This window comes from Lepidochelys kempii, chromosome 14, assembly GCF_965140265.1.
Source record: "Lepidochelys kempii isolate rLepKem1 chromosome 14, rLepKem1.hap2, whole genome shotgun sequence".
NCBI classification, from domain to species: Eukaryota; Metazoa; Chordata; order Testudines; family Cheloniidae; genus Lepidochelys; species Lepidochelys kempii.
Genome location: NC_133269.1, coordinates 7,842,380 through 7,964,275, shown reverse-complemented (window position 1 = coordinate 7,964,275; position 121,896 = coordinate 7,842,380). Strand labels below are relative to the sequence as shown.

At 43.0% G+C, this 121,896-nt stretch overlaps 1 protein-coding gene across 1 annotated transcript; it reads right to left on the bottom strand.

The window, feature by feature from the left end:
- Window positions 1–2,893: 2,893 nt before the first annotated feature.
- CACNG4 (calcium voltage-gated channel auxiliary subunit gamma 4) lies at window positions 2,894–65,656 on the bottom strand. Its single transcript, XM_073310738.1, has 4 exons — window positions 65,242–65,656; window positions 21,160–21,243; window positions 12,954–13,094; window positions 2,894–8,590 (listed from the first exon to the last, which is right to left on the bottom strand). The coding sequence occupies exons 1-4, from the start codon at window positions 65,462–65,464 to the stop codon at window positions 8,052–8,054; spliced, it is 987 nt and encodes a 328-aa protein (XP_073166839.1). The 5' UTR covers window positions 65,465–65,656; the 3' UTR covers window positions 2,894–8,051.
- Between the last annotated feature and the right edge of the window lie 56,240 nt (window positions 65,657–121,896).

Sequence of the window (121,896 nt, the reverse complement as noted above, 5' to 3'; positions counted from 1 at the left end):
GGGGTTTAATTAGTTGCACTTTAGCAGCTGTGTCTGTGAGACACACAATTATGTCTTTTTCCTTGAGAAAATGCTAAATGAGATATCTCAGGACCAAAAGCTGCATTCTTTTCTGCCTGGAAAATTCATTGTCTAGCCTTGTGACCCTCTGGCATTTACACGTGTGGTTTTTCCAAGTGATAAAGGCCCTGTTTCAGCATGTGCATAATAGAAATGGGAACACAGAGTCAGATCCTGCAACCCTCTCCTCTCATGAGCCACCTTTACTCATGCAAGCAATCCAAGAGATTTTAGTAGGGACTAATCAGTGAATAAGAACATCTCCCTTAGTAAGTTTACAGGCCAGTCTCATTGTCTCTAGACATGAACCTAGCTAACTGTTCCATGATTTAAAGAAACGAAGCATTTCAATCAGGGAAATCATTCCTCTGTCCTAAAGTCCTGCGGTAAGGAAGTTACCGGGTCTAATCCTTCACATGTTGATGATGTTCCTCACTGCCATAGAGTGAAAATCATACAGAGTGTGCTTGGGGACATGAAAGAGAATAACTAGTGCTACTCTCTGTAAGGAAAGCCCCCTAGGGTCTGTTGGATCCAGGACACCTGTGTGACTGTCTCACTGTTTTTTTCCGGTGTGTTTAAACTGCTTTAGCTCAAAATCAGAGATGGGATTGAGCTGCAATGTTTGGACCTGAAGCTTTCCAGATTTCAGGGGTGTTTGGAGGAGACAATGTGTCTTTCAAAGTGTATTTCCAGCAAATGAACCATACACAGATTCTAGCTAAAATGGCTTCTCCTTAGCTATATTCAGCTATCCTGACCCTGAGGTATCCCATCACTGCACCTGAGACTGGTGGACAATCTTGCCATTGACTTGAATGGGGCCAGGATTTTACCCTAGCTTTTTATTATAGAAACATAATGTCCATAACAAACAAATGAACATAACTGCTTCACACTGGCTTTGAAATAACCAGCCTGACTTCCTGCATTCCCCCCTAATCCTGACCTCTTCAAAAGGTAGAAATTCAACCTCTTCCGGAGGAGCTACATCCCCATCTCTGGCTGGTCACTGCTGACTGGTTGTCTGTGGGTTCAAGCTGTTAAAGGAATCTTTCCCAGCATGCATTTTTGGTAGGCAACCCTACATTTGGTTGGGCAAGGCATCAGATGTTGAAGAATGCACTTCAATCTTTTCTACAGGGTAAGGATTTTTTAGTTCCTATTATGTCAATTTATTTCCTTGTTCCCAAGAAGATGGCATATCCTCTCGCCTGAAATCCTTCTCACTTTTCAAACGGGCCACAAAGCTTCTCCCTCCACTCCCCCAAATCATCTTCCCTTCCAATATTTTTATCACATATTTCTGTGTGCTGTGGGACAGCTAGGCTCACAAACTCAGGCTCACAACTCTGTCCCCTAGCTTGCCCTGCAATGTGGGAACATCCCTGTTGAACTATTTCATTCTTAGCCAGAGTCAAGGGCAGAGTCAGTCTTGCACTGAGAATGAGCTTTGACTTGTTTACCCCCTGGGAATGGAGGCATTTGAAACGATGAATCCTTTGTTTGCCTACCTCCAGATGTGTCCTCTGATCATATATATATATATATACACACACACACTTTATCTTTAGAGAATGTGGAGACTTGGGAAATGTAAAGGTGAAGTTAAAAGCACCATTTGAAGAAGAAATATTGCCCGTGATGACGGAATGGTTCAGAATGTTTTAGGGTGAATAGTGGGGCTGCTGAACTCATGACCTTTGTTCAGTGCATTTCTCGCAGCTGGGGATTGTATATTCATGACCATAGCAAATTTCTAGAGTTTTGAAATGCGGGTAGACAAGAGGATCTTTCTTCAGAGGAAAACTTACAAGACTGTAGAAAGGCAAATGCACAGAAAAGAGTTTGCATTAGACCCTGGTGGGGATGGGAATGGATTGTAAGGGTATGATTTGACTTTTTTGTGAATCTGTGGGTCCTCAACACCTCTTGAAAATCAGGTCCTGGAAATCCCAGATTGGGGACCCAAAAACAGAGGCACACAAAATTAGCAAATACTTCCATAAACTTGGCTGCATGTCACTATGTCCATAGGGAGTCTGATGTGGACTCCTCGGTGAAAGTGTTACTGATCAGCATTTGCTTTTACTAGTGGATGTATATGCTGCAGTATTCATAAGGACTCATGGGCAAACCTCAAGAGGGTTGGGTTTGGGTTGGAAAAGCTTCCGGAAATTATGTAGCTTTTCCCAATGTTACCCAACCACTTAGATGGAAATTTTGTGTGTAAGCATAGAGTTTATCCTGCAATGATTTGGACTTCTGGTTTGATAGATACTATGAGAATATTTTTTTTCTTGCAGTATGTTGTCTTGTAGTAGCCTTCCCAGCTACAACTAGGGTGTTAAGAGATGTGTGAAAACAACCTCAAAAATAAATGTAACCAAATTTCATTATCCCACCTCCTTCCCTCAGCCGCCTCTCATCCCCCCCAAAATTCCTAGTTCAAGTTCATTTAGAATTCTGGACAAAAGTTTAAATTTTTTTTGTCCAGAGCAGGGTCATCAATTCTAATTGCAGGTTGCTAAAACATTCACTTGAATTTGTCTCAAACAGTATCACCAAACATTTCTGTGAGGGGCTATGAGATGCCTTGTCTCAGTTTCCACATTCTGACAAGTTGAACATCTGATTGGATTTGGTTGGCCATTGGGACTGGAACTGATGAGATAAGAGTCTATGTCACTATCCAGTGAAATAGTCTCCTGGGTTAGACTCTTTCTACTTACAGGGATACTGACAAGATTAAAAATATATACCCATTTTCCCAGAAAACCCACACCTTATAAGTATTCAGCCCAAGGAATTTGTAAATTAAAATCTATATACCTTCTCCACACATTCAAAACATTTTATTTAAAAATAATAGTAAGTACAGTATACATATTTATGATTATATGGGCAGAACTGATGCACATTGGAAATAATACTTTTAGAACTGCAGACAGAAATATAACCTCAAGGGACATGGCAGATTAGCCCTTGTGGATATGTGACCTATACAGAAAGAACAGAAAAAGAAATGCTAAAATGCTCTATTACTAAATATAAACAGCATGGGAAGTGACTGCTATTTTCATCCCTATTCTGTTTGGAATGAGAAATAGAAAGAGATGGATGAATAACTCCATGTAGCTTTTGTGTCGGTTAATACTGAATGTTGTGTTTTCTGGCTAGGATTATTTTAGACAACCTGATTATTATTATTATTAAGAATACTGGGGTAGCATCTAAAAATCCTAGAGATCAGAGTTCCATTGTGCCCAGTACTGTCCACACATAAAACAATAGGAGATTCTGTTACCTTGTGTTGTTGTGTTTTACCTTAACCCTAGAGTAGTCAAACTGATTTCAGAGGGACTACTCATGGAGTAAAAGACTACTCAACAGCATGCTGGTGGACAAATTTTGAATGAAACATTGTCTGGTTGGGAAACTAGGTTTTGTCAAAATCATAAGAACATAAAAACGGCCATAGTGGGTGAGAACAATGGTCTATCTAGCCCAATAGCCTGTCTTCTGACGGGCCAGTGCCAGGTGCTCCAGAGTGAATGAACAGGACTGGGCAATTATTGCGTGATCCAATCCCAACTTCCCCAGCCAGAGGCTTAGGGACACCCAGAGCATGGGGTTGTATCCCTGACTATCTTGGCTAATAGTCATTGATGGACCTGTCCTCCATGAACGTATCTAATTATTTTGTGAGCCCAGTTATAGTTTTGGCCTTCACAACATCTGCTGACAATGACTTCCACAGGTTTGCTGCGCATTGTGTGAAGAAGTACTTCCCTATGTTTGTTTTAAACCTGCTGCTTATTAATTTCATCAAGTGACACCCCCCCGTGTTTCTTGTGTTATGTGAAGGAGTAAATAATACTACTTTATTCGCTTTCCGCACACCACTCATGATTGTACAGACCTCTGTCATATCCCTGCCCCCTTTAGTCATCTCTTTTCTAAGCTGACCAGTCCCCAGTCTTTTCAACCTCTCCTAATATGGAAGCTGTTCCAAACCCTTACTCAAAATTTTTCTTAGGAAAAAATTGACTTCAGTAGAGTTTTTCATTGGGGGGGGGGAATCAAAATGAAATGAAATCTTTATTTCAGTTTGACCAAAGAGAAACATTAATATATCTCAACATCTGCCTGATACTCCTAGTGACTCATGGGAGTTGGAGTCCCAGGTTGTTCATGCCCCTATTCTGCCCTATTGGCCTGGCTCTCTTGCCAGACTACATATCCCACCAAAGTGTTCCCCTGTTGAAATTCCATTTTCCATAACAACTCTACTCAGTGTGAATATGGGTGGCAGATTATGACCCAAAAAACGCCAGGGCTACATGCCCAGAGCTCAATGCCCCTGTTCTTAGAGAATGGAGATCTAAATAATGCCAGAAATTGGCACAACATCTTAGGTTCTAAGGGTAAATGACCTGTATAAAAACAAAAGCTAGGACAGCTGTGTTGCTAAGAAGTGCCCCTTGAAGCTGAGAGGTTCTGTGGACCCAGTGTAGATGTACAGTACAAATATACATGTGAGGTTCTGCAAGTTTGACTCACACTTTAGAAAAAGGCTCATACTTCAACCTGAATCAGTTTTTGTTTTCAAACAGTCACTGATATAAGGTGATTTAAAAAAACCAAACCAAACCAAAAACTACCTTCACACTGTCAGCTTTCTTTTCAATGGCCATGAGTTTAGAACAGGGATTGGCAACCTTTGGCACATGGCCCGCCGGACAACCTACATCTAACTCTTGATTTGAAAGGGAATGACTTTTTTAAACTACAGCAAATACAAATGAGGACTAATTTCTAACTGTTACTTTATTAACACAATAGGAAACAATTCTGGGGAATTGTACTTGAAAATACATTGACTATAATAGGTGTAAATTAATAAGCATTTAGTATGACACATTGAGACAGAATGCTTTTCTTTAATGTGATTTTCTACCTCTATCATAGCTAATAAAATGATTTTAATTATTAAGAAATCTCAAAAAGGTAGGAAATTTATTGTTTGAAAGCATAAAGATTTATGTAAAAAATTCTCTTCAAGATGTTTAATAATTCCACCTACTCCCACCCATCCCTCTTCCTCAAAAAGTTCTGTATTGGAAAGTAGATAAGAATTTTCCCTCCTGTTCCAATCAGCATTTGAAAAATTAAAAAAGCTATTAATATCTTTCCCTTTAATGCCTTGCCATAGAATAAAGCACAGCTGTGTATATGCTTCGAATTCCCTACATTCCATTCTATTCAGTTCTCAGAGTGAAATTCACCCCAGTACAGAGGACTTAAACAAGGATCCTAGCAGAGTTTTAGAGCCACATAAATTCTTAAAGAGGAATTAATGCACCGATCCACTTAAATTGGATTACTTGCAAAATTAAGCATGTCTTTAAATGCTCGATTGAGGCCTAAATGGGATTTAAAGAGGACAAGGAGAGGATTCTTTAAAAATTGGGATTGTATCTGATTTTCCTTTTTTGTGATGGTGTGAGAAGGCCTGAGCTGTTTGTGGGTTTTGTTGTTGGTTTTTTATTTTTAATTCCTGTCATTTGGAATGCCAAGGCAGCTCCTCCTGGATTCTTGCAGGACTCAGCTCAAGTTTACAGGGAACTCTTGTGCCCTAACTGAAAGAGTAAGGGATGTTCAACCTTTAACGAAGACATCCTTTACGTAAAATATCGCTTAATCATTGACTTTAAGTAGGGGTTCACAAACAAAGCATTTTAAACAGTCTGCCTGAGGACTCCAACCCTCAGTTGTGTAACTTTTACAGTTTTGGCTCGTGTGATGTTTCACTAGTCCACCATTCACCATAGAGGTTTCAGGGCAGACAAGACCTAGGGGCAACTCTACGCTTAAAACGCTTGCATTGATGCAGCTGCGCTGATGCGGTGCTTTAATGAAGATGCTGTATGCCAACAGGAGAGAACTCTTCTGTCGGCTTAGTTAATCCACCTCCCTGAGAAGCGGTAGCTATGTCGGTGGGAGACGCTCTCCTGCCAATATAGCGCTGTATACATGGGGAGTTAGGTCAGTATAACTATGTCGCTATGGGGTGTGGATTTTTCACATAGTTATGCCGATATAGGTCTGTAGAGTAGACCAGACCTAGGGCAGGTCTCTTCAAAGGAGCTGGATCCTTAGCTTCCATGAGGCCTGGCCCAAAACCCATTGAAGTCAGTGGAAGGACTTCCACTGAGTTCAATTATCTTTCGATCAAGTCCTTAGAGTCTTTTGAAAATCCCAGCCTACAAGTCTTTGATGCTGTCCTCAGGGTCCCTTAAACTGTGTGAGAGCTCCCTGTCACTCCAGTCTGCCTGCCTGACCAGGAAACGCCTTGAAATTGTGCTAGTTTAAATCTTGCCTTGCAGGTAACTTTCAGTGAACTCCAGTTCCACAGGAATGTGGCTTTGCAGTGTCCAGTTCCTCTCTCTGGACATTCATAGAAATTATCAAATCCGCTGGCTGTAAAGAGGCAGAATACACTCCAGCCTGTTGGCTTAGAGAGGATACTCGCCTTCCCTGAGGAGAGCATCACAATGTCTAATGTAAAAATGAAATAGGAATTTAAAAGAGAAAATATTTCAGCCCTTTTTAGAAAAATCATAAAAAAGCAAATAACAAACCAAAACCCACGTTTTCACCCACCGTAAGTTACGTACAGGGTCCTGTGGGCCTCTCTGCACTTAGTGAATTCCATCATTCCAGAATAAATTATGTTACTTCGAACCACAGTTTCGGCATAAAAACAACTGCAACTTGCACCCCGGGGTGCTTCTTCATAATAAAAAGTTTAATAAATATCTAGTAAACTGCAATTATTTTTGTTCTATCTTTTAAAATTGTCATTACATGACCTATAAGTCCGCATTTTGCAGAAATGTTCACCACTCCTAATAGTATATTGGATCAGTGGATTAGCTTTCCCTTTTCTTACACACGTAGCCTAGATACCTTAACTTGCACTAGCATGAGTGTTGCACTTGTGAAGCGTCAAGAAAAACGTAATGTGCAACCCTTGCGGAATCTTCAATTTCACAGGTATTGGTGCCCGCAGGCCCAGCTGTTTCCTGTTCCTGCAACACGTAGTGTATAGGAGACCGATCCTGAGAGGTAGGGTGTACCCTGTACATGCAGGAAGCACTCAGCACCTGGCAGGATCAGGCACTCGGTCTATTAGCAATGAGACGATTCAAGTGTTCTAAACTTTAGGCAAGAAACGATATTTGCAAATACGTTGGAGCAGCTTGTGCTTTAACGCCGCACCATTTCCTTATTTTAGGATGCACCCACCCTATGCTCACTGCTTCATCTGCATTGGCTCCACCAGCTCCTTGGTTCTATTGCACAGGGATCTAACAGTGGAGGCAGTGCTGACCGCTGTTGCTTGCCCACTGTAGGATGCTGCAACACGCAGTACATTGGCGTGCTACAGTTCAGTAGCACAAGCTGGCTGCAAATAGTTTTGCCTTCGAGATTTTATTTTCTTGAGGAGGCAGTTGCTTCTGAGACAGACCTCTGCTCCCTCTTCCCTGTGTGAAAGGAAACTGGATCGTAGTTTTGAAGAGCTCTGTTTGTGATATGCTTTGGATTTGGCAATGAATTATAATTATTTTAAGGGACTTTATTTAAAAAGATCACACTGCATTCTTCTGTAATTCTTTAAAACGCCCTGGTAGCTAACTCTTTTCCAGTTTCTCCGACACATTGTATACACTACAAAACTGCAGGGATGTGAGCTGCTTTCACTTTCTTGTGACACCGGGAACTTTAATGAAACAAACTCCAAATAGCTTTTAAAACAGCTATGAATGTACAATATCTTTAGGCCATTCCAGTATTCCAAGGTCTCTGTTTGCTATCCCAGCACAAATTCTGTTTTGAGAAGGATTTTAAATTGCCCCTTCTCTTTTTTGAAGGCTCCATTTTATTTTGACACTTTAAAAAAGAGAGAGAGAGAGAAAGCAAACCCTTCAGACGGGCGTTGTTCTCCTGTTAACCATACTGATGTGGAGTCCTTCTTTAAATTCCTTCTGAAGAAAGTTGTGGACCTGCAGAAAGCTGGCTTCTTGGTCCGCACTGTAACTGGCTGCAGTTGTAACCTTCAAGGGTTCTCTGGACAGAGTGTACATAGAAATTTCATTCATAGGGATGGAACTGGCAATCTTCATGCCAACTGGAGAAACGTCCCTAGAGGGAGAAGGCTCTGTAGATTGGGAGCTTGATCTGGATCTCCTTCTCCTGTATCTATAGCTTGGCATCCTGGCATAAGGGGAAGAGGAAGAAGTCTTAAGGAATTCCCTCTTGGTTTTAAATCTCAACTCTTTGTTTTTCTCAATGTAAATGTTCACTGCCAGTACTCCTATGGTTTCAGCCACAATAAAAGACAAAGCTCCAAAGTAAAAAGACCAGCCGTAGTTGTAATGGTTCTTTTTGTCCTCATCTCTCTTATCACTTGGGTCACCTGCATTGCTGGATATATAGACAATGATCCCTATGATATTACTTAGTCCTGGAAAAAGAAACAAAAAATTAGTCTTTATCGGTGGGAAGGCAGAAACCCAAACCAAATTGCCCTCTAGATCTGAAAACTTAAAATTGCTACAAGGCAAGATTTTATTTATTTATAGTAAACAATATATTAGCAGTCATAAACTTCAAAACAAACCAAAAAGTTTGTCAGTGGGTAGGCATAAAAATATCTAATGGAAACAAGAGCCATGATCTCACTGAATAGTTTATAATAACTCTTAGAAAGCCTGAGCCAACCCTCATTGAAATCAGTGGAAATATTTTGATTGACTTCAGTGCAATTTGGTTCAGGGATACGTAGGACTTTTCATACACAGATCTCAAAGTGCTTCACAAAGGAAGAAAAGTATCATTTTCAGATGGGGAAAGTGAGCCACTGAGACTTACCCAAATGACATAGCAGGGCAGAATCAGGAACAGAACCCAGATCTCTAGATTTTCATGCCAATGGCCTGTCCACTGGGTCACACAGTCTCACAAGTTGCTTGCATAGTCCCACTAACTTTGATGAAGCAGGACTGGTCCATAGTTCTTTGTTAATGGTGACAGAGCAGTGACAAGTCAGAACTGGCTAATGAGGTTTAGTGGCCTTATAATATTCAGAAGTGGTAATAAAGATGCATTGTGAGCCCCGGGCTATAACTGTTCACCTTGATCAAAATAAATTATCCTCCACCTTGATGGATTGTCATCTAAATGCTGCATACTTAATATCACAGGCGGTGTTTTCTGACACTATACTTGGGGCAAAGAAAAACCTTGGCTGTGAGAGGTGCCTGATTCAGATTCCACATGGCCACCTAGTTTTAATGTCTTTAACAAAGTGTAAAACACTTGTGTTACTGGCCTTAGATGAAGGGCAGCGAAATCTCACTTCCAGGAAGAACTCATTAGGTTAAGTGCCTTGCCAGGATTTCCTTGTTAAAATGCTTCAAGAACTTAGTTTGTCTCATGAGATTTGCCTCAGATGAAGTTGCTGATGCCCTTGAACTCCTGGGAAAAAGAACAGAAAGGGATCCCCCCCCCCGCACCTGGTCCCCCAACTATTAGTCATCTGATGGGAAATGGCAAATCCCCAAAACTCTGTGTATAGTCTGGGAGCTAAATTCTGCTTTTAGTAGAAGTTTGGAGTGCATAAGGCAAGCTGGATTTGGCCCTGTGTGCCATAAAATGCTAGACACAATTTATAGTAGAATCATACGATGCCATTTCACATTTTAAAAGTGAAGAAGGAGCTTAAAATGTGTGAAGGAAATCCATGAAACACAGACCAAATGGGCTGATATGCAGCGTGCCATCTGCTCCGTTTGTACCAAATCACAGGGGCAATAGCAAACCAGAACACAGACACCTTGCTGGAGATGATGAGGTTCAGTGTGCTCCTTTATGTGTATCAGAGACTGCTGGGACTTACATAAGTATCCAGGGAGCTCTCGGAAGCCCCTGGCAGTCTGAGAGGAAGCTCACGCATGCCCACACTATGTACATTCAGCCCCTGTGCTCTTAGAAATCCACTAGCATATTCATAAAATGCACCACCAAGATATTTATTCCCGCATGTTATTTCTGCAACTTGTGTGCTGCAAGGTATGTTTCACTTCTCAAATCTCTCTCACTGTCATTTGTTGAGAAGGGCTGAGATTCCATCATTTGGGTCCAGCTGCAGATTTCAGGCAGCCTGAAGTTGATGGGTGTAAGCATCCAATGCAATTTAAGTTTGGCTCTGTCATAAATATAAAGGGAAGGGTAAACCCCTTTAAAATCCCTCCTGGCCAGAGGAAAAATCCTCTCACCTGTAAAGGGTTAAGAAGCTAGGATAACCTTGCTGGCACCTGACCAAAATGACCAATGAGGAGACAAGATACTTTCAAAAGCTGGGGGGAGGGAAAAACAAAGGGTCGGTCTGTGTGATGCTTTTGCTGGGGACAGAACAGGAATGGAGTCTTAGAACTTAGTAAGTAATCTAGCTAGATATGTGTTAGATTATGATTTCTTTAAATGGCTGAGAAATTAAGTTGTGCTGAATAGAATGGATATTCCTGTCTGTGTGCCTTTTTGTAACTTAAGGTTCTGCCTAGAGGGATTCTTTATGTTTTGAATCTAATTACCCTGTAAGGTATTTACCATCCTGATTTTACAGAGGTGATTCTTTTTACTTCTATTAAAATCCTTCTTTTCAGAAACTGAATGTTTTTTCATTGTTCTTAAGATCCAAGGGTTTGGGTCTGTGGTCATCTATGCAAATTGGTGAGGATTTTTACCAAACCTTCCCCAGGAAGTGGGGTGCAAGGGTTGGGAGGATTTTGGGGGGAAAGACGTTTCCAAACAGTGCTTTCCTAATAAAAATAAACCCAGATAAATGTTTGGTGGTGGCAGTGGAAGTCCAAGGGCAAAGGGTAAAATAGTTTGTACCTTGGGGAAGTTTTAACCTAAGCTGGTAAAAGTAAGCTTAGGAGGTTTTCATGCAGGTCCCCACATCTGTACCCTAGAGTTCAGAGTGGCCTTGACAGGCTCATTTTCCAAGCCTTGAGTTTAGCCCCTCCAACATATTAGTGTAGCCAAAGTTTGGCCTCTAACATAGGGACCATTTGCAAAATGTGATTTTGGATTTCAAACATGGCTAGCAGGGGATGGTTTCATTTGAACCTTCTGTGGTCATTTGGATTTAACTCTGATTTCTCCCATACTTCCATGGACAGCAGCCCCATTTGTGCTGTTTGTGGATCTGTTGCATGGTATGATACTAACATTCTGCTGTCATTTGATATGGCATCCCATGCAAAAAGATGCATTAGCCAGCTTCCTGCTGAGAGTGGATATGTGTTTTATCATTGATACATGTATTTTAAAGGGCCCATTACTAGAGTAAGCTGCTATGCTCTTCTTTTTGCTGCTGTGCACAGATGTTGGAAGAGGACATGTTATTTGGTAGCAGGATAGAATGTGGAAAGCCCATCTGCTGAGTGGAAACTCTCATTTTAAAAACCATTGCACACTCAAGAGCCAAAGAGAAGCTTAATTAAAATCTGTGGAAAAATCCTCATCAAGCCACAAACCATTGAAGCTCTTATGGGAGATATCTCTGTCCCTTGGTTGACCAAGTCTCCCTCGCCGCCTTCCCTGCTTGGCCTCAATCTCTAAACACAACAAATTATAAATACTACTAGCTGTCTTTTAATTCTGACTTGTGATCCAGAATCCTTATGTGTGAAAGGCAATGAGCTTTGAGAAGCCAGTTCCAGTCTCCGATTATAGGCTTGGTGCAGTTTGAAGGGGTTTTAAACAGTATTTGACCTCCTCCTGTCCTGCTGTGACCATCTCCCTCTGCAGCAAACCACATTTATGTATCCTAAACACTGTAGGGCCATTTGGACAAATGTCCTTAAAATAAGCTATGTGGAGGGTTACACATCTGGCTGAGACTTCAAAAGAGCCCAAGGGAATTAGATGCTGTCTAGTTAAGGTACTTACGTGGTCCCAATTAGTGCAGTATCTGAGCACCTTTAATTTTATTTAGCCTCACAACACCCCAGTGAGATAGGGAAATATTATCTCAATTTTACAAATAGGAAACTGAGTCAAAACTCTGGTATTTAGGGTCCTAATTTTCACTGGAATCCATGGAAGTTAGGAGCCTAAATACCTTTGTGGGTCTGGGCCAAAGTGACGTTCCCAAGGTTTTCATAGATTCCAAGGCCAGAAGGGACCATTGTGGTTATGGGGGGAGGGATAGCTCAGTGGTTTGAGCATTGGCTTGCTAAATCCAGGGTTGTGAGTTCAACCCTTGAGGGGGCCATTTAGGGATCTGGGGCAAAAATTGGGGATTTGGTCCTGCTTTGAGCAGGGGGTTGGACTAGATGACCTCCTGAGGTCCCTTCCAACCCTGATATTCTATTATGGTTGTCTAGTTTGACCTTCTATATAACCCAGGCCAGAGAATTTCCCCAAAATAATGTCTAGAACAGATCTTTTAAGAAAAAGATCCAGTCTAGGTTTAAAAATTGTCAGTGATGGGAGAATCCACCACAATCCTTGGTAAATTGTTGAACTAGTCACACTGGAAGCCTGCATAAAGCAAGTATTTGAACTTCAAGTCTCCGAAGTCCCAGGCTAGTATCATGAACACTGGACCATCTTTCCTCCACTTTCCAATTCAATGGGTTTTGGGCACTTGGTGCCATTCTTTTAGAAATCCCAGCCTTTGCTTCTCAGCACATCACAGCTCCTACTGCAGGCAGCCATACAGCGGGAGTTGTTTATCTGCTGAGCCTTGTCTATGCGTTTGCATTTCCAATTTAGAAAGGAGACGCTACTAAATAAATACATTTCAGGCAAGAATGTACCTGCTGCAACAAACAGAATCCCAGCACTGAGGATAATGTTGTTTTTGCTGTTGTAAATCCTTCCTGCTCCGACACAGAGTCCTCCCAGTAATAGCAATATTGTGCTGAGGATGGGGAATACGCTGGAGGCGCGGACAATACCTGAGGGATATATAAGAGGGAAAACATGACAGACAGTAATTAGCCCAGATCCCTTTTCAGGTGCTAGCATAGAGATCACAAGGCACATTTCCTCAGGGTGACCCTCAGCCTCTGCTGGCCTGGCACCATCACGGCGTTTGCATGTGGAGGCAGGTTTTTAGACCCAAGGTCATGAGCCGATGGCTGATGTGATGGAGACAAAGTGATTGTGACTGCAGAAGCAGTGCTTTTCATTTGCTGCTCCTAAACGTTTTGAGATTTCTGCTGGCAAGTTTGGAGCTATTACCCTAATCTGTCTTTTGATGCTGCTGCATGCAGAACACTTTTGAAAATGTACCAGCCAATGACTAACCCACATCATCTTGCAGGCAAAAGCCCTGAAAAATACATGAGCTGACTATTAACTATGTAATGCCATGTGGGCAGCTTTATGAGATGTAGATGTGGTTTGGTACATGTGTGACATCTGCAAATTCAGGTAATTAAGCCCTTTGTCTTCATGACAAAGTCTTGCTAGCATCTCTCTCTGTCAGCTGTCGGATATTGAGAATAGTGTATCGTGAGTATTGACATTTAATTGGGATCATTTGTCAGTCTCTTTTTATTTATTTATATGTTAGGCACTTTCAGGCCATCCACCAACATGGTATCTAAGCCACCATGGGAGAATTTAAACACTGCCAGGGCAGGCCAGGCATCAAAACCAGGGCACCCCTAGGTTGGAGAACAACAGAAAGGAATGAGGAGGGGAAAACAAATGGAGTAAATGAAATGAGCTTAAACAAACAAACAGGAGGAAGAAGAGGGCTGGATGCACAAAGAAAAGGAGGAGGAGGAAGAAATATGGTAGAATGCACCAGAAATAGTGATACAGAACAAAAAAGAAAAGAGGGGCCTATGGGGTTGGGGGGTGGGGAGTGGGAATACACTGACTAAACTGTTCTGGAAACCAAGAATTGTAACAAAAACATAAAGGGATAAAGGTTGGTGTGTGTGTGTGGGGGGGGGGGAGGGCGAGATTTTGTAACAAGGGCCACAGAGAGGTCAATGTGCAAAACAGAGAAGGAGAAATCATCACGGGGGGCACAAAGGCATAAGGACATGAAGGGGTGGGGTTGGTGGTGGCTAGTACAGAGTGGGAACCCAGATGACGCTAAAGGATCTGGTTAGCGGTGAGTAATGGGAATCTAGTACGCTAACTGCAATGTGTCGCACGAATGACGTGTTCTCTCTTGGGTGAAATTTCGAGGCCCATCTCCTTGTTTGGCAGGTTTGGTGAGCCAGACCCGTTTCCCGAGGAGAAATGGCCAGATGTAGTAGCTGAGGTTTCTCATTTTAGTTTCAGTGGCAGTGATTTGCCCACATTAGCCAAGTACCTTCTAACCTGGCGGTTTGCCAGAGCTCTCTGTGGCTTCAATCCTGCTCCCATGGTAATGAATGACAAAAACTCTCATGCACCGCAACAGGAGCAGGCCTGGGCACCACCATCATGATATATTATTTGTACTGCAGTAGCACCTACGAGCCCTAGTCGTGAACCAGGACCCTACTGTGCTAGGTTCTGTACAAACACGGAACAAAAAGACCCTCCTTCCCTAAAGAACTTACAACTGTTTTGAACTGTAGTTGTGAGAAAAGTTTGCGTCCTGCCATACTTGGCACCTTGGCTCCATAAGGCCTGTTTATGCTGGAGATATTTTCTAAGCAGTTATAAAACAGGTTCAGATAAAATAATGTAAACCTATCTAGAGCTGTTGCGTGGATCCAGTTTTAGGCAGCCTGAACTGGTTTTAGGATGAATATGCAAAGACAATATATTTCCATTATTGGTTGATTTCTTGCTGGCACACATGGTCTGCTACACCTGTTCCTGCTGCTGCCTTCTATTTTGCTTCTCACACAATCACTTCACTCATTTTACTGTCATCTTATGAGTCTCAAAGCAGCACATGCAGCTCACACAAGCTCTGGTGCTAGAAACTGTGTGAATAACTGATTTTTTTTATTTGCCAGCAATTCCAAAAAAATGGAAGGTATTTGTTTTGATTTAGAGCTTTTTAAGAAGGGTTTTTAATTAATTAAAAATAAAATAAAATTTAAAGCAAATTTTGAAATGAAAAGTTGTTTCAAATAAAAACAATTTGGTGAATTTGCAAAATGTTTCACTTGACCTGAATCTGCATTTTTCACCAAAAGTTTCACCTGAAAAATTTCACCCACCTCTCCTGTTGCTATCATAGATAGCGTCTCCTCCTGTCTCTTGGTTTCTCTCAAATAACACCTCTGAAACATGTCACAGTGGACTCTGAAGCTTCCCTGAGAGAGGCAGTGCTATTTAGACCTTGTCTAAACATAAAGTTTGTACTGACATAGCTATATTGGTCAGGGATGTGAAGAAAGCCTCACACCCTGGTAATAAGTGTGCTAACAATCCCTCCACTGTAGATGTAGCTTAGGGTTACCATACGTCCGTATTTTCCCAGACATGTCTGGCTTTTTGGTTCTTAAATCGCCCTCTGGGAGGAATTTTTAAATATCAAAAAATGTCTGGGATTTTGCCATTATTATTTTTCCCCAAAGAAGAGTTGATCATTCAAGAAAGAGAATGAATGTTGATCATTCGAGAAAGAAAGTGAATGTTGATCACTCAAGAGAGTGCCCGCTTTTCCCACCTAGCTCCCAGTGCTTCCACTGCAAACCAGCTGTTTCGCACGACTGGGAAGGAGGGGGAGGAGCGGGAACGCAGCGCACTCAGGGGAGGAGGCGGGGCCGGGGCGGGGATTTGGGGAAGAGGTTGGAATGGGGGTGGGGAAGGGGTTGGAGTTGGGGCGGGGCCAGGGCCAGGGTGCCTCTTTTTTGAATGTTCAAATATGGTAACCCTAATGCAGCTGTAACATGACAAGAGTGCTATGCTGTTCCAAGCCAATGTCATAGGTGGTGGTCCGACATTGGCAGGACTCCTCTTTTTGTCGGCGCACACTGTGTCTACACTGGGGGCTAGGCCAGCATAGGATGTGCAGTGTAGATAGTGCCTTCTGTCAATCTTCATGTCCTGTTAATGGGGCCATTCCCCAGGGCATCCTGAAGGTTGGGATTCCACTCTATTGTCCCCATTTATCTGTGGTGTATAACGTAACATACAACATAAGGACCAATTGCCAAGATTTTCAAAAGCAAATAGTGATTTTTTTGGGTGCCCATCCTGGGGTGCCTTAAAGAGGGCTAATTTTTCAGAAAGTGCTGAGCACCCACCCTCGGAATATCAGCATCCTTTAAGGTGCTTGGAGCTGGGCACCCAAACACTTAGTCATTCATGAATATCTTTGTCAAAGGCAGAAAATTCATAGTAATAGAGTCACACTCATTCCCCTCCCCAATTCATGCTGTTCATTATGATTTCACTTAAACTAAAATGACTTCCTTAAAATGTTGCTCTATTACTAGAGAATACTTGCTACAGAAGCCAAATTCACAGCGTGGGCTGTTCTACTCCTAATAATTAGCACCCCGGATGATATTTTCTTTATTAGTTAATTAACACACAAAGAGTCAAAACATGGCATTTTCTTCCCACACAATAGTACAGAGTTTTCCTTCTACAACATGTATTTTTGGTCCTGAAGTTTAAAAGCAGCTCATGTGTACTGTGCAGAGTTTACATATGTCTCCCCATACTGGTAATAAAATGACAACACATCAAAAAATATTAAGGGAATCCAGTTTTTGCTTTCTCCTCTGTTTTTTTCTTCTTTACTGTCCTGTCTCTTTGCATAGAATTTTCTGCGCAACTATCCCTTATGACACCTCCGATGGTAAAGAAACTGCAGCACAGTTCCACACTTCTTGACACAGGGCTCAGAAAGGTCTACCTTTCTATTCTGGCTTTTACTTTCCCCTGGAAGGGCGTAGCTACGTGAACAGTGTGGGTTACATTTTTCAAAAATGGAAGCTGCAGACCACGGTGCAACAGCGCATCCCTGGCTGCATAGGCAATTCCCGACTGCTATGGGCATGCATTGCAGAAATTCATGCACAGTTACCCACGGGCCCCAATCCTGCAAGCTGCTCTGTGCCAATGCAGAGCCCCATTGCATTCAGTGGGGCTCAGTGGGGCCCCAACATCACACATCAACTAAGCAAATGTTTACATTTCACTGAAGGGAATAGGAGTTAAGCCTATGCTTAAGTGCGGTGCGGAACAGGGATGGCTTGCTGAATCGGGGCCTTTGAGCAGACGGGGTCTACCTGTGAAGCAGTTTGCAGGTTCAAAGTCTAAGGGCCGTATTTACAAAGGTATTTAAGCTCCTAAATATGCAGCCAGGCACCTATTGCAAGTTACAAAGGCACCTATGCAGGCTGAGTGCCTAACTCATTTTTAGCTGTGTTGTAGCCGTGTTGGTGCCAGGAGATGAGAGAGATAAGGTGGGTGAGGTAATATCTTTTATTGGACCAGCTTCTGATGGTGAGAGAGACGAGCTTTCGAGCTCCATAGAGCTCTTCTTCCCATCTGGGAAATGTACTCCGAGTGTCACAGCTAAATACAAGACGGAACAGATTATTTAGCATAACTAATTAACACATATTTCAAGGGTCCATTCAGTGTAAAGTGGCCCCTTAACACCTCTCCAGTCATGGGGGGAAGCTGGCGGGGGTGTGTGATTTAAGTGGGTGATAGATTGTTGTAATAAATCCAGTGTTTCTGTTAAGTCTGAAGAAGAGCTCTGTGTGATCTCGAAAGCTCGTCTCTCTCACCAACAGAAGTTGGTCCAATAAAAGACATTACCTCACCCACCTTATCTCTCTAATATTCTGGGACCAACATGGCTACAGCAACATTGCATAGAACTTACTGTTCAGATGTATATTTTCTTGATTTCCACAAACACCTGCAGAACCCGGATCTTCTTTTTTTTTTTTTTAATAATGCCCCTTTTCTTTCACCTACTTGACTTTTATTATCTTAACACAGTTTGGCTGGGATAACTTGTGAGTGGGAGAGCCACAAATCATAGGCGCCGACTCTGTGGGTGTTCCGGGGCTGGAGCACCCACGGGGAAAAATTAGTGGGTGCTCTGCACCCACCGGCAGCCAAGCTCCCCGTCCTGTCCCACCCCACCTCACCTCCTCCTCTGCCTCCTCCCCTGCGCATGCCACGTCCCTGCTCCTCCACCTACCTCTCAGCACTTGCCGCCACCAAACAGCTGTAGCAAGCTCCGGGAGGAGTGGGAACGTGGCGCGCTGAGGGGAAGAGGCAGGGCCGGGGCGGGGATTTGGGGAAGGAGTCGGAATAGGGGCAGGGAGGGGGTGGAGTCGGGGCGAGGACTTTGGGGAAGGGGTTGGAATGGGGATGGGAGGGGGCGGGGCACGGGTGGAGTCGGGGCAGGGCCAGGGACAGAGCGGGGTCGAGCACCCACCGGCGCTAGTAGAAGTTGGCGCCTATGCCACAAATCATATGAATGAGTGATGTGGTCATTCCATACAAGAGCCAACAACATCTCTGTTCTCTGCTCTGTGAATACATGCTTTGTTCATGGCACATATTTTAAGGAAAAGCTCATTTTGACAATGTTTAAAGTGTTACAGTTGATTTCACTGGTAGTACTGTCAAATCCTTTCACCTGTAAAGCCAGGTTACCGTAGCAAATCTCAGATCTCTTACGAGTATAATTTCTTTTCTCTACTTTTGCCTTATCCTAGCTACCACATGTGGCTGGAGGAATTAGGACATTTCTATTGCCGGGTTCCTTTTATTTAAAAAAAAAAAAAAGTATTGTCAATTGGAGAACTGCTTATCAGGATTTAATCTTAGCAGTTACACTTACCAGTTAGATAGTGGACGGAGTGCAAGTGTGAAGATCAAAGGCGCAAAATAAATTCAGTTTATTATTACAGAGCTCTTCCAGCACTCTAAAAAAAAAAACCCACCCCCACGGGGGAATAGCTCCCAGCGTTGGGAGCGTGGCTTCCAGCATTGGTGCACTCTCTACCCTGCCACTTTACAGCGCTGAAACTTGCGGTGCTCAGGGGAGTGTTATTTCACATTCCTGAGCGCTGTAAAGTGGCAGTGTAGACAAGGCCTTTGTCATGCAGTTCATGGACAAAGTGCTACAAATACATTGGGGCAAATTCTCTTTTCAGTTACACCAATGCAACTGCATTGGTTTGGTGTGTCCTCTATGGAATCAGCTGTTCCTTAGTGGTAGCTCCAGAAATCATATGCCTGTCAACTTCTTACCATGCTGTGCTGTGTTCAGTTGTCTGTTGTTTAAGTCTCTGTGCAGGCCTGTGGAGGAACTTTTTTAAAACCTATGCCTAGTGGGGTTACTTTTACCACAAAAGATTGAGTACAAGTCTTCTATGCACATGTGAGCAGTGATGGCATCTGTCATTTGTTTATTTAGTGGGACGTCTCAATGGTAAATAGGAAAATTGAAGTGTATATAAATCTCTTGATGGTACATGGGTTTTTAAATACACACACACACGTCTGATTTAAAGCCCACAGAAATCAATCAGTCAGTCTGTTGACTTCAGTGGGCTTTGGATTAATGTCCCATACTTCTAACAATGTGAAACCTTTTCGTTTGTCTTTTGCCTGTTTATAGTACACTGGTATCAGTGAAGCAGGCTGTACATCATTTAACTACCCTCTGAATCCTGAAAAATCCTGTGAACCTTCTGAGCTTAATGCGATCATTGTGCTGTGGCTTTTTGATGCCCTTCACCTGAACAATTCAACACATAAACGGGGCCTCCCTTCCTGCAGCCCTGTCTTAACTGCAAATTGATGAGGACTTAAAAGGTGAGCCCAATTTTTTTTAATGCCAAGAAATTGAGAAAAATATGTGGTGAATTATGTTGAACTTCTGGATAAGAGTTGGGGATGTGGCAAAGATGCCACAGATGGTCTGATCCTTATTCTAAATAATGGAAAAATATCTACTTCTGTTTATCTAGCTAGGCATCCATATGGCCCTTATTACTGTAAAGTCTTTGCAAGTGCCAGATCTCACAACCAAATGGCTTAAACTTTCCAAAGGTCTGAGTCGCAAATAACTTTACACAAATATAAGACCGGGGTACATTTTTCAAAAGTGCCTAAATGACTTAAGGCCCTAACTCCCATTTTCAAAAGGGACTTAGACCCAGAGCCTCAAAGGTATTGAAATATCAATGGGAATCAGTTGTCTAAATACCTTTTAAAAGTCTGGGCTTTAGGCAGGGGAGTGGTTCCTACCAAGCAACTTTCCATGGATTACTGCGGGCTCAGTGATGTCCAGATACTGAACTCCACGTGCTTTGAGATAACTGAGCAGGGAACTGCTCCCTTGGCACCCTGTGACCTATAACAAGCTGCCATGACCTTGCATTTGACCAGACAACTTTACTCTCTCAAAAGTATCTCGGGGGTGTGAAGGAGGAGGTGTGAGAGTGCAGTGACCTGACCATAAAGTATACTTTTCAAATGAGAATTTTTTCCACATGGATTAGCAGGGCTGAACCTGGAACTATTTACCCGCCTTTCTCTCCCTGTACACATAAACACGCATATCCCCGCCACCCCTCCGGAGTTTGAGATTTGGATGAAATGGGCCCCTGGTCCCAAATACCCCTGGCTTTGATATTGAAAAAATAGAGCTGGACTGATGTGACTTAGAGAACTCACAATCGTGCCCATTTTTGACTCATCTGTTATAGAGATTGGTCCAAGCTACACCATTGCAATTTGGGGTGTGTTTGGAGCCAAAGTCCCTGGTGTCCCACTCCCGAATGTCACTTTTATTAACATCAATGTGATGTGAGTATTGAGATTTCCCAGGGTTATGGTTTGGGCCATTATATGGTCTGGGACCACTTGCAGTATTTGGATTGGATCAAGGTTCAGATTTCAAACATCTCCAAAGTCTGGGGTTCTTTGGATCCAGACTGGCAGTGTGGCGCAATCTCTATGGATGAAGAAACCTTGGGTTCTCAGTTAAGGAAGGTTTGTATCTAGCTACCCCAACAAGCTCACCTGTCCCTACTGCTTATCCTTCTTAAGGAGGCATGTTATTTTGACACTTACGGAGAAGGTATTCCGAGCTGTCATGGTCATAGTCATTGTCCTCAGGGAAATGGTTGATTCGGAAGCAATGTCCTTTGTAGATTCCTAAACAAGAACAAATCAAACAAGACATTAAAACACACACACAGAAAAAGGACCTTTATAAATGGTCGTCTGCTAGTTCTGCTCCATTTTCCCCCCTCTTGTGAGGCATTTATTCTCCTGTAGCGTTTGGTCTTCAATTTCCTCACATCAGCAAGATAATCTAGACACCAGTCTCACAGTGAGCTTCATGTGGACCCAGGGATCCATCCACAAAGTGCAGGAGCAAGGCCCAAAAGTGCAGATCAGTCTTTGTGTTTCTATTATTCATTAACCGGTGCTCTCACACTAGGGAATAAAATTCATCCAAGGTGAGTTATCTACTGCACAGAGGGGTTTGGTGTTGTACAAACAAAGATTTGAAAATCATCATATACCATTTTAGCAGGAGCACAGCTGCATTTTCTAGGACGGGGTGGGCAAACTGCGGCCCACATCCGGCCCGTGGGACCATCCTGCCTGGCCCCTGAGCTCCCGGATGGGGAGGCTAGGCCCTGGCCCCTCCCCTGCTGTCCCCCCTACCCCGCAGTCATGCTGCCGTGTGGGCAGCTCTCTGGGTGGTGGGGCTGCGTGCTCCGGCGGGGCTGCGCGGCAGCATGTCTGGCTCCGGCCGGGCTGTGTGGCTGCCAGACATTGCTGCTCTGAGCGGCATGGTAAGGGGGTTGGGGCCGGGGGGTTGGATAAGGGGCAGAGGGTGCCGGTTGGCAATCAGGGAACAAAGTGCTGGAGGGGGTTGGATGGGTTGGGGATTTTGAGGGGAGCAGTCAGGGGGCGGGAAGTGGGAGGGGATGAATAGGGGGTGGGGGCCAGGCTGTTTGGGGAGGCACAGCCTTCCCTACCCGGCCCTCCATACAGTTTTGCAACCCCGATGTGGCCCTTGGGCCAAAAAGTTTGCCCACCCCTGTTCTAGGATATGGCTGTGGATTTACTTTACTCATAATAAGGATTTTCTAGAAAAGAATGACTCAGCCAGGGGATTTCTGCTGTGCTCTTTGGCTCTCAACTGCAGGTCTTGCTACTACACAGTTCGTTGAATTCATTCCCAGGATAAAGTGGCACGGCTACTTTATTTGTGATAACTGCTCGGGAATATTCTCTATAATTCATTTCAGTGGCTCTAAACAACAGCTAAGTAGCATATCCTGTGTGTGTAAATGACCCACCTGAATTGTCTGCAAGATGATTCACAGCAGTTCAGTTGTGAATTAATATCTGCTAAGCATATTTTGCAGTACTGCCCTTTGTTCGCTCTAGGCTGGTTTGCTGCTCTTTTATGGCTCTTAAATGAGGCAATCTGTCCAAAATATAGTTTTTAACCATCTCAAAAGCTTATTTTTACAGCAGTTCATTAAATGAAAGTGACTCTTTCTCAACACAACATACTCTCTGAGCATGTGAAATTGGGGTGGTTATTTCTTTGAGATGCTTGGCTGTGTCCAGATGCCAATTTCCCTATTCAGACATAATTTTTCCTCCCATTCATTTTTTTAAAAGCGATGTGTAGGAGAGGAATGTTTTGTTTTAAGTCAACATTTTCCAAACGTTGTGACTCCCGACACAGTTAATGAAGCATTGCCCCTTGTTGCAAACAGGAAATAACTCTAGTATCACAGAGAGTATGATGTGGTAAGTATTCATAAATGCTGGCTTTTTAATGGCAACAGCTGTATGGCGGACTATGTAATTCAGGAGATTCACAATGAGTTATGGAGCTGTTCACCGCTCAGTAAGGAAGTCAAACGCAGCCCAAATTGTTATAATCTGTCAGCTGTTTTTTTTGCTTATGTGCAGCCACCTGGTGATCTCAGTTTTGTTCCTGAAAGACCAGTGTCTCGATAACAAATCCTGATTTTTCAGATGATGCCATTTTTGGTAGTGTGAACAGAGAAGCCAAGAACTGGATGGATATCAAGACTTGGATTTCGATCTCATCCTTAGAGGGGCGTCCTTTCATGTAGGGGTTTAAACACATTGACAGGGTAAGATGGGGAAATATTGCACTGCTGCTACCCATGCTATTCCTGTCCCATGGATAGAGCCTTTCATTTTCCAGGGCCGTGCATCTGGAACATTTCAACACCAATAAATTCACATGAAAGAATACAAACAGGTAGGTACACATGATGAAGCTACACAAGTCAGACATTTCTAGAATACATCTAGATTTCAAATCCCCTTCCAACTTTCACGGGTGTTGGGATCTGGGGTTTCCCTTTGGCAACTTATAGAAGGAATAGGCAGCTGTGACATTTGAAACTGAATCAAAGTCTGGATTCCAAAACTTCTCTCCCAATAAGTTTGTTGCAGTTCAGATCAAGTATTTGGGTTCCGACTCTTGTCTAACATCTGGTATTTCATGGGTAGTAACAGCAACAGGCTAGATACATTTTGTAAGCTCAGTGGGAGCTTACAAAAATCTCTGCATGGCTCAACCTCACTGTCAAGAACTCCCGTGATATATTGGTTATCACCCAAATTGTTGTTGTTTTTTGGCCACATAAACTGCAGTAGGCTACAGTAACAAAGTTTGTGGCAGAACTGGCCCAAAAAATGCAACCAACATTTTTTCGTAGGACTAAACTTTGAAATCAGACTGGTGCAAAATTCAGAGCAGTTCACATGGAGGCTGTAGAAAAATGGTCAGCCAGGAAATTGTGGTGAGCATAACAGCATCTCTTTGCTTATTAGCACAGCTGCAGAGTCTTCTCTTTGCTTGAACCAATCAAAACAAAAATAAAGTAACTAAGGACTGTACCAAAACTGAGTTTGAACAAAACATGAAGCACTTCCCACAACAAGTGGTAATGGCCTACAGAAAGTACAAAAGCTGTGAAATGTAGAAGAAGACAGAGGATTCCAGTACAATGTCTAATATCTGTACCCTAGAGTACAGAGTGGGGACAGATGTGGGGACCTGCATGAAAGACCCCCTAAGCTTATTTTTACCAGCTTAGGTTAAAAACTTCTCCAAGGTACAAACTTTGCCTTGTCCTTGAACTGTATGCTGCCACCACCAAGCGTGTTAAACAAAGAACAGGGAAAGAGCCCATTTGGAGACGTCTTCCCCCAAAATATCCCCCAAAGCCCTACACCCCTTTTCCTGGGGAAGGCTTGATAAAAATCCTCACCAATTTTTACAGGTGAACACCTACCCAAACCCTTGGATCTTAAGAACAATGAAAAATCAATCAGGTTCTTAAAAGAAGAATTTTAATTAAAGAAAAGATAAAAGAATCACCTCTGTAAAATCAGGATGGTAAGTACCTTACAGAGTAATCAGATTAAAAACACAGAGAATCCCTCTAGGAAAAACCTTAAGTTACAAAAACAGGAATATACATTCCATTCAGCACAGCGTATTTTACCAGCCTTTCAACAAAAGGAAATCTAATGCATTTCTAGCTAGATTACTTACTAACTTAACAGAAGTTGCTGAGACTGCATTCCCGATCTGTTCCTGGCAAAAGCATCACACAGCCAGACCCTTTGTTGTCGTCCCCCCCAAGCTTTGAAAGTATCTTGTCTCCTCATTGGTCATTTTGGTCAGGTGCCAGTGAGGCTATCTTAGCTTCTTTTACAGGTGAAAGGGTTCTGCCTCTGTCCAAGAGGGATTTTATAGCACTGTATACAGAAAGGTGGTTACCATTCCCTTTATTTTTATGACAGTCATACAGTTATCCATCTCTTTCAACCTGAGTATTTGACTAGCTTAGCAATCATGGCACTGGTATTGTTCTGGGCTTTCTAGTTAAAGGCATGCCTGAGCAGTGATGTTCAGTTCCAGATCTGAACTTTCCAAAGGAAGGAAAAGCATACAGATTCAAGCTTCCAATTCAGGCCCATAAGAGAGACTAGACTGACCAGTTATCTTCTGACCTAGATCTGAACTTTCCCAAAATCCTGGATACCAGGGATAAAGACGGTGCTGCTTTGCTGCCATTGGAATTCGGGTTTCAAGGATTCTTTTCCTCCCTGTATTTTCTTGACCATGTGTTGCAGCACCCACAGCCTTATCTAGATTACCTTTAATCATCCTAGTCATTCACCATGCTCTGTTCTTGTCAGTAATAACATTCCCTAATGATTTATAAAAGCATTTCCAGCGCAATACTGGAAGGTGGAGTCCTTAAATATTTGAGCGTACTAGTCAAGGCTGTCCATGCTTTTGCTACCTCCCTTCCTCCCCCCCAATCCCGGAAACTATACGCCAGGGGATGGTTCCATGCTGTTAGTGTTTTGTTGTCATTTAACGTACACTTCCACCATGCAAGAGGCTGGCACCATTACAGCAGAGGGCATTTAGTGCAGGGTTTTTGTGTCAATAGCACTTTTGTGCCTTTCTGCTCCAAGCACGTGTTTAGAGAAGGAGGTGTTCATAGCAGCGGGAGGAGAGATGGTTCTGGCTGGTCCCCCATCCCTCTTCATTAACATTCTGTGCTTGCACAGCAAGGGTGCTGCTCCATTTGCAGGGTCCTCCTTCAGCCTCCCCATTTTCCCTTATTGATGAGATTACCAAGTTAAGCATCAATTTAGACACTTCAGACAAAAATCGTTATTGTCCTCTCCAAGGATGCCAGTTTTTTATCACACACTTTGAGCAAGCTACCCCCTGCAGTGCCAACCCAACACTATCCTACATCAACCAGGCTGTAGTATGTTGTGCCTCAAATCTCTACAAGTAATAGTGTAAAGTGAAGTATCAGGGGGTAGCCGTGTTAGTCTGTATCCACAAAAACAACAAGGAGTCCGGTGGCACCTTAAAGACTAACAGATTTATTTGAGCATCAGCTTTCATGGGTAAAAACCCCAGTTCTTCAGATGCATGGAGTGAAAATTACAGATGCAGACATAATATACTGGCACATGAAAAGAAGGGAGGTACCTCACAAGTGGAGAACCAGTGTTAACAGGGTCAATTCGATCAGGGTGGATGTAGTCCACTCCCAACAATAGATGAGGAGGTGTAAAGTGAGGGGAGTTTGGAGAGGGGACAGTTGAGTGGGGAAGAGCTAAGGCTGCAGTGCATGATGTGTAGCAGACCCTAACTGTGACACTAGCAAAGTGTGTGCCTGTGGATGGAGGAGAACAGGGCATGCGCTCTCAGGTGGTTTAGCTTTGCCTTTACTGGGGTTTGAGTCAGGTGTGATATGTGTGTAGCAATGCTAACTGCTTCACAACAATGTGTTTTGTGTAGTCACAGAACGAATGCAATGTGCTCCGGCTATGTTGCTTGCTCATTTGCTTAAATTAGCCCATATTCTATCCTACACCTGTACAAAGGGTAACAAAAACCAGAAAATGTGATGACATCAATGAGCCGATGCACAATTTGCTTTTACCAAAGCAGCCTTCATTTTCAACTTAAATATAATTTATTTTTAGGTAAATATTAAAAAACAGTGGCACATCCTAGCTATCACCCAATTGTCTGATTTCTTACAGGTATCACACCAGAAATGGATCTTGAGGCGGGATCTGAAGGTGGGTCGAGAGTTGGGTTTATTTCAGGGAGAGGCTGCACTCCAGGCACAAGGACCGTAATTTGCACGGGGATGGGCAATGGACGAAGGCTGCCCTGTTGTTCCCCTTGCTGTATCGGTTTTGAGGTTAAACCATGGACGGCAATTTCCAGGGCTGACCAACAGCCAAATTTTACAGCTAAAACCTGACTGTTTAATAGGCACATCTTCTGAAATCATCAGTCGAGAGGGTTGATTCGAGGGTAACATTGCAAACAACAGGAAAAGAAGGGTAGCAATTATAACTGAAAAGCTACAGGAGCGCAATGTCCATCTAACAAATACCACACATTTTTATTACTATTTTTTAAATAAAATACTTTTGCATTTCTAATTTGAGGAAAGGAAAAAATACATCCAGTAACAGAGAGACACCCAGGATAGCTAGACCATATCTGGGGAGAATGGCAATTGTTACATTTTTTTAAATTTTTTTTATTTCTTACATCGTTCTCATGCCTGGAAAGTTCTGAAATATTTTGCAGTGTGGCTTGCAAACTAAGGAGATTGTGTACATCAGAAATTGCTGACTCTCTCTGCAAAGTTTAGAATTGGTGAGCCTGGCTGTGCTCTGCATTCATTACTCTGGTTTTACACTGGCAAAACTATACCAACCTCAGTACAGTTTCACCAGCAGAAACCACAGTGCAGAATAAGATCCACAAAATTTACTTTTTTTCTCTTTCCCCTTTCTCTTCTGCTACCCCTTTTTGACTTGAATGATTTGCCATTATTCAGGGTCCTGTGGTTTCTTCTCGTTAGGAATAGAAATTGATGGTGGAGCCAAGTATTTCTTTGATGCAATCCTGTATGTTTACAAAGCATATACAAAGTCCTGTTTCCCTGAATGCAGCAGGAATTAAACAGTAGGAAACAATTTCTATGCCACCTTTCCAGACAGCACCTAGCTCAAATTCACTCTCTTAGCATTTTCTCAGGGTCATGCTACCATTACTTCTGTGACTGTGTCTGATGCTTCCTTGCTGCTTCTCTGAGTCTGTTTCTTTAGTCTTTTCTCCTGCTTCTCTCACAGACATATACGGCTCCATCAAATAAAACCCCGTGAAATCCCTCTTCCCATGCAGTTTGGATACCTGAGTGGCCTCACACACGTGCCTATATTTTGGGTAAAGATTCCCATTATTTCAGCTGGTTCCATAAAGGAGTTTAATGGCTTCTTAAATTAAGGGTGGTAGTTACATCCCTCGGTTTCAGCTAGGTTTTACCCAAGCCATACTCAAACTATCAAATGGCCAGTTCAGAAGGGACTTGATGCTCCTAAGACATTCTGGTTCAGAATCTGTTACATGTTCCTTATGTTCACGTCTGGGGTTTTGCTATTTCCAGCTGCCCACTCTGCTTATAAAGAAATAGAATTTTCTTGACTTGTCACTTTCTACATTAATTTGTCCATAGGTCGATTGTTTATCTCCTGCTGTTCTCAAAGAATTTCATGGGCTTTTATTTAAGTGCCTCAAACAAGTATAGATTTTGTGAGCCTTTGCCAAAAGATGTTTAATGCTGTCATTATAAAGGAAATCATGCCCACAGATGCAGGTGGTGTGCAGAACATGCCAGGTGTGAATTGGCCATCTCACACTGGCTTCATTGTCAGGGAGGGGGAAGCTAGTGGAGAAAGAAACCTTGGGAGGTAAAATACACATTTATTGGGTCTTTCGGCTTTGAAAGCTGCTTGGTAGTTGAACAATCTTTGTGATGCTCAAAGACCCAAAGTCCAGCTTCCTTCTGAAAGTCACTGACAGTGGCTGAGGCAGATGCTGCATGACACCCTTGTGAGTCCTGACAGTTTGGCCACATCCTGGTTTGCATTTGCTTCATCTTAAAGGTCAGTTTTATGAATTGCACTGTTGATGCACAGAGCCTTAAGTCACATCTTTTGTAATAGCGGCCACAATTGAGGAACCCACTCAAGCGCTGAATTGGGGCAATGTTCTGTAGTGGAAGTGGGTGGGGGGAAAAGGGGGAACAATGGTATCACAGGTATTGCAAGATCCAGGAGTTGTTTCCTTACGTAATAGAACCTCACACTTGGACTTGGACGTTGGATTAATTCTAATCCATTCCTGTTTCCCAAAAATCTAACATGGGGCCAGATTCTTCTATAAGGACTCTGCTACTCGTGTTGAATAGTCTCTTGCTGCTCATTGGAATGAATAACTTATGGGGTCAGGTACCTCTCAGATTGTCAGCACAATGTGGCCCATCACGATTTAGGGGCTCACTGATGCTCTCTCCTTGATGCTCTGTCCAGCAAACAGCATGTGCCCTAACTTGTAATGAAAAGATCTTTAGAAAAAAAGATGGTATTGCAACTTCTAAGTATATTTTTCTATGAATGAAGAGTAAGGCGGTGGCTCTCTGCTGCTCTCATCACAACCTGAACTTTTGACATCATGACAAGGATAACTTTAACCTCACACTGGCTGTTAGAAAAGCACCGTGTCAGAGATCATAAGCTAGAGGACTTTTGTTCTCTTCACTGGGGTGACTCGATCAGTTTTTCTCATAAGCTACCCTTGTGTCTATTTAATATTTCATCACATCTGAGAGAAGGAAAATTCATTGTCTCTGTCCAGCATCTCCTTGTCCTAAAATTCTCATGTACTCACCCTACCCTCTCTTCACAAGTACAGTGCTAACTAATCCTTTACATCTAGCCTTCTGCACTCTGACTGTAATCATCAAGCCCTCTGCTGACTCCAGGCAGATTTTGCGCCTTCTTTCAAAGGGTTTTAAGTCAGTTCTGGCTCCTCTTCCTCTCTACAGTCATTGAAGTCTCCTCAGAGCCTGGATAACCTCTACCTCTGACGGTTTCATCTCCTGTCTCTGTCTCTCTTTCCATAACTCTGAGAATTCATCTAATTTTTTAATAGTAAGGAATTACCTGCTTAATTAGAGTCTATAGGCCATATTCTGCTCTCACTGACCCTGGAGCAGATCTGAGTTTACCCCGAGGTAACCTGAGATCAGAATCTGGCTCTGTGCATTCTCCGTTCTCTTATTGTGCTTCTCCGAAAAGGAAATCCTTGTTTTAAAATGTCAGCATTAATGCACTGAATTTGCCTCCACTGTTTTCCTCAGCAGTTGTCAGCTCTAACAAACTCTTTGGGCTCTTCTTTTCAACCATCTCCTGTTGTCTGGTGGGACAAATAAATCGCCTTTTCCGGTCTCTGATTTTCTTATCTTCTGCAGTGATAAGACCCCCCCGCCCGATGGATCCTTTCTAATGCTCAGTGCAATGTCTCCCTCTCACTGATACAAGCTGAATAACTACTAGTGGCCGCTGAGTCCTGCTCCTGCTTTCTTTTTATTCTTTTTTTTTAAATATAGCCCTTTTAACACCTGGCCATGACTCTGGCCATACTGGCCTCCTTGCAGCTGGATGAAATATGCTGCAGGGTGGTTTTGCTCCACATCCAAGCTGCAGCTGTGATCTTCTTTAGACCTACACAGCTTCAAATTAGCCGATGCTGGCAGAGGAGGATTACGGTCTGTTTTTAAACAGGGTTATGTTCTTAGCTGCCTCCATTTCCTACAAGTCTGGCAACGGCATGTTCAATTCTAGGAACACTTCTCAGGTTATCCAGTCACTCCACATGCTCAGTACAACCACCTTGATCCCCCCAATTAACCTTAGCTCTGTTTAGTAATTCTCTTCTCTCCCTAGAGTGCTGAGTACCTGGAACACAGCTGGGGGCCACCTTCCAAACACCCCCTTGTGGCCAGAGGCCCCTCTACAGCACTTTTGCCTCTTTCCTCCTCTTCATGGTCCTTTAAGAACTCAGTTCAAAGGTCGTTCAAACCATCCCCTCTTAGGGTTCAATTTATTGAGTTCCCAGATGCATACTGACCCTCTAGGTCCCAGCCCCAGTTCAGTGACTCTCTCCTGATAATCCAAAAATAGAACATCGACTCTCAGTCTTCATCCCAGTTTCAGCTGGATACAGACCCACCCAAACAGCTGGGCACAGTCTTGAGGGGCTGTCTGTCTTTCTGCTTCCCAGCTCCTCCTGCCGGGAGTTTGTCGTTTTCCACAGTCTTTCCAGCTGGGCCTTTGCAGTCTCTCACCGGCTTGCACAAGGTATTTTCCAGGCTTCGCTCCTGAAGAGTTTTCCTCACTCTCTCCTGCTTCTTGAGCCCCCCTCACTGATTCTGGCACTGCAGGAGACTCCTGGCTCCCAACAATGTCTATGGACCTAGCTACAGGTTTCTGGACTTCTTCACGTCGCTGCAACTTCCGGCTCCTTTTGTACTGGAATCACCTGATTCCTCTCAGGTGGGGCTCAAGCTGTAATCAGGGTTGGCTTAGCCCTAAGCCCTCCAACCCATGAGGCAGCTCATCGTGTCATAGTACCAGAGTCCTTATTTATCATGCATTGTCTATGGGGGAAGGACATGCGTTTTGCTCACCATTCTTAAGAGCTTCTGCTTTCACTAACCTCATCCACTGTACGACATTGTCTAGTCTTATTTCCCTTTGCAGTTTCCCCTTTGGTATCCTTCCATAAGCTCTATCCTCTTTCTTTGCTTGGAACCTAAATAGTTAAAGTGTTCTCCTCCACCCCCCTCACCCCCCGCTAATGGCACTAACTAGGCATTGCTATGATACTTATATTAATAGTTTTCCATAATAGTCTTAGCATGCAGCGTGGCTGGAGCACCACATTTCTGAAGTGACCTATTTGGTGTCTTGAGTGTGTGACTTTTGCAGCCATAAATAGCAAGAGGCTCAGTAGTAGTTTGGGAAGCTGGAACTTCTTGTCCCCTGCCACACCCTTTTCTCTTCAAATGCTCTTTAATTTCACAAGGTTGGAATCTATCATCATCGCTGATCTCCAGCAAACGTTATTGAATATTCACGTCATCCTACGCAAAGTTCTCCAGCCATCTCGGAGAACTACTGCCTTACTCCAGGCACTGATGTCTCCTGGGATATGGTGCAGATGTTGCTCTCTGCATTGAATATTAATATTTTTTCTCATCAGGCAAATGTCAAATTTCATACTAACTGGGGCCACATGGTAGCTCTAGAAATAATAGCTTGCAGGCACCAATGAGGACAGCATCTTCAATCAAATATCCCGCATCATCCTGACTTCATTCATACTGGAATAAACCCAGAATACCTCCAATGCCTCCAAATATCCCGCATCATCCTGACTTCATTCATGCTGGAATAAACCCAGAATACGTCCAAGGACATCAGTGCTACTCTCTGTTTATATTAGGGTTGAATGGATTGTATCCACCTAGACGTCAAATACATTTTCATCCAGAACAAAAGCCAATTCTTTCTCATTTCTCTTTCCTGGCCTCTGCATATGACAACATACACCAGGAAGTCTCTTTCAGGGCAGAGGATAGGCTGCTGCTAGTCTGTCAATCATTAGAGGGGCCTGAAATGTCAGTTTTGTCTGTTACAACTTTGAGATCAGATAGTCATCCTGTTTGATGTAGCATTCATAATCGCAGAGTGACAACCCATATTTATTTTCACATTGTCAAACAGTGCTTTTCCCCACTGCTAGCATTACTAGGATTGAGTTTCCCTTAAGGGCGAGTTAGTTTGGTTTAATCCATCTAGTTTCCTATAGTCTAGATTCTTATCAATTCTTCCTCATTAACATGGTGATCAACCAAGACTTGAGGGGACTCTCTTTTGTGAGCACAGCACAATTCTAAAGTCTACATCCTGGTCCGTCAATTCCTCAGGAGAAAAGATAAAGGAATGGACATTTACGTCCTTCCAAATTCCCTCGTTAATTTATACTTTGACATTAATGTGAGCATATACAAGGCATGAGTGCTGCTTTCTGAAGTGAAGTAAATATACTCAGCATACTGTTAAGGCCAGATTCCCTTGATCTTCTGTTGTCTCACTTTTCCATACACGTTCTTAAGATGCTGCCAACTCCCCACTAGCTCTTCCTTCTTGTAGAGCCTCTTGGAACTACAAAATCTCTGTACTTAGAGCTGCTGAATTTCCTTCATCCACCTTGGTAGGAGAGTTGTGATTTGTAACTTGAACAAGCTAGCTTTGTAAATGGTAAGAACCAACACACTGTGGCAATCTTTGAGGATGATTAGATCAGCTTCTCAAGTGTGTATCTGGCATATAACAGACCAAACAAAAAAACAAGAGTCCAGATCTAAATGTCGTGGCTTAGACCCATCTCCAATTCTTCCTGGGCACCTAGACTTTCTTCACTGTTCATGTGGCTTGTTACATTACATCACCAACCTAACTTTTTCTTGAAGGGAGGCTGTTATGCAAGGAAATGTTCACTTCCAGTGAGCCAGCAGGATTTGGACTGGGAGCAGTCAACACCCTTTGACCCCTTCACAGTCCAGCATCCTAGGTTGCTTTCTGACTTTCATACTCACCTAGCACTTTTTCCATAAAAGCCTACAAAGGCTGGTGGGATACATTTCCACAGTACATGTTGGTGACATGCGTTAATGGTATGGTTACTGGAAAGTAGAAAGAGTAGCTCACATTAATGCTACCACTTGTGAGATCTCATGATGAATCAGAAATGTACATGTCATCATAGTACTTATTTCCTAGCATAGACCTGATTATTCAGTCTGCTACAATAGCAAAGAACATCTTTACCTTGACAGATAGTACAGAAATTATGGCAAAGGAAAGCATTGCCTTGACACTTTAAAGGGAAATTGTTCTAAATTACCCTCTATTGTTTGACTCCTTTTCTTTTGTTAAACACATCCTTCTTGGATCCAATCCGCTCAGTTCCCAGGGCAGAGGCCACTGTACATCAAAGCTTTTCTTCATGACATCTGAAGGGATAGCATCAGAATTCCTGTGGCACTGGGCTAAAAGCACAGGGCATGACACTTCTATCACTTGCCTTGGTGTAAAGCAGGAATAACTCAACTGAAATCTATGGAATTACAACAGTGTAAATCTTGAGTAGGCAAGAGAGGAATCAGTCCTGTTTGTAAAGTGAGGTGGTTTCCAGGAGTAAGAACTATTTGTATGAGTAAGCTCCAGTGCTTACGTTGTGCACAGGTAAGAATCAGAACACAATACAAATGTATACAATAGAAAATAGTTGATTTCAGGAACTCCTGTAATTGCACGGGAACGATTGTAATGACTGGCTGGTGACATCACAGCTCAGAGCCATAAAGACAACAATCCCCAATATAAGGTTACAAGCCTTTTTATTGATACCATAAAAACTTTCGAAGGAAAAGTGTTACATTTGGGAAGGTGTGATGCACAAGCGCATTAATCAACTGATTAGGAATGCATGGGGTATTTTGACTCTGCTGCCATCATGTAAAATTTCCGTATGTCTCTTCAATCTGTGGTTATCCATCACCAAACTTTGTCTCTTTGATGACACTTTTTTTAAAAAATTGGATATTAAAGAAGTAATAAGGAAACATCACTCCATAAATCTTTTTAATTGTAGGGAATGCCTACAATATATCTGGCTCTACAATATAGCAACCTTGATCTGGGTCCTTATTCATTTCAGAGCAAATATGTTTTCCTCATCTCTATGCCAAATTATTGAGAGTTATACATAGAAGCAATCTCCAGAGATTGATGACGCACAATCAGTGATGCAGGACCGAAGCAAGACAAATGACTACAAGGGATCCAAAGGTTAGGAGAAGGAGATGCGACCAGCTGCTTCAGGTCCAGACCTTGATGATGGCTGCATTTCAGAGAACCTGAGCCAAAGGTTTCAAGCCCACCACAGAGCTGCATTAGCACAAAGGGTAGGCCACCGAGACAGACCATGCAATCCCCCTGAGGAAACTGTATTATACAGTTGGACACCCAAAGATGATGCCTAACCTTTGAAACATAGTTGGGATGCAGTTAGAAAGACCAGGATCTAGAGTGAAAAATAAAGGGATCAAAAATGCTCCTGAAAATTAAATGCAACCTGGGAAGAAAATATAAAGAAAGCAGGTCTGAAGGATATGCAAAGTCATGACCCTATTGCAGGGGTTCTCAAACTTCATTGCACTGTGACCCCCTTCTGACAACAAAAATTACTACATGACCCCAGGAGGGGGGACTGAAGCCGGAGCCCACCCAAGCCCCACAACCCCAGGTGTGTGTGTGTGTGGGGGGCAAAACCAAAGCCTGAGCCCCACCGCCCCAGGCGGGGGAGCAAAGCCTAAAGCCAAACCTGAGCCCCGCTGTGATGGGTAGCTCCCCACTCCAGGGGATATATTGGAGTCCTGATATATTGGAGTCCCACTGAGCCCACCCGTTCCACCAGCTTGGGCTCCCTAACCCTATCCTGCTGTGCCAGGCCCTCAAGCCCTCTCCAGCACACACATTCTGCAGCTGGGTGTGTCCCTACCTATGTGTAAAATAGACACTGAGATCAGCTCTGTGTGGGATGACTCAGCTCAGGGATTGCTCAGCACTCAAGTGCACACCTCCTTTGGGATACAAACCCAAAATTATATTGTCTTGTGCTGCATAGAGATCTACACAGCGCAAGCTCATGAAATCCACCCCCTCCCTCAGTGTGGAGGAAGATATGCACATCTTTCCCCCCCCCGCACCATTATGAGTTACACTAACTGGTTTTAGAATGAACAAAAAACAAGTTTATTAACTACAAAAGGTAGATTTTAAGTGATTATAAGGGATAGCAAACAGATCAAAGCAGATTACTGAGCAAATAAAATAAAACACACAAACTAAGCTTATTTACACTAAATTAATTGGTTAATAGTAGCAAATTCTCACCCTAAATCTTGTTTTGTGCAGGTTGCAGAGTTTCTTGAAGGTAAACTGTACTGCTTGTTGCTTATATCTCTAGGTAATCCTTTCCCAGGCTAAACCTTTCTTGCCACACACCCCTCCCCCTGCAGCTTAGTTCCTTTGTTTCTTCAGGTGTTCTCAGCAGTCTTCCTTCTTGGGTCGAGAGGCAGTGGAGAAGAACCTAGATTAACTCACTCCCCAGCCTTAAATAGGATTTGCATATGGCAGGAAACCTTTGTTTCCCAGTTTGACCCCCAACCCTTCCTAGTGGAAAAATACCAGCAGTCCAAGATGGTGTTCAGTACTAGGTGACAGGCTCACATGACCCTGCACTGTCAAAGCAGCATCCCAGGAAAGGTCTCAGGAAGGAGGGAGATTAGTATCTTCAAAGTCCTATTGTTCTCCCTAATGGCGCATTCCAGTATGATTGCATACTGTCTGGTGGGCGTTCCCCAGGTGAAAACACAGTTGTAATTGTTACATGGTCAACATTCCTAACTTCAGATACAGAAATAAAATTTTTATTAAGAGGATGTTAAAAAAAGTGAACGGTACAGAGTTTAAGCATAGAAATTTCTGGTTATCAGGGAATAATGTACAGATTATCAAGGGGTGTGAAGTTTGGTTTAAAATCGGGTGCGGTAAGGAATACATAATCTGGAATATCTCTGATTGGGTGATACATGCATATGTAACCCATACACCTCTTGGGCATGGTGTTCTGTCCCATATGGTGGCACCGAGACCACTTAGAGAGAGATATAAAATGAGTCCGCTGTACAGCCTTAGCTAACAGCCAGTTGGCTCTTAGCTCATGCTGTAGAAGCTCATGCACTAAATTCTAGAGGTCCCTGGTTCGATACTGGGGTCTATCAGTGTTACACATACAAATTGGATAATTACATTCAGTAAATCATAACCTCTCCAATGATACCTCTCATTCCCCATCTTGCATAAAACATATCTTAGTTATGCCATATTCATATCAGAGGCATATCTCTATGAAGAATATGGGGGTGTAGCATCACCCTTGGGCTTCAGCTTCAGCCCTTGGTGGTGGGGCTCAGGCTCCGGCATCATCCCCAGGCCCCAGCAAGTCTAACACCAGCCCTGGCGACCCCATTAAAATGGGGTCTCGACCCACTTTGGAGTCCCAACCCACAGTTTGAGAACGGCTGCCCTATTGCATCACGGGGTTATTGTTGATTTAATGATAGTTAATTATTATTAGTAGTATATACAGGGCTTGAAATAACTGGTACAAGCCAGCTCCATAACAAAGTCAGATGTCTCCTCTCCATATTACTTGTCTAAGTGGAGGTGGCGGGGTAGAGATGGGGTACCACCTGTTGGCACTCAGAGATGGACTGAAAACAAGGGCCCAGCTACCTACCATGGTGCTGATTGCCATAGAGATCTATAAAAAGAAAAGGAGTACTTGTGGCACCTTAGAGACTAACCAATTTATTTGAGCATGAGCTTTCGTGAGCTACAGCTCACTTCATCGGATGCATACCGTGGAAACTGCAGCAGACTTTATATACACACAGAGAATATGAAACAATACCTCCTCCCACCCCACTGTCCTGCTGGTAATAGCTTATCTAAAGTGATCATCAAGTTGGGCCATTTCCAGCACAAATCCAGGTTTTCTGGGGTGGGAGGAGGTATTGTTTCATATTCTCTGTGTGTATATAAAGTCTGCTGCAGTTTCCACGGTATGCATCCGATGAAGTGAGCTGTAGCTCACGAAAGCTCATGCTCAAATAAATTGGTTAGTCTCTAAGGTGCCACAAGTCCTCCTTTTCTTTTTGCGAATACAGACTAACACGGCTGTTACTCTGAAACCTGTCATAGAGATCTATGAGCAGCAAGAAAGGGAGGCAGCAGGGAGTGGCTGTGGGCAAAATTGCCAGAGGGGCCGGGGGAGGGGCGCTTCTTGCGAAGCTGTGGAGAAAATGCAGGAGAATGGAGCTGCAAAGATACAGCTTGGGAGGAGGAATGGGCAAGTAAAGGAGAAGGAGGAAGGGGAGGAAGAAACTAAAGAGAGGTGTGATTAAGGAGGAAGAGATAAGACCTCAGGGGGAGAAAGGAAGGAGGAGGTGGCTGTGGGGAGGAAGGGAGCTGTGGAAGAAAGTAGGAGGGAGGAAGCTAAGGAGAGCTCAGAAAAATGAGGAGATGTTTGGGAGGATGGGCTGCAGGAGAGGAGAGAGATTGACAGTTTGGCAGGGCTTTGGGAGATGGAGGATCAGATGGCTACCCTAGGTCTTTTTATGGGAAGTGGTCTTTGTTTTCCTTGAGTCTGAATCCCTTTTCAGCTATGTGTGTGTGCATACACGTCTCCACTGTTCCTTAACAATCACTGTTTGGCATAGATATGCTGATATAGTGACACGAATCAAAAAGGGTATACGTGTATGTATACAGTGGCTGGCTAATGATAATTAAAAGCTTACAACTGAAACATTTAATCCCCAATTGACTAAAAATTTTAAAACTAACAAGTGAAACAGCAATAATCAAAATGTAGACAAATCACAAACAAGATCAGTTTTAATGAACAGGAACAGAGGAGAACTCATCTGAGTCCTGGAACTGAAATTTTCTATTGTCTAAGGAAAGCTAGACATAAAAATGAGAGACAGCACAAGGCAGTGTTTGCTCTTTTAGCTTTAATTATTCATTAGATGTGTTTTCCTTTCTGCTGAGATTCAGAACAACACACTTTGGCAGGCTGCTCTTCAGTTTACAGAAGCTGTAACTTCTCTGTTACACCAGCTAATAAACACAACTGAATATAACTGTCTGGTTATATTTGCAGAAGTAGCCCTAGGAAAAGTGGTTAATGAATCGGAAATGATTTAATCAATGTTATTCACTCCCAAGAATGCAAAGCATGGAATGCAAATCTGCATTGCACTAAAGCACAGGTGCATAAATATTTTATTGATAAGAGGTCTGAGTTCACGTTCTCACATCTGTTTTTAGTTCAGAATCACTTCTGCTCTGAAATGCCTCAATCTCACAGAGGAAGGAATGATGGTGGTGGTAGTGGCTTGATAGAGTTCTTACAACACAATACCCACCTATTGAAGTGAAGAAACAGACTGACAGAGCCCGAAGAGTACCCAGAAGTTACCTACTACAGGACAGGCCCAACAAAGAAAATAACAGAAAGCCACTAGCCATCACCTTTAGCCCCCAACTAAAACCTCTCCATCGCATCATCAAGGATCTACAACCTATCTTGAAGGACGACCCATCACTCTCACAGATCTTGGGAGACAGGCCAATCCTTGCTTACAGACAGCCCCCCAACCTGAAGCAAATACTCACCAGCAACCACACACCACACAACAGAACCACTAATCCAGGAACCTATCCTTGCAACAAAGCCCGTTGCCAACTGTGTCCACATATCTATTCAGGGGGACACCATCATAGGGTCTAATCACATAAGCCACACTATCAGAGGCTCGTTCACCTGCACATCTACCAATATGATATATGCCATCATGTGCCAGCAATGCCCCTCTGCCATGTACATTGGCCAAACTGGACAGTCTCTACATAAAAGAATAAATGGACACAAATCAGACGTCAAGAATTATAACATTCAAAAACCAGTCAGAGAACACGTCAATCTCTTTCGTCACTCGATTACAGACCTAAAAGTGGCAATTCTTCAACAAAAAGACTTCAAAAACAGACTCCAATGAGAGACTGCTGAATTGGAATTAATTTGCAATCTGGATACAATTAACTTAGGCTTGAATAGAGACTGGGAGTGGATGGGTCATTACACAAAGTAAAACTATTTCCCCATGTTTATTCCCTGCCTTCCCCCCCAACCCACCCCACTGTTCCTCAGACGTTCTTGTCAACTGCTGGAAATGGCCCACCTTGATTATCACTACAAAAGGTTCCCCCATCCCCCCTCCCTGCTCTCCTGCTAGTAATAGGTCACCTTACCTGATCACTCTCATTACAATGTGTATGGTAACACCCATTGTTTCATGTTCTCTGTGTATATAAATCTCCCCACTGCATTTTCCACTGAATGCATCTGATGAAGTGAGCTGTAGCTCACGAAAGCTTATGCTCTAATAAATTTGTTAGTCTCTAAGGTGCCACAAGTACTCCTTTTCTTTTTGCGGATACAGACTAACACGGCTGCTACTCTGAAACTTCCAAGGTGGACTCTGTATTCCAAAATAAAAGTGACCTTCTAATAGCATAGTTTATACCAATATAGCTATAGAAGTGTAATCATACTGCTATAGTTTTGCTGGTCAATTTCCCTGTGTAGCCAAGGTCTAAGTCACTTAAGTGCTTTTCAAAATCCCACCCCGGGTGAGTTTTCCTCCAGGATGCAGGGGCATTGCTGACACAGCTGTAACTTACAACTCCCTAAGCCAAGTTGTCTGCGTTTGTCCCCATATCTCTCTAATACATCCAATTATATAGTAATTCGTAGTTTCTTCTCTAAAGTCATGACTGTTTTAGTATTGCCAACTCCAAGCATTCAGATATCAAGAGCCAGATCCCCTCAAATTTTGTGAGATTGTCTTAAAAATGAGCTATTAAAAACAGCATAATGAGTGGTCTTTTTATTTGTCTTCTGGTTTTTGAGCTCTGGGGGTCACTTTTTAAGCTTTAACCAGAGAGTATGAAGGCTAGAAACTTTTTTTTTTTTAAAATTGAGATCACATGATTTAAGGAGCTGTAAACTGGCCCCTGCAGACCTGGGGATAGGGTCGGAAATATTGCAGACAATTCTTCTTTTGCTCTGAAAAATGTAATAAACATGTTCCCACAGAGTGACTGAGGAGCCTGTATATAATGTAATGGGCTAGACAGTAACTTGAGGCACAGTCCTGAATGAGACGTGGTGTCTAAGGTGCTCCATTCCAGGAGAAGACTCTAGAGGCATTGTGACTCAGACACACCTTTGAATCACAATTCTTCCCTTGCTCCCAGGGGATAGTAATGGCCTACACCAGGAGCAAATTATGGCCTTCCTTGCTCTGGCTCAGCTATACTTGGCCAGTGAGTGGGATGTGTGGATTCGTAGCTCAGACCATTCCATGCCCACCTGCTCCAGGGGAGGGGAGTAAGTGTGCATACATGCCTGCTTACATCTACATACCCAGACCTAAGGTCTGGGTAGTTGGAGCAGGAGTGTAAGACGAGCCCTTATTTGCTTGCATGGGCATGCAGGCCAAGTCACAGTCTAGTCTTATGTAAATATGTTCTGAGTCTGACTCATATTGCTATTTCTGAGTCAGTCCATAAAGACTAGAAATATTGCATGGGTGTTAAAATTTTGCTTGAAGTTAGATTTGAAAGCCTCAAAATATATAAGGTTTGCTGTGTTTAATATCAAACTTGGATTTGATAAGTTCATTTACATCTGTTAATGCAAAATCAGGCCCTGATCCTGTGAACCCTTTATTCACACAAATAGTTCCACTTCTATAGTTGATGGAAATACTTGCATAAGTGTTTGCAGGATCTGGCCCTTAAATTGGACTAGAGTAAATCTTGCACCAGATATTGAAATGCATAGAATTTCTTAAACCAAGGCTAAACCAGAAAACATCCTTCCTTTAGAGATTTTTGAAAGCTATTCCTAGATGTAGAATTAATTTATTTGCCAACATGAACTGTGGCTTTGGAAATCTAAAAGTCCGTCTGACTAGCATGCTTAAGTAGGATACATTGTGAGCAAATGTGTTAAAGGAAATGCTTTGTCAGCTGTATTGTCTTGTTTGTGTAAATTGTGTTCTATTTTTAGAGGAGTCAAAATAATTTTTTTTTAAATCTCATATTTTATATTTTGTGAAACAAGGGACAGGAGTGATGGGAACTTCTGAAATGATAAAGATATGAATTTATTTCACAGCCACCACTTGGGTTTTAAATTAGTTTTATTTTTCTTTTATTTCATGTTCCTGACAAGTCAGGGTTAGCTGTTATCTGTTTATATCTGTGTATATAAGGAAATCTTGAGAGGCAAACTCTGCTCTCAGTTATGCTGGGTGTAATTCAAAGTAACTCCATGGACTTCAAAGCAGTTACTCTGGATTTACACCAGGGTAACAGATCCGAATATAGCCCTGACTCTCTCAACTTACTATGGGCTTGTGAATTATGCCTATTTGAGAACACAATTGGGCCACTTTAACTCATAAGTTGTTGCATTTGAAAAGTTTGTTTTAGAGCGCAATGTTTACATATGGTGAAACCCAGGGATCAGAGGAACTGCGTCCTGAAACCATTTGTATTGTGCTTATACCAAAGTACCTGACCAGTACATCTATTCATGGGATTCATGTTCAGTAGGACTAAGGGTTTGACACAGTAGTCTGATCTTGTTCCCATTGACCCTGTTTCCAATGACAATTTTGCCACTGACTTCCAAGAAAGTGCGATGAACCAATGAGTCGGGAGCCGAAGTGTGAATTACAGTACATATATACTGAAGAAATGGTGTTATACCCACAAAAGCTTGTGCCCAAATAAATCTGTTAGTCTTTAAGGTGCCACCAGATTCCTTGTTGTTTTTGTGGATACAGACCAACATGGCTACCCCCTGATACGTGAGTACATATATAGTCTCTGATCCTGCAAATGCACAAGTCAGTAACTTTATGCAAATAAGTGATCCACTGAGGAGGATCTACAGCAAACTCGGGAGTTTGCAGATTATAGGGTCAGGTCAACAAGTGTGGATCCAAAATGACTCTACTGAAATCTGAATTAAATGGAGGTAATTGAGATGAGAATGTGGCCCAGAGCCAATAATGTAAGAATAGGATACTGATATTCCAAAGCACAATGAAGCGAAGGTTGAAAAGACATTCTTAATCATGCATTTCCATGCTTTTGTGGGCTCAGTTCAATGCTTTAATATCAAATGGATGTCTGGTTTCCTGGACATTTGTGTAATATTTAAAGCAAGGAAAAGAAAATGAATAAAAGGCAAAGTGTACAAGAGCTGATCATGACAAACCCATCGTGTTCTCCTTATGACACATGACAGACCTAGGTCTTCATAAATCTGGTCACTGGGAGTCAATCTGAACCATTTCTGTGGCGATGGATCACAAACATGAAAGATGCAGATCAACAGTTTCTAGGGGATGGCAGCATCTCAGTGGATCAACAATTGTGGCTTTTTCCATGTTGATGGGTGGGACTGATACCTTCGATTTTGTGCTAAAATTCATTATACAATCTTAGTTAAAAACAGGCCCTACCTGAATGGGAGCAAAACAGTATTAACTACAAACATGTTTGTTGCTAATATAGTTCTAGTATGGTTTCTCTTTTCGTTGGAGGCAATTTTCAAGCCTTTGGCATTTACTAACCATGAAAATCGGAGATTCACCTGGACCAAACTCCCAGGTCTGCTACCTCCCTGCACTTTGGTGAAGTTAGGACCTGGATCCAAATATCAAAGATGGACCATTGCTCCATAATGGGTTGAACCAATTCCAAGGTGCTCAGACTAAGGATTTTGGGCCGTAGGAATTGGAATCTAAATGTCTAAATTGAGGCTGCTCTGTTCTGGAAATAGGCATTTATAACGGAAAGGCCATTGGTCCTTGAGTCTGTTTATACTGCCATATTATATAATAGGGAAATAGAAGTCCTAGTACATCAGTATTGTACAGTAAATTTACCTTGGGTGCAGCTCCAGTTACTTCCAATTTACTGGGTTGAATTTGCCAGGGGGCATTTAAGTGACTGGCGTTAGAGGTGCAGAAGAAAACCTGAGCTTTGTTCACTGCATCCAGCTCTTCAAATGCAAACTAGCTAGTCAATGTCTGCATGCAGCCACACAGGAGAGTAGCAACAAGGAGCTGCTCCAAACGTCCCTATGAGAGACTGAAAATGTTTGTTTCCAAACGTTATTTTTGAAAATAGTTTCGAGTAAACAAGGCTCCATTTAAACTGCTAAATGGAGCATCTGCTGAACTAAACGAACTGATGACAGCACGTGAAAAGAAACATACATCAAGTGTACACTTCAGATACGTATTGAGTGCCTGTCTCCAAAAGAGAGCAAATTAACAACATTTCCTGCTCACAAGCATTGAATAAAAATCACTTTCACGATATAAGAAAAGCCCCAATAAAAGCAAAACGAGTAAAGCTAAGCTGTACCTTTCCCTCCCCCTATCTTTTCTCATGGGGGAGAATGCTTCTCTTTGGTTCAGTTGACAATTTTTCACTCTGTGCTTTCTTTTGCTGTGAGAAATGTTAGTGATGCCAAGCCCAGATGGCTTTTGTCTGGCGCAAACAATGTCTACTGAGTAGTATATTTAAAAAAAATAGCAGCTAACTAAAGCTATTAGTTCTACAGAGGAACCGGTAGAAAGGGCAGTTGAAAGTACTTTTAGAAAAATGGATCCTTTGGTGCATTCCCAGGGCAAAATGTGTGCCTTTCCAAAGTACCTTTTGAACCAAAGAGACAGAAAAAGCCATTCCTAATAAGGATGCTATGGGAGTATTTAGGGAGGAAGATAAACTCCATCCTAGGGAGGGAACCAGCCTGAATTTCTCCTTCTTTTGAACACACTGAACTCGACTCACCTCAGTAGCATATTTCAGTAAGTGCTTCGCTTATTGCCCTACTTCTCCCATACACAAAACACTCATCAACTTCAGTGGGGATTTTGCTTGCATAAGGAGTTACAGAATCAGGCCCTAAAGATGTTAGCAGGGAGGTGGCAGGCAAAAGCATAGAGGAAAGGGTTGGATTCAACCTATTAGGACAAGGACAACCTCCTCACCAACAGGCCTTCACTTTACAGTACCGTACAGAAGGGGGGAGTTTTGCTGTTGAGTTCAGTGGGAGCACACCTGGACCTTTACAAAATGATCTGCCCATGCTGGACCTTCCTGAAGACCCTTCTTGTCAATGGGAATAACACCCTTACCAAACTTGCCAGTTCTTTATAGTACTCTGGACTATGGAGACTGTTTCTTCTTTACTATCTTTCGTGTTTCGTAAGGGAAATTAGATACAGCTCCAGCCTCTGGGCTAGTCAGTCTCCAATAGTCAACCCATAAGCTCTTTGTTGTATAGTGGAAGTCAGAATCAAAGCACATCCTGGGCAGCCATCTCAGAAACCACAGCATCAGAAACACAGATACATCCCAATATGATTACAAATGAGCCAAAATGCTGTCCTTACTCAAGCAATGCTCCCATTGAACAAGCTTGAGCCAGCATCTTTACTCATTTCAGACTTAGGCAAACTCCTGAATCAATGCTGGAGTAAAGACTGAGCAAACAGCAAAGCCTCCAGGCTTTGTCCCTGTGTGATTAGTGTAAACTGTAGTCTGCATCTAAAATAATAAGTGAGGAATGGGCAGAGAAGATGAAATGCAACATCCCGTATAAGACACACAGTTCCTGATGTGATTTCAAACAGAAAACTTCAGAAGTCAGACCTCTTGCTATTGATTACACATTACTTTTGTGACGTCACCTCTTTGGTCAGCTTGTATTTCAGCATTTTTCCCCCCTGATAATGTGAACCACAATTATCTAAATGAACAGCTTCAGTTCTAACACCCCGGTGAACTGACATAGCATATCAACAGAACGGGGCCTTTAATCCCTTTGGCCTGAAAAGAAGCACAGTACACAGTATTGAGAACATTTCCTCCATGGCAACAAGACTGGTGTTCCAAGAATTAGATTTCCACAATGCCCTTGGGCCTCGCTTTGACGTCGTCATAGTTCCACAGCACAACCCCCCTGCCCTCCCCCTCACACACACGAGGCTAGCATAAATAGAGTACATAATATCAACCAATACAGAAAAAGGCTACTTGGTAGTTAATTTATTAAAAAACATATTATTAAAATCACTTTACCAAAGCAGCATTCCAAACTGTAGCTGAAAAAATGCTTGTGAATGGAAAGCAAAAACACATTCCACCATTCAAACTTGTTTAATCTGCCTTTGAAATGGGTTTTTTAGCCCAGCTGCTGAGCATTAGTATGGTAACGCATTTGTCCAAATCTGTTCTCGGTGTAATTCCACTAGAGTCAATGGAGTTAAACTACAGATCATTTGGTCCTTTTAAGCAAAGTGTAGTTTTCTCCCTAGATCGTTATTGAATGCAACTGAGAGAGATCCCTGCCGCTGTCAGGAAGGCATGCTGAAGTGGTCATCATATCTCAGGTGAATAACAAGAATGAAAACCAGAGGCTCTGCAGTTTTACAACTTAAAAGAAGTCCCCCAAGGCTCTCAGCCACACCACTCATCACTAACTGACCCAAACCTGGCAGCACGACTATTTTGAGTTCAAATCTTCCTGTTTGACAAGCAATGTACTGCTGCTTTTACATTACCAGAGATCTGCCTGTAGGAACTGCTTAAAGATACCAATACTTGCTGTGCCTACCTCCCCAGGCTATTGGAAGGCATAAGTACAGACACATCTGCAAAGTATGGTAAGAGCCTTTGATAGCAAACACTTGTAAAAGTACAATAGAAGGAAGGATGGCCTTGTGGTCACAGCACTGAATGGGGACTAAGGAGCTGTGGATTTGGTTCCTTGATTCTGCCACAGCTTGCGTTATGTTGGGCAAGTGACTTAGGGGCAGATTTTTAAATGGATTCAGGGGCCTAAAATTGGAGATAGGTACTTAGTGGTAGTTTCAAAAGTCCCTAGGTACCTAACTCCCATTGATGTGGGCTAAGGGGATGTTTAACTGCCATGGAGACATTGGCTGCAGCCCCAGTTCTGGGACCCTCCTAACTTGCCTGGGCTCCAGCCTGAGCCTGAACACCGACACTGCAATTAAACAGCCCCTTAGCCCAGCCCCATGAGCCCGAGTCAGCTGGCACAGGCAGCCACAGGTTTCCAGTTGCAGTGTCAACACACCCTCAGAGGCTACAGAGCCTGGGAAGCTTACATATAGCTACCAGCTAGCTGCTCTAAACTGGGAGTCTCTCAGTTAAAGACAGAGTGGAGCAGCATTTGGTGAGGTGAATTATTGCCTGACCTAGCTTGGCTTAGGGGGAGAAGATTGAACCCTATAGAGTTACAGCCTTATAGATATCCAGCGTATGGATATTTTATTTGCTGATCCCCATCCCTGTATCACTTTAGATATAGGCTATGGACATATGTTTCACCAGCAACTGAGAGGACCGGTCAGCTATTAACCCAAGGGCTGGACTGCGGGTAGCTGGGAACTTCCCCAGGGTTTGTTTGTCGGCAGAGATGCTGCCATTTCTCAAGCTCTGAAGGGTCCAGGTGACACACACTACAGACAATGATCACGCTATAAAGATGGAGATATCAACCCTGAGAGAAGATCAGAGGGGAATGTGTTTTGGTGTTGGAGGCTAAAGTATAGAAAATGTTATGTTGAAACCTTGCATTTGAATGTCTCTAAAGAAAACAAAAGCAGGAAGGTCTGTATAAATGTACACCAGTGGATTTACTGTTTAATAGCTTTTGTTTAAAAGTTATTCCCAGTATTCCAAATACTACTTACAGTATTTTATACTACTTACAACGTGTTTTTTGTGCATTTAGTTTTACTAGGAAAGTGTACGGTGCTCGCTCTCTGAAACTGACAGGGAACTATTCCCATCCATTTACCAGGGTTTTATATACAACAGCCCTGAGGTTTAACTCTGTGTAATGCTGTTGGAAATGTCCTGAAAAGACTGAACTCCAGCCTGTGCTTCAGCAAAGAGTTAAATTGCGGTGCAGGAAGAAGGGGAGTGTAAAGTCATACCCAATATTGCTGGCACACCCTCTCTCCCCGTGGCATTCGTTGGGAAACAAATCAGAACATTATCTTGTGTATTGCTCTGAATTAAAAGGCTACATAAACATGTTGCAAACAAGTGACCCGTTATTTCTGGTTTTATCAAGAACCGGGAAGAAATAGTAACAAATGGTTACAAATGGATCTAGCATGATTATATCAACTTGATTGCTAGACTTTGCACGGTAGCAGATGACTGACACAATAGTTATAATGTACAGACCTTTCTACATTAAACTTTGGGTCTCTAAATAATATCTTGTCATTTATCTTTCTAAATATGTTGTCTTTGATACAAGCAAGAATAGAGGACTAGATGCCAGTCATTTACAATATCCTACTGAAGTTAAACAATGAAAAAACGGTAAGTAGAGGTGGGCCTGAACCAAAATCCTGGATCAAAGCACAAAATCAGTGTCATAGTTCAAGTCAACTGAACCTGTACTTCCCCTTTGTGGCCCAGCAAAGGGCACCCAACCCTCAGGCTTCCAGCTCCCCAGCCATTGCCTTTTTTGGGTGGAGACACGTGACCCCTTCCCTTCTGACTGGGGTATTTCGAGGCTGCACAGTTCCCTACCTTCTTCACTGTGCATTTCCCAGCACAGACAGGTTGCCAAGGACACCTCTTGGCTTCCTCTTCAGAGATGGTTAACAGGTGTAAATGCTCCAGTCATAAGTACTACACAACACTTTACTTATCAGGTGAAAAAGCATGGCAGAGAAAACATATTAAAAACAATGAAAGAACCTACACGCACGCTAAAGAGCTCACCAGAGTCCACCCCAAGCCTAACATGGGCTCTGGCAGGACCAGGGCTTCAACCCCCCACCCAAGGGGCATTCCTTCTGGTTACCAAGGCCATGGTTACACGTACAGCACCGCAGTGGCTGTGCGGCTGCAGCACATTTGGTGAAGATGCTCTCTGCCGACTGGAGAGAGCTCTGCAGTTGGCATAATTAAATCACCTCCACAAATGGCAGAAGCTACGTTGGCGAGAGGAGCTCTCCCACTGACATAGCGCTGTCCACACCCTGCTGAGCAACATGAGTTGGACCCACATAGGCTGTAGTGTAGACACAGCCCAAGTCATCACAGCTTCAGCTTGGAACAAGCACCCAGTCTTCTGGGGACTCAGTAGGCCCAGTCCGCCCAACCCTACCCTAAGGATTGTAGCCCTCCATGGACCAGAGGGTCCTGTCCAGGTGTATAACCAGCGTATAACCAGGCTATTTATCCAACACTCCTTTCTTTGTTGGTCCTTGGAGAATCCAGTCTGAACTAGTAAATGCAAACCTCTCCGGGGGGTAGCTTGAAAGGGCTGCTAATGGAAGAAGTATATTAGCATCCCCCTCCCTACTAGAGACGGTACAGATAATGCCACAATAATACATATACAATTGCATTTTTACTACAATGTACCCCCCAAAGGTATTAACCCGACTTCAATAAGGTTTAACTCAATTGAATCAGGTCCTGTCAGTCTGTTGCACTCAGGACTCATATTTGAATTTTGCAAAGAGAGCCAATCTTAACTGTGGCCAAACCAAACCCTGGGTCTAATCACTTCTGGACTTTGGAGTGTTTGAAATCTAGAGTCCACATTTGTATGTTGAGCCCAGCTCGAATCATACACCCTGAGATCTGAGATACTGTGGTAATAGTGGTCATAAAAGTATGCGAGCGCCTCCCAATCTTTAATGTATTTATGCTCATACCACCCCTGTGAGGTAGGGAAAGGCTATTATCCCCATTTTACAGATGGGAAACTGAGGCATGAGGGCTCAGGTCCTCAAAGGGTATTTAGGTGCCTAGCACCCATTGACTTTTAATGAGAACTAAGTGCCTAAACACCTTTGAGGATCTGGGCCTAAATGACTTGCCCAAGGTCACACAGGACATCTGTGGCAGAGCAGGGAATTGAACCAGAGCTCCTGAGGCCCAGTCTAGCACTAGACCATTCTTCCGCTCTTGTGGATCTGACAGGTCTACTCCGAAACTACTGAATTCATTCCTCGGCATGAAGATAGCAACAAATGAGAGGGGATTTCAGAGAGTGATAATAAAATAATACCTAGTTTTTATTTAACACATTTCATTTATAGCTCTCAATGCACTTTACATTACTGCCATCTTACATAGGGGAAAGAGGGAGGTGACGTAGCTTGCCCAGGTCAGCCAGTGGGCCAGTGGCAGAACCAGGGATAGAACCCAGAGAAGAGCAACTAAAACAATGAAAGGGGAGGAGGACACCAATTTGTAAGAACTAAAAATATTCACATCTTGGCTAAGTGTGAAGTGTAAGCAACAAAGAGCTATTTAGTAGTAAACCAAAGGACCCTAACTAGGAATAATGGGATGAAATTAAGATTAGGAAAATTTAGGACATATTTTAAAAAAAATAATCTTCATTATGGTGAGATTAAATTGTGGAATAGTCTCTTCAAACAAGATGGTGGAAGCTCCATCTCTTGGGCAATATACCTAGTCGACGTCACAAATGACACACTGGATGGACTATTCCTGCACGGCCAGGATTATGGGCTTAGATCACGTGTGTTTTCTAGCTTTAACATCTGTGATGCCGAGCTTTCAGAAAAACCCGGTTATCAGTAGACTATAGGGAGGGGCAACAAAAATAACTCACTGTGCTTGATAAAAATGTTTAACTACCCATTCAGCTTTCCATTAACCCATGCACCTGGACTTTAACTAATACCAAAGAATGTGCCCAGTGAGTGCAACAGAAAACATTTTTATGTAAGAGGAGGTGAACATCACTAAAAATCAGAGCGCCTTTGTACGGCATGCCAAACTGCTGAAGCGAAAAAATGTCTTCAGTGAAAGGGCTCAGATGTGAGCATGTTTCAATGCACAGCTCCAGGAAAAACTCTGATGATAAATGTGAGCTTGTAATCGTTGCTTTTCAGTGGGAAGTGAAGCCGGAAGGGGAAGTGGGAAGGATCGTGCTGGCTAATTGAAGCTTACATTGTCATTCAAGCACTGCATTTTAATTATAAGCTGGTGATGACACACATGTCACTTAGTTCGCATCCAGTTTTAAGCATGCGTATGTGTAAAAAATGTCAAATAATAATTTACTATTGTGATCATGTTCATTACCCTACACTATGTCTCCCAGGCACATGTATAATGACATGTTGATACATGTTAATTCTAATGCCTCTTTTAATATAGGGCTTAAACACACATTTAGGGCCAAATTCTGTGCCAGATGGCCACCAAAACAGGTACACATTAATGCTATAAAGGCAACATAAGCATGTGGCCATACTACAGCCATCTGCAGCCCTCTCAGTGCAGGTTATTCCTGTCAGTCCTGCCCCAGAATGCCCCTCTGTATCTTCATCTGCAGTGTGGTTGCTCTACAGATTTGGGCCCTCATCCCAAAAAGTCTTACACATTTGCTCCATTTTATGCATGTGAGCAGTCCTATTGATCCTGCAAAGCTAAGCATGTGCTGGCTTTTTGAAGAATCAGGGCCTTAGCGAGGATTTGGAATCCAGCTGGAAGATTTCTGGCCTCTATTTCCTTCTCTGCAGGGTTCTGCTGTGCCCAAAGACTCTGTTTCCAGCCAGGATTTCACCCTTTTAGATACCGAGATGTATGTAAAATGGGAAATTGACTACAGATAGCTACAAAGTCAGTCTTGAAAAATCAGGACAAGATCTCGAATAAAAATAAGGGAAAGCATTGTAAAAAGCAGGTTTTCAGAGTAAATCTCCTTCAATCACATTGGATAGATCAACAAGGGCAGCTGTTTTTTAATTTATTTGATATCAAAATTGATATCAAAATATAAATTAGACTTCCCATTAATAAAAAAATAAGAGGTAGTAGGTTCCAACTGAATCTTCTGAGTGATTATCATTAGAAAATGTACTCGGAATGCAGTATTTGTTATTACTATTGCATGCTACATATTTTACATAGCGCCGTTCATCTTAAAGGATTCTAAAGCACTTTGCAAACAATATGCATCTGCTACCACTGAAAAAGCAGCACAGCACACTAGCAAGGGGTACGGTGCATAGCCCAACAGAGGGGAAATTTTGTCTAGTTACAGGGCAAACACTTACACTAACGAAAAGTGCCACAGGATCTTTAATTCCTATATGGAACAGATCGAGCCTTAGATTTTAAGGCTTCGGGTAACATTTCCAAAGGCTCCTAAGTCACTTACATGCTTAAGCCCCATTTGGTGTTCAATTAAAAGTCACTTTTGAAAATAGGCTCCTAAGTCACTTAAGCACTTTGAAAATTTTACTCGCTCTCGCTGTAAATACCTGAGCACTCAATCTATGCTCAGATTCTATGCAGTAGAACCCCTATTTTACAAACTCACTGGGGACTGAGGAGTTCATAAAACTGAGAACCTCATAAAATGGAACATCTCAAAATTAGGGTCGGTATAGTGCATAAGTTGAAGTATGGTGCACTGCATCACTTTCTTCTTCCTTCAAAGCTATTTCTAATGCACATAAGCCATCATCAGAATGTGAAGGGACGTCTCCTTGTTCTTCACTGATATCACTTGTTATGTCATTTTCTTTCTTTTAGGGAAAATGGTTCATATCCTAGTCATTTGTAAGATTAGTGTTGATACAATTAAGGGTCCACTGTACTACAGAAGGGTGAACAGATGAGTCTCACAGGCTAAGATTTGAAGCTGAGGTTACAAGAAGCCGCTTCCAATCTGTTACTTAGATGACAGAGTTAATATTCTTTCTATTATTAATTTTATATGCTCTGTGTGTGGTAATATTCCTTATTATTATGGTTGCCTAATACTTCTCATTGCAAAACCCTCTTTTCAGTTGCTTATAACTTTGCCAAATGTTAACCATTTGGGCTGAAATTTTTGATATTGGGTGTCTTCCTTGGGCTGAATTTTGTTTGGAAACTGTCAGCCAAAATGGTTCAGCCATTTTGGAGAATGAGACTAGGGGAAAATACATGGTTTTGTAATAAGAAAAGGAGTACTTGTGGCACCTTAGAGACTAACCAATTTATTTGAGCATAAGCTTTCGTGAGCTACAGCTCACTTCATCAGATGCATATCGTGGAAACTGCAGCAGACTTTATATATACACAGAGAATATGAAACAATACCTCCTCCCACCCCACTGTCCTGCTGGTAATAGCTTATCTAAAGTGATCATCAGGTGGGCCATTTCCAGCACAAATCCAGGTTTTCTCACCCTCCACCCCCCCACACAAATTCACTCTCCTGCTGGTGATAGCCCATCCAAAGTGACAACTCTTTACACAATGTGCATGACAATCAAGTTGGGCTATTTCCTGCACAAATCCAGGTTTTCTCACATCCCCCCCACCCCCATACACACACAAACTCACTCTCCTGCTGGTAATAGCTCATCCAAACTGACCACTCTTCAAGTTTAAATCCAAGTTAAACCAGAACATCTGGGGGGTGGGGGTAGGAAAAAACAAGAGGAAACAGGCTACCTTGCATAATGACTTAGCCACTCCCAGTCTCTATTTAAGCCTAAATTAATAGTATCCAATTTGCAAATGAATTCCAATTCAGCAGTTTCTCGCTGGAGTCTGGATTTGAAGTTTTTTTGTTTTAAGATAGCGACCTTCATGTCTGTGATTGCGTGACCAGAGAGATTGAAGTGTATACAGACTAACACGGCTGTTACTCTGAAACCCATGGTTTTGTAATGTTACATTACTGCTGATGACCTTTTCTTTTACGAGTTCCATTGGCCCCATGCTTTGAAAAAGGGACTTTTGAAATTTGGCAAGGGAGTGACTTGTGGGTCAGGGATATGCTTTTTGCTGTCCCTGTGAAAATCCACCAAAATGTGTCCATCTTATTTAAAAAAAACACCTGAGCTTTCCCGTGTTCAGTAGAGACTTCGATTTTAGCTAAAATCTCCAAAGATTCTGTGCACGAATAGCATGCTCAGGCTTCTCACAGTTCCTCCCAGTGTTGAGCAGACTACATCTCCAGAGAGCAACTGAGCACGCTCTATCTCCTGACAGCTCCTAGGAGTGGCTGGACTGTGCATGTGCTATCCCCAAAGGGTGGCTGGGCAAACAAACAGGGGACAAGGAGCTGGGGTGAAGTGGGGGGCGGGGGGACAGGGAATGGCTGGGCAAGAAGACTGGAAGTGGTAGCAAGGGGAGACTCAGACCGGGATGGGGAGTAGAGAGGCATGAGACTAGGTCTTTCTGGGTAAGGAACAAAGGATGGGGATCAGCAGCATGAGGAGTGGACAGTGGGCCTGGCTAGGTTAGGAGAATGGGACTAGGATGAGGAGCCGGGAATGGGGAAGAGACAGCACTGTCACTGGGCAGAAGGGGGGGTCATGCTTGGGGAGAATGGGCAGAAGGGGGGGTCATGCTTGGGGAGAATGGGCAGAAGAGTCAGTGCTCCCTAGAGCACACTCCCCTCCACAGCCTGGAATAGATCCCTGAGTCTCACCATTCGTCTGTTGTCTGCAAATACCTGTGAAACCCACCAGCAAAGTGTCTTATGCGCTGATCCACACAGAGGATAACAACCTACTATTGCTATCAGTTATTCAAGTGACAGAGGTCTCTGCACTGGCGCTAAAGGTTCCAACCATGTTGATGACCTATGTGGGTGTCAATATGAAGGCAACCTTACTTCTGGCATATTCTAACTTTTGATTGCTTGACTTCACAAACTTAATAATGTTTTTATAAACATTCTATGCGTGTTATATTAATGTTATATACAGTATAATTCTAGTTTTGCAAATTCTCTTTATCCAAAAATTCTAGTTATCCAAATCCACAGTGTGTCCCCCATGGAGCCTTATGATGGATCAAAAGTATCAAAATAGCACTTCTGTTTATCCAAATGCCAAGTTATCCAAAAGTTTTCAATATTCGCTGGGCCATACGGACAACCAGAAATGTACTATATACACATTCATACAAACATGCATATATATACACACACCCTTTATACACGATAGTGATATTAGTTACATAGCACTAAAAGTGTACAAGGGCACTTTACAAATAGTCACTCGCCCAACTCCAAAGAGCTTGCAATCTCACTATATGATGTACAGATGAGTGATTGAGGAGAAGGGATGACAAAAAGCAAGGCAGTTCTCACACAAAATTATCCAGAATTTTTTGATAATAGCAATCAACATTATTCGCTGAGCTATAAAATAAGTATATTTGATATGTTTTAGATTTGATTTCAGTTAGACATTGCTCCTCCAGGCAATATCCTGTTTCAAGTCATAACTGTGACATGTCCTGGTTTCTATTTAATGCCTCACAGCAACCCTACATAAACTGTGCCTTTGGGAAACAAATAAGGCAGAATAAACAGTCTAAATCTCATTAAATGTCACAATTTGGGAGAAGAGAGAATGTTCAGTCGTCCATATTCAATACTAAAATGAATTATTTAAGGCATAAGAACATAAGAAAACTGATCTGAAATCTCCTGTATAAAAACGGGCAATGGCTTAAAACCAGTTATTAACTAAAACTGGGGAAAAAATGAATGTGAAGTGAGGCTGGAGCTTTGTTCAACAGAGAATGTTTTCTTCTCCTGAATATCTTTGAAATATTCAGCACTATTGAGTTAATGGGATCAGCTAAAGGAGAAACATTCAAATGGCATAACCCAGAGGCACAAACCAAGGTAGCAATTCAATGGGAGAATACGCAAAAAACAATAAACGGGATTAATTTAAACCAGGATTGACAATCTGTGGGAAAATGCATTGTTCCATAATAGTTCCTCTCTTCCTTTGTCATATGCTTCCTGCCCCCCAACCCTCATGTTTATGTTACTGCTGCATCCTTTAGATATATAATTAGATACATGGTAACTTTGACTTATTTTGAAGAATGTGAAGTATTATTTAAAAGTAAACAGAACGCTGCATAAACACACTGGAGATGAAGCAAAAGAGGTGGAGAAAACAGATGCAAGAACACATGTGAGGCAACAGACCAACCTTCAATAACTCTGTGATCAGAACTTTGTTGGTTGCCAGAGAAGAGACCAAGGAGGCTTGAGAATAAAGAGGAACTACAGATCCTTGGCTTTCTACCTGGGGCAGAATGGTCTTTGTTGGGTTGTGTCATGAAAGAATCTTGCAGTCACTGAAAGTTAATTTTGAAGCCACCTTTTTTACAGAGGAAAAGTTATAACACATGAACAAGAAGAAGTAAAAAGGCAGGGCTGAACAATGGTGCGTGTATAACCACACACTGGCAGAGGGCCAGATTCACTGGCAGGGTAAGTGGATAAGACGTCACCGAATTTGAGCCAAAGTCTATTAAAACTGGCAAAATAAATAAATAAAACAACCAGAAATCCAGTTTGAAGGGAAATCTATCTCCAGTCCACCTAGGACCAGCAAAAGTTACTTACAGATGTGTGGAAGGCTATTATGAAAGAACAGATAGACAGAAGCCATTCTCTACTTCGTAACTCTAACTGTCTTCTATCAAGGTAAAACAAAGAGATGTATCTTGGGAACAGAGAACAAATGACTGGAACAAATAAAGAAAATGCAGGTCAGGGAGACCTGGAAAATGAAGAGACAGGACTAAATCAATCATGTTTTGACAAACCAAAATGAACATAAAAAGACAGACATATTGGCACAAGGTAGAAAATGAGAGCCAGTGAAAAGATAGAGAAGACACATTACCGTATTTGGAAATTAAATTCTTTTTGATTGTGCTTCAGTAGTTCATTGACGTCAGTGGAAGATGAGGGAGCTCAATACTTAACAGCTAGGGGTCCTATGAGCAGATAGACTTACTTATTATTACAAAGCCTGTGCTGTTCTTCAACGATTGCTTCCATGTAACGGTTCTTGGGGAAGATTCACTGAAACACTCCAGCTGCCTTGTGCTACTATGATTGAAATGGCTGTTTAAACTGGCGTTACAGCTGCCTTGTGTTGCTGGAGTGGAGCAAAGTAACCAGATCAGAGGGGTGATAAAATAATGGGTTTTTTTTCTGTACAGCACTTATAAATATGTTTCAGTCTCTCAGATATACTGACAAGTGTGTGTTTAGTTTGTTTATTCTACTACCCCTTTGTCTGACACCTTGGCATCTCTCGGTAAGAGTCTGGCTGCTGAACCTGCAACATCATAAATATGAGTGCCAGGAAATTTAAAATGAAGATAAGCACAAAGCAAAGTTAAATTCTGAAACAGGCCCAGTATTCCAGTGTGACAAAAAATATTAGGAAGTATGATTTTTGTAATGAGATGATTCCTGGCTCAGAAAAGCAGAACTGGAAAGAGACGTTTTACTGAACAGGTGGGGCCCATTTTTCTCTTACTTACACCAGCTTTATACTGGCATAATTCCACTGACTTCCAAGAAAATACCCCAAATTTACATGAGTGTAAGGAAGAGGAGAATCAGGCTGTGAATGTTTAGGGCCAGATCCTGTCTCTCGAAATCTGCATGCTTAAATGCAAAGTTCCAGTGGATTTATGCTTCGTATAATGACAGGAGAACTTTCATAGAATCTATGTCCAGAGAGACCATTAGATCCCAGAGGTTCTCAAACTTTTCTTATTGCGTACCTCCTTCCAGATCTACCAGCTTCCTTGCTACCCCCTTCTAGATGTACCAGCTCCCCGCATACCCCTACCCTTCTCATCACTGATAACTTTGTGTGTTCTTCTTAACACTACATGTCATTAGCCATTTGTCCATAATTCACTGTGAAGTACAGATAGTTATAGTGCGACGTATACAACCAACCCCCACTCCCCCACGGCCCTAAATTCTCAGTTGGACTGGACAGAAGCTGGGCAACTGAACCCATGCTGTATGGTGACTGGATGTAAGGGCTCTGTATGACAGCATCTCTGTGTATCTGTGTTCTCATTGGTACATCTTGAAGGAAATTAACTACCGTATTTTATATAACACATTCCCAAAGAATTTTAAAGTTTTGTCTGAGTAGCCCATTGTGAAAATGCAATTAATAAATAAAATTCACCATGACATAATTGCTACTGTGTGCCCCCGAGAGATGGCTCATGCACCCCCCCACACCCACCCAGGGATATGCATACCACAGCTTGGGAACCCCTGAAGACTGACCTGAAACTTTTACTACCAAGGCACATTAATATAATATTTACCATTTTATAGGAAACTATGCAAACAAAATACTTAATTCACCTATACTGTGTACTCACCTTTGTTGAGCAACTGTATAATCTTATTGCCTATCTTTCCCCACCACCTCTTCCCTGTTGTTATTGTTGTGTTATGGCAGCATCTAGAAATCTAAACTCAGACTGGGGACCCACTGTATTAGATGCTGTACAAACACAGAGGGCTTGTCTCCACCTACTGGTGGATCGACACTGCAGCAATCGATCCACTGGGGGTTGATTTAATGGGTCTAGATCACTAAATTGACCGCCGATCACTCTCCTGTCAACTCCGGCACTCCACCGGAACAAGAAGCATAAGGTAAGTCGACGAGAGAGTTTCTCCTGTTGACTCAGCATGGTGTAGACACCCCAATAAGTCGATTTAAGGTACGACCTAAGGTTATTCACACAGCTGGAGTTGCGTAACTTAGGTTGCCTTAATCCCGTAGTGTAGACCTGCTCACAGTAATAGACTGTCCCTGCCCCAAAGACCTTATGATCTAAACAGACAAGACAGACAAAGTAAAAAAGTACTGTTATCCCTGATGTACAGATGGGCAACTGAGGTACAGAAAGATTAAATGACTTTCCCAAGGTTATATAGCAAATTAGCAAATCTCTGGATGGTAGAACCTAGATCTCCTGATTCCCAGCCCAGTGCCTTAATCATAAGACCATCCTTTATCCTGCTGCTCTGTTTGCCTTTTTGTTGTCTCATGTATGAAAGTAGCTGGTCAGCTCTTTGGCATGCAGGCCATGTATGATTTGTCTCTGCTGCCAAGCACCTAGCAGACTTTTGGCCTTAGTTGCAGTTGAAGGCATAGGTTCAGCCATTGGGTTGAGGGGATGGGAGGGGAGGCGTAGTCCCTGGCCATTTCTTGCTGTCTCTATTGATGTAAAGCTTGCTGTGGTTCTAGGATGGATACATTCTCACATCTACTCCCCACCCCCAACTTTTTAATGTGGTTTATGGTGCTCAGCATCTTGCAGGATACAGCCCAAAGTCAGTGTTTAACCTATGCAACTCACGCTGTATAACAGCAGAGACATCTAGTTAAGCTTTCTTATGCCAATCATGTGTCCTTTCTGACTGACGCAGCCAGAGTGGATTTCCTAGCCACTGCCTTGCCATATATAACATAGATTAGTACAGTAAATGTGATCAGCATCACATAAGAAATAAGCAGTCTTTTGCAATTGTGACAGGTTTCAGAGTAGCAGCCATCTTAGTCTGTATCCGTAGAAAGAAAAGGAGGACTTGTGGCACCTTAGAGACTAACAAATTTATTTGAGCATAAGCTTTCGTGAGCTATAGCTCACTTCATCGGATGCATTCCGTGGTAAAAGTAAGTGGTAAAAGAGGAAAATACCACTGAATGAATCCGATGAAGTGAGCTGTAGATCACGAAAGCTTATGCTCAAATAAATTTGTTAGTCTCTAAGGTGCCACAAGTCCTCCTTTTCTTTTTGCAATTGTGTAACCCAGGTCACTGAGACATATGTAGGACCAGAAAAATATAACTCCATATTTGTCTACATTCTCAGTTCCTGTTAGAGATTGTTCCGGTCACAAACTACTGGCATATAGCTATATGACACACCCCCTCTACGACTGCCTACTGTATACGTTATATATAACACACCACCACAATATGTAGTTAACCAACTATGTATAATTTGTTGTATCCTTGACTCTTCCCACATATGATATTCTGAAACTATTAAATAAAATGAATATTATCCATATTACAGCTTTCACAGATGAAAAAAAACTTTAACATCTGGATTACAGATATACTTCCATTAGTTTATGGCCTCCAGGGAGTGTCACTAATGCACACAATGTCCTTGGTTTTGCTCTGGGATCTCTGACTTCCTAAAAGCTATGTAAAGAAATCCTGTGTAGCCTGATACTCCCTATTGGCAATATACCCAATTGAAGAGGGTAAATTAATCCACCAACGAATAAGTCACATATGCAATAAATTGACTCCTAATCTACATGTTTCATACACCAATGTAGGAAAAACTGATGTGCTAAATCCATGCTGTATTTTGAGATCTGCCATTGCAAATGACGAAGGAAGCACATGTACAGACCCTCGGTTTTTTTAGGGAACAGATGGATCCTCTAGTATAGTTTCTGCTAGCAGCTCCTCTAACACAGCCTTTCCCAGTTTTTAAAGACACACAGTGTGATGATCTGAGGTCAGAAATTAGAAGAGCTTTAAACTCTGTTTCCAAACAAGCCGCTTCAAGCTCAGAAACTCTATCTAGCAAGCAAAATGCCATAAATAGAAAAATTAGCTTAAAAAGTCTGTCAAAAATAATTCACCCAGCTTCTGGCAAGTTTCTACTGCACAAGTGCTACAAGGATAATACTGGACTCATAAGAACCATGGTTAAAACTGATCCATGCAGCACAAATTCTTTAACATCGTGAGGGGGAAGTGATGTGTTTTAATCATAAGCAAAAAGAGGGGGAATCAGAAAAATGCATGGACTGGAAGGGAATGACGATCTGGGCTGATTCTCAGAGCCCTTCTCAAGTGTGTTTTGTTTTGTTTTAAAACATTTGGTGCTAAATGTTCAAGTCTCAGCCGTACCTGCAGAATATGTACTGTGCCCAAGAAATAGTTTATTGCACACTCATAAGTACTGCATGATATATTCACTCATCTTTGTGTTCTCCACGTACAGCTATCTACTTGCACAGCATGAGGATAGGCTCATATGAACAGAGCATTTTGAGATGGAAAAGTGTTCATGATTTACTTGTCTGAGTAAGGACCATGAACTTGCTTTTACAGGATTCACCTTGGATGGTAACTTCCTTTTATGTGCTTGCCTCAAACACTGTACAAGTACATTTTCTTTTGCTTGCAAGGATGTTCCCGGAAGCAGAACATGTCACAAATACCCAAGTGAATGTGCATTCATGCATGCCAGACGTGTTGCAGACAATTGTGCAACTAGGCATTTGTGCAAATGCTTGAGCCATAAGTGATTCGCTCGTGCTTGTCTCCTTTTTATAAATGTTTCAGTCATTCAGTCAAGGAGCACAAACAATACCTATGTGAATTAAGTGACCAATCACACAACACAAATAGCAAATTACAAAACAGTGAATATTCAAAGGAACAGTCACAGCAAATAGTTCAGGGGTAATCCATGCCCTGAAATGTTTAATAAAACACTCTTTGAATAATTTCAAACAACAAATACATTCCCCAATTTCCTATCCTAATGTCACGGGGCCCAGTCCTGTAAACACTGGGAGTAGTGCTGTCTCCTGTGAATAAGTCTATTGACTACAGTGTGACGATTTCAGGGACGGATATGGCGGTGGTTTTAAAATATACCACTATTTTTCTAGGTTAGGTTTCAATACACACATCAAACTAAGTGGTACTAGACATATACCATATTAGTATAAGCTACAGAAAAATGATGTGTAGCTGTATGTTTCTCTAATTTAGCTTATCTTGATTTCAGTGGGGCTATTCCTAGTAGGAAGCTTTACACCTGGTAGTGTTTGCAGGATTGAACCTATTGACCTCTCAAGGAAGATGCTCAATGGCCATTATGGAGCTATGATAAGTTACACCAGTTGAAGATCTGTCCCCTAGACTGTAACCAGATCATATCGTTAAAAGAGATTACAGTTTTAGCTACTGTTGTACTTCCACAGATTATGCAGGTTCTAGACCATTACCCTAAGATCAGTAAAAGAGGCAGGAAGCTGCAACTTCTACTATAAGTATATGTACATTACCACTGAGGAATTTTTTAACAGTTTGTTATTTAAGGATGGGTAAATTAGATATACGTATTAAATCCTTTGGGAAATAATGCTACTGACTAAAGTAGCATTTCTCAAATGCAGCCACCGTGGCTGCATGTGGCTACCAGGGGCTTTTCTTGCAGCCACAGCCTCCTGGGCAGTGATGGGGGGGCCACAAAGCAATGGCCCGCCAGTAATGATTGAGCCCTGCCCCGCTTTGGAGACACAAATGCTGGAGGAGCAGACAGCCAGTGAGTTCCCAGGGGCAGTGGGGTCAGGCTTCAGTCCTTGGGTGGTGGGTGGCAGGCTCCAGCCATGGGATTCAGGCTCCATTCCCTGACCACACAGTGGCAGGCTCTGGCCCCAAGCTCTCCCCTCCCATCACACCTGGGTCCCCGCTGCCTCCGTACCCACCATCCAGGGCTGAATTTGTTCCCAGGCTTGCCGGAACTGAGTTAGTCTGATATGAAAAGTGATATTTGTATGTTTCTTGATATTAATAGCTAGCAAGTCTTTAAAAAAGCAAGCAAAGAAGCAAAAGAAACAACAAGAAAAAAGACAAGAATCTGCAAAGCACCTTATTTGTGTTTCTATTCTGTTTAGGTCCAGTAAAGAATAGAGACAACTGTACATTACTTTTAATATTGAGTCTGCAAAAAAAAAATCCTACATAAATAAATTACAACGATTTGGCCATGTATATGTGCATATGTATTTGTTTTTCCTAAAGTTGATTAAATATTTTAGGGGAAATTGTCAGAGTGTCCAGAGGCCACCAAAAAATTTGTTGTGAGACCCCCTAAAGCCATCTAAGACCTAGTGAACCTCCAACTTCCACCCCTGAAAGAACTATGATAAAAAGACAGAAATTGTGTATTAATTGACCAGAAACTAAATTAATTTTGCATAAGTGTTATTTTAGAGTGACTGCTCTCCATAGAACTGACTAGGACAACATAATTTCAGCCCAAACAGAATCCCAACCAAAAAGAGAATTTGCCAGAGCCCAAAATTGTATTTATCTACTAGTTGCCAATTTGTTAAACAATGTGGAAAGGAAGAAAACACGACTACAGCTCAGAGAAGGCACTATCTTTTCCTGTGTGTTTCAACATTTTCTCTTTGAAAATTTGGAATTTTTCTGAGCCTTGATATGTAACAGTTTGAAATCATGTGTATACATTTTCACAGATATAGGTTAAAAATATTTTAATGGACCATTTCAACTGACCTGAAATACACTCACATCTAACACTTTATTCATGCCAGTAATTTAAGAGGTTGTTTAACAAATTTCCAGCTTATGAATGTTTACGTCTTAGATCTGTCACCGAGATAAGAGTCAGGTGGTGTTAAACCCATAAAAATAAACGAAGTGGCTTTTTATAGTGATTATGAAACAAATAAACAAAAATACCCATAAAAACAGAATTCTAAAAATGGGTCTTCAAACCAGACTACTTAAATAAAACATAAACATTCATAACCTGAAAATGTTTTCCCACTGTCTGTCTCATCAGAATTTTAAGTATTATATTATGACTTTAATAAAAGAACCATCCATGCAAACTGATTAGCTCAGATTGTCACTCATGTTTACTTGGATATCTTTTTAGACATTCCTTTATTATTTTTTAAAACATCAAAAACCTACAGTACTGAAACCAAGGTGTCATGATGTGATTTTAAACTTTGATATTTTCATGTACCTGTACAATCTATTTTCAAAGAGAATGTTTGAGAAGAATGAATAATTTGCAATGAATTATTTATGTGATGAATGTAGCCTCTCTTTCTGCTTTCTCCGTGAGCAGATATCAATTTTCTCAGATTTATGCATTCTTTGAATATGACAAATAACTTTCAGATTTTTTTACTTTGTGGTATGATCATGAATATTTGAGTGTCAATCAGTATTGCTTCATGGAGATTGGTTAGCTAAGCCACATGGTATCTGTTCTCTTCCCTGAATAGATTAATGTTCAAGCTCCAGCAACCCAAATCTTCTATATATGACTTTGCAGGTGCAAATACCTGTGCAAGTAAAATTTGATTGCTCACATCTTCAAAGCAAAAGGGGACAAAGCGTCACCACAGTGTGGACAATGTAGACAAATACTCTATTAGTGGGCGTTTATCTGCAATATTTGCCCAGCTCTCAACACTTTACTAGGTGCTTTAGTTTTGTACAAAGAGACTGATCTAGATTCAATTGAAGACAAGGTAAAAACCCTCCCACTGGTTTCCACGGAAGCAAGATTAGGCATCTAATTATGAGATTCTTTAAAGATCAAGGTGAAATGTTGGCTCCACTTAAATCAATGGCAAAAATCCCATTGATTGCAGTGAAGGCAGGGTTTCACCCCAGATATGAGGGCCCCAATCCTGCAAACTGTTCTGAGCAACTCTTGATGGGTGCTGAGGAACGTACTTTCCCAATGAAGATAGAGCCTGGAGGTCAGAAGACCAAACTTGGCCAGGACCTCAAAATTTGGCCCAATGGTTTTTAAGGGGAGTTGAGGATGCTCAGCCCCCTCCTAAAATAACCTCAGCACCGCTCAGGCTCAGACCCACATTTTCTAGCTGTAATTGAAAAAGAAAAAACAGGTGATGTGTTGGGATCCTTTCAGGAGTTGCCAAACAAAGCGTCTGTGTTTCCAATAAAACTAGGGCAGGTGTCAAACGGCTGCGATTCTTCCATGTTTTGACTGAAAAGCATTTTTCTTCTGAGACTATGATGGATATGCAACATATTTCCTGGGTAATTATTCATCGGGTAGCAAAGCAGGCCACTGCCAGAGAAAAACGATCTTCCCACGGAACCTTTACAGCAGTAGCGGAGAGGAGAAGATGACAACCGCTCCCAGGTTACAAGTGCTTCTAGGATGCCACAACTAAGAAAATAAAACCTACACTGTACTAACTGCCCGGCTCCGACTTATCGCTGCTCCTGGCTGTGTCGGTAAAGTTTCCCTTCTCCACAACCTGCCTGGGCACCGGGCAGGGTCGAGATTTCAGCGCCCCAGCAGCCCGGCTCCCCTTGCCCGCATCTGGGGCGCCTGGACCCCCCTCAGCCGGCTTCCTTCCCCACCGCCAGCCGCTCAGGGCGCTTGGCTGCCAGGGGCTGTTTCCCTCCCGTGGGGCTCCCCCGAGCGGCTCCGCGTCCCTTTACTAAGCCGACGAGCCGAGTTGGGCGGAGAAGCCGCCTTTGGCCGGAGCGGGGACGCGGCGTCCTGGCACCGTGGCGGGGTTTAGCTTGTAACTGGGACGCGGGGGGGGGGGGTGGGGGGGGTGTCTTGTTAGTCTGATTCAGATCCCATTGTTTAGACGGGGCAGCCCCTTAGGGCAGGGACCCTGTCTGTCCTCTGGGCACCGGCTGAGCACACACTGCGGGGGCTTCAGCCATGGTTCGCAGGCTCTGTCCGGAGACAAACCAACCCCCCGCCCCCGGGTCACTCTCTGTCTCTCTCTCTGTCTCTGTCTCTCGCTTTCACACCCCCCCCCCCACACACACCCCCTCCCGAGAGGAAAGGGCAGGTCCCACCACACCAGACAGGCGCCCAGCCGCACCAGTCCCTGCGTTTGCCCCGGAGAGCGGGCAGGGAGCGGGGCTCGGAGAGGGCAGCTCCCCGGGGAAGGCATCCCTGTCCCAGGTCCGGTTCCCATAGCAATCTCCGAGAGACCGGTTGCCAAGGCAACCTCCTCCTCGACCGAAGGACCGAGGCTGAGAGTCGGGCGACGTCGAGGCTCTGGCTGGCCGGGGCACAGCCCCAGCTAGGGACCCAGCCTCGTCTGTGCAGCCAGCCCGGGCCGGGAAGTTACTTTCCTGCATCTTTGCTTCCTTCCCTGTGCTCTCACCCCGCCCCCCCACCCCATCAGCCCCCCGCAGCCCCACACACCTTCCCCCCCAGCCCGGGCCGTACCTTCCAGGCAGCAGACCCGCCAGAGCCCGGAGTGAGTGAGGTCCCCCTTCGCCTTGCGGGGCTGGCTCTGCGTCTCCTCCGCGCTGAGGTTGGTCCCGTTGCAGACGTGGGCGCTGGAGTAGAGCCAGTAGTCGGTGCCGATGGCGATGGCCATGAGGCTGAAGGCGGCGAAGGCTCCCACCGTGGTCAGCAGCATCTGGACCCCACGGTCACACCACACCATGGTGCTTCATAGCCCCCCGCGCCGGCTCAGGGGGCAGCAATCGACCGAGGCAAGGCGCTGCCTTTCCCCCCGCCAGCACCGCCCACCCAGCCCGGGCATGGGGGGAAGGAAGCAATGCCCCACGTCTCCCTGGGGAGGTGCTAGCCTCCTCCGCCCCGGTGCACGGGGGGCCAGCGAGCTTGGCGGGAGAAGCTAGATCCCCCCCCCGCCTCCCTAGCCCCTCCTGCGCCGCTGGGGCCCAGAGTCCCCCCTCCAGCATCCTGCACCCCCGTGCACACCAGCCATGCCTCCCCCTGCCCAAACTCCGAGGAGCGGCTAGCTGAGGAAGCGGAGGGGGCTGCGGAGGCTCCGCCTCTCCTCGCTGGACCACTAGGTAATTCTCAGGCAGAGGCGGTGGGGCGGGGGGCGCGGACCGAGCTTGGCCCGGCGCCGGCGAGGACGCCCCAGTCCAGCTCCCGAGGGCTAACCGGGCGCCCTCGCGGCTGCAGGAGAGGCTTTGTGGAGGGTGGGTGGCCCCCAGCTGGCTCTGGGGGTGTGTGCGACACGCCCGTGTTCCACTCACTGCCAGCCCCCTGCCTGGAGCATTCACCCTCCCCTGCCCACGTTGGTGGAGCTCCTCAGTCCTCCCCCCAAGCTGCTACTCATGGGCTGTGTATGTGGAAAGAGAGCAGCCCTCCCCCCCCCCCATCATCTCCTGGTGGGCAGGGGCTGAGGAAGGGAAGTGCATGCCCAGGGATCCAGTCCCTCAGCCAGGGAGAGAGAAGGAGCCTATCCCCTGGGCGGAGGAATTAGGGAAAGATGTGCAGGGAATCCCTGGGAAGAGAGTGAAGAGGAGAGAAGCAGTCCCCTGGGATCCTGTTCCTCGGTGAGAGAAGAAGATGGGTGCGGAAAGCACCATATCTCAGGAATCTCTGTCTCCCTACTGTAATGCCCGCAAGGAGGGAGAAGATGGAGAGGAGAAAATCCATTCTCCTGCCAAAGGGAGAAGAGTGGAAGAGACACCTCCACCCAGGGACAGGAGTCCACCCAGGGAGAGAAAAGACACCACTTTCTTGGAGCAGAAGAGTATCAAAAAGGGGACACCCACAGCTGGTAACCACACCCCGGGGGAGGGAGGATGGGAGGTGTAGGGGTGGAACTGCCCAGATCTTGGTGTAGCAACCCTGCAAAGATCTGGATCCGGCACCTCAATCCTGCTGGATCCAGGTAGGTTTTGGTCCCAACCGCTCAAATTCCAATGCCCAACCAGAGACTAGGTCTGGCTGCTCCCATTGTACCAACAATATCTGGACCCCAAGGGCATCCCAGCACAGGAGTGCCACATTTCACTGCCTCAGCAGAGAACAGGTGTTGCCACTCCTACTAAGCCTTAAACATCCTGACCCTGATGCAGTCCAATGCAAGAGCTCCACAAAAACTCAGATCTGGCATCACTTCACAACAGGCAAAGTGTAGGCTTGGATTACAACAAGGGGCCACTTGTCTGTGTGGGGTTTGTAAATTCTTTGAGACAGGGACCATGTCTTCTTTTGTTTTTGTTCTGTAGCTAGCATATAGTGGGTCTTACCTGTACTAGTAATAAATTATAATTATAATATTAAACTAGATGGAAATCTTATCTAAAAAAACTAATGGCATGCTTTCTGCCAAAAAGGGTGAGGTAATATCTTTTATCAGCCCAAATTCTGTTGGTGAAAAAGACAGCCTTTCCAGTTTACATAGAGCTCTTCTTCAGGGAAAGATGTGCTTTATGGAAATTGATTTGGGGTGGAGTTCATTTCAGTTGCAGAGGATTTCAAAGATAAGAGGAACTCATTTTAAAAACAGAAAGCCTATTGACTTAACAAAGAACCTTTCATATTAACTGCTTCAGTTTAGAACTGTGGGCAGGAGAGATTTCAGAATCTTATCTAAACCTGACCTTTTGGAAAGGGATTTTTGCAGTTTATCTACATAGGAGAATTTACCAGCACAATGATGCCAGTATAATTATATCACTGTAACTCCCGATGTGGACACTCTTATGTTGGAGAAAGAGTGTCCACAGGAGAGGTGTAGCGATATAATTATAGCAATATAATTATGCTGGTAAATTTCTCCATGTGGGCAAGCCCTTATTCTATGATCAAGCACAAAACAACATTATAGGTGCATATTCTGGCTCCTATTTTCTTTTGGAGAATGGGGGTGGATCAGGATGTGAAAATGTTTACTCCGGGAGAATGCTTACAGGAGAAATGTATAAACAAATTTTCACCAGGCTACCACTATTTCCTTTTCCCGTGTCTGATCATAGTAAGCACACCAGTCCCGCCCCTCCTTTCTCTGAATGACGAGTCAGATGACTGGAAAGCAAGGCTGATCAGTTGATGTGTATTTGTGTTGAGAGAATGTGGCAGCAGGAGTTTTGTGTGTTTGAATTCGGATGTGGGAGGATGAGAGCTACAAACCTCCGGAAATATAGGCCTGATCCAGTGCAGTTCATTTAGTACTTCTGGGTGAGATTCACAACTGTATTGATTTACTGGGTGTTAGGCACCTAAGTAGCTTTGTGAATCCCATCCTTTGTGACTTCTTTGTTCAGGGTTCCAACTTTGAACTGTATTTCAAAGGGCAGTGTGTTTTTTAAAGAAAAATTAAAAAACATCTTTGATTAAGTATATTCTATAGAGTTCTTTCAGAGCCATTTTTCATTAAGATGTCTGTCAGGGAAGTGTTTAGGACCACTTAATCCCTGAGGTTATTCAGGCTCCTATATTCTACCTTTTGTGACTTCCACATTGAGGTCAGTGTGAATTTGAATCAAAATGGGAGCAAAGTTTGCATTGAAATGAACACAGAATGTCTGCCTTCCTCTGCACACAGCAGAGTCCTTAGAGATTTAAAGGGGCAGTAGATATAAGAAAAAAACAAAACAATATTTATATTACACACAAAAAAGGACATTAAGAGAACATGATTTAGCTTGCAAAATCAAGCAATCAAAGGTTAGGAAATGCCAGAATTAAGGTTGCCTGTTCAACCTTAATTTGGCCCCTTTGTTCATATGCATTATGGTACAGTCTTTAATTACATGGTCACATACTTCACTTTACATACTTAATCATGTTCTTTTAGCGTAGGTTTTGATTGTTTTATGAATAGCGGGTAGCTGATAGTCTCTGTCACTAAACAGTTATTGTTATTTGTATTACCACGACCAAGACCCATTGTGTTAGGTGCTGTTCAAGCACTGAACCACAGACAGTCCCTGCCCAAGAGAGTTTACTATCTAAGTATAAGATAAGAAACATATGGTGGATACAGATGGATAGATAGGGGAGTGCAAGGAAACAATAAGACAATATAAGGGAGGGCTCCGAGGCACTACAGAGAATTCGTTCTCAGGTATCTGCCTCGTGGGTCTTGCCCACATGCTCCGGGTCTAATTGATTGCAATGTTTGGGGTTCCCCAGGGTCAGTTTGGCAGAGACCGTATGTATGTGGGCGGGGGGCGGGGAGAAGGGTTTGCCTTCCTTTGCAGCATGGGGCCTGGGTCACTTGCAGGTTTAAATGAGTGTAAACAGTGAATTCCCTGTAATTTGAAGTCTAAATCATGATTTGAGGAAGACAGCAGTGACTCAGCCAGAGGTTAGGGGTCTATTAGAGTGGGTGGGTGAGACTCTGTGGCCTGCAATGTGGAGGAGGTCAGACTAGATGATCAGGATGGTCCCTTCTGACCATGAAGTCTATGCGTCAGCACACCAGTCGCTTACCCGTTGTCAATTTTTTTTTGCAGGCATCACAGAAAAGCAGAGTTTTAAAAGAGGGATTTGAAGGAGGAGGAGGCAGTTTTGCAGATGTTTTGGGAGAGTTCCTCTCATGAAAGTTTGGAAGAGAGTTTTTAGCTGCATGGAGGGATACGAAGGTCACAGCTTTGGGTATGTTTATGCTGGAGCTGGGAGTGTGCCCCTGCTTGAGCAAGTGTGCTAAAATAGCATGGTGGACGTTGTGGCATGGGTTAGCCACCCAAGCTCAGACCCACCTGAACCCCTGGGTATGTACGCAAGCATCTAGCCCATGCTGTAACATCCATATAGCTATTTTTAGCATGCTAGGTTGAGCAGAACTAGCATCTGTCTACCCAGGCTGGGAGGCTTGCTCCCAGCTGCAATGTACACATACCCTTAGAGATGTTCTGCAAAAAGCATCAACAAGATTTAAGCCTAGCCTGGATGTGAGGACCTAAAAAGGAGTGTGAGTCAAAGATGACCCCCAGGTTATGGGCTTGAGTGTCAGGCATATGATTTGGATGCACTGGAAAGGGAATAATTGGGGCGAGGGAGAGGAAAACCTTAAAACTCATCTACATGAACAGCATGACATTTAAACTCCACAAGGAAATGTAAAAGATCAGCCTGCATGACAGTTAGACAAGAAGATACTGCTCACCAAAAACCGTACCTGCAGGAGATAATCTAAAACCCTGTCAGGACTGAAAGCTGACCTGCATCATTTCAGGTTAATAGATGGTAGGGTCATCATCTCAGGAACAAACAAAAACCCTTCGGACCCTGAAGCAAAGATCAGCAAATGCAATGCAAAGAACGAGGAATGTGAACACAAATGAGGGTTTGATTTTCTGCTGCTACTACTTAGCACTTAAACGGGGCTTTTCATCTTCAAAGCACTGTACAACCATCCACTAACAGAGCCTCCCAACGAGCCTGTGAAGTAGGAGCTGCTGTTATTGCCATTGAAGGTAATGGTCCGAATGACGGCCTGACTCCGTTTTCGCACAGCCCTTACTTAGGCAAAATCCTGTTGATTTTTGCCTGAGTAACAACCGAGTAAGGACTACAGGCCTTGGCTCTGTATTTGCATTCGTGGTAATCCAGTTTCCTGAGTTTTATTTCCACCTCTGCCACAAGCTTCCTGTGTGAGCTTTAGGCCTGGTCTACACTAGGGTGGGGAGGATCGATCTAAGTTACGCAACTTCAGCTACAGGAATAGCGCAGCTGAAGTCGACGTACTTAGATCTACTCACCGTGGTGTCTTCGCTGCGGTAAGTCAACAGCTGACGCTCCCCCGTTGACTCCGCCTTTGCCTCTCGCGCCGGTGGAGTACCGGAGTCTACGGGAGAGCGCTCAGCGGTCAATTGATCGTGTCCAGACTAGACGCAATAAATTGACCCCCCCCCCCGCACCCCCTCCCTGGATCGATCGCTGCCCGCCCAGCGGGTAATGTAGACAAACCCTTAGTAAGGCCATGTCTACACTAGAGAGCTTACAGCACACAGCTGTCCCGATGCAGCTGCACCGCTGTAAGATCTCTCCTGTAGCTGCTCTACGCTGATGGGAGAGACCTCTCCTGTTGACATAATTAAACCACTCACCGCGAGCAGCGCTTCTGCCGGCGTAACTTACGTTGCTCGGTGGGTGTGTTTTTTTTCACACCCCTGCGTGGCACAAGTTATACGGACAAAAGTGGTAATATAGCCTAAGTCACTTCCTCACTCTGTGCCTCTGGTTCGCCACCTGTAATAGAGGATAATGTTTTCCTGGCTCCGAAAGTCACTACATCTGGGAGGTAGTCAGATGCTCAGACAGCAGGGAGAGCCACCGAAATGGCTATGAGCAAATGCGGGGGGATTTTCAAAATCAAAACTGGGAGTTGGGTGCACGAGGCTTGCTTTGACTTTCGGTGGAAGTTAGGTGCCTAACCATGCCTCTAGTAAACTCCCCTTAAGTGAAAAACTTTCTATTAGGGATAGCAGAAGCAGTTTGGGTGAAATCCAAATCAGAATGAATCATCACCCCCTCCCCCCACCAAACATTTAAGTTTAATAAAGTTCAATACACTTTTCATTTAAAAAGAGATCTGTGTGCCCTTGCGCTTTGTGGCAGAGCAGGAGTGAGATACTGAAGCAGCAGAAGACAGGTATTTTAAACCTGGCGGAGCATTTATTACTATGCTTAATTATTAGTATCACCACAGCACCTAGGCACCCTAGTCATGGATCAGCACCCCAGGGTTCGGGAACTCTGGTCCAGTAGGTGTGCAACTCATGCCTGCCACAGAACTGTGCTCCTCAGGTGCCCCCAGCCCAGAGAAGGAATTAGAAAGCAGGATAAGGTGGGATGAGACTAGAGTTTTCCAACCACGTGGATCCACCAGCCAATCTCCCTCAGTAAAGGTGACATGTAGCAGCTGCAGGGTATCACAGAAGAGTTCTGCTGTACAACTGAGAATGAGGATTCCCGTGGGACTCCACGGTTTGTGGTCCAGTAATTCAGGCTGGGCCAAAGAAAGGATTTGGCCCATAGAAATGAATTAGCAGAGCCAGTTAATAAAATACAGTATCCATATCATACAAACCCAAATGATGGAGTGCATGGGATTGGTTTCCCCACTACACTTTTTTCATGGAAAGCCATTATTTATGGTACAAAGGGCCTTAATGCTGAGTGTATGAGAAATAAGTGAGCCCGTCACACAGAGCTGCATCAGAAGCAGACAATTTCTGCCCATCCTCCCCATTTCCCCGCCCAAGTTTTAAAATGGAGAACTCTGTACTCTTTTAAATGCATGAAGTGGATTCTGAGAGAGCTAATACGATATTCCACTACTGAAAGCTGGTAGAGTATTTTACACTGAAGTTTGACCCTAGTGATTTTCTAAGGATTTTGCATCCAATAGACCCAATCATAGAATAATCCCTATTCGTGGTGGGAGGAAGGCAAAAGTGTTTAAAGTTTTCAATAGAGAAAAGCATGTAGACTTCGCTTAAATGCAAAATCCCTATGACCCCTTTATGTAGAAAAGTTTGTCTTATGCAATCTCTGTTTTGCAGACTTAGAAAATGACCCTTTGCTTATAAGATTACCTACAGCCTTATCATGCTCTCACTGACCTCAATAACAAAACTCTGGCTGTGTGTAGGATCAGGCTCATTATTATTATCTATAACATCCTAAATTTCCATGCCAGTTCAAGGCCTCATTGTGCTAAGCACTGTACAGACACAGGAAGGAACAACCTCTGGCCTGAGGAATCGAGAAAAGAATTTACAATATATATACTGATGTCCAGAACAATTAATATTGGTCACTTTATAAAGATAGAAACTTGAAGGCCTTCAAATTCCAAGACGTTCAGATTCAAATCCTGTCCTAACCCTTCTGTTTCTGAACTGAAAATAAATTGTTTTTGGAATCCAATTTAGATACATCCAAAATCTTGTGAGAGCAGTCATCATCACGAGGTTTTATCCAAAGTCTGCAGCCATATCACAGGGATAGCAACATTCAAAGACTTTCAACATTGAACATACCTACCTCCACCCGCAAATGAATGCCACATCCCTACAAGCAGAATTTGACCCTGAGGGAGTATTACATGAAGCTTTTCTTACCTAAGCTCTAAAAATTCAGTATGTTGCTTAAAGATATTTTTGCAAATGTTATGAGCTGGGACTTGCTTGAATTTTTCTCTGAATGAAAATCATTGCTTCATCAAATAAAGCTTTTGCTGTAGATACAGTTTGACCATCATCAAAGCCTAAGACAGACATTTCTTTTTATTCTCCCTTGCCCTTTCCAAGCTTTTAGCTGTATGCCTGCTGTGTGTGAGAGAGAATGAGTTTTAACATATAAGAATACCCTGAAGCTATACGTACACCAGTGTAATTGACTATTGTCATCCCCTGTGTGCCTTGATATCTTTCCTATCTAATTTGATGCCAGTTATTAGGAGAAAAAAAATCTTTAAACATTTAATTGTAATTATACCACATATAAAGAGATGAAAAATGCTTTATGTATCAAGGGCTGCATCTTGTGCTGTGTCGGATAGCCTCCTTTTATATCTGGAATAATTATGGGATTCAGTTCTGAAACTGAACCTTTAACAGTGGGTTTTCACTGCTGCACAAATTTCTGAAGTGAGGAAATCTGCAGAATGACCCTTGGAGGCAAATCAACATAGAAAATATAAAATGAAAGACAAACGGTATCTGGTACATAACATATATTTAAATGATAAAGTCACTAAAGCTATTCATAGAATTACAGGCCTGGCCATGCTCACGCAGAAAGGCTGTGGCATAGTCAGGGTGGAATCCAACTTTCCAGTGCCTTACGCACAAGACCATTCTCTCCTTCTCATTTTATTATATTCATAACGTCTTGCAAGGTACCTTTCATCTCAGGGGATCCCACACTGTACAGAGCATTCTCTTCACTCACAATTGAACTGTAGGCAGGCAGGTCACCACCATCTCTCACATCTGTCTAGGCTAGGAAGTGAAGATTTTATGGGAAGATTTAGAAGCCAGAAGCCCTTTTCCTTGTCCCATCCAAAATGTCACTTAATAGTTTTCTGGCTCTCATCTTGGGGTGAGGAGACAAAAACCAATCACCGTAGAGGGAAAATGTGCCATGTGACAGGAAACATCACATCCTCGATTCTATTATTTCTTTTACTATATTAAATATGCTGAGGATTTAATCGTGGAAGGCAAGGCAACATACCTGCTTTCTAAAAAATGCAACATACGCAGAAGCAACTCTGAATCGTCCATACTAACAACATAACTAGTTTCCCAAGAAGCCAGATGCTACTGTTGGGAAAAGTAGCTGCCAAGACTTGTCAGTGGAGCCTAGAAATTGATATCCAAGCATTATAGGGTGAGACAGACTTGATGGCAATGCTGCTCTGTCTATAAGAATTCAAATTTTTTTCCCCATTTTTTAAAATTGAAAAATATTTTTGCCAGAGCCTTGCAGGAAAAATCAAAAAGTTAAAACCAATGTGTGGGCGGCGTCTGTGTATTGTATTCCTGTAAAAATACACAGAGGATTTTGATTATTTTACAGTACATAGCTCGATGTATCTTTTTTATAGTACTGACAGGTAAGGGAGAATACTATTAATTTATTTGCTTGATCATCTTTTGAGAGATGATGGGTCACATTAGTTGGCTTGCTAATTAATACATAAAATATCAATGGACTTCACATTAAAAATGTAGAATGCACTAATAATGCACACATTTCACGAGTCTGCACATCTCCAGTTCTTTGTGTTCTTTATCCATTATGCATAACTGCTTCTCTTACCACTTAGGGTACTATTTTAAGAGACTTAGCCCTTAGTTAACCCACAGTTTGATTGTAGGTACTCATGGCTGGAAAATTCATTGCATCCTGAAATAGTACATTTAACAATAAAATGTCAGGAGCATAAGTTAAAAGTATGATTGAGGGGGTTGGGAAGATGGTACAAAAGGGAGCAAGAGCACAGGGCTAACAAGACCGTGGTCTCGATCCAGCAATGAGCGTCAATGGGCACAGGGACGTGCATAAGTTTCATATGGTAACTTAAAAAGCACCATTGAAGGTCGATGTCCAAGTCTGTCATCTACTCTGTGGCTTCTGGTGACACGGAAGGAATCAAGGCTGTCCCTTCAGAGGGATGTGGTAGCCAGATGAGATGCTACTGTATGTTTCACCAGATCCAGCTCCTGCATTGGGGTGAATAACTCAATATCTTTATGACAATGGAAACCAGGTAAGGATGAGCTGACCGAGGCCTAATCCAAACAAGATTGAAATAATGTTGGCAGGCACGGGCTGGGAGCTAAAACTGGAGCAAGCGGCATTCACTCCCATAGAAATGTCCACAGGAAGTTAACAGGATTTACCATGGGGAATGATGACCCTTGACTCCACTCCCCTATCCAGATGGCCACTCCCCACTAACACACACACAATCTTGTGCAGAGGGGGGTTGTGTGCTGAGTGAAAAGAAGATGGTGACTCTTGGGCGCTCTCCCCTTCCACTCTTATCCATAGGTGCTGGAACTAGGAGTGCTGTGGCATCCCCTGGCTTGAAGTGGTTTCCATCACATGCAGCGTTCATAGTTTGGTTCAATGGCTCTCAGCACCCTCACTGTACAAATTGTTCCAGCACTCTTCCTTGTACTAGGCAGATTTGGCCAATATTTGTGCCACTTCAGCACCTGTCAATGAAAGTTGAGGATTTGGCCCCTTGTTTTAAAGTTCACAATGGAGTGAGACTTGTCTTGCAGCATTTTTTTTAATACACTTGCATCATAACATGTCCTAAAATGTTGGCAACTGAAAATGGGAACTGTATAACTGTTTACTTCCCTGATCCTCTGCATCCGAATGAGTGTTGCCTGGATTCAAAAGAACCACTTTTTGTCATTCCACACAAATAAAGACACATTTAGTGTCTTTAATGTACTTAAAATAAATCTTAATTCAAACAAATGTTCTTCCTCTCTAGACCTAAGGGGAAGCCTTCTGCAGCATGGTACAGTGATGCTGACTGAAATCACATGAAGAGTAAAATGAGCCAGTCTTAAAAAACAATATATCACTGGCCTGCCTAGAGAGCGGAGGAGAATTACCATAGTCCAATGAAAGGAAATAGCTTGCTGCACACATAACTGCATTTTAACCATTTTAAAAAGGCCTGCAAAGTGAACATCTTGGAGGGTAGATTGAGAGATGCACATTTTTAGGATAAGTCTTAAATATTTAAATCAATCAGGAATACAATTCTACATCACATCTTATCTTTTAATCTGTCTAAAGTAACTTCCCAGGAGAGATGGTTGAATAATTTCAAGCCAGATAATACTGTATTTGAAGGGAAATTCTGCAGCACTGCCAGAGAGCAGAAAGGATTTTTGATTAGAGCCTCAGCCAGATATTCATCAGAAATGTGTTCTCTAGGGAGCATGCCCCTGTATCGCACTTTGAAAAGCACTATAAACTCTTAGTCTATTAAGGGAGGAAATTGGAAAGTAAAAGTGAAAGCAGGAATGATTTCTAAGCTGGTTAGTGAGCAGGCAATGCTGCAATTATCAGAATCCAGGTTCAGACAAACACTCTGAAGATAGGATGCAGATCTAAGATCTCCCCAACTCTCTGATCCTCTCAGCTCTGCAAAACTGGGCTTAGAATTCTCCTTGGAACAATCTTGTGAGATATCTAGAACTTTTCCTTCTGATCATGAGTACAAATTCCCAAGAATAGCCAGTGGAGAATGAGGGAATTGGTGTATCATTTCTTATAAATATCACATGCCCCTTAGGTTATCTATTTCCTATTAACCTGCCTGTCAGGAGTTAAATCAAAGGAGGCTGTTCAGGGAGAAACCCACAGGAAATTAAACATCCTGGAGGAAACTATGGAAAAGCTCTTGGGAAATACCCCCATCTGACTCCATCCAGGCTAGAATGGTTTACTCTTCCCAAGGACGGGCCCTAAACCTCAGAAGTACTAGCATCAGGAAGGAGGGCGAGTAGTTTGTCAGAAGACGGATGCTTGAAACAGAGGGAGCATGCTGCTAGCAGAAGAGGCTGGCTCTGCCAACTCAGATGGGAATACGCTGGATTGAGCTATCGGTAGAGAGGTTGGATTTAGGTAAGGAAGTCTGCACCTAGGCCTTTCCTTCTGTTAACCCATTTTCTGAAATGCTTGTACTTTCGAAGGATGAATAAATAATGCTTTGTTTTGAAGATGCCGTTTCTATGTCACTACAAATATAGGCTGCTGTCACTGGTTTCTGAAGCAGCCAAAATGGAGTTGGATCTCTGTTGTTAACACGGTGGGGAACAAAAGGGGCTGCAGCCCTGAGATCCAGTCTAAGCGCAGTTGGACTGCATGGTTCTACTCAAAGTGAAGACGCCAGGCCTGTCACTTACAGGCTGCACTCCAGAGGGCTCTAAGGTGCAGTTTTCCCTGTAGCCATGACACAGCCTCTCGTGCATGTTCAGCATTTTCTAATCTGGTCACAGTGTGAAATCAAAAAGGGGTGGTTCTTGATGTGGTGATAGGAATGGGAATAAAACCTTTCAGAACCTTAAAAAAAGTCATCTTCTAAGAGTAGGAAAAGTTAAGGAGACAGAGGTGGGTCTCAGCTACCAAGTGAGGTCATGTTCTGATGCAAACTTTTCCAAAGTTCAGAGGTGTTTGGAGCTGCAGGTTTGGTCCAACTCATTATAGACACAGGAATCAGCATCAAAGTTTGTATCCCGATCTGAATTCAGTTCAGGTGATGCACAGTTGGAATTTTGGCTCCTGGCCTCTTTCTCTCTGGGGGTTTCTTGGTTAATTGCTCCTCTGTCTATTTGATTCAGTAGGTTTTTTTGACAGTGAGACCAGCCAGGGAGTGAGAGATGCTTGGACAAGTGTTGGCTCTAGTCCTGCTTCCATTGAAATCAATGGGAGTTCTGCCATTGTCTTCCATGGGAGCAGGACCAGAACCTAAATTTTGTTTAAATAAACTCATTGATCTGGAGAAGTTTTAAAGAGTTTGGCTCATCTGGCAGGTTTTGCTTTCCTGGCTCTGCTTTTAATTTGTTCATAATGTAAGGAGATAAACTGGCAATGGTTTGATCCAGCAACCCTCACTCATCTGAGCAGCCCCACTGCAGAGACAAGGCGGGTGAGGTAATAGCTTTTATTGGACCAACTTCTGCTGGTGAGAGACACAAGCTTTCGGGCTACACAGAGCTCTTCTTCAGGTCTAGGAAAGTCCTACTGCAGTCAGGTTTGCAGGATGGGGCCCAAAGACTGCCCAGGAAACTTACTTGAAAGCTTCAGAATGGGAGCAATCTGAACACATATGAAAACAGACTGAAGAGAACAAAGCCTCAGATATGCTGATGGGGAGAGACCCAGTCAGCCAGAGAGGCAAGAGTTGATGCACACAGACACACAAATAACCAGAAGTACACAGAGCTGCATTCTGAACTGAAGACCTTCTGCTTCCAAAGTAAGCCTACAAGATAGGATAAGGATGCAGCTGGCCAAGATACCATCATACAATTAATCCAAATTATCCTGACAATTCTTACCAGACAGAAAATAAGATCTATATTTCCCATTTCCTGCAAACTTTAATTCCAGTTGCATCAAATATATTGTCCCTGCTTAAAATCTCCTTACAGTTGCAAATAGCTATGGTATTCTTCTTTACTAATTGTGTTGCTGTGGACTGTTAACAACTGCTATCACATTCCCCCCACCCCTTTCCTCCCAGAGACAGATGCATTTTAGGGATGGACAAAGTGATCTCTGGGTATATCAGTTTGTAAAGCACTTTGAGACTATTTAGGGTGAAAACAACTATATAAGTGTAGGTTATTATGTTTCACAAAGGGTAGACAATTATGGGCAAGAAATCTAAACTGCTGTGAGACAGTTTGGCTGAAAATTTAAAAAAAGAGAGACTTTGAAACCAATCATTAATATTCTATTTCTGTCTATTTCACTTCATAAATATCTAGATGTAGCACAAGTCTCAAAATTATGATGGTTTTATTTTGCTGTTATCTTGCTTTAAGAACAGGTAACAGGAGCATTAGCTCTGAGTTTTATTATTAGCATATTTGGTAGAGACATTAGACTTTAATGTGCAATATATTGATAATTTAAAAATCTTTAACATTACAAATATGGTACATACTTTGATACACGGTAAATATAATACTTGATCCACTGGCTATCATGGTGGGCAATAAAAATGAGCAAATACAAGATTGAGGAGCATGGTACACGTATCTAGAGAGGTACATGTGAAATGCTGCCATTAAAAGTAAATACAATGCTTCACATTGACTGTGTGTAATAATAGTAGTAACAGGATGACTTGACAGGATTGTGTGGAGGGCTCTGGATGACTGCACATAGATACGATGGTTTTATCAATAATCAACCATGATTTCTCCTCAGTGCAGAGTGCAAAACTGTGGCCCCTTAAAGTCAAGGGCAAGACTCCCACAGATTTCTGTGAGTTCAGAATTTCATCCTGAGTTTTTCATGCCACATTGGCATCCCTAGAACTGATTCTCTCTCTCTTTGCAACCCTTCATATGTCACTAGTTGTCTTAAGGCCGGATCTTACCACACTTACTCACGTTGAGTAGAATCTTACTCCGTGGGGAACCCCATTGAAGTAATCTGTTTGGGGCAAGGCATGTCTCCTTATGTTTGTGAAGCACCTAGCACAATGGGACCCCGATCCTGATTGGGGCTTCAGGGCATGATCACAAATAACTAACTAACTGTCAGTTTTGCTTCTTCTTTCAGTCAAAGTCATAGTGCAGGTCTGAGTATTGAAAAATCTCACATCCATGGGGTTTCATTTGCTATTTATCCTCCGTGTGAAAAAATGTGCTCTTGGTAAGCTAGGCGCTATGCGGCTTCACTGCCATTACTGTATTCAGTAAACGCACCCTCGGATGCACCCTCTGGTGGTTTGGGGGGCACCTGCAGTTACATCATGGGGGGATGTCGTTTTGAATTTTCCCAAACACTTTCCTACAACAGTCCAGTAACTTGGGTTGCTCCTGGGCGGAGGCCTCGGTTGGGTGTAAAGAAACACAAATTTTTTTTATTTGCCTGGCGCCCCCTTCAGGCAGAGAAACACCTGAAGCCATCTGTCTCCTCAGCTGCAGGCAAGTCAGCAGTTGCAAAGCGCAAGAACTATTGTCCCATGTCAGGCCTACCTTCCTTCAGAGAGGCTCTGACACGTAGCCATCTCTTAAGCCGTTCCTTGGCCCAACCAGGCCTCTCCCACAGAGCCAGAGCTGGAGATCTGTTCTCCTTCCCAATCCACCACATCTGAGGTGGGCTTTCCTCTTTTAACTCTACCCTTCAAGCCTGACACCTGTTACAGCTTTAGTGGGACAGGGCAGAGTAAGCCCACAGCAGCTCATTAACCCTCTCTGGGACAGCGTGGAGTTTGAAATCCCCATCACAGGTCCCTAAACAGTATACCATGAATGCTGGAAATTATATAACAGGCAGTTAAATGGAGCAGCCAATCTCCTCCAAAAGTGAACCAAACCAAAAGCCAAGCAAAAAATAAATCTAGTGATTTGAATTGCCAAACGTTCTTCAAAGGACATAGTGCAAAACTGCAGAAACCTTGACAGAATAAGCAGATCACAGGTTTTCTTCCTGTACCCAATAATCTTGTTGCAGAGCAATGATGAGCATGGTAAAAGGACTTTGTGAATTCGTGTAATCCTCCAAACAATCTCGCAGTCACGCTAGAAATTCTCAAAGAAAGCCATGAATCACTTTGAGTGATTAAGTCACCAGTGATAGATTCATCAAAGAAACAGATGGTTTCACCATGTCTGTATTGTCAATGTTAGCAGCAGTCTGCATGCGGATTGTACAGAAGCAGAAAGCACACTACATAGATTCGTGGGCAGCAGCCTTTGCCTATACGTAAGTTAAATGGCTGGAAGAACTGAAGATGTTGTTAGCGAGATACTGAAGAAAGTATTTTTTAAAATGTAGGGCCAGTTTCTCTGCCCAAACCTGACCTCTTTGTACCACTCTGGTACAAAGGAACCAGGGGAAGCGGTGTTCTCCAACTGATATAGGTAACTCCTATGCCTCTACCCTCCCTGCTGCAGCATAGGTGGTGTGTTGGGGTGGTGGTGGGGGGCATTACCAGCAGTCTTCAGTTAGAGGACCCCATGTATAAATGCTCATTTGAGCATTTGGGAGTCACCACCAGTGGAGACTGGATACAGCAGAGAATCTGGGCTGTGATTTTCAAACTGATAGTGACCCTCTAATCAATCTGCTTTGATTTCCCCATCTGTGAAAGGAGGGCGTTGATCCCTCCCTCCTGTCCTCCCTGCATCACAAGTGCATTGGGCGGGTTAGTGAGATAACATTCTGAAAGGCCCACTTCGCCTCATATGCAGTGTACTGACATTGTTGCATTTGTAAGTCCCTTTAAAGTGCACTCGGAAAACTGGAGCTTGTGCCCCAGAGAGTTTAAGTCACATCAGCTTGGAACAAAAGCTGTTTTTGGAGAGAGGAGACAAATTACATTGATCCAATAGCTACAGCAGCAGGAGGGGTGAAAAGCCTGGACAAAATATTTAGCGCCGAGAAAAGGATCTTTGTATTGCCACTGGGGATATCGGTACCCTCTTTCCTCTGCTGTTTCCAAGAGATCCCTGGGAAAGGGGGTGGAATACTGGGTGACATGTTTTAAATTTTGCTAATGCAGTATCCGTATCTTATCCACAAAAACACTCATTTCATTCCTGTGAAAACAGGCAATAAACACGAAATGTGTGGCTATGGCACTCCTAAGACTACATGAGATGGATCAGAAAATCAAAGCCCCTCTCACAGGGCTCATTCCAAGACTAATGAGAGCACACACAAGCTTTTCAATCCCCATAATCATTCCCTCCTGAACCATAGTTTAGACAGACCCATCCAAATGGGGTAGTCTGGGTGGAAAAGATTATTTAATGAGTATTGGCTAATGCTAGATGCCAACATTTACACAGGCTGAGGGGGGTGCAGTGCCAGAAGCCATTGCAATCTGAAAGAAACTAATTACGTGTGAGCTTTTTGTTTAGACAGACCACACTGTTTTATTTACAATACTTTGCATATTTGAGGAGTTCTGGAGGTGGAATTGGGTGTAAGTGCTTCTTGCACAACCGCAGTGCCCCAGAGCATCAGAGACCACTCAGGATTGCCAGAGTGCAGAATCCCTCTCACTGAAGGACTAAAAATATCACAAATATCCATTTAGACGTCAAGTTTACGGTAATGGGCTGAGGACACACAGCACCCCACTTTATAGGAGCTGCTAGATCTCGAAAACTAGCTGTCAAAAGATAATGCCAAGTTTCTAGGTGACAGTTTAAGGTAATTTAAAATATTGTACTGAGGGGCTTTGGGCATTGCAAAACCTGTCAGAGCAGGTCCTTGTGTGGGGCAATTGCTGTCAATGACAGCAGCCACCAAAGGTCATCCTCCATCTTGAAAGGTGGTGTTCAGGGCTGGAGGCAGATCAGAGAACTGCAGACAGCAGGCTCTGGTTACTGTGTTCTACCATGGTTAAATGACAAGGGTTTAACTGTTAAATAAGAGTCTTCCATGCCTTACGGAGAAGAACACCACAACCATATCCAGCGTCCCTGAGTACATCACGATCAGTGGAACTGGAGTTACAGGGCCAGTGTTCCCTGGAGAGACTTTTATTAAGGGGATGGTGGGAACAGGGAATATGGGGAGTTCGGCTGGAAGCAAATCAGCCTCCTGGATACAGCCATCCACGGGATTTAATAAAGTTCCACTTCTTCAAATTAACCTGCATTCAGCTTCATCTTTTTGAATGGAACACTGAGGTCAAAGAACGTCTTGTTCGTGCACGGTTGTGCATACATAAACATTCCTATTTTCCAGGACACTGGTGTTTGCAGGGTCAGGGAACTCTAATGCTTTGCTCTTTCTTTTGCAGTGTTTCAGCATTTCTCACCTGGGGTGCACACTTCGCACTCATTCCCACCATATTAACTGGCAACGCCAAACCACAGCTGTAGATCAAAACAACATCCTGTTTACTGGAGAAAGAGGAAATAGAAATCAAGAGATTAGTTTACTCTGAGGCCCTACCTAGCTTAGAGAAATTTGTACTGGCTTAACTATGTCTATAGAGCTGGTCGAAACAAAATAGTTAAAATCTGACAATTTTTTATTATTATTATTATTTTTTTTTACAACCAAAAAATTCCAATCAGCTCTGCAGCTGCTTGAGAACCTGAACAAAGTTCAGCGAAAATTGAGTCAAAGCTTCTTTTTAGTTGAAAATTGACATTTCGATGACAAATTTCAACAAAAACTTGAAATTCAGATTCCCTAGTTTGCTTGTGCTGCACCAGCTCAAAATAGGCCTTACGTCAGGGCAGCTTACTCTAGTCAGGTGTCTATTCTAGGAGCTTGATCCAGTGCAGCTACAGAGGTGGTGCAAACGTCTCTCAGGGACATGGGGTCTTACTCATGCCTAGAAACAGCTACCGGGAGCAATGGTGCCATGAATTCTGAAAGCATACGTCACAAAAGATAAAGGTTAGTAGCTTAATTCTTTAGGCTCCCAGTGTTGTCCCAGCATACAGCAGTTTCTTTGTGCTGATAACCTCACTCTAGTTTCCCCAGCCGTCTGTGAGTTCTGCTTCCAGGTTGGGCTGCTTTAATTTAGTCCAAGTGTTAAGTGTTGACCCTATGTAGAAAGGTATCACTTCAAGCCACATCTCCTTCAGGCATAGCTAATAATTGTCCTAGCCCTCCCTCCTTTGGGCCAGAATGACCTTGGCCTTAGTGCAGGTTCACGGAGTGAGGGTAGGACAAGTGTACAGGATACCTAACCTCAGATTTCATACCCTGGGCAAGGGCCAATCACAGCCTCTGTGCTTGGGGAGCGCAAAACTGCAGCTGCAAAATCTGAGGCTTAGTTGAGGCCCTTTTGAAAAATCGAATGGAACAGTGGTTTCTTCTTGAATCCTTTCAAAAAGCAAAACTGAGAACATGTTTTCATAGGGATTCCTTTACAGGGTGAGGGCATGTATAAGTAATGTACACATACCAAACACACAGACAGTGTGGCTCCTAAGTGTGGTTGGTACCCCAGGCCCGCAGTATCAACAAACATAGGACACCACTACACGAAGTACAGGAGAAATCCCTTAACCATGAGGTAGTAGCATGCCATACTGTAGTCACTGAGAACAGCCACTACAGGGAGACATTATCCTACACACTAGAACAGGGGTTCTCAAATTTCATTGCACCGCAACCCCCTTCTGACAACAAAGAATTACTACAGGACCCCAGGAGTGGGGACCAAAGCCTGAGCCCACCCAAGTCCCATCACCCTGGGGTCCTGTAGTAAAAAGCCAAAGCCCCACCTCCCCAGGCAGGGGGCCTGTAACCTGAGCCCTGCCACCCAGGGTTGAAGCCCTTGGACACTGAGCCCCAGCAAGTTAGCCCTGGCGACCCCATTCAACGGGGTCACAACCCCATTAAAACGGGGTCCCGACTCAGTTTGAGAAACGCTGCACTAGAACCCTGGGCTCTGTGCTGGTGTTGGTGTCCTCCTGCATGCATCTCTTTGCAGGATTGAGGTTTAGGCCAGTATATTAGGCACGGTTGGATCAGAGATGACCACATCTTTTCCTTGTTCAAATCCATTCATAATTATCCTGGGTGAAAGTCAACAGGACTTGTGCTCCTAAATCACATAAGTGCTTTAGAAAATCCCACCTAATATTTTCAGTTAAGGGAAGAGCTTTCAACAAGGTTACTTAAGAGTTATGGAAATTGGCAGAAATTGCTGGATACAAGATTGAAGATTTCCAGCCTTAGAATTGTATTGAGGCATATTTTCATTTATACCACTTTGAGTTATCACTGGTCTTAAACTGTGACCTTGCTGTTCACCTCAGATTTACAGAACTGACTAAAGATGTCCTGACCACCTTTATAATTATGAGATTATCCAGCTACCTCTAAGTACAGCATTTTATTCGCTGCTTGCTGTGTGCAGTACCTATCCAGCTAGCGATCCCACATCCCTTGCTCAACTGAAAATATATCTCCAAGAACACCACTTGATTACATTTCATCACTGTAAATTGTGTTGCCAGTGAGATTAAATTAAAAAGAGTGTTTTCCTGGTAGTACATATTTTGTTACCTTTATCTCTCCAGGAACCAGACTGCCAGGTGGTCCATGTTTATTTAAAATATCTTCTTCATTTGTCAGCCTCTAAAATTTGCACAAATAGAAAACTTTAAAAATCCATTAAAATTCCCCCTAACTGATCATTGTCAGAGGTTTTATATGATGAATAAACGTGCTTTTCTTCAACAGACTCCATCTGAACATTTAATCAGCCCAAAGAAAGTCCCACAGAACCACTGCTTGCATTAGAATGAATAATCTGATCACGACGCACATGACTTGCTCTGCTTTTGCTGAACCCGATGCAGCTGTTGCAGTGAGTCACAGTATTTCAGGCACAATAAGGGGCAGATCCTCAGGTAGTGTAAATGGCCATCCCTCCATTGACTTTGGTGGAGTCAGTGGTGACCATTTACATCAGCTGAGGATCTGCCTCTTGTTCCCTGCACATGGCTGGACAGAAACTGAGACCCAGAAATTTCACAGAACGTTAACTACAGGTGATGAAACTGTAGCGACAACCTCTGAATCATGCTTTTCAGCAGGGGGCACATAGGCCGTTAAAAATAGCTCTACCAAAACTATACGCTGAGTTTTGCCCATTATGGACTTCAATAAGCCATGCCAATAGCTCTTTCAAATAGTTATGTCGCTTAACTCCATGGTTTAGTGAGCCAAAGCACAGAGCTAGGAGACAGGAATGCCTGATGTGTAAGTGAAAGGAAAGACGAGGTTAAACATACCAGTTCTGATTGTCTCTTGAGGATGACATTTGAGCTGTGCACTGAATTAATGTTATGGGAAGAACATCTAGGGTATGTATCAGGTGGAATAAGCAAATCAACAAGGGCTGCAGATATTCCTTTGCATTTAATGATAACACGTTCAGCCTGTTTTCCAATAAAACAAGCTCATGTGTTTTTTCCTAATCAGACCTCACAGCAAACTTCTGAAGTGCCTTTAGCAGCAAAACTCGTATGTGGAAGATACAAGAAAGAAGCAAGCACCATGCTTTTTGAAGGACCGTCTTGCATTAAGTTTTGAGTAACTGAGCCTTGCCTCACCCATGCATGGTCACTTTGCTTTTGCCAGTATCGTCATCATCAGAGCAAACCCCAAAGGGCCGTAGCTTCCTTGCAGAGGAAACTCCACCCAGATCAATCTTGAGCTATGTCCTTAAGATGGTTTGCTGGATGTTCAGTGTAGGTCTGTCATTGCTGATCTTAAAGCTTTTGGCACCCATGTGATTACCAGCCATGTAGTGGTAACCCTTGGTAAACATGCTTTGTAATCCATTGATCTTCTAGCTTAAGAATGCGTCCATGCCGAGAAAACTGCCAACACTGAACCAGTGCTGCTAAAAACGGAGGGTACTTTCAGCTACAAATATCCTCTTTGGTGATCTTGCCCTGCCACTTAATGTGGAGCAGCTGATGATGACGACGAGAATCGAAAATGTCAACCTGATGCTCTTCCGCCTTCCACAGCGCCCGCATTTCACTGCCATAAAACAGAGTTGGTAGAATCGTGGTTCTTTAGCGCCACAGCTTTGTAGTAAGCTTAATGTCCCAAGAACTCCACATAAGGCTCCGGAACATGGCAGTGGCCTGCTGCTATGGGAGCATCCAATTGCTTTTATCAATATGGTTAGGTGGCTGTTATGATACCCATATTTAACTGGGGCATAGAACTGAAATTACTTGCCTGAGGCCTGAGAAGTCAGCGGCAGAGCTAGGATTAGGGTTCTGACTCTGCTTATTCCTTCAGACCACTCAGCTTCCTTGTAGTCTCCCATGCACATATACCTATCTTCTTCAGAGCCTTAACCATCTTTGACACACCTAACCTTTTCCTTTGAGTGCCAGGGTGAGATGTAGAGAAAATTAATCTCCCTACAGCTCCTGGTAGTAGCAAGTGATTCTCTGATTTGCTTTTCCAATGCCTGCTAATTTTGCAGCCAGAGAAAGCAAAGGGGTGAGCATCGTTTCCTTCTCATTTGAAAACTGAATAGTTGTCCCTTAAGCTAGAGCTCAAGATTTAGCTTTATTTTGTCAAATAGATACTAATGCTAATTAATGATGTCTTAGTAAGAGAGGGCTAAACAGAATTTAAGGCTAGGCAATACATATTGTCTCAAGAAGATATATGTCGAGTCATCAAACTGACAGCAAGTTCTCTGTGGTTTCAGAACATTCACTTTAAAATCTTTTTGTTGGTATTGGGCATTATTAATGTTGAAAATTAATTAAAATTTTTTAAAAATGGGTTTGCCTATTAAAGACCTGCTCTTTCAAACTTATATGAGTAGCCTTTACTGCAGTAAGTAGCCCCATTGAATGCATGTGAGTAAGGACTACTTAGGCTGTTTATGCATTCAGAGTTCATACATAGTTTCCATTCAAAAAAAATGGTAAATTTCACCTAATTTTTCAAGGTTTTTTATTTTTCAGCTGAAATTATATATGCACTTTTTTTGGCAATGCACACAAGAAGCTGAGTGGGAGCATATTTTCCCCTGTAGGAAGATCTATAGAATTTCCCTGAGAATGATAGCACTTCGAGACACTTTTGAAACTAACCTATAGAATTTTATAGCAAAGAAGTAGTAACTTTGCATTCATTTTTATTGCTTCTTTTAAATTATGTAGAAAGGATTTAATCTTGCTGGTTTTTAGGATAATTTCTACAGAATGCTATTTCATAGATGAATAGAATTTAAGGTCAGAAAAGACCATTATGATAACCTAGTCTGACCTCCTGAGTAACAGATCAAAACACAGACCAGAATTTCACTCAGTAATTCTTCCATCAAGCCCATACCTTGTCACGAGGCTAGAGCACATTATATTTTAGAAAAAGACATCTGATCATCGTTTCAAGACAGAATCCACCACATGCAATGGCATATTTTTCTAATGATTAATTATCCCCAACATTTAAAGTTCACACCTTATTTCTAGCCTGAATGTATCTAGTTTCATCTTAGCCATTAGATCTTGTTCTTATTGTGTCTTATTGATTAAAGAGCTCTTACTATCTGAAATCTTCTCACATGTAAGTACTTATAGGCTGTATTTGTTTCACCCTTTTAAGTACTACAGGATTTTATGGAAACATTATGAACTATTTTACTAACAAAGAAAATATTTTCAGACAGCCTGGCTATTTCTTTGGTATGCCTGAATAAGTCAATTGCTGAAAGAGAGTCAGCATTTGTTCACGTAATATAGTAAAAACCATCTCCTAATGCAGAACTAACACGTTTGCATACAAGTCTGCATTTCTGAAAAGGTTAGTAGAAAGACTACCCTAATTTGCATGTTTTAATCCAGCATTATTTTGTCAAATGGTTCAGTTTTTTCAATTTAAAATGACAAGGCTGTGAAATCCCATTAAGTGATGCCAGCTGGTGTGCTGTTACTAAGCAAGCTGTGAAGATTATGGATATCAATTATTGAATTTCCTTTTCATTCAGACATACATAAACACAGGCTCAGAGGTATACATATTCTAAAACAAAAGAACAGGATTAAAAACAATAACTTCAGGATCTAAACTGACCATTGCTTCTGTTTAATGCTGCCTGCCTAAACAGGAAAGTTACTGAGCCAGCTAGTTATTATTGCAATTATCTGCTTAATTGCCTTCTTCAAGAGAGGCAGATGAGACATTTTAGAAGCACTTTAAAATTCAAACTAAATGAAAATGTTTATTTTACAGAATAAGAAAGTAAACTTCATTGAGATAAAACAATGTTTAAGCTTATTATTGCTATTCCAGTAGCATATACAGTTCTCCAGCTGAGTTTGGGGATCCAGAGCAGCAGGAGCTCGAGCTGGTTGAAAAGAGGCACCTGTTTTCCATGAACACTTTTGACAAGAAATTTTAAAATTTATTTTGTTCAAAAATTGTTCTCTGAATTTTCTCACAAAATGAAAATGCTTTTTTTTTGTATTTCAAACTTAAAAATTTGATTTTAAGTTTTGAAAACTGAAACTCTAGGTTTTGATTTTAAATTTTTCTGAACTCCTTCCCCCCATTTCTCTCCCTTTTCCTTTCCCAGGTGAGCTGCTGTTTCCCTGGGCTTCTTCCTACATCACTGGTTCCCACCCTTCATAGAATATCAGGGTTGGAAGGGACCTGAGGAGGTCATCTAGTCCAACCCCCTGCTCAAAGCAGGAGCTATCCCCAATTTTTGCCTCAGATCCCTAAATAGCCCCCTCAAGGATTGAGCTCACAACCCTGGGTTTAGCAGGCCAATGCTCACCCTCTCTGGGTTTACCAGCCTCTAACTCCCTCCATTCAGGGAGTGACTGCAGCCTACTTGCCTGCAGCCATTTCCAGCAGCAGCTGCCCCTAAACACTCCTTCCTCTTCCTAGGGAGCAAGTACCCATTTTTAGTCTCTTCTTCTCCTTCTGCAGCAGCCTTTCCAGAACAGGCACCCCTCTCTACAGCCAACTACGTAGCTTTATATAGGCCCTGCCTGTTCCTGCACAGATGAGCCTGTTCCTCTAATTAGGGTTTTCTTCTCAGCCCCCAATCTACTAGGCTAATTGGCCCATCTGGCCTCCATTAATTCTTTCCACTCCTGTGTGGGGCTGGGAGTGGATACCCTGTCAGAGGTGCACTCTCTGTCAGGCAAGAAGGTGAAAATAACTTGTTCAGCTTTTCCATCAGGCTGGTTACTACATTAGTTATGAAGGAATCCTAGCAGAGAAAACCCTACCAAGTATGGACACTGAGAATGGAGCGGACATGGAAAGGCAAGAGGGGTTGCTAATAGTAATCCATGCCATTGAGAATGGACCAAATCCATCTTGGTTGCAGGTGACACAAAATAAGGATGGCTTTTGTAAACACTGGGGTTTGTGCCGATGTTCAGAGCAATTAAAAGCAAAAGCCCTAATAGGGCAGTTTAATAAGACTGAACCCCATCTTCCATTTTAAAGTGCTCTCAGAACAACTATCTGCTGGCAAACCTGACCCAAAATAAACTTCACCCCCTCTCGAAATGTTCTCTCCATTCTGGATAATCCCGTGTCATAAATATAAAGGGAAGGGTAAACCCCTTTGAAATCCCTCCTGGCCAGGGGAAAGCTCCTCTCACCTGTAAAGGGTTAAGAAGCTAAAGGTAACCTCGCTGGCACCTGACCAAAATGACCAATGAGGAGACAAGATACTTTCAAAAGCTGGGAGGAGGGAGAGAAACAAAGGATCTGTGTGTCTGTCTATATTCTGGTTTCAGAGTAACAGCCGTGTTAGTCTGTATTCGCAAAAAGATTCATAGATTCATAGATTCATAGATATTTAGGTCAGAAGGGACCATTATGATCATCTAGTCTGACCTCCTGCACAATGCAGGCCACAGAACTTCACCCACCACTCCTAAAAAAGACCTCACACCTATATCTGTGCTATTGAAGTCCTCAAATTGTAGTTTGAAGACCTCAAGGAGCAGAGAATCCTCCAGCAAGTGACCCATGCCCCATGCTACAGAGGAAGGCGAAAAACCTCCAGGGCCTTCCAATCTGCCCTGGAGGAAAATTCCTTCCCGACTCCAAATATGGCGATCAGCTAAACCCTGAGCATATGGGCAAGATTCATCAGCCAGATACTACAGAAAATTCTTTCCCGGGTAACTTGGATCTTACCCCATCTAAAAACCCATCACAGGCCATTGGGCCCATTTACCATGAATATTTAATTACCAAAACCATGTTATCCCATCATACCATCTCCTCCATAAACTTATCGAGTTTAATCTTAAAGCAAGATAGATCTTTTGCCCCCACTACTTCCCTCGGAAGGCTATTCCAAAACTTCACTCCTCTGATGGTTAGAAACCTTCGTCTAATTTCTAATCTAAATTTCCTAGTGGCCAGTTTATATCCATTTGTTCTTGTGTCCACATTGGTACTGAGTTTAAATAATTCCTCTCCCTCTCTGGTATTTATCCCTCTGATATATTTATAGAGAGCAATCATATCTCCCCTCAACCTTCTTTTAGTTAGGCTAAACAAGCCAAGCTCCCTGAGTCTCCTTTCATAAGACAAGTTTTCCATTCCTCGGATCATCCTAGTAGCCCTTCTCTGTACCTGTTCCAGTTTGAATTCATCCTTCTTAAACATGGGAGACCAGAACTGCACACAGTATTCCAGGTGAGGTCTCACCAGTGCCTTATATAACGGTACTAAAACCTCCTTATCCCTACTGGAAATACCTCTCCTGATGCATCCCAAGACGACATTAGCTTTTTTCACAGCCATATCACATTGGCAGCTCATAGTCAACCTATGATCAACCAATACTCCAAGGTCCTTTTCCTCCTCCGTTACTTCTAGTTGATGCGTCCCTAGCTTATAACTAAAATTCTTGTTATTAATCCCTAAATGCATGACCTTACACTTCTCACTATTAAATTTCATCCTATTCCTATTACTCCAGTTTACAAGGTCATCCAGATCCTCCTGTAGGGTATCCCTGTCCTTCTCTAAATTAGCAATACCTCCCAGCTTTGTATCATCTGCAAACTTTATTAGCACACTCCCACTTTTTGTGCCCAGGTCAGTAATAAAAAGATTAAATAAGATTGGTCCCAAAACTGATCCTTGAGGAACTCCACTGGTAACCTCCCTCCAACTTGACAGTTCACCTTTCAGTAGGACCCGTTGTAGTCTCCCCTTTAACCAATTCCCTATCCACCTTTCAATTTTCCTATTGATGCCCATCTTATCCAATTTAACTAATAATTCCCCATGTGGCACAGTATCAAACGCCTTACTAAAATCTAAATAAATTAGATCCACTGCGTTTCCTTTATCTAAAAAATCTGTTACTCTCTCAAAGAAGGAAATCAGGTTGGTTTGGCACGATCTACCTTTTGTAAAACCATGTTGTATTTTGTCCCATTTACCATTGACTTCAATGTCCTTAACTACCTTCTCCTTCAAAATTTTTTCCAAGACCTTGCATACTACAGATGTCAAACTAACAGGCCTATAATTACTTGGATCACTTTTTTTCCCTTTCTTAAAAATAGGAACTATGTTAGCAATTCTCCAATCATATGGTACAACCCCTGAATTTACAGATTCATTAAAAATTCTTGCTAATGGGCTTGCAATTTCTTGTGCCAATTCTTTTAATATTCTTGGATGAAGATTATCTGGGCCCCCCGATTTAGCCCCATTAAGCTGTTTGAGTTTCGCTTCTACCTCAGATATGGTGATGTCTACCTCCATATCCTCATTCCCATTTATCATGCTACCATTATCCCTAAGATCCTCTTTAGTCTTATTAAAGACTGAGGCAAAGTATTTGTTTAGATATTGGGCCATGCCTAGATTATCCTTGACCTCCACTCCATCCTCAATTTTTAGCGGTCCCACTTCTTCTTTCTTTGTTTTCTTCCTATTTATATGACTATAGAACCTTTTACTATTGGTTTTAATTCCCTTTGCAAGGTCCAACTCTACTTGACTTTTAGCCTGTCTCACTTTATCCCTACATATTCTGACCTCAATAAGGTAGCTTTCCTTACTGATCCCTCCCTTCTTCCACTCCCTATATGCTTTCTGCTTTTTCTTAATTACCTCTCTAAGATGCTTGCTCATCCAGCTTGGTCTACAACTCCTGCCTATGAATTTTTTCCCCTTTCTTGGGATGCAGGCTTCCGATAGCTTCTGCAGCTTTAATTTAAAATAATCCCAGGCCTCCTCTACCTTTAAACCCATAAATTCTTCAGTCCAATCCACTTCCCTAACTAATTTCCTTAATTTTTGAAAGTCAGCCCTTTTGAAATCAAAAACCCTAGTTGCAGATTTATTTTTGTTAATCCTTCCATTCAGTTTGAACTGAATTAGCTCATGATCACTTGAGCCAAGATTATCCCCTACAACCATTTCCTCTATGAGATCCTCATTACTCGCCAAGACCAAATCTAAAATGGCATCCCCTCTAGTCGGTTCAGCAACTACTTGTTGAAGGAATCCATCAGCTATCGCATCTAGGAAAATCTGAGCCCTATTATTATTACTAGCACTCATCCTCCAGTCTATATCTGGGAAGTTAAAGTCTCCCATGATCACACAGTTTCCATTAGTATTTACTTTATTAAAAACATTAAAAAGGGCTCTATCCATATCCAAATTAGATCCCGGCGGTCTATAGCACACCCCAAGCACTATCCCAGGGGAGGCTCTAATAGTTTTCTTCCCCAATTTAATTATTGCCCAGACAGACTCAGTCATATCCATTTCATCGCTTCTTATTTCTTTACATTCTATCTCATCATTGATATACAGTGCTACTCCACCACCTTTACCTTTATTTCGGTCTTTCCTAAACAGCACATACCCTTCAATACCTGTAGCCCAGTCATGACTACTATTCCACCAGGTCTCTGTTATACCTATAATATCTGGTTTCACTTCCTGCACCAGTAACTCTAGTTCCTCCATTTTGTTACCTAGGCTCCTTGCATTAGTGTACAAACATCTTAATTTTTGCTGTTTGGCCTCACTCACATTCTGTACCCTATTAGGCACGGTTATTTTACTACCAGTATAACCTATTAGACTTGTATCTACACTGCCCTTCCTCCTACCTACAGCTGTATCCACTCTTACTTCATTTTCTTTCCACTCTATGCTAAATTCTGGCGTGGAGATTACCTGGACATCTCCCAACCATCTCCCCCAAATTCCTAGTTTAAAGCTCTCTTAATCAGTTGTGCCAGCCTCCATCCTAGAAGTCTATTTCCTTCCCTACTCAGATGAAGTCCATCCCGAGAGAACTGTCCTCTATCCATGAATGCCTCCCAATGGCCATACATGGCACCTTAGAGACTAACCAATTTATTTGAGCATGAGCTTTTGTGAGCTACAGCTCACTTCATCGGATGCATACTGTGGAAACTGCAGAAGACATTATATACACACAGAGACCATGAAACAATACCTCCTCCCACCCCACTCTCCTGCTGGTAATAGCTTATCTAAAGTGATCAAGTTGGGCCATTTCCAGCACAAATCCAGGTTTTTCTCACCCTCCGCCCTCCCACACACAAACTCACTCTCCTGCTGGTAATAGCCCATCCAAAGTGACCACTCTCTTTAAAATGTGTATGATAATCAAGGTGGGCCATTTCCAGCACAAATCCAGGTTTTCTCACCCCCCCCCCCCACTCCCCTCCAAAAACCACACACACAAACTCACTCTCCTGCTGGTAATAGCTTATCCAAAGTGACCACTCTCCTCACAATGTGTATGAAAATCAAGGTGGGCCATTACCAGCACAAATACAGGTTTTCTCACCCCCCCACCCCCCCTTTTTTTTTTTCAAAAAAACACACACAGAAAAACTCACTCTCCTGCTGGTAATAGCTTATCCAATGCATGCACATTGTAGGGAGAGTGGTCGCTTTGGATAAGCTATTACCAGCAGGAGAGTGAGTTTGTGTGTGGGAGGGCGGAGGGTGAGAAAACCTGGATTTGTGCTGGAAATGGCCCAACTTGATGATCACTTTAGATAAGCTATTACCAGCAGGAGAGTGGGATGGGAGGAGGTATTGTTTCATGGTCTCTGTGTATATAATGTCTTCTGCAGTTTCCACGGTATGCATCCGATGAAGTGAGCTGTAGCTCACGAAAGCTCATGCTCAAATAAATTGGTTAGTCTCTAAGGTGCCACAAGTACTCCTTTTCTTTTTGTCTATATTCTGTCTTTGCCGGGGATAGACCAGGAATGGAGTCTTAGAACTTTTAGTAAGTAATCTAGCTAGGTACGTGTTAGATTATGATTTCTTTAAATGACTGAGAAAAGAACTGTGCTGAATAGAATAACTATTTCTGTCTGTGTATCTTTTTTGTAACTTAAGGTTTTGCCTAGAGGGGTTCTCTATGTTTTGAATCTAATTACCTTGTAAGGTATCTACCACCCTGATTTTACAGGGGGGATTTCTTTATTTCTATTTACTTCTATTTTTATTAAAAGTCTTCTTGTAAGAAAACTGAATGCTTTTTCATTGTTCTCAGATCCAAGGGTTTGGGTCTGTGGTCACCTATGCAAATTGATGAGGCTCTTTATCCAACATTTCCTAGGAAAGGGCGGGTGCAAGTGTTGGGAGGATTGTTCATTGTTCTTAAGATCCAAGGGTCTGGGTCTGTAGTTACCTAGGCAAATTGTTGAGGCTTTTTACCAATCCTTGTCCAGGAAGTGGTGTGCAAGGTTTTGGGAAGTATTTTGGGGGGAAAGACGTGTCCAAACAGCTCTTCCCCAGTAACCAGTATTAGTTTGGTGGTGGTAGCGGCTAATCCAAGGACAAAGGGTGGAATATTTTGTACCTTGGGGAAGTTTTGACCTAAGTTGGTAAAGATAAGCTTAGGAGGTTTTTCATGCAGGTCCCCACATCTGTACCCTAGAGTTCAGAGTGGGAGAGGAACCTTGACACCCCGCAAAACCACAGTGACCGATGAACAAGACAACAGACGGGTTGTTGTTTTATTTCACATTTCCAGCACTCACTGTGCATTAGGTTTCATCATTTCACATGTCGCTTGATGTAACATGATGTGGCATAACATACCCTGATCTGAAAGTGAACCGTGATGCAATGCAGAGTAGATGCATTGGATTATGAGTTTGGAAGTGCTCCTCCTTTGTGTTTATTGTCTTTATTCCCTCTTTCTGGTAATGGCAAGGTGGTTAAATAAATGGATGTGGTATGTATGCATTATTTCTCTGGAAACTGCACTCAACCCTCCAGGCAGTCTTTAGTTGCAAATATGGTCCGCTATAAATAAAAATAATTAATGTTTCTGGCAATGCTGCCGAAAGGCTCTTTATTCTAAAGCAACAGCCCAACCAGCAACATGTGCATCGCTGGAAGGATAGTTGCCTTATATCTAGCATTTTTATTGTGATATTGCATATATTTTACATATACAAATACTATTAATTTAGGTTGAAGTTTCCAAAATTGTCTAAGTGATTTGGATACTAAGTTCCTATTAAAATTAATGGGACCTAAGAGTTGAAATCCCCTATATGGCTTTAAAAAAACCTCAGCCTCACATGTTGATATTACATCACTGGGCAGACAGTGTAATTCCCTAGATATGCCTATCTATCAATATGTCTATCCTGGTTACAGTGCCCTTTCCCATTGTCTCTAAACACCTCAGAGTCTTTAATGTATTTATCTCCATGATACCACTGCGAAGTAGGGAAGTATTATCCCCATTTTATAGATGGGGAACTGAGACTCAGAGAGACTGAGGGTATGTCTCCATTAGAGCTGGAAGGTGTTAATTCCAGCTCTAGGAGACATACCTGGGCTACCTCTAACCAAGCTAGTATGCTAAAAAAAAGCCCTGCAGACATGGCAGAGGAAAGGGGTATCCAGCACAAATACAGTCCTGACTGAGACCCTAGATATGTGTGCAGAGCATAGCCTCTCCTTCCTCTCACATCATGGTTGCTACGCTTCCACTTTTAGCACACTAGCTCAGTCACAGCTAGAATGGGTATATCTCCCCGAGCTGGAATTTACACCTTCCAGAAGTGTAGTAGTAAAGAAAGAAATGGGTAAACTCCATTTATCCACGGCTACACTACCGCTTCCAGCTCTAGCGGAGGCATACCCTGAGTGACTTGCCCAAGGTCACATGGGGGTCGTCTGTGGAGGAGCAGGGACTTGAACTCAGGGCTCCCGCAACCCAGGCTAGCCCTAGTGAGACACGAGGAATTCTACTCTATTAACAATCAGTTTTTAGAAGGAGGCTTACTTGTCTGTGAGCCCAGACATTTTTCACGTTGTGCGATTGATCCTTAAGAAATTGGGTTTGCTCGAATGCTTCAATACGTTTATGGTGACATGAAGTAGTTTAGTAATAAATTGTGTAATGAATGATCTTCCGGATTTACATTCTGTCATGTTCAAAAGGGGTTTATGATGTCCAACAAGAGAACCCAAATAGCTTTCATTTGTTTTGAAGCTAGCATACGGTCTTTCCCACCTAAGATCTCTAGTGTTAATTTTGCAAAAAGAAAAGGAGGACTTGTGGCACCTTAGAGACTAACCAATTTATTTGAGCATGAGCTTTCGTGAGCTTCATCGGATGAAGTGAGCTGTAGCTCACGAAAGCTCATGCTCAAATAAATTGGTTAGTCTCTAAGGTGCCACAAGTCCTCCTTTTCTTTTTGCGAATACAGACTAACACGGCTGCTACTCTGAAACCTGAGTGTTAATTTTGGCCATTCTTTGCTGTGCCATCTTTGCATTAGCTGAGGATCATGCATCTGAGTATTGCTACAAATACCCATTTACACAGAGGATCTACGAATGCCTATGATTACTGTGATAATCTGATTTATATAGCTTGTATCTGTAAGACTTGTTTTCTTTGCACTGTACCTTTAATCAGAGATAAATCTTGCTCCCTGCTGCATCTGCCATTTTGTTTGCACATGTAGCTTCCTACAGGGGACAGACAGTCAGACACTGTATTCTCTCATGGTGATCTTACTTTTGTGTTTTGTACTCTTGTTTTGTTGTTTTCTTTGGGAAGGATTTTTTTTTTAAGCCCCTAAGTAATTTGGGAACAACAAGTCTCCCAGGACCACAATTCCCATTGACTTCCAAACTCGTTTAACCACTTTTCAAAATCCCACGCTTAATACAAATTAGAGATCATAGATACCGCAGAAAGTAGATGGATGCTTTTTTTTTAAACATGGAAAACCTGAGTGAGCTGTAACGTATCTCATGAGTTATCAGGAACCTGCCTATTAGAAGTGCTGTCAGTGTATCGATGTATGTTTGTATATGAGTACCATGGGGCAAGATTTTCAAAAGTGACTGTTGATTTTGTGCACCTCAATTTGAGACACCTGCAAGTGGCTTAATTTTCAGAGGGCACATGCTCAGCACCTCTTGAAAATAAGACCCCTTTAAGGCATAAGTTGGTCACCCAAAATCTCTAGTCACTTAAAAAAATTGGTAAATAAATGCTGGTTATTTCTCTTAGGGTCCTCCGGTGGAAGGAGACTTTGATTAAAACAAGTAAGCATAGGCAGAGTTAGCACAGCGTGACCGCATTAACAAGCCTGCAGAGAAGAATGAATAAAGGGTGAGAACAGATAGATTCTCTTTTTCTGCTGACAGAGAGGTAAAGGCTTTCTGAACAGCCGTGACCATTCTGCATGTTAGCAGAGGAGACACAAGACACAGTTGGCAAAACACATTAGCATCTTTCGCTCCGATAATTAGCTTAGTCAAAAAATATTTTATTGTCTATTTAGTTTCACTGGATACCAATTGAGGATCTGTAAAAAAAAATCCACATTAGCTGTTTTTAATAAGTGTCATAAACTTAATAGGTTTTCTCAACCATGCTTAGAATTAGATAGCACATGAGTAATTAGCAGCCTTAGGACAGGGGTCAAAATTTATTAATAAAGAAATTAAATTTGCTCACAAAGAAAAGAGTCTGTAAAAATCCACAATATGCAGAAATGTCAATGCAATATATATATAAAGCCCATGGTAGCAGAACTCTTTAATACTGAAGTAGAATGTGGTCCGGTGTTCGGCAAATCTTATGATTTGTGGTGGAAATTGTGTTCTGGTTATTTAGGGTCAAATACTTATAGCAAACACATACTGCTTGTTAGTGTGTTATCTATATGAACTGGCCTGAAATCAGTTCTCAGTGTTTATTGCTGTGCAGTCAGTTTAGAAGTCTGAGATCCTCCAAAACACCCCTCAACTTGTCTACCTTTGTATTCTTGCACCTCTGAAAAGGATTGAGATTTTCCCTTATAGGGGAAGGATTATGCAGATATCGAAGTTTGCCCACTGTAAAAGGGACACACCTGCTTCCAAACAGGGAGCATTTAACTGGAGGGACCAGATAACAAGTGTGAAAAATCAGGACGGGAAGAAGGGGTAATAGGTTGGCTGTATAAGAGAAAGCCCCTAATATCGGGACATCTGGTCACCCTATATTTCTTTTCTCCATTTCTTTATCTATGATTGTGATTTAGGATTAGCTATTGGTACAGAAAGTTCAGAAAAACAAATCTTTCTTCTGAAGAGAATAGTTACGTTTAGTAAGACTTTATGTCTTGAAATTACTAGGAAGCTCATTCCGGATTTAAAAGCCAGAACTAAGCATGCTGTAGGAAGGGAAATGAATACAAAACAGCATCCTGGCAAGGATCTTCATCTCATCTACACAAACTTCTGTGGGGTTACTTTCAATTTACAGTGGTGTGACCAAGACCAGAATCTGACCCTCCAATGATAAAAGTCAGGTTTTATATAGAACAAAATAGGAGACCTGCCCAATCAGATCTATTAATGGGATGTTCTCAAAAAGCAAAAGGTAAAATGCTCAAGCTGCCATGAGTCAGACATCTGAAATAAACTCCGGTTTATGCAAACAGATCCTCAAAAGGGACAAATTTGACACCAGTGATTCAAGGCCTCCAGCTATGCTGTGGGATGGTTTGCTTTTGAAAGATGACAGCCACTGTGTAAAGCCAATTATCTGCACGCAAACCCAAGTAATGATCCACAGCTCACCATAGGCATTCTATGAATTGCAATAGAAAAAACATGTTTCAGAGTTACAGCCGTGTTAGTCTGTATTCGCAAAAAGAAAAGGAGTACTTGTGGCACCTTAGAGACTAACCAATTTATTTGAGCATAAGCTTTCGTGAGCTACAGCTCACTATCCGATGAAGTGAGCTGTAGCTCACGAAAGCTTATGCTCAAATAAATTGGTTAGTCTCTAAGGTGCCACAAGTACTCCTTTTCTTTTTATAGAAAAAACATGCACACACTAGCCATTTCCTTAAGTTTGAACAGGCCAATTATGGACATATATGAATAACAAAGTCAAAATGACAAATAAAGCAGGTCGGGGATATTGGGGATTGTAGTTCCAGTAAAGAATAAATGTAGAATGATCCTTTTCTCCATTGAAAGCGTTCACCATTCAGATCCCTCATGACAATCAACTCTGTATAGTATATGCAGACAATATATAGTATATTCCCAAAGTGATTTTCAGGCATTAATAAATCAAGTCTCCCAATAGGCACATATGATACCCATTTTATATATGGGCAAACTGAGGCATAGAGAGATGCAATAACCTGCTCAAGGTCAGTTAACAAGTCAGTGGCAGAACTGGGAATAAAATCCAGGTGTCTTGGCTTTCATATTCTGGCTTTCACCACTACATCATACACAGACTCATTAGCTGAACACAGTGATATATTTCCAGCATCTTACTGACTCTCAGGGGTAGTTGTTTACTGTCGATGTTGATTTCTCTGATGCAGCAGGGAGGTAGATATAATATGCCATCTTACTCTTACATCTTTTTGCTTTTCATCCAGACAGAAGACAGCTGAACAAGGGATCGCTCATTACACGCCAGATAAGATCAGTTCCTCCCTGCTCCCCTCTGCACATCCACCTTGATCCCTCAGTGGCTGCAGTCTTCACAAAACAAGTGTACAAAGTAGAAAATTACTCTGTCCTGATATATAATTCAAACAATCCTAAAGAGTTCAGGCTGTTCGCAGCCATAAATCAATCATATTTACTTATCTTCTAACTGTACCAACAGACAAACCAGTCCGGGTGCATTAGCTACAGCTGTTTTCATTGTACTCATTTTCAGGTTGGAAAGGAAGGATAGTAGCCATTGTGCTACAGCAAAGAACTAAAGATATGGGGCAAAATTCTGGTCCCAAGACAGCCCCTTTATACCACTGTGGTCATAAAGCTGCCTTAATGGAACAGATGAGAATTCCTCTAGCATGTAACTAGAGAACCAGCTATACCAGCTCAGCATACTCCTCCCTCTGAACTGCGCTCCAGCATAGGGGTGCCCCACAGGGATGGAGTGTGCCTTCAGCTCTACTGAGCTCTGTCAATCCCTGTCTAGCATAACTGTCCCTTGGGGCTATTACCAGATGGCATAAATTAGAATAGCCCTGAGGCTGCTCTAATTTATGGTGTGAGCCAAACTGATCCTAGGCAGCTCTGGGGATTGTGCATATTACAGTCACTTTTGCCCATTACCATCCCCACTTCCCTATCCTGGTACACAGCACAGCTTAGCCAAACCAAAGATGCTAACTTGGGCCTTGAAGTCAATGGGGTCTGAGTTTTTCTCTTACAACAGATTCACACCAGTGTAATACCCTTGATTCTCACAGAGTTACTCCTCATTTCCACCAGTGGGAGTGAGAGGCCGAGCAGGCCTATTGGGAGTTTTGCCTGAGTAGGAACTGAGTGGAATATAAGGGTATGGCTCATTGTAAATACATTTACTGTGATGATTCCAGAATGGTGATCTTTTACCATGTCTTTTCAGTAAATTCCCAGTAGAACACTGCCTGAGTTAGTGATTTAAAAAGGAAGAAGCCATGTTTATGTAGAGTACAAAGCTCTCAGACAGAGTCACATCAAAACATGTGAATCTCTAAATGTTTTCAAATCTGTTATCTCTTCTTAGGGTCATGAACAGGACTGGGGTCCAAGAACACTTTTCCTTAGGCACTGAGAATCTAGCACCACCACAAAATTAACTAAAATCTTGTCCCAACTGCTTGTAAATCCAGCAGTATTAGTCAGCTCTCTGCACTGAGGTAATCCTCCCTGCAATCAACAGACCTTTGCCCTCATTTCCTAGTCAAACACTTCAGTGAGCAACCTCCCCTGCTGGGAATGCGGAGTCCTACAAACAACTTGTTTGCGTGAGGATTTTTAATCTGCCCCTTGGATACAAACTCTATCCTCAGAATGCAACATAGTCTAAATGATGCTATATTCATATGTCAAGCCACTGCACCGAAAGGTAGTGCTTAGAGTGAAATGACTCGTTGCAAGCAAGCTGTACATTGCACGTAGCTTGGGTAATCATTTGTGAATGACAACATGGAAAATCAGGGTTGGACAGAAAGTGAAAACCAGCAGAGTGCAATAGTACCCATTAGAAACTGGAATGGAGTTTATAATGCATAATGGAGAGGGTTAGAATTCACATCGGGACTAATTTCGTTCCACTATTAGTCAAATACTAAGGTCCTTACTCAGTTTATCCCGCCTGAAGCGAATGGCAGTTTTGCCAGAGTGAGGATGGAGTGAAAACTGAGAAAGGACTTCAGGTTTTGGCCCTACACTAACTAGGGCTGTAAAAGCACTTCACCTTCATAAGGTCATCTGGTTGGTTACCTCTTCCTGCTAATATGAACAGCCTCCATTGCAGGGTGCCTGGGATATTTGACTGAACGCGATCACTCCATTTGAAAAGCATGTTTTGTGTAAGCAAATACGAACTGGTGAGAAGCTTTGTTCCCCTGAAACCAGTTGCAATGAGGTCAGCCGGCTGCTACTCCGCTGCCATGAACTCCAGCCTGTGCATTTCAACGTGTGACACAAGCAATGTGTATATTTAATTGGGATGGAAGTCAGACAAGTTTCCATTGTCACCTTCAACAGCACACAGCATATGCCCCGGGACTCTGCAAAGGATTAATCTCATTTTGGTGCAAATCTCACTGTGAATAGGACATTATTTCAAATGTATTGCATGCAACATGGCAAAATATATTATTCAGAAGCAAAATCAGGTAGAAGAAAAGCAGGTTTTGTTAAATAATGAACACATAATACACTGAATCTTCCCAAGGTTCAACCCGATAGTGTCAAAAAAAAAAATCCCTGTTGCTCTCCTTCTTCATAAAGGGAAAATTATCTATTCATTTAAGAAAAAGTAATCGTGCTCACTTAGACACCCCAGAGAAGCATATGAAAAGAAAAATATCTTTGATGCTGCTCTTGAGAGTGAGTCTAGACAGCTCTAGAAGGAAACTCTGCGAGCCAGGTCTTTAAAAAAAATTATGCAGTCAAAAGATCTATTAAAAAGGTGATTTGAATTGCCAGCTCTATTCCTGTTGTTGCATAACATCTTTGAATCTTTAGAAGAACTCTGATCAAATGCAGCTCATTTTCCCCCCAGTATCCTTGGAAGTTATTTGAATACAATTACCAGCCAAAATATGCACGTGAAGTGCGCCTAAGATGACTGACTTGGGGAGTAAATAGAAAAGTATACCTGTCACCGCTATCCAGAGTCTGGTGGTGGTGCAGGTGTGATTGAGAAAGGCACAGAGAAGGAGAACCGAGTTGTATGCTATTTTTGAAGGGTTGCTCTAATCATAGCGCATCATAGAGTTTGTCTAGATTAGGTAGAGTGTTAGCTAACCTAACCCCAACTTCTTCCTAGTGTAGATGCAGGTTAACGCTTTGTACCTTGACTAGTTGGGGAAACTTGACCCTAGGCTTCCCCTTACCATTGACCTCAACGTGTTATCTAGTCCTGAACTAACCTCAACCTCTATTCCTAATCTAGACAAATCCATGCCAGATGAAATGTATCCCTGTGAAGAGGGCTAGCATAACATCCATGCACCACTTAAGTCCAAACTGAGTCCTCATCAAGGCCTGACAGCTTAGCCATTGACTTCAGAGGGCTCATGACCTAGTCCCCAAGGAGGGGATCGATCCTGCTCTCATTGAGAAGATCTGGTTGCAGATGATTTCTTTCTTTCACTATCAGCTTTATAATGACCCACACTGACCCAGGCACTGCTCAGAAAAGATTAGCACTACTCTGCACAAAAGCCATTGCAATACCACACCACTGACTGTATTTATCCACCCAGTACCTAAATTCTCCCCTCTGAGTCTAATTCCCCTTGCATTCTTTCTTAGCCACTTGGAGACACGCAATAGGAACTAATTGTCCAACCACCCCCTTCACAAATGTTTCAAAAGTTGTGCCCAGTACTCTATTCTGGGGCAATGTTTCTCATCCTTTTCCATATTGGGGATCCCTTATCCTCAGAACTTCACATCCATGTAGCCAGGGTCTAGGCAGGATTCCCCTCCCATTTAGCAAGGTGGGAAGGGCTATGGGGGTCATGACCCCCATGCTCTGGGAGGTGCTATCAGGAGAGGAGTGTCTACTTAGAATTGGATTTGTTCTCAGGTATGCTCTTTGAATCCAGGACCCAACAAATGTTAGTTGGTGCTTTACCAGGACAGAGGTTAAGAAGCAACTTCTTCTAAATACAAGATTGAAGGGCCTGATTTGAAGCTAGGGGATTAGCTTCTTGGGGTGCCCAGATTCTCCCTGGCTCCTTTTGTCAAAGTTGCCTGCAATAAGGAATTTTAAGGAACTTATCTGATAGGTGGCCAGGATCCAGAGTGGCTGGAAACTGCAGATTAGAATGAAAACTCAAGCCTCTCTCTGAAAATTACAAAATATCTCCATGAATATCTGAGGTGATGGATAGTGCTCCTGCTGCCCTGCATGACTTTTAGAAAGGTGGTTTCGGAATCCAGCACATAATTATAGTATTCTCCTGTTGAGAATTGAAATAACTCATTAACTTTTGAAATCAAGGTAGTCCTCACTGGGACCATCATTATTGTCTATGGTCCATCTCCTCTCTTCCCCCTACTGCTAAAGAGATGAGACTATATCACCCAGTTTCATGAAAATATATTATCTCTATAACCAGGAGACATTTATGGATTAATTTCTGCACATCCCTTTTTCTCCACCAAATAACCAGTGAATCATCTGAACAAACCTTCCTCAGCATGTTGATCTTTCATTAGCCCCTTAATAGCCCCCTGAAGCATGCATGCTTTCTGCAAGAGAGCAACTTCCAGAACTCCCTCTCTCTCTGGGCCAAGTCTTGGTCTCATGGAAGTCAGGGGGTGTTTTTGCCGTTGATGACAATGGTATAAGGATGTGGCCTTTAAGATCAGACAGGGACTAGCTTCTACTGATTAAGGGAGCTAAAGCTCTTCACACTGTCAGATCCTGCATTACTGAACACCCCTCTTTCCCTTCTCACCCATTAATACACGTCAAGGCAAAGAGAAAAAGAGGGTCTCCGTGCTGTAGAGCAGGTATGAGCTTGGTGCGATGGTTCAAATGCTCAGCATCGCAATGTAGCTATAGAAACTGAACACAACAGTAGAGCCCTCTGCGGCTCCTACCAAGAGGTTACTAAAAACAGGTGCCAGAACAAATCATAGAAACTTGTGTTAAGTAAAAGCAACAAGGAGTCTGGTGGCACCTTAAAGACTAACAGATTTATTTGGGCATAAGCTTTCGTGGGTAAAACAGGTAACTCTCTTCCCTTCATGTGTCCCTTCCCTTATATAATGCCTGCATTTGTAATTTTCACTCCATGCATCTGAAGAAGTGGGGTTTTTACCCACAAAAGCTTATGCCCAAATAAATCTGTTAGTCTTTAAGGTGCCACCAGACTCGTTGTTGTTTTTGTGGATACAGACTAACACGACTAGCCCCTTATACTTGTGTTAAGTAAATTTTTCTCAAAGGAATAGGAATCAGGGCATAATCTGTTTTATTTATCCATATATCTCCCTGTAGCAAGTAGCACGTGGAGGGCAGGAAATGCTGGGACTATATTTGGATCAGAATGGAAGGTCTTCATTGGTTCTCTTATCTGCCTATGTAGCTAATTTATGGTTGTTATAGATTGCCTATCTCAGTGCTGCACAGAATTAAAAAGTGCAAAACCCCAGGCAGCTGATGATCAAATCCAGCTCCCCTGTCCCTGTGTAATTGCTTTGGGGGATTGTGCAGGGTACCGCAGTCTTTGAAGTAGCTAGTGCTCTGTGGATTAGGACCAGGACTGAACTCCACTCTGAATGGAGAGGCAGTCGAGTGTGCAAAGCAAAGCACAGATGTGATGCATTTGTATTGGGTCTTTGTTGCTAATGAGGTGCCCTGCTGTGTGCCATACTATCTTCAGTCTTTTGGGAGCAGCTGCATCCTAAACAGAGTGCTGCTTAACAATCTCAGTGCCCATGCATGGCATAGCAAAGCAATGAATTCTCAAGTATCTGAAAAAGCAGGGTTAGGATCATCAGCACTGAAGACTGAGGAGAAGCAAGTTTCTTCTCCTTTCCTATTCGGAAATGGTGCTGTCCTGTATACAGTGAGAGGAATAACCATCATTAAGGAAAAATCTGACTCTTGCATATGATGAGATATACACATCTCAGGATTAGCTTTACCTCTGTCTCTCTTTGGATGTCTATTTGATAAAGAGCATGCGTGCCAACTACCCACCTGCATCATACCAAAAAAAATTCACCAACAAAGTAAAATGACTGGTATCAACAAAGAAAGGGCTTCACTGTGCCATGCGTAGCCCAATTATACCCCCAAAATACTTCATTTGTGTGGCATGAACATTATAAATTTCACACAAGATGATTAGCTTCTTCATAATCAAAATGTACAGGCAGCGATGAGAAAATATCAGAGTCTGTTGCTGAGAAGGCTGGCACATCAATAATAGAGATGCAATCTCTTCAGAGTTACCAGAATAGACATTATATTACAGCCCCTTAAAACCCAGAGATTAAAGCTTGCTGAAGAGATCACTGAACTGTCAGGATAAAGTGATGATGTTCAATGGAAAAAGAACTCAAACAATATTACAGATATTTATGCCGTTCCAGAAGGAGCTCCAAGCAAACTCTTCTGCCATCTCCTGTTCCTGAAGAGTTATAACTTTTATAAAAGAATCCTTTTCATGTGTGTGTGTGCACACGCGTGTGTTAAAAGGTACGTTAACTATGAAACAAGAGAGGTCTTTCCACTTAGAGACTCATTTCTGTTCCCTGACCACCCGCTCCTCCAGGAGACATACCTACAGCAAAATAAAGATCTATTCACTGAGAAGCAGAAACCTTCACATTTCACTTATAATTTACAAACTTAGCTGGACAGAGAAATGATCTGCATCCCAGCATGTGGTTTCAAACACATAGACAGGCAGTGCATGTACTAAAAGGCATTATATTCTGGGTACTTTTGATCATGAAAGGAATTTCCTTCTAGGGAAAACCCAGACAGGAATGTGCATTATCCCCATTGTAGCAATAGTAAACAACAGTTGCGCATGGCTATATGGCTAGGGAACTCAATTGCTCTTCGCCATATAGGTGAATCACAATGTTTGTTTCAGAATGGAGTTGTTTACCCACACACAGACTTAATGTCAGATGATCCAAAAAAGGGGGCCTGAAGGTTTGCTATGTTACCTTTGTCAATGTGATTTTTAAACTCAGCAGGCACAATAATAAGCCTTAGAAAGAGCAGATGGATTGTAGACACAGTCAGTACCTCTGTGCTGGTAACTTTTACAGGACTGCTCATCCGGCAGTAACCCAGATGTGGGTCAGAGAATCTAAATAAAAAGTACCAGGGCAGCAAACCTAAAATAATGTGGCATTTATTTATTAAACATAGACAACATTTTTTGTGTTTTCAGCTTTGTGACTGAGTAAAGAATTTACAGAAGCAAAGGTGAGAAAGCCTTGTGGATGTAGAGTGGCAGTAAGTCTGGTTGATACTATAAATATCCCTTTCATTACTCTTTGTGGCCTCTTATTGAGATCTGTAACAGGGTGGCTTGCCCCTTTAAGGGCTAGAGACCTGGGAGCAGTCAAACCTAGTTACTAAAGAGGCACACCTGAGTAGAGATCAAGTGATTCCCCTATAAAAGCAGCAGGAAGCTGCAAAAGAGAGAGACAATGAAAGAAAGCTGTGGCAGAGACTTTAAAAGAACTGCTGTGAACAGAAGTTCTATTCAAACTCTTTATGAATTAGCAGGAAAATGGCACAGCGAGTACACTTACAAAGTCTGCAGACTTGATACAAGCTGGGAGGGATTGCAAGCACGTCGCAGGCTAGGGTTAGCATTCAAAATGATCTTGATAAACTGGAGAAATGGTCTGAAATAAAAAGGATGAAACTCAATAAGGACAAATGCAAAAGCACTATATGTTGGAAGGAATGATCAGTTGCACAAATACAAAATGGGAAATGACTGACTAGAAAGAAGTACTGTGGACAAGGATCTGGTCGTAGTGGATCACTATCTAAATATGAGTCAACAGTGTAATGCTGTTGCAAAAAACATTCTGGGGTGTATTAGCAGGAGGGCTGTAAGCAAGACACAAGAAGTAATTCTTCCACTCTACTCCGAATGGATAAGGCCCCAACTGGAGTACTAGGTCCACATTGAGAAAGATGTGGACAAATTGGAGAAAGTCCAGAGGAGAGCAACAAAAATGACTGAAAGGTCTAGAAAACATAACCAATGAGGAAAGATTGAAAGAAAATATATTTTTTTTTAGTCTGAAGAAGAGAAGACTGAGGGGGGACATGATAATAGTCTTCAAGTACATAAAAAGTTGGTATAAAGAGGAGGGTGACAAATTGTTTTTATCCACGAGGATAGGCTGAGAAGTAATGGGCTTACATTGCAGCAAGGGAGATCGACGTTAGACGTTAAGAAAAATGTCCTAACTGTAAGGAAATCACTGGAACAAAGTGTTCCCAAAAGTGGATCATTTGCAGGATTGGAGCCTTTGCTAGGTTTCTAGTGCACATCTGTGAGCTTTGTATGAAAAATAGCTTTATGGAACACATTGGATGTCTAGTTTAATGGCAAGGCCCTGGATACCCAGGACCTGAACAGCCCCAACAATTTGCGGGGAGGGTGTTGGAGGGTTTCTAGTGATCTAGTTCTGGCCCATCTCTAGCGCCTGGCTGTAGAAGTTCTCAAAGCACTCTACAAACACTAATCAATTAAGCCAAACCAAACCCAGTTCTTAACCTGTATTTTATAGATAGCGGCACTCAGGATAAATACCTTGCCAAGAGTCACACAGTCAGTCAGTACCACAGCCAGGAAAGGACCTCAGAATTCTGAACTCTTAATCCCTTGTTCTAACCACTAGATAATACAGCCTTTATGAGGAGTATCAGAAAAAAACTCAGCTACTGTCAGAAAGCACATGAAACTGATGGGGAGAACTGGTTTTAGAAACAAATGCTTTTTGGAATGTCTCATTTCCCAGGCTCAAAATCTCTCCAGGCACATGCACAAAGCTCTCATTGTTGTCCATGGGATTTAGGCATACATGGCAAGAGGAGAATAAAGCACTCCCTGTGACTGGTTCCTTCCCTTTTCAGGCATCCTCCCCATTCTATCCCATCACATCCAACCATGTAGATGCTGAGTATCCCAAGGGCCTGGGTGATCAAAGAAACAGGAATCCTGCAGTTTTTCATTTTAATGCCATAAAAATAGGATTGCTATGGAGTAGGAATCAATAGAGCCCTAAGTAATAACATTTGATAGCATCTGGTGGCTAGAGGCTGACACCTGCAATCAGAGTTCCACCAAGAATTTCCTACTCCACTGTGTATTCATGCCTGTTGATGAGTAAAAATATGGAAAGTGCTAAATCATTCACCCCCAGAATGCCCTCCACAAAGCATGGGCAAGGAGGAAAGGAAGAACGTGGCACTTTCTGGAGATAGGCTATGGAAATTATTCTTCAGCTCACAAGGACGTGTTTACCTGGATGCCTGCTGCTAATTTTTGCCTCTGTGTTTGGCTTTTACTCAATATCTTGCTGACATTTTTTATATCCAGTCTGCCTCTGAGCATAATTTATTCAGACCCACCAGTAGTTCCCAAATACCTAGTAATAAAACTATTTTCCAGTTTCCACAATAAACATAAACCTACAGCAGGTTTTTCCCACTCCCCTCTCCAGGGACATCTTCAGCAAGTCTCCCACCTGAGATTCAATAGTAGCACTTTGGTCTCCATTCCTTTGGCCCCTGATCTAGGGCCCCACTCTACAGACCTCTCTGCCTGGAGGTCCTACCCCTGTTCAGGGGACCCACCCTCCTGCAACAACCCTCTTTATGCCAGGCTCAACTTCCCCATACCAACCTGGATCATCCCCTTTTCCTAGGGGCCACGGCTCAAGCCTTCTGCTCATCAGAGGTCCCCAGCTTTGGTCAGGTCTCACCAAGTGCTCTCCTCCCGAACAATTCTTGACAGCTCTTCCTTGCTGCTCCTCACTCATCTTCTCACTCAGCTGCGAGTTTCAGGCAGCTTTCCCCTGACCATTCCTGACTCTCTCATGTCCTGATCTGCCAGTGTCTCTGACTCACCCAGCCTCTTCTCAAAGGGTCAAGTGTCCTCTTTTAAGTCCAGATGGGGGTCAACTGAGGAGTCATGGGTGCACTGTCCTCTTTCCTCTTAAAGGGTCAGTGCCACCCTGTGACAGGCATCTGCTAGTGTGATGGCCACCCTCTTCACCAAAACTGGGGGAGTGAACGAGGGACCTCCAGGCATAAAAGCAGGGGCTGCCTCAGCTTGAGCTAAAGAGCCAAGGCTCTGTAGCTGGGAGTTGTAACAACTCACATTCTCTGGGGATTGGGGTTGAAATGTGAGTTTTTTCGATGAGAGCTGGGTCTGAGCTGCAAAGGTTGGACACTGGTCCAAACTTCCCCCACTCTCAGGGATGTTCAGAATGGAGGTTTAGGTTTGGGCCTTTGGCCATCTCGTGGACCCCGTGTATGTCTAATAGGAAGACAGAGAGAGGGAGGCCAACTAGAAGAGGTCCTGTCTCCTGGCTCTGGCTCCTACGTGCCACTGTGGCAATACATAGGGGCTGTAAATAGCCAACAAGCAGATAGGGGATAATTCCCCTGCAGCAGACTATGCCCTCTGTATACGGCCCCTCTTGGCAAGCTACAGCTGAAGAGGCATGCTGCCGCAATGAAAGAGGATCTGGGGCTCAAGCAATTTTTTTACATTCATAACTGGTGCAGAGGTGCCGGGGTTATGAATTGCCAAGCCCAGAGGTGCCGGGACTCAGCCCTGGCAAACCCTGGCACAAATTAAGCACTGATGCTGTGGGTGGACCCAGTCTGGGAGGAGATGGACCTTGTAGCACTCAATCGAGGCTGAATATAGGGTAGCCCATAGGCAGCCCTTGGTAAGCTGCTGTAAATTAGAACAGCCGCTGATGGCTCTAGTTTGCACCAACGGTTAGAGCAGCCTAGAGTAACACAGGCAAGCACATAAAGTGGCTTAGAGCCACCCTTGTTATCTTCCTGTGTGGCGTTTGCAGCAAAAACTCTAAGCCACAGTCTCAGACTAAGGGGTCTCAGACTAAGATACTGAATCAGGTTCCATCCATCTTGTTGTTTTATGCAATTGTTAAATAAAAGCATTTCACTGAACACTGATGCTCCCTGTTTCCCCGAGCCCAAGATCATTACAGGGTTTAACAGAGATGGGGCTGCCCCCAATCCTTGGATCAAATGCACTCCTGAAGTTTGTCAGGGCTTTGAAATGCTCTGAATTTTTCAGCTTAGGCCCATCTCTACTTAGTGGACCTACTCTTGCAAATCCTTATTCGGTTGCCTTAATGGGAGTCGACTCACATGACTGCAGGATCAGATCTTATATTGTTTTCCTTTCTGGTTCTCATGCATCAGCATAGTCCTGCAATGTTTCAGCTGCAGTCACATCCAAGGCAACATTTACATTCAAAAATATATACTTAAATGTTTAAAAGTAACAAAACAGTTCCATGAACTTTAGGATTCTAAAAAGCCCTTCACCTAAAATTTGGCTCTCAACCGAGTCAATATTGCTTTTAAAAAACACACAGTTGGATATCCCTAAAACATTTTTGGATGACAAATATTTTGAAGTCTATCTTCTTTGGGGAAAAGATCTAGCAACACAGGATGAGTGAACATCAGGGGATTGAGTCTATCTTCTGTGGGGAAAAGACAGTGGCTGAGATTCTACATTCCCTCCTGCTGCTATGAATGAAAATAATGTATCAACCATAAAACCATGTATCAAAAACTCCCAGACAGCCAGTGCCACTCTTCCTAACAATCAGTGATGTGAATGTCATTGACACAGTCAGAAACTCCCTACTACTACACATGGAAGTCATTTGGGAAAGGTTTCAGAGTAGCAGCCGTGTTAGTCTGTATTCGCAAAAAGAAAAGGAGGACTTGTGGCACCTTAGAGACTAACCAATTTATTTGAGCATAAGATTTCGTGAGCTACAGCTCACTTCAAAGGGTCTACCAGAAATTCTAAACCTTGCCCATGCTGTTTCTCCTCAGGTACAGAAGGGGGCGCTACAAAACAAGCAGCGGAAAAGCGACTTCTGACAGCTGTTTAGAAAAATGCAAAAGCTCTCCAACTCTTCTTGCAAGAATCATTTTCTTTTTAAGATGAACCTAGTCTGCTCTACCTCCTCAATTGCCATCAGTTTGGTGCGTGGTGTACAAGCTGTACAAATCAAAAAGGAAGATAAAAGGGCTAGTGAAAGTCACCGCATTTTAAATCCTTTGGCTTACAGCTTCTGTGAGGCATTCGTTTCATGAACTTTGCTGTTTCTTTTCTGAGGGAAGAGGAGGACAGGTGTTGTCAGGTAATGATTGGTTAATTAGCACTATGCCGAATGGCCCCAAATAAAAATCTAGAAGCTGGTGAACTAAGGAGCTCGTGGTTTGAACAAACAAAGCAGCTGTACAAATTGCTCTGCAGTGTCATGCCTGCTATTCTTTACCCTGAATGACAAAAGCACTGCTTCAATATGTACTTTGTAAAGGAATGAAGAGGCTCTCAGGCTCTTGATTCAGGAAAGCGGTGACAGAATGGACTGAGCGTAGGGCTAGGAGGTAGGGGTGCTGGGGCCTTGATTCTGCTCTCTGTTGAAGCCCCATTTTGTCAGCAAAGCCAAGCTAATGCTGGCAAATGACCCCCCAGGGCAACATTCCCCACCCCAAAGTAGGATTCCCATGTGGCACTAGGGTGACCAGATGTCCCGATTTTGGGTTTTTTTCCTTATATAGGCTCCTATTACCCCCCACCCCCATCCTGATTTTTCATACTTGCTGTCTGGTCACCCTGTGTGGCACAAAGCTGCCAGCATACCCCTCACCCACCCCCTTTGCCGTCTCTGCTGCACAGGTCACCCCTTCAGGGTGATGTTGCAGTCAAGTGTAAATTGGAACACTCTTCTAGCTGCTCTAGCTTATGCTGGGGATCAGCTTGGTCCCTGGCGGGCCCATGAATCCATGGACCACAGCAGTTGAGTATTGCTACATTTGCACCCTCTCTTGGTAACGTATGTCAAGTTTAGCTTGGTCACCTCTTAGAGCTAGGCCCCTGTGCTCTAATCCTGACTCTGGTACTGACTCCATGTAGCCTTGGGCATGTCATTTAGGGCAGTGGTACACCCATGGGAAAGGAGGCTGGGGGACCAGGAATGAGAATGCAGTGAGGGGACGTAAAGGAGATCATAAAAAGCTGGTTTTCTAGCCCCCGGGTAGCTGCATCACAGGTAACACAGAGCAAGTGCTAGAATAGATCAGGTGCAGGCATTGTCAGTGCCATGGTATGAATCCTTGGTGAGATCAGCCCTGAATAATCATCCCACATCACCAACTGGGAAAGTGAAGCTGGGTGACTTCCCCGCTGCTACTCAGTGAACCACTGTTGGAATCAGGTATAGCCCTCAGGATTCCTGACACCAATTCCACGTTCCAACTACTAGGCAAAGCTACCTAACATTGGGCATAAGACCTGCCCTGGTGTATCAATTGAATTCAACTTCAGAGGGTCATAGATGCTAATGGTTACAAAACCCTATCAACCCACGTAGCCCCTCTCCTGGCCGATGCAGGCATATTCCCTATGGTTCTATATTTACTAGTTTAACTTTACATATTTCAGACAATAGGGCTTCCACCATTTCGCCTGGGAGGCCATTCCACAGCCTCATTAGTAAAGCTCCCTGGAGCTCGCCTGATGTTCACTCAGCCTGTGTTACTAGATCAGCTGCAGCCTGTCAGAAGTGTAGCTTCCTGACAACACGAAAAGGCAGTTTTAAGACTAGGAGGTCTCTCTGCACTCCATTTAGCTCATGAATACTTGATCCAGATGTTGCAGCCGCAAGCACCCCGGTTGGGACACGGGAGAAGCTGGTAATCTCTTTTGCCAAGCTTGTCAAGCCTCTTGGCGTTTCCATTACATGATGGCACTCAGAGTCCCTAAAAATTCAGGGCCAAAGCCTCAGCTGCAGCTGACATGGCTGAGGGTCTGAGAAGGGGTGGGTGGGGGTGCCCTTTACCATCCCCTGTCCTTGCAGCTCCTCTGTGCCAGTTCCTTTGCCCAATGCAGATGTGTAGGTTTTAATGCCAGAAAGGACCATTGCGATCATCTGTCCGACCTCCTGCATGTCACAGGCCATACAATGGTTCCACCACCGAGCCGAGTAACTAGAGAATCTACCACATCCTTTGGGAGGTGGGTTGAATTGTCAGTTGCCTTCCTGTTAAACATTTGCACCTTTTTTCCAGATTGAATTGGTCTACTTTCAACTTCCAGACATTGGAGCAGAGCGTGTTGTGTCTTTCTGTGCTAGATTAAAGAGCTTTCTAATATCACGTATCTTCTCCCTACATAAGGACTTACAGATCCTGATCAAGCCACCTCCTACTCTGTCTTTGGTAAGCTAACTAGATCGAGCTACTCGAATGTCTTCACCGTAAGACATGAATAACGTTCACATCAGCATGGAGGATTTGTCTTCAGGCTCGAGAATAAAGCAGCCTCTGAAGTACCATCTTAATTCCAAGTGATAGGTCCTACCCTACTCTCATTGACTTCACTGGAAGCAGCATCAGGCGCTAGACCTATGGATTGCTCCATTCACAGAAATGCAACCACTTCTAGCCTGGGACATGGAATTGTTTATCAGCACACAGCACCACCGTGCCTGGGGTAGGTCAGGAAATGAAGAGGAGCACCTTTGGAGTTGAAATTGCAGGGGTGGAATTTAGGGGGGCAAAATGTGGCTGTTTTCCATGGAATCAGCCAGCTAGTTCATCCATGCTGGTGGAATGAATGTCTGTGAAACGGAAACTGTAACTATCTGTCTTCTCAGGGAAGAGGCTCAAAACACAGACAGCTTATTGATTCTAGCCAGAAGGTTGCACTGAAAGGTTTCCATGGAATCCATTAATAGAAATACCCATGGAACTAAATTAAGGACTATCAGACTCTTATGTTCACATTGTGGAGTATTTTACCTTTCCCTGTCACCATATCAACGAACGTCTGGCTAATAAACATAACCCTTCAGAGCACATTATAGAACATGTCCTTTCCAGTGGACTCCCTGGCTCCTGAAGAGCAGGTAACTTTATCATATCTGAGTAGTTTACAGGAGCCTAAGTGATGCTGATAAGCAATTAATGTGACCAGACCCGCTTGCAGGCTAAGTTGGAGATGAATTAAGATTGCACTGAGTCTAATTCACCTATCACTGTGAGCTTAGTGCATCTTACCCCTTCTGGAGCTGCTAAGTTCCAGGCGGAGGCCACAGGACAATTTGGACAGTGTGTAGGGGTGGGGGTGGAGATTTGGGTCACACGCTGTCTCTAGGGCTGAAGCACTGCACAGTGCAGCTTTCAACTGCAAAGTAAGCACTTGCTGCTCCCACCAGTGGGTGGTGGATGAGGGAAGGGGTCGTGGAGAAGCAGCTCACAGGGAAATGCAAGGAATCTGGGGGGAGCATTTGCTAACCTTGAAGATGCGCGCGTCTTCCCTTGCTTTTCCTTGCCTTTCCTCAGCTCTGGCACTTGCCTCCCACTCCCCTTTCACACGCCATACTGCAGCCTTCTTCCTCTTTTCTGTTTAGTATTTTTTTTCTCTCTCCTTTTCTCGGCAAAGGAAGCATCTCCTCGCACTCTTCGTCAGCTCTTTCCCAGCCTCTGCCTCCGCTTGCTCCAGTCATATTCCCCTGCCCATGGCTGAATGGAGGCTGAGCTCCTAACCCCTAAGGCGGTCCATCCAGCTCAGGTTAGAGGCACAGTGACGGGGTGGGGTGCCTAAGCTGGCACCGATGCCCAGGCTGCTACCTCTTCTGTGGGGACAGAGGACTTTAGTCTCTAGGACTGTCAATCCAACAACATTCACGAGCACGAAAATCACTTCAGTTTCTAGGCTGGGATTTCCCTTTGCCCCTTACCAAAAGCTTATCCCAACCAGCATGTTGACCCTGAAAAGGGAGAGGTGCTGGAGATCTATGAAGCAGGCTGGGGACTTTTCTGTTGATTTGCTTTTGTGTGGAAGACGCTCAGGTGCTAAGGCTGTAATATAAAACCCTAAGGCCTGGGCTCCACTTAAAATTTACCATATAACTATTTTGATTAGGGGTGCAGAGTGATTTTCTTTTAACCTGAAATAGTTATACTGGTATAAGCCGTGAATGGAGTTCTACAAGAATAAAGGTGACTATACAAGTATAGCTTAGGCCACTTCCCGAACAAGAACAAACTATACCAGAAGAAGCATTTTTAGAGAGGAAAGATGGTCCAGTGGTTAGCTTGTCTAGGGCTTGGGAGAATGGGGTTGAAATGCCTGGTCGGCCACATAGTTCCTGTGTTACTTTAGCTACGATACTTAACCTCTGTGCCTTAGTTTCCCATCAGTAAAATAGGACTAATAGCACTGCCCTACCTCACGGGGGTGTTGTGAGGCCACAAGCTGTGAGGTGCTTAGATACTAATGATAATGGGATCCATATAAGTACCTCAGATAGGTCTGGTAACATTGCCTGCATACCAGGGATTCTTAAATTGGCAAAAGTTCCTAGTGTGAACAAGGCCTCAGACAAACTGGGAGTTAGGTACGTGAATCCCAGTGTATTTTGAATTGGATGCCTAACTTTCCTCAGCACATCTGAAAAATCCCATCTTGAATCTCTCACAGACTGGCTAGGCTAATGCTCTTCAGTCTTGCTATTTTAAATAGGGAAAAGAAAACGCACAGGCTCTTTACAAGCCAATCTTTTAATTGATCTGTTTAAAGGGACCTTGATCATTCCAAGCTTTAATTGTTATTCTGAGCTGGATTAAACCTAATTCATTTTCAGGCATTGTTCCTGACATCTTACGAAAACCGAGAACTTAAAGTAAATGGGACAGGCGTAGAGATCCATTTTTAATATTCTTTTAAACTGCATTTAATCGTCACAACATCTTGTTTTCTAAATGCTCTGGTGGAGAAAAGTGACTCTCAGTCTATTTAATTGGGTACAAAAAAAAAGTTGTTGACAAAAAAAAAGAATAATGCTGACTGCCAAAAAACCTTCCAGTGGTGCCTGATTCATTTAAAGGAGGTCAGCATTGCAGAAAGAGAAGAAAAGATATTAGGACAACATCTCTCACATGCATCTCTGACCAATGCTCAGATATTATGGTGATCTGGGCCACATAAGCTCCAAGCACTCCTCTTAATATGAGTATCTGCCTACATTTTAGACCCAGATCTACCATTGTCCCACACATAGGCTCCAATTCAGGAAAGCATCCATATCTATGGCTGCTTATAAGTCAATTAGATGTAAATCAACATGTTTAAGTTCTTTCTTGAATGGGGGGCAACCCGATTTATCGACTTTCTGTATCTGTGTATTGGAAGTTAAGTTATAGGAAAATGCACCGATGTTAAAGAAAACCCCACATTCTTTCACAGTGTCACTCCTCTGCCCTTTGTGTTAAACTTTTTTTGGGGGGGGGGGTGTTTCATATCTAGGCCTTCGCAGCCTGAGGACTCTGATGCAGCTCAGTCAAGCCTCTTACAGCTGCTCCAGTTATTGCCAGCATCAGTAACTTGTAGACCTGGACCCTTGAAATTCCACTGGAAGGAAGAGAGTCTGTATAAGAGGAACTCACTGCAAATCACCATTCAGGACAGGTGAAATATTAGGAATCTAATAACAATATAATACCTACTCATTTATAGATCTTTTCATCAATGGATATTAAAGAGCTTTATGAAGGAGGTAAGTATCATTATCCATATTTTACTGTGGGGAAACTGAGGCACAGAGGAGAGAAGTAGCTTGCCCAAGCTATAATACTGTGTATGATCAAAATGTGAGTTTCAGGGTCATATTATAGATTTTTTTATATCTTACATACATATGCACATCTCTAGTTGTATATGGCTGCGTGTATGTCTATCCGCACACAGTATAGATATAGATATCAAAAGCCAACAATCCTGTTAGGGCATATATTTGTCCTTGACATTTTCTTTCCATGATGAAGCAAAAGTGTGCAACAATCTTTACACTGAAATTCCTGGCTTGCTGAAGAGCCATTTAAGAGGAGAATTTTAAACACGCCTGGGAAAATGCAAATATGCCACAGAGGATGGGGAAAAAAAGAAACCCAACGAGAGCGTAGATTGCAATGTTCTAATGTCAGGCTGTTGTCATTTTAACATTATCAAACGACTTCTTTAAATAGCAGCCATAATTATTCTTATACTGCAGCTCAAACTGGAGAGTTTTAAGTGTTTTCATTTTTTTTTCCTCTGCAAGCATAGGGCTGTCTGCTCTGCTCTAGCACCCACCAGCAGCAGATTGAGCACTAAATCGCACTTGCTAGAAAGAGCTGAAACAGTTTCAGATGCATTTTTTCTCTTGATATTTCTGATACTGGACAAAGCCCAGGTACATGGTATGGTGCCTTGGAGACTAGCAATTTTCCATGGTTTTCAACTGAGCAACCTGAGTGGCACTGGGCCAAGGAGAAGGGATTCCTGGCATCTCTACTGGAATCATCAGAAGTGCTTAGCACCTGCCATAGGTGTCACAATGGGAACTGCTGGATGCTGAGTGCTTCTGAAAACCTGGCCCTGCTTCTGTGCTGAGTGCTTGAAAATCTGGCCCTAGGAGCAGGGTACGTAGGATTTTTGGGAGGAATTGCTGGTGGATGGGGCAGTGCTTTTGGCTGGAAGCAGAGGAAGCCGCACCAGGGAAGAAAGTAGAGTTGTTAATGAGGGAATCAGAGGAAAAGAGACCGTTTAGAGATAAGTTACCAACTCACAACAGGGGAGAGACAGGACAGAGTCTCTAAAAATGGATCATCTTTCAGGTCAATCCGAGGACAAAGTAAAACAATAGGAAATGGCTTATTCAACAGGTCTACCTGATCCTTGAGATATCCCCAGAATTACCTGAGCCAGCCTGACCCAGTTCGCTTCATGTCTGTGTTGACACAAATGTGGGGTTTTTTTGTATTTCTAATTGCAAAAATGTATTTACATGAATAAAGCATAACCCACTGGGGGATATGACCTACTTTTCCCAAAAAGATGAAAAAAGCATTCACATTTTTATTATTTTTTATTTTATTTCAACTATTTTGAGTCAGGCAGAGATATTGAACCCATCCGTAGGAAATCCATGCCTGTCAGTCTGCTGTGGGTTTTTTTTAAATAATCACCTGCTCATTGACATGATTTTCAGATTTTGCATTTGCATGCTGGAGCCTTTAACCTTCAAATGCTGCAGAGCAGCTTTGACAGTACATAATTTATATGGAAATAAATGATTTGATAAAGGTTTCTCTGTATAAATTCTGCACTAGCTGAGATTATTCTGCTATTTATCTAAATTATAAATAATAATAAATAATATATAATGCTATTGTTCTGCATAAACATGAGGTCTTTTTTTAAATTCACAAACCACCCCAAAAGGAGCATGCAGAACTCCCAACAAGCAGAGTAATAAACCATGTCATTCCCTTTTAAAGTATAAGCAGAAATCAGATTTCACTCTAGCTTGAACGTGTCTAGCTTTAAGGTAGTGCATTTACTTAAATCAATTGTTAATTGCAGCTGCATGGCATTCCATACTATGTGCTCTCTAATTGTGCTGTGCTTGACATAACAGCAGAACAGTATCCTTGGTTATTTATATGGGGCCAGAGTCTGTCACTCATAACACACCATTTGTGCTACCCATAGGATTAGCGGTATCAGCCTCATGGCAGCAGAGTTGAGCATGATGATTTCAGAAAACAGGTCCCTATCCCAAAGAGCTTATTATGAAAGGGCCCCACTTTTGCACCCGTTGAAGAAGTTTTGCTATTGACTTTGAGTGAAATTCTATCACAATCGGCCCTGAGTAAAGGGTAGTGTGTCGATGCACGGTCCGAGGAGCAGACCAGGGGAAGAGCTGTGCTGCTTAAAGGCACAGTCCCTTCATTCCTTGCTCCTGCCTCCAGGTCTGCCATCAATCTATATTAGCAGCAAATTATTTACACCACCAGGCTAGGTTAGGCCATATCTACACTACAAGTGCCACCGCAGCACAGGTGGAGGTCCATGGTTGTAGCTGCATAGCGTAGACACTTCCTACGTTGACGGAAGGGGTTTTTACTTAATCCACCTCTCCAAGAGTTGGTAGCTGGGTCAAGAGAAGAATCCTTCTGTCAACCTATCAGCGCCTATACCAGGGATTAGGTTGATTTAATTATGTCATACAGGGAATGACATTTTTCACAGCCCTGAATAACATAGCTAGGTCGATCTAGTTTTTAAAGGTAGACCTGGCCTCCGTTCAGCTGTATGAGATGTTAGGGAGCAGATCCAAGGCTCCACTCAACTGGTGCCTCTGCCCACCCACTCCATGCACACCTGCGTGGGAGGAGGTGTTGCAGCTTGCCAAAGGCCGCTCTCCTCTCAGTGTTGTGACCCACAATGCTGATAGCCTATACACGGGAATAGTGAGACACCCGGTGTCCCTTACTCTGCTGTATTCTGCTTTGGGGGCAGGTCACAATCCTGTCCTTTAACAGGAGCAGGCCCTACTTGAACAATGCCATGAAGCCTCCACTTCCATTGTGACTGCCAGGGCATTCACAGCTCAGAGAATTAGGCTCGATACAGATCGCTGAAAAGCCAACAGAAGGGAACCACTCTCTGGTCCCCAAAATGGACCACTCTCTCATTGACACCATAGTTGGGGCTGGTGACCTGGAGGTGAGCTAGATGAGCTGCCTTGTTTTAGCTGGTACCACAAGATGGCGGAGGAGGCTCTGTAAAATAGATCTTGTGAATTAGTATGGTATGATGTATAACTAATGCTTTTGCTATAGCTCTTCTGCGCTGTTGCTTCAAAGCCTCAAAGCAATAGCGGAGGATGAATTAAACTGTGGGTCTGATCTCTGGCCCTCAGTTGACTGGGTGAGCTTTGTGATCTGCTTGTAAACGCCAAGCTGCTCATCTAGTCTGGCATATGTTTGGAAGCTTATACTGAGCTGTTGAGCGTCCAACTGTCATTACACTTGGCATGACGGTGGCACGTTGGGTTTGGGAAATGCATACAAAAGCACTCTGATTATCTCTAAGGATTTCAGGCCGGGTCACCCTTGCCAATTCCTTTGGCCAAGGGGTTGAAATGAGCGGAAAAACCCAAGTGATCTTAAATATCTTCGGAGGAAGGAACCCCCTCCCTGGAACCCTGCAGAAACCACTTTGCATAGACTCTGCAGATTTTGGAGCATTGAAGATCTATTCGGTGCAACAGCATCCTCTGGCCAACCTTCAGAGGAATCTCTCCAGGAATTAATATTTATTATTAATATTAAACCCCTGGGATCCAGCTGAGGATGGAAAAGCCATGGCCTCAGGGCTTCAGGGAAAGCAGGCAGTCCAGGGAGTATCAAGTTTCTGGGCCTCTCTAGACATCCTGTTTAGCAGTCACAGCATGGGACTGGGAGTTAGGACTTCTGAATTACAGTCTTACCTCCGACACTGACTTAATGAGTGACCTTGGGCAAATCACTTCACCTCTTTGCACCTCCATGTTAATTTTTTAAAAGACAGATGTCTCATTATAAAGATGTATCAAAGCTGCAAAGAAACTCGTGGTCATGAATAAGTGCACTTATTTTTTGTCAGCTTCAGTTCAACAGTTATAGAGAGGCCCAAGCTGAACAAAGCATTTAAGCATTTTTTAAGCCCATCCATATTCAGCAAAATATTTAACTGTGCTAAACTTTAAACACTTGCTTAAGGGCTCATCTGGACTGAAAAGTTATATCTGCATAGCTACGGCTCT

Bases quoted from the DNA above. Each gene is read 5' to 3' on its own strand.
- CACNG4 (XM_073310738.1), bottom strand. From the start codon at position 65,464: ATGGTGTGGTGTGACCGTGGGGTCCAGATGCTGCTGACCACGGTGGGA. The intron at 21,244-65,241 runs GTACGGCCCGGG...GTTCTTGTTTAG, and splicing joins GCGGGTCTGCTGCCTGGAAG to GAATCTACAAAGGACATTGC. The intron at 8,591-12,953 runs GTACATTCTTGC...TTCTTTTTCCAG, and splicing joins GATTCTGTTTGTTGCAGCAG to GACTAAGTAATATCATAGGG.